General features: G+C 36.5%; 1 protein-coding gene and 1 long non-coding RNA gene across 2 annotated transcripts; one reads left to right on the top strand and one right to left on the bottom strand.

Moving 5' to 3' along the window:
• The first annotated feature begins 29751 nt into the window (after nt 1–29751).
• Nucleotides 29752–125194, top strand: Sf3a2 (splicing factor 3a subunit 2). Its single transcript, XM_069839792.1, has 6 exons — nt 29752–30160; nt 37677–37851; nt 85397–85530; nt 104216–104345; nt 111898–112025; nt 124648–125194. Exons 2-6 carry the CDS (start codon nt 37698–37700, stop codon nt 124990–124992), a joined length of 891 nt encoding a protein of 296 aa, XP_069695893.1. The 5' UTR covers nt 29752–30160; nt 37677–37697; the 3' UTR covers nt 124993–125194.
• LOC138709203 (uncharacterized) lies at nt 68703–72888 on the bottom strand. The gene is made up of 2 exons (XR_011334871.1): nt 71979–72888; nt 68703–71764 (listed from the first exon to the last, which is right to left on the bottom strand). It is a non-coding gene; the product is annotated as an uncharacterized lncRNA (long non-coding RNA).
• Nucleotides 125195–144179: the final 18985 nt, after the last annotated feature.

Below are 144179 nucleotides of genomic sequence, written 5' to 3'. Positions count from 1 at the left end.
CATTTGTTGAATTCATCTAGTATTTGACTGTCTATGTTTTGGGTGTTTTCGTATATTATTATTGTATCGTCAACATATCTTGCGTATGTGCTGAAATTGAACTTGTTGTTTAGATTATTTATATGTTTGTTTTCGAGGTCTTGTAGGAATATGTTAGCTAAGTATCCAGATAAGGGGTCACCCATGGCTAATCCAGTTGATTGAATGTATATTTTATTATCAAATTTGAAGTAATTTTGTTTTAGTGGTGTTTTTAGTAATTGGATGATTTGTTGAATTATATTGTTATCTAATTGGGCTTCACTCAGTTTTTGAATAATAATGTTAATGGTTTCATCTATTGGTATATTGGTATATAAATTTGTGACATCTAATGGAAGTATTTTGGTATTGCTCGTGGTTTTGAGTTTTTGGATTTGTTTTTTATTATTATTTGTTTTGTGTTGGTAATGGTATATTGGTTGTCTTGAATGATGTTATTACTTAAGAATTTGTATAAGTATTTATTAACTTTATAATTTGGGGTTTCTCTGCAATTCACTATTGGTCTCATAGTCATTTCTTTTTTATTTTTTTTTACCCAAAACAAAATATTAACATAGCCCATCGTACCAACAACAAACTAAACAACATAATTCCTAATAACACCAACAATAATGAACCCCTCCTGAAAAGCGGTATATACCAGCTAAACTGCAAAAATTGCACCAAAACATATATAGGACAGACTCGGCGTAACTTCAAAATAAGATTTCGTGAACACACCTCTGACTTTGTTTATAATAGAAACAGATCTAAATTCGCACAACACCTCATAGATGAAAACCACGAACTCGCAAATATTAACGACACTTTGAAAATACTAAAAATCACAAATGACCCCACAATAGAAACAGCTGAACAATTTCATATCATAAAAGAACACAACTCAGGAAAACCCCTACTAAATGAACAGATAGCTAACATAAATCATCCACTTTTCACTTTATTCAAATTATTCCCGCCTAAACAATCGCACACACAGCTCCCACCTATCCCCCTCCACTCCCGATAACAGACAACATAACTTAAATATACTGTGAGCAAGCCCACCGCTTTAGTATCAGCCTAGCATCAAGCACGAGCAGACCAACAAGCGGTAAAACTGTAAGTTATTTTTCTTTCCTTTTCTTACATAACAGGCATCACCCCTAGCAGTTAACCAAAACCAACACCAGTTATTGGAATATCCAAAATTAACAATTTCAAATATTCTAAATTTCAAATTCATAAATTAATACTTAATCATTGTTACAGACACGCCAGGCGATACTAAATCCATGGACTTGACAACCTTCAATTTGTTTTAACAATACATCTATGGGTACAAATTACAGCAATGCCATTAACTATTATAGAAGTGCCACAACATCACTTTCAGCAAACATAGCCATGTCAACGATACCACGTCTAGCTCAACGCTAATAAACAAGATCGCCACAACTGCTTCATTCAACTTCACTTCGGCAAACACCGCACAACAAGTGATCTCTAAGTTCATATATTTATAGTGATGCACAAACTATGTGTTTTTAAACAGTTTTAAATAGTGTTTTTAAATAGTGTTTTAAACATTGACTGAAATATTTATTTTTAATTTTTAACTTTAATTTTGATAGTATGCTGTACCAACAAATAGTATATAAGAGCTAGGTAATTATTTATTCAATAAAGGCAACACTTCATCGATATAGTACAGTACGCACAAATACACTGATTATTTAAGTTTACGACACATGCACCCAGAGGCTTGGTTAACAATTAGCATTATATACATACATCTGAAGATGGTACATAGGTACCGAAAACGTTAATGAAAATATGATTTATTAGTTTCTCCATTTAATAGTATGACAAGCAAAGGCGGAATACACACACATAATTATAGTCAAATTGTGATAGCTTATCGGTATACCTTCAATATGAACTCCTTCAGATGTTACAGCATAGCGGGACAAATACTGCAGTAGAGCCAATGTGATTTTTGGTCATATCCGCCCTACATCCCCCCGGATTCAGTTGTCCTCATTGTACTCGTGATGCATTATTGGACTGAAGAGAATGCTGTTCCTGTTCATGAAAAAGTGAACAGTATCATTCCGTTTCGTGATTAAGTGAAATACAATTTCCTGCATGTCGTTTAATGTAGTGAGGGAATAATGGTATTTCTCCAGAAAAATTGCACCAAAGAAAGGCACATTTTTCTTTTGTTTCACTGGCTTCTGGGAGATGTGTAATGTGGTAAAAACATGGTTTTGATTTGCAGCAACAAATATTGTACTTTCAGGATAAACATCTTTTGATACTTGTGTATTCTAATACGTTGTTGTAGCCCACACTTCTTAAAATTATATAATTTGATTCTCCTGTATTTTAATGCATTGTTGTAGCTCCCCCCTCACTTGTTACAAATATAACACTCGTTAGATCCAAGTTGCAAACTGGCCATTTCCCTAGTAATTCGTGCTGGAACTATTGCGTCTTATGTTGATAATTTTGCCAAATATTTTATATAATTGGGTGCTATGAAAGAAGCTCCATCACATCCTATATTATGACCTCATTGTTATAATTACTGAAGGCCGTGAAAAAAAAAATTGAAAACGCATAGTTCCAGAGCCACTTTCGCATTAGCCTATCAAATACACTTATTGCAGTTTTATGCAATATAAATATTTTTATTTTCGTGGTAATGGAGCAACAAACTTCTCAAAGAAAATAAATGTTATATTTCATTAATTCATGCTTTGCACCACGAAATTATGTAAACTACTTACCTTTTTAGTATTATTAAACTGTTGGGTCTTGGTTTGATCCACTGCTATATTTTTATTAAGAAATTGGATGATTTATAAGGTTCAAACTATAGGCTATAACATAATAAACATAGAAAAAACACAATTATTTGTATATTAATATTTTATTTATATTATACTGCAGGGGCGGCTCGTCCATAAGAGCTGCGGAGCTGCAGCACTCCCTGCTTTTATTTTGTAGAAGAATTGTTACAGTTTTTATTGGTAAATTGCTTTATATTTCGTCTTGCCGGGAATATGTACTATTATCTTATGCATAATCTTTTGCGCGTCGACTGTACTGGAATTGACACTGCATTCAAAGTCGTCCTGGGATCCGCAGGGTGGTCAGCTCATAGAGAGTATGTCTTGAATGGTCAGGAGGTAGAGAGGAGAAAGGAAGCAGAGGGAAACTGCCGCTTTTTAAAACCCATATCTCGCTGCAGTGGCTTGCAGACCAGGCCACAAGGGATCTTTCCTCTCCTCCAACTCCGCTACTGTAATGCTGCGTCAAATGGATTCTCTATTCCCTTGAAACTTAATGACAAAATTTTTATTTTCTTTTCACATACTTATTGTTGTAGAATCTTATCGAGTTAATATAACGAAATTAATATTCTCTTTTGCCTTATTATTACGTATATATTCAGCCTCCAGCAGAACCTAATATTTGCCTTAACTCAAAATGATTGCACGAGTAGAATCCTTTTGATATAGCACGTAAAATACGAAAGAGACTTCTTTCCCAGTTTTAGAAAATTGTTGACCATCAGTATATCTGAGTGTTGCTTTGGTGTGACGTCTTAATACCGTAACTTAACCAGTGCAAATGTGCAAGCATAAGTGTGTGTGAATTACAGAATATTAATTTTATTTTTCTCAACATTCCCTCGCAGAGAAGATTGATGTAATGAAGTGAAATTACAGGGTCGTCCGTTACCCGACTTAAATCTTACTCAAGCTTCATCCAGCCGAAATAGTGCATATATGTAAGGAAGTATAACAATAAAATTTACGCTAAGCATTTGCGGTTACGTAGATGTGAACAAAAAAAATCTGTATTTTGTTTTCCTTGCCTCCTCTTCGGTGGTGATGCTGCATGGACTAGGAGTGGTGTGACAGATTTAGGACATTTGACCCTAAAAAGCAAAATGCACGAATCTTCACAGTCTCACCTGAAAAATTGGGTTTCATTGGCTGTGTTACGTAACTCATACTGCTGTGCAATTAAGTGAAACGAACAGAAAAACATTCTCAGACATAATCAAGAAGTGAGAAAAAATCGTGAAATTATTATTTTTTTTTAATATTGATTTTATCAAATTTTGTGGCCAATATGAACTCCCCCTTAGGGGACATGATGAAAAAACGATTCGAAGAACCCTGATGTGTTTCGTGGGTTGCTACAGTTCGTGAGTAATCTAAACGAGCCTCTCAAAAATCATTTGGAACATGCCACTGTTTAAGGTTATTCTAAGACAATTCAGAATGAGCTGGTAGATTGTAAGTTGAGTGTCTGCCGATCTTTAATTTAGACTGAAATCGATGGTATTAGTTTTTCTTAGGGATTAGCAAATGTTCCCATAGACATCTCCCAACTAAGTCAGGAAGTTTTGGTTTTTCGATATGTAGTGCATTTATTTTTGTCCTATACTTACTAGTAATGGTATCAAGAAGTGAAATTTGTATGTACTAAAATTTACTGCAGCTCTCCCAATCCACAAGTTCACGTGCCGCCACTGTTATACTGAGAATATTACTATCTCATTTATCTGTAGCCTACAATGAACTGCATTTACGATACTGTGCCATATGTATAGAGTCCGAGGATTAGGAAGAGCTGTATCAAATTCTTTAACAAAGTTATACAGTATGTGTTAGGGGAAGGAAAATTAATTGTCACCGGTACGCTTTCATCACACTGTTTCTTTTGCTTCTTACCATTAACCTTTTATATGTCTCTTGAGAAAAGATACAAAAGTCTTTGAACTGGAATGTGACATCACAAAATTCGTGTTGAAACAAGATTTTCTGTTTCACAGTTTCCAACACATCTTTCAAATTACCCAATGATTTCACCACTTGCCATTTATATTGTTGCAATGTCTTATTCTCTTTTCATACACAAAACTATTCTTTCCTTAACTTTCTTATTCTTCTTCGACAGAACCCGAATTTCGTTTTCAGTATCAGGTTCCAATGGCATAATGGAGGCCCCAACTTCGTCTACAACTGTCACAGTTGAGAGAGGGAGAGAAAGATTTCAGCAAAATTCCGTTTTCTTTCCTGAAAATAATAATTAATATAACATAACGAGCCTACTTTATACACAGTAGCGAATAGATATACCAATATTATTACGGTTAACTATCAGTGTAATGTTCATCTAATTAACCTTTGGTTCTTCAGGGTGCAAATATATACAGCACAGCCCCCTTTCTGATAAATATATGATGAGGTCGTGCGATCGATATCCTCTTCCCTGAAGTGACTGGAATGAATTGTGCTGCAACGACAACACGAGGTGTCCGAACAGCTTTAACCTCAGGATTCTATGGAAAGCTGTAACACAAGTTAAATTTAAATATTAATAAACTAAAGACGACAACTCCGGATATCTACGTATATAATGTCATTAGTCTCTCATACATACCCATGATAGATTATTCAAAATAAGTTCTTGGACTCTTTATTTCCTCTGCCATATAGCACACCGGATCGACATATTTAAATTTATCAAAATATTACTAAACAAATTAAAAAAACATAACTACACCATCAAAATACGATGATAGGTTAAATTAAGATGGCTACCGCACCACACTGGCAACTATTTTCTAATCTGTACTCTTTGGTTCGATTACACATTTCTCGGCGCTGTGTGTGGACAATGCTGTAGCTTAAATGCGACAGGCACATGTCAGTAGATTTACTGGCATGTAAAAAAACTCCTGCGGGACAAAATTCCGGCACATCCGGCGACGCTGATATAACCTCTGCAGTTGCTAGCGTCGTTCAATAAAACATAATATTTAAAACATTGAACAATGCTGTCTCGCCTCGCTCGTCCATTTCTCGGCACACATTTCACTCTACACATCTCTCGGTATAGTGTGTAACACACTTGCAGAGTTTTCGCCAGCGAGAAATGTGTTGCGACAAAAAGGCGAAGAGCCTTCCTCCACACACTTGGCGAATTCTCGCTATCACAGATCACAACCCGCTATGATCATCTGTGCAATGCTTTCATGCAGAGAGCATTTTTTTTTTTATGTTTAATATTGTCGACCAGCAAACTTGCTATACAGACCACTGTTAAATTATGGATTATCACATGCAGAATATCATGCTGAGGTTGGCTCTAAAGGCTCCTGTAATTAATTTAAATTAATTAATTAAACATTTTTGTGAATTATGTGAATAGAAATATGATGATTTTCTGTGTTAAATTTATGAAGAGTCATCAGTATCACTAAGAAGGATGTCTTCAGGAAGTTTCCTTTTGAGTCGAGATGGCTGACAAGATCTTGCTCCAATGTTATATGTCACAGCTCCAGGAACACCAGGAAGTTTGTTGAAGAAAGATTTTGACATTGAATGGATGTACTGTTCTAGTGGAAGAATTCCCAATTCTTGATGCAGTTATTGATTTCTTACAAACCAGGGGGCCTTTGTTGCAGTAAGCAGGAACTTCTTCTGGAGAACTTGTAGGCGACGCATGTGTGTCTTATTTGCAGTCCCCCACACTAGCGCTGCATAAGTTAAAAGAAGTCGTACAAGCGAAGTGTAGAGTAGCATTGAACAATCCAATCCAATTTGTGAACGTCTATTAACCAAAGGGTATAATTTTCGAATTCTAGAAGAGGTTAATGTAACATGTGAGTTATATGGGCATTCCATGTAAGTTTCGTGTCTAATAATATTCCCAAATATTTGACAGCTTCTTAACTAGAGAGAGCCATGTAACTTGTTAATTTAGAAGACTCAACGGAGGTGGATTATGAATAGGCCTTAAAGAGAAGATTTTAGCTTCTGTCTTGGTAATGTTGAGTAGTAATCTCCAGTCGGAGAATCATTTAGACAGCTCCTGTAAGGATGTCTGAAGAGTGCTGATTGCAGTATTTAGGTTACTATGAGAATAAAAGAGAACTGTATCGTCAGCATACATAGCTATGTGTGACGGTTGTGAACATGTAATGTCATATGTGAAGATATTGAAGAGAAGTGGTGACAGTATAGATCCTTGTGGTACTCCGGCTAAAACTGGACGAAGCATTGATTTAATGCCATCTATACGTACTGAGAACTGACGCTCGGATAAAAAACTTTTCACGATGCGTGTAAGATAGTCAGGAAAACCAATTCTATATCATTTTAGCATTAAACCATCATGCCAAACAGTATCAAATGCTTGGGCATTATCCAGGAACCCAGTGACAGTATACTGTTTTTCTTCAAAGCCTTTTATAATTGATTCAGTGACTCTTTGCAGTTGGTGTGTTGTAGAATGTTTTGGACGAAAGCCAAACTGAATATCTGGTATTATCTTGTTTTGGAACGTAAATTTACAAATGCGATGATGAATACCTTCTCAAACAATTTCGATAGCGTGGGCAGTAAGCTAATTGGTCGATAACTTGATGGCAAGTGCTTAGGTTTGTTAGGCTTATGAAAAACAATGATTTCAGCAAGCTTCTAGGCTCGAGGAAAGTACCCAATTAAAAGGGCAGCATTGAAAATTATCGTCAAGTAAGTAAGAGCTTTGTTGGTGAGCTTCTTTAGTACAATGTTGAGTATAAGATCATGGCCTGGAGATTTTTTATTTGGAAGCCTTTGAATGAAGTGAGACAATTCTTGTGGCGTAGTATAGGAAATTTTCTCTGGGACAGTCGGTTTATTAATATTTTCTATAAGTTCTTCAAATTCAGAGGTAGTCTGTTCATTTTTATTCTCGTTTGGGGTGAATACATGTTGATAATGAGATGCAAGCACGTTACATTTCGACTCTGTGTCTGTGGCTATTTGAGAATCTAACCGAAGTGTCGGGATGACTGTTGGCTTGCGTGGAATACGCTTTGAAGCGTACAAAGAGTATTATCAGCTTCAGATAGAGATGATAAGTAAGATTGATATGACTGCAGGCTATATTGTTCAAGATTTGTCTTGACTAATCGTATGAGATAATTCAGCTTCTTCCGCTGCCATGGTTGCCTCTCTCGTTGCCATTGTCTACGAATACGATGTTTTTCCTTAATTAATTGGATTATGGAAGATGGTAAGTAGTAGCGCGTTAATGGCCGCTTGGAGCACATTGTAGAATAATTTACACATGAGCATAAATTGTGTCCGTAAAATGTTGAATATCATTGTCTATATCTGTTGCTGTTAGTGGATGATACTCTGTGACTAACATTGAGTCTAGAGTCAACTGAAATTTATCCCAATCAACAAAACCATTAATAAGACGTGGCACTTTAGGTGTTACATTAGGAGACAATTGGAAAGTAATCAATACTGGACAATGATCTGAATCAAGTGCTGTTAATGATGCAATATAAGTTGGTAAATGCATATTCTTTTGAATTCCGATGTCAAGGATATCGGGAAGATTGGCGGGATTATATGGATAGTTTGTTGGTTCAGTTGGTGCGAGAATATGGAGACCAAGGTTGTTAATGCAGTTGTAAAGACGATGTCCATTTGGGTTCGTTATTCTGCATCCCCATGATGTGTGTTTACAGTTTAGATCGCCCACAAGAATTGTTGAGCCGACTGAGAGAAATAAAAGAGCAAGGTATGCAGTATTTAGCAGATATTTTGGGGGCTTATAAGCACAAAATAAAACAAAATCATGGTTATTTTGACACTTAATTTTTATTCCGACTGTTTCTATATCAGACGTATAAGGAAGAAGGACTTGGTGATGTGTAATATTTCGTTTAATTAAAATGGCAACACCACCAGATGCAGTTGAAGCATTCCTATCATTTCTATATATTTTATATCCTGAAACAGTGAAGACTTCATTTGGAAGAAGGTGAGTTTCTGTGATGCAGGCTATCATAATATTATGTGTTGACAAAAAGGCAATCAGAGAAGATCGTTTCACTCTAATACCATCAGCATTCCAATTGATTATATTGAGTTGATGAATAGAAAGAGCATTTTTTTTATTATGGTAATCACTCGTTGGCGGAAATATTAGAGGTTATATACATACGCATTTTGTCGTACTTCACAAATTAGAGTATGTTTGAAAGCTATTATATTGTATTCGAATCGTCAGATGATGAAGAGCTGGAATTAAATGAATATATTTTAATGAAAAGAAAATGTAGGGCTAAACTTAAAGCCAGAAAAATCTGGATAAGGCATCACTTTATTTAGTGTAATGTGTCCATAAATTCTGGTTCAGACGGTGCGTGTTTCTGTGATGGATTCCAAGGTGGCTGCGCGGATGGGTAGCCTGCGTGGTCACTGGCTGGCTCCCGTGTTGCCTACAGTGATGGTAGTTGTTCACACGGAGCTGGCTCTTTTCACAGTTCAAATTGGAAAATCATCTGTTGCTTCATCTGTTGCCATCACTGATGGTCAAAAAGAAACTAAACCGTGAGTGAAAAACAACGAAAGTACTACATTAACAGTAGTAAATGTCGTAATAAAGTAATTAAGCCATAAGTGCAAAACAGCTAATGTTGAATATTTAATTGTTGTTTCTTAGAATCTAAAGGATATAGAAAAAACAGGTTTAGTTGGAAATCAACGAACATGGCGACAAGGTTTCAGTGGTGATATTATATGATTATCTTTGGTTTCCAGCCTGCAAACCATCACGAAAAATAGCAAGGAAAGCCCGGTTCAGACAGTGCGTGTTTCTGTGATGGATTCACAGGTGGCTTCGCGGATGGGTCGCCTGCGTGGCCACTCGCCGGAAGTAATGCGCTGTGGTGGCTCCGTGGATGGCTAGCTTGCTGGATTTCGAGGGTAGGTTCCTTGCTATTTTTCGTGATGGTTTGCAGCACAGTCTAATAGATACAGTCGCGCAACTCATACGTATAAAATATGCCAACATTTGACAGCTGGCGCGACAGTAGCTCTCTAGCGGCAGGCAAGTTAAAAGTGTCCACACTATATATGATAACACATCAGAAAACGGGTTTGCATAATTTATTTTATATTTCATGCTATACAATAAGTGTATATGATTCTTACTAATTCTACTTTAGAATCATGGAAGAATTTCACACGCAGTTTATCTACAAGTTTCAGAAGCTGGGAATAAACGTGATTCTTTCTGCTCCTTACAACTGAATCATGGCCCTGATCACGAATCATGGTTTGAAATAATATAATTGTTTGTACGTAGACGGTTAAATCAATTCATTCCTAAATATATTTATAATCCATTGGAACTCTATATTTCCTGTGAGAAGAGTCAAAATTGTAGGGCATATGTCGTAGGGTACATCGCGTGGTGAACTCCTCTCCCTATTTCCTGAGAAATTAACTATTTTTCATACCGCAAAAATGGGGTAAACTCGGCCGCTGAGGTAAACTTAAAAATAAAAAAGGGGAAGATTTAAACCTTAATTTGACAGACATTGATTTATGAAGTTCATTATTTTTCAATTTTTTTTTATTATTATTTTGAGTCGCTATTAATGCTGATATTATGGTTTAAATTTTTATGGAAAGTTTACCACATTTTACATCACATTTCCAGTTTTCACACATAAGCTTAATTTTAACTTATCCTACCTATATAACACGTAATTTACATGCGCTTACTGTTATTATGACGTAGGTAAGAACAAATGAATACACAACTTTGTTGAAAAAAATTGTAACTTCAATTAACTCTGAAAATGTAGGCCTAATTTTATTTTCATATCAGAAGTGGTGTAAGTCAAAAATGGGTAATGAGGGTTAAAGTAAACATTCTGTAAAATACAGCGCAAAGTAGCAGTTAATATTGAATTTATTTAAACTATTAGTAGTCAGTAAAAAGCACGAAGGATATATTAATTGCTACTTTGCGCTGTATTTTACAGAATTTTTACTTTAAACCTGATTACCTAATTTTGACTTATACCACTTCTGCTCTGAACGGCTCAAATAATCACTGGTAATGTAAAATCAACACCAATAACAGTCATGCAAATTATTACAGAAAAGATTGCTTTTTATATTAAATTTAAAAAGGCTCTTTTATTTCTTGATAACTTAATACGTCTGCCACATGAATCTACACCAACACATCAGAAATTTTTCGACACAATCTGGATTTATTCAAGAAGTGAATATTTTGCAAAAGGATTATAATACGCCATGAATTCTTGAAAAAAATTACACCATAATCCCTACTTGAATGCAATATAACATTCAACTTTTGAAAAATATAAAGAAAAAAAACACGAATACAAACATTATGGAATTACTTGCATAAAAAACTGTAGATACATTATCCAAAATCGGAATGGTTACACATTTACACATGATCTCTGCAAAACAATAATATACTGTAACGATTATTTACTTTGTTTTTATTTAAACTCTCCCTCCTGACATACAAATAGGTAACTGATAACTAATAAATGTTTTATAGAACACAAAACGTAGGCTACCTACAGCGTGAATTATAGGTTATGACTGAGTTATGATTTTCTCTTGGTTTTTAGGGAATCTGAAGAACGACAAATTCGGAGATTTAAACTTGTTGTTACTGCAATTTTCGTCATTGCACACATTGCCTTTATTCCGACGCATGATTAAAACGTTATTATAACATCCCGCATACCTTTAAAGCACGTGCTAGCTGTATCAACTCTATGACTAGTGCCTTGCCTGCCGCTTGAGCGCTGGTGTCGTGAATGTTGGCAAAAAAAAGTGTTGAAGTTGCGCGACTGTATATATTAGACTGTGGTTTGCAGGCTGGAAACCAAAGATGATCACATAATATCACCTCTGAAACCATGTCGCCATGTTCGTTGTTTTCCAACTAAATCTGTTTCTTTTATATTCTTTAGTTTCTAAGAAACAAACAACTATATCGGACTTTAGCTGTTTTGCACTTATGGCTTAATTACTTTATTACGACATTTACTACTGTTAATGCAGGACTTTAGTTGTTTTCCACTCACGGTTTAGTTTCTTTTTGACCATGAGTATTGGCAACAGATAAAACAGCAGATGATTTTCCAATTTGAACTGTGAAAAGAGCAAGCTCCGTGTGAACAACTACCGTCACCGTAGCCAACACGGGAGCCAGCAAGTGACCACGCAGGGCAGCCATCAGCGTAGCCACTTGGAATCCATCACATAAACTTGCACTGTCTGAACCAGGCTGAACTTATCCTCGAAATCCAGCAAGCTAGCCATCCACGGAGCCACCAGAGCGCATTACTTCCGGCGAGTGACCACGCAGACTACCAATCCGCGCAGCCACCTTGGAATCCATCACAGAAGCACCATCGTTGCCAACCGTGGCCGAATTCGGCTAAACGTAGCTTAATTTTTAGTCATGTAGCTTGTAGCAGAATGGTCGTAGCCGAATGTTAAAATGTAGCCGAATTGAGATTCGATGGAGCGACCATCTGTGAATACTTAAATTTTATGTGTAAACACTTTCTTTTAACAAATTTATTTTGTCATACTAATACCCACCAGAATTTCCTCACTTCGTCATTAAAATTACGAAAACATACCGGTATACCTTATTTTATTTCAAGGAGTGCAGTTTGGTGGTTCCTTTGAACACCCACTTACAGATTTATAGCTTCCTACATAATCACCTCTGACAATTCCATCCTGTCCCCTCGTCCCAACATTGCACAGTTGCCACAATCCTGGTGACATAGAAGTGAGAATGACGGGATTCTTGGAATTCGGAAAAGATGCGACAACTCTGCCTCCACGTGGATTAGACGGGAGTCTGTCAAATCTTCTGAACAAAGGTTGTGATTGGTTACTGACAGGAGAAGACAAGATTTCCGTCACAGTAAGGAAGACATTTATTTATGACAACCAATTAGTAGGGGGCAGTAGAAGGTCTGTCGGCAAAGTCCTTTCTACGAAACTGCACTCCATGAAAAAAATACAATAGAAACTTTGTGTCACAGACTGAATTCTGAACAATGCGACCCGCATTTATGGCAAGGATAGCATTGCTATTTTCAGTTTTATTTTCCTATTATGTGAATAGCGCCTATTACCTAACTCACAATTTCTAAACTCGTGAATTTGCAGACACCGTCAGGCGGTTTATTAGGGGTCGCCTACCTAACAAAAGTAAACCAGTAACCTGACAGTTCCTCTGTTTGTGAACTTCCCGGCACACAACAGAGTTTTTATTAGGGGTCGCCTACTCCGCAAAATTAACCGTACTCCGACTTCAAATAAAAAGAAACTTAAACGTCTTAGATTTAAAAAACTGACCTTCCCACGCATATCTATCCCATTGTCCACTTGCTGCGACACTTTGTCCAAAACACAGTGTCCATGTGTTTAAAAATATTTGTCTACGTATTTATAGGTACATATTTACAGTTAAAATTTTAGCTAGTGTTATCGGAAGGATCGACTAGATTTCATTAGGTGAGATACTTTCCCTTTTTTATATTGGTGCATGGTTTGTAGATTGGGTTGAGCAACTCTTTACCAAACCTATAGAAGTGTGTTGATGCTTAGGCCTATGTATTGATTTTTCGGTTTGTAAGAAATAATAATGATTATTATAAATATTAACATTAATAACCCCATTAATAATAATAATAATAATAATAATAATAATAATAATAATAATAATAATAATAATAATAATAATAATTGTATTCGTAGCTCTTTCGAATTATTTTTATTAAATTAGTATAATGGGCAATGAAACAATCGTTAAACGCAGCACATTGAACAACACATACGCAAATTCTTCCAGTTTTGAGCGTAGCTTAATTTCAGTCTTTGTAGCTGAATTTCGGGATGTTTGTAGCCGAATTGCTCGTGTTCAGGTTGGCAACGCTGCAGAAGCACGCACCGTCTGAACCAAGCCCCTACAGTCTCGGCTGCGCGAAACGAGGAAACCGGGGCAAATTGAACGCTGCGCTTGCCGCCATATTGTTGGAGAGCAGACAAATAATAGCAGTGCGTAAATCACGCAACTTTACGCTGTGATGATCTAAAATTGACATATTATGGCCATTTTCGACGTTTAACGTAAAATTAGGACGAAATAAACATATTCAAAGTTTCATTGATATGTGTTAGAACATTAAAGAAAAGAAAATACGTATATAGCAATTTATAGAAAACATATTGTTACATCCATAAATAGGCCTACACAATACACATTATAGATTGTATAATTTTACGATAATCAGCAAATTGTTAGGTTTCAGAGAATCTAAAATTATATTAACATATTAACTCTTAGATCACAAGACATAAATATATGCACCTTGATTACACAAGTTCTTGTTATAATCAAATTCCTAAGTGAAATAAATATGCGATAATCAGTATAGACTTGTTGTTAAGTTTTAGAGAATCAAAAATAAATTATATTACCGGTACTTTTAGACCACAGGACATAGGTAATCTGGTAAAATGTAATGCGAAGGTAGCCAAATTACATTGAATGCATTCTTCAATTAATAAAGGGAATGCTATCAATTATAAAAATTATCGGTACCTAATAAACTGCAAACAATAGGTAACGTGAAGACCTAAAAACTAAACAATCACTTTATGCAAGATAAAAAAACCACATACTTTTTATTTATTTTTTTATTTTAGTAGGTTATTTTACGACGCTTTATCAACAGCTTAGGTTATTTAGCGTCTGAATGAGATGAAGGTGATAATGCCGGTGAAATGAGTCTGGGGTCCAACACCGAAAGTTACCCAGCATTTGCTCATATGGGGTTGAGGGAAAACCCCGGAAAAAACCTCAACCAGGTAACTTGCCCCGACCGGGAATCGAACCCGGGCCACCTGGTTTCGCGGCTAGACGTGCTAACCGTTACTCCACAGGTGTGGACCATACTTTTTATGTGTGGATTTTTTACATATTGTATTTTTATTTTAAATAAATAAAATAGATATATTATCATTGCTTGCGGAGTGATGGTACATAATTTTTATGCACATGTGCAATATCAATAAGATGCCATTCCTTGTTTTTGTTAATAAAATATATCCGGCAAAATGTAAAAGAGTTATTTATAGGTGAACTATGAATCATAAATTCACAAAGGAGGCTTAGCTATTACAGCTATTTATTTATTTATTTATTATCTGTATATTTATTTATCCATATATGGATCTTGAATGAAAGTTTATTATCTTGCAGATAAATTCATTTACATAATAAAAACAAAAAGTTATCTTTCCACTAATGTTTTAACATCTGATGTGTAAGTTTAAATAATTCACTCAGTGGGATTTCTCTACAGTCTGATATACCTGTACTAACAATTAAGTATTCTTTATTGTCGTAAACTACTGATTGATTTTTAATGATATTGATATTGTAACAACAGAGATAATATTTTATCGTACCTTTTGCAAATAGCTTGGAAAATTAAACAGGGATGGTATTATCGCCGCGCTCTCATGGTAAACATTCGGCAGGTCTTTGAGCGGCCTCATGCGTTCGGCAGGTCTTTGAAATTTAATTGTATTATTGTTTTCAATTTCTTGTGTCGCCGCTCCAATCACTCGCCTCAATTTCAATAATGCAACCAATAAGCTGCTTCAATTATTATTAAATGACACTTACTTGTCTAATCCACGTAGACTAAACCCGAGGTTGCAATGTCTTGTGCTGAGGACGAACATTAAGGTATGTGATTAAAAATTATTATTATAGAGTTATTATTAAGAGTTAAGAAAGCCAACGTACTCGTATATGAAATAATAATAATAATAATAATAATAATAATAATAATAATAATAATAATATTAATAATAATAATAATAATAATAATAATAATAATAACCATTTAACAATATAACAAACTAGTGCTTATTCGTATCGAGAAAGTAGACGTGACAACGTGACGCTTAGAGTGAAACCTACAGAGCAACAATCGGTCGGCAAAATTATTTTTTTAAACCACACCGCACGTTATTGTATGATGCCGACATGTTAACCATGAGTCCGCGGCGATAATATATCATCTTTCAAGATTATATTGCCATTACTTTCACACTATTCACTAAAAACACCCGAGACAAAACAAAGGACAAGTATGACAATCGTGTTTACCGCTCTATTTCTACCAGTAGCATGGCGGCGTAAACATGCGCAGACTGGTTTCAATTTTGGACAGCACACCAGCGCTCTGTGTGAGTCTAGTATACTATTATAACGTCTTTGGTCTGAACTTCAGTGTGGTTCTGACCACGTTAGAGGAAGGTCGTGTGTTTCAGATCCGGCTTGTGGTGACGAGAACTGAGTGATTACGCGCACGTAAATTTTGTTATTATTTACAGTGTAAGTGACATAGTGCGGTCAAATAAGGCACATTAATAAAAGACAGTATACATCTAATTAATATAAGTAGTTGTGCTTTAAGTGAATTTCAACAAGAATGACGACCTTTCGTCGTGTCAACACCATCAAGTATATTATTATAATGTACCGAAGTACATGTGATATTTCCATGCAGATATTCTGCGTTATCATACGATGAAAGAGTAATGGAACGGAGAAAAATTCTCTCCGGCGCCGGGATTTGAACCCGGGTTTTCAGCTCTACGTGCTGACGCTTTATCCACTAAGCCACACCGGATTCCACCCCGACGTCGGAAGAATCGTCTCAGTTTTAAGTTCCAACTCTTGGGTTCCCTCTAGTGGCCGCCTTCTGCACTACGTCATAGATATCTATGAACCTAGGACCGAAGTCCACACATGTGCTGAGGTGCATTCGTAATGAGTGACTAGTTGGCCCGGATCCGACGGAATAAGCGCCGTCTTAAATCACGAAGTGATTTAACCATATCATATATATTATTATAATATACCGAAGTACATGTGATATTTTCATGCAGGTATTCTGCGTTATCATACGATGAAAGAGTAAACCCGGGTTCAAATCCCGGCGCCGGAGAGAATTTTTCTCCGTTCCATTACTCTTTCATTGTAACACCATCAAGGTTCAATTTGAGACAACAGCAACGAGACCTACAGCAATGGAACTGCACCGATGGATACAACAGTTAAAGATAATAGCAGCTCAGTTGGACATGGTACAGCTCAACACACAGGAAAGATCACTTTATCTTAAGGTAAATTTCTCCTAACTTATTTGAGAGAATAGTAGAAACATATGAAGGGGAAGTGCCTTTTAAATATGATAATGGTGAAAACACACAAGTTAAAATTAGCAAGGCGGATTTTCCCTCATTCTCAGTGCGGGTATTCAACCTCCCCCCGGAAATACCAAACTCCGTAGTGACACAAGTGCTAAACCGATATGGAACCCTTTCCTCAATACGAAACGAACAGTGGAGTACAGCCTTTCCCTTCCCAGTCAACAACGGAATTAGGGCAGTAAAAATGGAAATTAAACAACGCATTCCTGGATCAGTAAAAATTGCTGGCTTCCCTGCTCAAATAACATATGTGGGTCAACCACAGTTGTGTTTCGTCTGCCAGGAGCCAGGTCACCTAAAAGAAGAATGCCCTAAACGAAAAACTAAACTGAATGTGAGTGTTCAACCCCGGAAACTACTGTTAAGTGACATTGTTGCGGGGATTGCCGAGTGTTCCGCGCCAGCTTCCCATGTCGCGGAGCACACCGAATCTACTTTAACGACGGAGCAAATACACGACGAATAGCCCGACCCAATGGAATTAGAAGAAAGACATCCGGCGCCTCCTGCACCCGTCATCAAGTTTGTAGAAAAGTCAAATGACGTAAATTATTTGAAGGCAACGGAGGATTTTGTAGAGCAAATACCTGAAGAACAGGATAACAAAGCAGAACACAAAGACATGGAGGATAAAATTCAACATCAGGAGAAACATCCAGCAGAAGAAGATACAACAATGTCTGTGGACTGCAAAGCGCAGGAGCAGCAGGTAGATGCAACTCCCAACAAAAAGCTGAAATCAACAGTAGAACACGAAATTATACGAAATTCTAGGCTGCGAAAAAGAGAAATAGCAAATTCAAGTAACATCGTAGAAAAAGAGTCGCAGAACATTAGTACAATAGGTAAAATTAAGAACAAGCCGCGACCCCATCCTTACGAGATATACGGTCGTACTAAAGAAGGAACCAAGAAAGAAAACGCGGTTGAAACAGGTTCTAGCCAGGAGATAACACTGCCTTAAAGTTTGGCTGTGTTCCGTATAATAAAGCTTTCTGTTGCAAATATTTGTTATGAAACGTGGTGGTACATTTCCTAGCAACTATATTTTACATGCGATCACAGTTCTTTACTTTTTCAGTATGGTAATCTTAAGAAACTATGCTACGTTAAATATAAATTGCATACAGAGTAAATCCAAGCAAAACACATTGAGTCAATTTATTAGAGACAATAACATAGATGTGTTACCGTTACAAGAAGTCAACATGGACAATTTTAGTTTTTTAGGACCACAATTTGATTTTGTAGTTCATACAGGAGAAAACAAAACACAAAAACTACTCAAACATACCAATCGTCATTTAAGTGTGATCCAGCAAGAAGAACTGCAACATCCAGTCACAGAAGAGAAATTCGGGAAACATTAGACTCAACACCTAAACACACAGCACCCGGTCCAGATGGTCTAACATACCAAATTCATAAAACACATTGGGAAGGGATGAAAGAATATTTGTTGGAACTGTTCAACTATATTTTTAATACTCATGACATAACTGATGGGTTCAGTGACGGTGTGGTGACGCTCATCCCGAAGAAGAAATCACCTAGTACAGCAGCCGATTATAGACCCATCACACTATTAAACACCGATTATAAACTACTGATGAAAGTTCTAGCCAACCGTTTTCGACCTATGTCTGAAGATATTTTTGAAAAAGGGCAAATATGTGGCATCCCTAATAAGTCCATCATAGACAATCTCACTGCCATCAGAGACACCATATTATACCATGAAGAACATCCAAATGAAAGTGGTGCACTGGTATCACTCTATTTTAAGAAAGCTTTCGACAAAGTGAACCACAATAATTATTTATACGCAGTAATGCAGCACTTCTGTATACCTCAGAAAATAATTAATATTAAAGCGATATACGCTAAGGCACATTCTCAGATTCAAGTTAATGGGTTTATTAATAAAAGAATTCCAATAAAATCCTCAGTCAGACAAGGGTGTCCTCTATCTTTGTTTCTTTCTGCTGTCAGTGTAGAACCATTTATACGACTTGCACATCAGGTACTGCACTCTAGAAATCGAGTACCAACACCAATGTTTACAATAAGAATGTATGCAGACGCTGTTGTTCTCCTGCTTCGTGACATCGAAGAGTATGAATATCTACCAGACATTTTGTAAACTTATTGTGAGGCCTCAAACGCGCAAATAAATTATCAAAAGTCAACTTTATTGCCCGTAGGGAAATGGCCCCAGCAACAAACAATTAATAACATCACAATTAAATCTAAAACAAATATACTAGGTCTAACTGTATGCACCACCTTTGACGATATGGTGGAAAGCAATTGGTCTAAAGTTAATGCAAGCAGCCGAGCCTTAATGTTTAAAAATATCACCAGAAATCTTAATTTGTTTCAGAAAATTTGGCACGTCAATGTATTTTGTCTGTCAAAATTATGGTATATTGCTCAAGTTCTGCCGATGACTAACAAATATTCATGAATCATGGAAAAAGCGGTAAACTATTGCATATGGAAGGGGCATTTCTATAAGCTCAAAAAACGCAATTATATCTGCCAAAAAAAAAGGGAGGGTTGCAGCTAACAGCCGTAAAACAAAAATGTCAAGCACTTTTTATACGCAACGTAATGCGAGCACTACAAGGAAGGGGGGACCAGGTAGATATAAGTTTCTGGGAACATCACACACCATCACTAAGAAAGAGGACCTCCACATTACCCCACTTGATAAGACAATCTTGGGAATAGATTGAAAAATGCCCAGCAGATTTTTTGGGAGTAAATGGCCCGCAACAAACAAAAATGATATATCAGCACATTCTGCAAGGCACTTATCAGACACCACATATAATGGAACGATATGCGAATGAGAGATGGTCCAAAATCTGAAATAACCACCACCTGGCGGACATTCCCACCACATGGAAGATTTCAGCATATGAATACATCAATGAAATTATCCCAACGGAAGGGAAGAAGTATCGCTACAACATCACTGCGTCACCGGCCTGCAAAAATTGTGGGTTTTTGGATACACAAAAACATCGTGTAACGAACTGTGGACCTGCAAAGTTTCTTTGGGAAGAAGCAAAACGACGACTGTATAATATAGGAGACATCCAGAGTGTGAATGGTATGAATCAGGTCCTCCTTTGTATCGACCCACCAGCAGAAAGTAATGTATTCGTACGTGTGTGGTTGGCAGTAAGTTTGCTGCATTACCAATTAACAACAGAGCTACCAACTGTAAATGACTATATAGGAATGCTGAAAACGGAGAAGTTTAAAGTAAAATATAAATATCAAAGTGATGCTCGATCAAAAATTCACCAACTTGACCTTCTTCAATTATAACAATTTAATTTCTTTAGAGTCAAGGTCGTAATCCTAAAATAAATACTAAGATGTGATCTCAGAACACTATGTAACAATGTCACAAGAGGAATGGTGTTTCTATATAAAAACAAATGCAAGTTAATTTGTTCGCAATATAATGGTTTTGAAATAGACGGTATATTTGAAAGAAAACATTATATCCAAGTCTGTTTACAAACGAAAATATGCTAATTATTATGTATGCAATATTTTAGGTGTAATGTTTATTTTCTGTCAGCATTTTTCAAAGTTGATTTCATTTATAAAATGACAAAGATTAGTGGATGATTAACATGTGTCAGTTTGCCTACAAGGGTAACTGTATTTACGTATCCTTTAGATAAGCGAATCTTTAAACATAAATTTAAGATGTGTAATTAGGTCAATCAAAAACACAAATGTGGGAGAAAAAAAATTAGGCCTCCTTGTTAGCAAGTATTGAATATGTAATTTGTTTAAAAAAAAAAAGGCCGTGTAGACGACACAAGTTGTATAATATTCATTAAGCAGTAGCAGCAGCATAAAAAACTGTTTCATTAATCCGTAACTAAGACAAGAGTTACTTTCAATCAGGCATATTAAAAAATTAACTTTTTGTAATTTATACAGTTTCTGTTGAGTCGTCCAAAGAAACGATGGTGTGAAAATTCCTCTAACAGGCTATGTGGCCTAATACTTGTTCTGGGAGATGAATTTGAAATGTGTTATGCCATTACTTAATGAGTGGATAGTACATGCAGTATTAATGAACATGTTTCAGCTTTTAGGCTCTGAAATTTGTTTATATACTTTTTTTAAACAGGATCTATTTGTACCTTCCCGCGCCGTGGCGTCATGGTCTAAGGCATGCTGCCTAGGACTCGCGTTACGGAATGCGCGCTGGTTCGAGTCCTCATGGGGGAAGAAATTTTGTCATGAAATTTCGGCCAGTATATGGGACCGGTGCCCACCCAGAATCGAGATGCACTTGGGGAGCTACGATAGGTATCAAAATCCGGTTGCGAAAGCCAGCTGTAAAGGTTGGGGGGATCATCGTGCTAACCACACGATACTTCCAGTCTGGTTGGATGATCGTCCACCTCTGCTTCGGCATGTGGGCGTGAGGTCAGCAGCAGGCTGGTCAGTCTGGGCCCTTCACGGACTGTAGCGCCACGGATTATTATTATTATTATTATTATTATTATTATTATTATTATTATTATTATTATTATTATTATTATTAATTCTGTATCTTCGAATTCGGCGAATAATTTTATTATTCATGTATGCACTAAGCAACAGCTGTTTGAAGAAAGGGAAGGATATGGAGTGGATGAAGGACTATAACAATGTATACGGTAATAACGTAGTTTGAGAGGTAACAACTATCTTCGAAATGAGTTTAAACACTAAATGATTCATTGTAGTGTAGAAATTCTCTCTGCGGATTGCACCCAAAGACGTTATAATAGTATACTAGACTCACACAGAGCGCTGGTGTGCTGTCCAAAATTGAAACCAGTCTGCGCATGTTTACGCCGCCATGCTACTGGTAGAAATAGAGCGGTAAACACGATTGTCATACTTGTCCTTTGTTTTGTCTCGGGTGTTTTTAGTGAATAGTGTGAAAGTAATGGCAATATAATTTTGAAATATATATTATCGCCGCGGACTCATGCTTAACATGTCGGCATCATACAATAACGTGCGGTGTGGTTTAAAAAAATAATTTTGCCGACCGATTGTTGCTCTGTAGGTTTCACTCTAAGCGTCACGTCACGTCTACTTTCTCGATAAGAATAAGCACTAGTTTGTTATATTGTTAAATGGCTATTATTATTATTATTATTATTATTATTATTATTATTATTATTATTATTATTATCATTATTTCATATGCGAGTACGTTGGCTTTCTTAACTCTTAATAATAACTCTTTAATAATAATTTTTAATCACATACCTTAATGTTCGTCCTCAGCACAAGACATTGCAACCTCGGATTTAGTCTACGTGGATTAGACAAGTAACTTTTTGTTTTTATTATGTAAATGAATTTATCTGCAAGATAATAAACTTTCATTCAAGATCCATATATGGATAAATAAATATACAGATAATAAATAAATAGCTATAATAGCTAAGCCTCCTTTGTGAATTTATGATTCAGAGTTCACCTATAAATAACTCTTTTACATTTTGCCGGATATATTTTATTAACAAAAGCAAGGAATGGCATCTTATTGATATTGCATATGTGCATAAAAATTATGTACCATCACTCCGCAAGCAATGATAATATATCTATTTTATTTATTTAAAATAAAAATACAATATGTAAAAAATCCACACATAAAAAGTATGTGGTTTTTTTTTATCTTGCATAAAGTAATTGTTTAGTTTTTAGGTCTTCACGTTACCTATTGCTTGCAATGTATTAGGTACCGATACTTTTTATATTTGATAGCATTCCCTTTATTAATTGAAGAATGAATTCAATGTAATTTTGCTACCTTCGCATATTATATTTTGCCAGATTATCTATGTCCTGTGGTCTAAAAGTACCGGTAATATAATTTATTTTTGATTCTCTAAAACTTAACAACAAGTCTATACTGATTATCGCATATTTATTTCACTTAGGAATTTGATTATAACAAGAACTTGTGTAATCAAGGTGCATATATTTATGTCTTGTGATCTAAGAGTTAATATAATTTTAGACTCTCTGAAACCTAACAATTTGCTGATTATCGTAAAATTATACAATCTATAATGTGTATTGTGTAGGCCTATTTATGGATGTATCAGTATGTTTTCCATAAATTGCTGCATACGTATTTTCTTTTCTTTAATGTTCTAACACATATCAATGAAACTTTGAATATGTTTATTTCGTCCTAATTTTACGTTAAACGTCGAAAATGGCCATAATATGTCAATTTTAGATCATCACAGCGTTAAATTGCGTGACTTACGCACTGCTATTATTTGTCTGCTCTCCAACAATATGGCGGCAAGCGCAGCGTTCAATTTGCCCCGGTTTCCTCGTTTCGCGCAGCCGAGACTGTAGGGGCTTGATTGCACCTATCCATTTTCGGTTAAGGGAATCTTTACTCAGAGGAAACCTGAAGCACAAACAGTCGTATAAGTACAATAGTTTGTCTTCTGTAACATAATACGGGCCAAAAATGTTGTAGAAATTAAAGATTAACTAATCAGTGAAATGTAACATTCCTTCCTTCTTTATCTTTACATCTGTGTGCATTGCTGCAATTAAAAACAGCACACGAGCGAACCATACTTATTCAGCTCAACCAAACAAATGGCCAACCGTTGGCTGTTCAATTTGGGAGCATAACACTAGCGCCAGTGAGCGGTCTAGCGGTTATTTAGTAAGTCTATGGGAAAAATAGCAAGGAACCTACCCTCGAAATCAACGAGATAGAAAGAGAAGACCACAGTCTAATACTTACAGTCACGCAACTCATACGTATAAAATATGCCAACATTTGACAGCTGGCGCGACAGTAGCCCTCTAGCGGCAGGCAAGTTAAAAGTGTACACACGACATATGATAACACATCAGAAAACGAGTTTTGCGTAATTTGTTTTATATTTTTATGATATACAGTAAGTGTATATGATTCTTGTTAATTTTACTTTAGAATCCTAGAAGAATTTCACACGCAGTTAATCTACAAGTTTCAGAAGCTGGGAATAAACGTAGCCTAATTCTTTCTGCTCCTTACAACTGAATCATAGCCCTGTTCACGTATCATGGTTTGAAATAATATAATTGTTCGTACGTGGATGGTTAATTAAATTCATTCCTAAATATATTTATGAATCATTAGAACTCTATATTTCCTGTGAGAAGAGTCAACATTAGTATCTTCAAAATTGTAGGCCATATCTCGTAGGGTACATTGCGTGGTGAACTCCTCTCCCTATTTCCTGAGAAATTAACTATTTTCCATACCGCAAATTGGGGTAAACTCGGCCGCTGAGGTAAACTTAAAAATAAAAAAGGGGACGATTTAAACCTTAATATGACAGACATTGATTTATGAAGTTCGTTATTTTTCATTTTTTAAGAACCGGTATTTCCTTTATTATTTTGAGTGACAAATAGTGCTGATATTATGGTTTAAATGTTTATGGCAAGTTTACCGCATTTTACATTACATTTCCAGTTTTCACACATGAGCTTAATTTTAACTTACCCTACCTATATAATACGTAATTTAGATGCCCTTACTGTTAATATGACGTAGGTGAGAACAAATAAATGAACACACAATTTCGTTGAAAAAAATTGTGACTTCAATTAACTCAGAAACTGTAGGCCTAATTTTATTTTCAAAGCAGAAGTAGTGTAAGTCAAAATGGGTAATGAGGATTAAAGTAAACATTCTTTAAAATGCATCGCAAAGTAGCAATTAATATTGAATTTATTTAAACTATTAGTAGTCAGTGAATAGCACGAAGGATATATTAATTGCTACTTTGCGCTGTATTTTACAGAATATTTACTTTAAACCTCATTACCTAATTTTGACTTACACCACTTCTGCTCTGAACGGCTCAAATAATCACTGGGAATGTAAAATCAACACCAATAACAGTCATGCAAATTATTACAGAAAAGATTGCTTTTTATATTAAATTTAAAAAGGCTCTTGAGAACTTAATACATCTGCCATATGAATCTACACCAACACATCAGAAATTTATAGACACAGTCTGGATTTATTCAAGAAGTGAATATTTTGCAAAAGGATTACAATACTACATGAATACTTGAAAAATTAACACCATGATCCCTACTTGAATGCAATATAACGTTCAACTTTTGAAAAATATAAAGAAAAAAAACACGATTACAAAAATTATGGAATTACTGGCATTAAAAACTGTAGATACATTATCCAAAATCGGAATTGTTATACATTTACACATATGATTTCTGCAAAAAAAAATAATATACTGTAACAGGTATTTTCTTTGTTTTTATTTAAATTCTCCTTCCTGACATACAAATATGTAACTGATAACTAATAAATGTTTTATACAACACAATACGTAGGCTACCTACAACGTGAATTATTGGTTATGACTGAGTTATGATTTTCTCTTGGTCTTTAGGGAATCTGAAGAACGACAAATTCGGAGATTTAAACTTGTTGTTACTACAGTTTTCGTCATTGCACACATTGCCTTTATTCCGACGCATGATTAAAACGTTATTATAACATCCCGCATACCTTTAAAGCACGTGCTAGCTGTATCAACTCTATGACTAGTGCCTTACCTGCCGCTTGGGCGCTAGTGTCGCGAATGTTGGCAGGAAAAGTGTTGAAGTTTCGTGACTGTATGTATTAGACTGTGGAGAAGACTATAGAGTGGCCATGTTGTCATGTACAGCGCTCTTTGCGGTGCCACCGCGAAACACGGCAGATCTGCGCTTAGCCCACCTTTGTAAAAATTCGTCTGCTTACAATGTTGTATAACGGAGGTAAGAAGTACAAAAAAAGAAGAAAAAACATGCCTCTTGTGTGTGCTGCATATAACTGCAATGTCAAAAGGAAAAAGACAACTGATATATCATATTTCATGTAAGTTTTATGAAGTTAAGTCCATAGTTTTGTTAATTAGCAGCATTTTTTTTTTCCATGCATAAATGTGTAACAACGCCCGGCATATACAAAATAAATGGTTCACTGGTAATGTACTTAAACTAAATACGGATAGAACCAATACAATTCCGTTTCAGACCCAGTGAAAAACAAATAGCAATACAATATTAAAACTGTATTCGACACCGGCATCCTTTATTTCTGCTCCTTCTGTCCTTACTGCTTATACAAGAAGACGATGAGCTGTAGCTTATAAGAAGTAGGCTTATTTCGAAGACAAACGATTAATCAATAAATGGTTCACTAGTAATAAAGTTAAACTAAATACGGATAAAACCGCTACAATTCCGTTTCAAACCTAGTAATAGCAATCATATATTAAAATTGTATTTCGACACTCGCATCCAAAATAACGCAAAACTCTGGGGTAGGTCGTATTGTTGTTAGTATTTTGACTCGAAGGACATGAAAGAACATAATTGAGCACCCACGTGCAATAATGGGGTAAGTATGAATATATTTCGTAACTACTTACCCCATTATTGTACGTGGGTGCTCAATTATACACTAATAATTATCTGTGGTGCCACAGCCCTTGAAAGGCTCAGACAGACCAGCCGGCTGTTGGCCTCACGTTCACATTTCGATAATAATTATACTTTACTGTAACAAAAAAACTGAAAGCGTTGTTTTGTCATGTTTCACCCACGTTACAAGCTTGGAGGTAAAGGTTGTTTACTACAGATAGGGCCTACTTTCATTCTATATCTTATGGTATAGTAAATAATTTTGCAACGTGTAGAGACTGGGAAAACAATTTAATAAAATCATCCGAATCATACTCGTTCATTTTATAGGCAATCTTGCAGGTCTCATTTAAAAGAACCTAGGAATATTAACATTTTCTTCAGTATATTTGCTAGGACTTCTTGTCATACTACATGACAATTTTGCTTAGGTTATTCTTTTAAGCATTCCTTGTAGGAATAGCTCAAGTGTTTTAAATTTAGTGTACATACGTTTAGATTAAGTTCCTAGCACGTATTTGACGAAATACTAGGTTTTTCCACTTCAGTTTAACTGATTTATGCAAACGAAATTAAGACAGCTGACGATTCTAATGTCAGTTATCACCACGCCCACTTTGTTTTGGGCGCATAAGTTCATTACCGACGGTCGTTCAATTTTCTTCAAACATGGTGGCGCAATGACCACTCTATATCTTTCTCTTTCTTAGGCCCGTAACACACTTGCAGAGTTTTCGCCAGCGAGAAATGTGTTGCAAGAAAATTAAAAAATTGTTAACATGGATTCAAATGGACGTCCACACACTGGAAGAGATTCTCGCTCGAGGCAAAAATCTCGCGCGAGTTTCTCGCTGGAATCGGTAGCTCAGCGAATTTTCTTGACACATTTATCAAAGATGTTTGACATTTATACTCTTTATGACGATTGAATGTAGAAAAAGATATTACAGGTGGCGATGAATTGTATTGTTTTTATTTTAAAATGAGGAAAGGTGGCTGATAATTGCAGTCAGAAACTTATCGAACTTGTACGATGTCACTCGTAGGCCTACTTATATGATACACGGGATGAAAACTATCAAAACACGAAACTGAAAGAAGAAATCTGGAGACAAATACCAGGTTATCTTAAAATAAATAGGGCTATATTTTATTTTGATGAGATTTAATAGTATTAATTAAACATTTGAAATAATGTATCTATATGTCTTAGCAGTTTACATAATTTTAATCAGCATATAGCAAAGAATCCTCTATGATATAATGAATGGTAAAAAAACTATGGTCCATTCAACCTGAAATAATGCCTAAACGTATCATCATTCACATAGAAACCAGTGTCCAAAACTCGCCCTTATTTTCGTAACATACAATGTGATTTTCAGATATTTCTGCCTTTAATTTTAGGCCTACTTTTTCTTTTCATTAACAAAATATGTTCATGTAACTCCATTTTCTCATCAACTGAATATTCAGATACAACACAGCGTTCGTACGTAATTTGTAAAATACGACAATATACTTACAGGTTATATATTTAAGCACGACAATATACGTAAATACATAACCTATAATATTTCCCCCAACGAGTGATTACTATAATCAGAAAAATGCTTTCTGCATGAAGTGTGTTAGGCCCGTAACACACTTGCAGAGTTTTCGCTAGCGAGAAATGTGTTGCGAGAAAGAGGCGAAGAGCCTTCCTCCACACACTTGGAGAGTTCTCGCTATCACAGATCACACCTCGCTATGATCATCTATGCACTGCCTTCATGCAGAAAGCATTTTTCTGATTATAGTAATCACTCGTTGGGGGAAATATTATAGGTTATGTATTTACGTATATTGTCGTACTTAAATATATAACCTGTAAGTATATTGTCGTACTTTACAAATTACGTACGAACGCTATGTTGAATCTGAGTATTCAGGTGATGAGGAAATAGAGTTACATGAACATATTTTGTTAATGAAAAGAAAAAGTAGGTCTAAAATTAAAGCCAGAAATATCTGAAAATCACACTGTATCTTACGAAAACAAGGGCGAGTTTTTGATACTGGTTTCGATTTGAATGATGATACGTTTAGGCGTTATTTCAGGTTGAATGGACCACAGTTTTTTGTCATTCATGATATAAGAGGATTCTTTGCTATGTTGTGATTAAAATTAAGTAAACTGTTAAGACATATAGATACATTATTTCAAATGTTTAATTAATTAATACTATTAAATCTCATCAAAGTAAAATATAGCCCTATTTATTTTCAGATAATCTGATATTTGTCTCCAGATTTCTTCTTTCAGTTTCTTGTTTTTATAGTTTTCATCCCATGTATAATATAAATAGGCCTACGGGTGACATCGTACAAGTTCGATAAGTTTCTGACTGCAATAATATCAGCCATCTTTCCTCATTTTAAAATAAAAACAATACAATTCATCGCTACCTGTGATATCTTTTTCTACGTTCAATCGTCATAAAGAGTATAAATGTCAAACATCTTTGATAAATGTGTCAAGAAAATTCGCTGAGCTACCGATTCCAGCGAGAAACTTGCGCGAGGTTTTTGCCTCGAGCGAGAATCTCTTCCAGTGTGTGGACGTCCATTTGAATCCATGTTATCAATTTTTTAATTTTCTCGCAACACATTTCTCGGTGGCGAAAACTCTGCAAGTGTGTTACGGGCCTTACGGGCCTAACTCGTTGCTCGAAATCCAGCAAGCTAGCCATCCACGGAGCCACCAGAGCGCATTATTTCCGGTGAGTGACCACGCAGGCGACCCATCCGCGCAGCCACTTTTTTTTTTCTTTTAAATATTGGTCAACCAGCAAACTTGCTATACAGACCACTGTTAAAACGCAGCCACCTTGGAATCCATCACAGAAACACGCACCGTCTGAACCGGGCTTAATAGGTCGATAACTTGATGGAACCTACACTCGAAATCCAGCAAGCTAGCCATCCACGGAGCCACCAGAGCGGATTACTTCCGGCGAGTGACCACGCAGGCCACCCATCCGCGGAGCCACCTTGGAATCCATCACAGCAACAGATGGTGCGTCTGAACCGGGCTTTAGAAAAATGTGTCAAGAAAATTCGCTCAGCTACCGATTCCAGCGAGAAACTTGAGCGAAATGTTTGCCTCGAACGAGAGTCTCTTCCAGTGTGTGGACGTCCATTTGAATTCATGTTATCAATTTTTTTAATTTTCTCGCAACACATTTCTCGCTGGCGAAAACTCTGCAAGTGTTTCAATAAAAAATAAATACAGTGACTCTATTTCAATTCTGTACCCTTTGGTTGAAACGAACCTTTCAATTTTAGGCATTGGCAACACTGAACCCATGGAAATGGAAGCTGTGTAGTGAACATAACCTGTAATATAAAGTGTGTGAAGTAGATTTTAAGAATAATCAAACTTTGATTATCCGTATATTATAACGTACATTGTAAGTAGTGAGAGAACTATTAACGTGAAATAAGCAAATTGAGGATGCAAATATGTTTTGATAGCGTTCATATGCATATATTCCTAACATTAAAAATTGCAACTTCTATTTTTTTTTTTTTGTGAAATTGAGAATGAAAATAAAGTCATTATCGGGTACACCAATTATTCAATGCATCCTATTTTTTTTTTAAGTAGCCTGATGTGTTGTTATAGCTAATAAGTTTTTCGTTATGTTTACACTTTATTTTAGTAATGTATATTGTAATTATAATACTGTTTTCCTGGCCCAAAAATGCAATATGTTATGTATCTAATGCTCTTGATTTAACAATGAAGTCATTGTCCTTCATGTTTCCCAATATTTCGACGTGATGTCTTGAGCTATTTGAAGGACTGTGCAGCTTGTCAGATGATCCATATCCATTTCCTGCCCTTGACAGCATAATAGAGAATTTGGTGAAGTCAATGTACCGATTCTGTGGAGATCTTTACTTAAACGATTATTGCCAGTGAGTAGCCTGAACATAGCAACAGTTCCGGGATTAGACGAGTGGGTCATTCCATTGTAACAAACGTTACATTCTTACATGGATTTGAACATTTGCCATTTTTCTGCAGTCAACTGTAGACAAGAGCAATGCTTTGGAACATACCTGGTAATAGAGGATAGTGTGAAGATTATATAGTACCAAAAATATAATATTGTGATGGTGCATGTTCTTGGGTTTACAATTTGAAAAAATGTAACAAACGTTACATCAAAGGACATGGCTTCTCAAGTTGTGAAAGACTGTTGTGATTCTCTGTTCTTACAATATTTTATGTCAGATAAAAAAAATACAGCTTGAATCTAGGAAGATTACAGAACTAAATGACATAAACGTTTTTAATTCTACAGATGTATGTTACTTGAAAATAATTAAAAACTTAGAGTAACAAACGTTACAGAGTCAGAATTGAACAATTTGTAAAGAACATCCTAGTGATAATTTTAAAAAAAGGTAATTTTTGAGAGTACAATAACATTCTTACTCAACTAGCACAGTAAAATTTGTGTTGAAAATAAATTTTCCCCTAACTTCCTTAGGTTTAGGCAATGTGCTTAAAACTAGGTCTGGGGATATTTCATCTATATCGTCATTTGTAGGGTACACAAAGTAAGTGTTCTTTCCTTCTCTTCTTCTCATGAATTGTACACTACACATATTACTCACATAATTGAGAAGGATTATATATCCAGTTTGTGGGTAATGAACCAATACGTAATCACCAACTGATAGTTCTGAAAATTTTGAATTCATGGCATGATCAATGGAATGAGTAGATTTTGTAGGACTGCTTGTTTCTTCCTGCATTCCTTTTATTTTATGTTTTTTAAATGGTTCAGCATCTCCAGTATTTGAGAAGAGCCCAACTGTGTTTGGTGCAGCAATTTTCACACATCGGGCTTGTTGGATTCCTACCACTGGCAATGCACTTTTCCATTCTTCTACATATTTTGCAGCAATTGAGTCAATTTTACCAGCAGGGACATAGAAACAATGTATGTTGTAAATGTTAGATTTTGTGATGTCATAAAATTGCTCAGCATTTTGCATGGTAGCATTTCCTTGTAAAACTCGCTTCCATACACTGCGTTTAAGGGTAGCTCCAACACCATCGTGTGGGCCCTTACCATGGTAAGACTCGTTATAGTTCCACTCAACATTACATCCTAGAACTTTGGATAATGTGCATAAGTATGATATTGCCTTCCGGTTTTTAAAATGTTGTGCAGCACCATCAGTCCACAGATAAACTGAAGTTATAGGAGACTGCTTTAATGTAGACAGATAGTTTAGTAGGATTTCATTGAAAGCAGCAACTTCAGCAGTGCCATGACTCTGTGTATCACTAATGACTGCTAAACATATTGTTATGACATCATCAGTAGAAGATTTTCGGAAATAGCAAACTGCAGTATAGATTGTCGTTGATGTTTCAGCTGATGTGTGTGTCCAGTGTGCTGCCATAACTTCATTCTGAAATTTTGCTACATAGTTCTCAGCAAAATCTGTTAGGAGAATCAGCTGTCCTGGTTGTAGTGATGATTTTTGATTCTGCTGTTCCTTCCATTGTCTTCTTTTATTGTATATATGATTGGATAGTTGCGTTAGCTGATTCTTGAAATAAGTGAAGAATTCATTTATAGACATATCTTTTTGAACCAGATGTCCACCTTCCCATTGCTTGGTGTGAACCTCATCACAGTCATCATCAATTTTTGTAATCAGCGTGGATTCAATATCTCCACATTCTTGGCAACTTCTTTTCATACAGTTCTTATTTTCAGTTTGACAAACTGTTTCTTTCAGAAGCTCCTGGATGGTTTATGGTTTTTCACTTGTTTTCCAGGGCGCTGCTGAAATCATTAACTGCGTATTTTCACAGTAAGGGCAGCAGCACATTATCTGATCCTTATCAGAGACCAACCTGACATGTTTCGGTCGCATTTCACAAAATTTTGATAGACCAATCTTTACATTTGGATTCTGCTCTTGAAAAAGTGTGTATACTTCACGCAAATGATAGACAAGCAGTCTTTTTTGCATATATTCTTTCTTTCAATCCTCACGTATTATAATAAAATCTTTTTTTCCAGGGAGTTGGCGGGAAACATGTATGTATTTATTCACACTGCAATGGGTATATACCCGGTGGCAGTGGTTCATAAAAATCCTTCACCATTTTCATAGTATCTGCAGTAATAGACAATGTAGAAGATGTGGAATGTTTTGCTGGCTGTACTAATAGATTAAATGATTCGGCAAGCTTTCTTACTACGGCTGTTTGTTTTCGAGGGCTCCTTGGAAGGTTTCTTTGTGCTCTTTTTATAGCCTTTCCAAAAGAATTTGCACTCTTATAAGGAGGACTTCCTGAAGAACCGTCTTTCAAAATACATGAACTTAAAACTCTTGCTTTTTGTCTTCTACGATATTCTTGTACTCGCTTCCTAGTGGCTTCTCTTTCTGCAGATTTTTCTGATTTTGATTTTGGCTTTTTCCTAAGTTTCCTCATGATATTACGACACTTTTCTAGTCTCTCTTGAGTTTTTTCTGTGTCCATTTTAGCTCTGTACTCACGCATTCTCTCAGCAGCAGATTTTGGAGCTTTTTTCATACTGAAATGCATATATGGCCCATCAAACATGAAAACGTATTAAAACACGTCTTATTTTAAATATAGGCCTACCAAACATAGGCCATTAATCAATAATTTCATGTATTAAATCTGATTATCTTATTATTTTTTGTGTAACAAACGTTACCACATTGTTATGTAACTTTTGTTATTATTTAATGTAACGTTTGTTACACAGAATTTATATAAAATTATTATTTTAAAAATCAGAACGTCTAGTATTTATGTAGCTTACATGAGGAAGTAAGATAATACAAAGTTTCATTTTAAAATAAAAAACAGTTTTCTAATTATGAAATAAAATTAATATTTTTGTAACAAACGTTACATAACCTAAGTATTTCTTTTAACAGTGGATAACTACTTTAATAAATTATATTTCCACTCATTGTTACTACATACAGGCACTGAAACAATTACTTTCAAAGGTAATATAGCACTAACTTCATGGAATTTAATATTCTGATAGCTATGTCCTAAAATCAAATGATGTAATCTCATCAGAATCCCTCTGTAGCAGCCATGTCGACTTTGCTTGTTGGGAACAAAGAAATTATGCCGCCAAAATTAAAATTATACTATGCTGTATAAAGTCAATGAATTGGAGAATTTTTTAATGTAAAAGAACAGTTTCTTCGATTAAATATAAAATTTTGTCTTTATGTCCCTCATCTCGTGGAATGACCCGAGTGTTTTCCAACAGAATTTTCCATTTGGTATTTTCACTTTATGCTAATATTTTAATATTGTAATTGTGGTTGATATTGCCTTTGATGATTCGTTTGACAGATTCATAGGACAGATTTAGACTTGTACTCTGAACGTTCAATTTTGAAGCCCTTTTTTCGTCAATATAGCCTATCAGCCCTCTCATTCTCATTTATGGCACAATGTGCAGGTATCCACTGAAGAATTATGTGTTTATTTAGGCCTAGATTTTGAATTATTTGTTTAACCATGGAATGTATTTCTTTAATTTTTACCATTTTTGGGTAATTTGTTGATATCATTGCCTGGATTGCTGTTCTGGAGTCTGATAATATGACGATGTTCTTGCACTGGTGTATCCACTTAAACAAATTTTGGAGCGATGTATAAATAGCATCTATCTCCCCATCAAAATTTGTAGTATGCTTACCAACTCTTTTGTAGAAAGAAAAGAACTGGCAAGTTCCTCTGCTCCAGCCCCTTCCTCATCTGTATAATTAACTTAGGCCTACATGAATCCAATCATTTGGTGGATATATATATATATATATATATATATATACACACACACAGGGCTATTATTATCATAGATCCCAGAAAAAAGTGGCCGGCCGGCCACACCCTGCGTGGTTTCTCCGGCGCTTCTCCAATATACACCGTGTCCAGCTTAGAGGGCTCGAGAAATAAGTGCTAATTTAAATTATAAATAATGGTTTTATAACATAACTTTTTGTGTAACTTAATGTAAAAACTCTCCGAGTTTCAGAGAATAGTCAGTGCAACTCAATGTGTGCGCCTCAAGCAACCCTGAAGATGTCTAAAAGGTACTCAACCTTCTGCCATGTGTTCCATAAAATTTGTGAAGTGATTAATGCAGCTGAATTTAAAATGTGTTCTCTCAGTTTTTCCATACTGTCAACTGTATCACGTTGATACACAACACTTGTCACAAAGCCCCAGAGAAAGGTTATTGGGCATCAAGTCGGTTGACCTAGTTGGCCAGGCAAGGTTCTCCTCTTCCGATCAACTTATTGGGAAAGTTTGCATTCAAGAAGCCATGCACTGCTCCATAGTAATGGGGTAGAGCTCCATGTTTCTGAAAAACCGATTCTGGGAGGAGTTGATCAACAGAAAAAGTTCTGCAACATGTCCAGATACACATACACCGTGACTGTCACCTTGATGAAGAAGAATGGTCCAATGACGGAATGTTCTACTGATTGGCGCCAGGCTTGTTTCCACTATAAATGTTAGTACGCATGCGCATGAACATGCAACTGTTTTTAAACCATTGGTGCACAAACTTGGACAGTTCCTGCATCTTATCTGATGTAAATCAAAACAATATCTTCATCTGATTTTAATTGGTTAACATTTATTTCTCGATCCCTCTAAGCGGGACACGTTGTATAACAGTACTAACAATAAATGTTCAATAATTTGGACTTACCATGCTCACAGTTGTTGCTGAACATTTGCCACCACAAACAACTGACATCTTATGATAAACGAATGAACAACATTCTGAAGTTCCACATTATTGATAGCTTGGATTTCTTCTCATATTTAATCTTTTAGTTCATCTATAGAATGAGAATTTTTCCTACAAACCCTACCTTTTAGCATTCCTCATAAATAAAAGTCACAGGTGTTATATCTGGACTTCGTGGAGGCCACAAATTATTACTGATTAATCTCGTACTGAAAATATGCCTCAATTCCCTCATTGACATGGCAGCTGTATGATTAGTGATGGAATCTTGTTGGAAATAAACTGACATTCATTCTGCATAAGAACACTACGTTTTCTGCTTGATTTTCAATTCTTCACTGAGCCTGTTTCTTTAAATCTTTTAGTGAGTCGTCTAATGGTTTGGCAGAAGGCACAGGTCTGTTTGGAAACTTTATTCGAAATTTTCGTTTTGTTTTCGTACATAACCTTCTGCCTTTTATATACGAATTGTACATATACACATGCTTACAAAATGAGAATTTGTTGTTAGGCATTACCTAAATACACAATAATCACTAAACTTTATAGGCTACACTAAGATTGCACACTTGGAGAACTGAGAGGTTCATTACACGACTTCTAAGCACACTGAATACCATATGGCCACTGGAGATCGATTGCGTGGGAGGAACAGCGTGCAGCAGAAACTATGCAGGGTGTGGCCAGCCTGCCGGGTGCTCTTTTCTGGGACCTATGATAATAATAGCTATATATATATATTTTTTTTTGTGTGTGCAGGGTTTCTAACGTGAGACCTTTTGCTTCATAAGGAGGTATATCTTTCTTATTGAAGGATTTGTTTAAGTTTAATCTGTACTGTACATTAATATTGTCAAATGGGTTGTTACTACTCAGCTGATTTTCTTTCTGTTTGGGGATTCTTAGGATTTCTTTTAATTCTATTGCTTCTTGTATGAATCCATTTTGGGTTTTCGATTTATGCTTGGAATTTTGGTCTTTGTTTCATTTATCAGCATTTTGGAGTGTTATTAACTTTCATAAGTTAACAGAGCTTGACTTTCTAATTCTAGCATAATGGATTTGTTTGAGGTGATGGGTTGTAATGCTGCAATTGGTGTAGTTTTGACTGCACCAGTTATCAAATGCAGTGCTTTTTATGGGCTTACCAGTTTCTTACTCTCTTGCACCTGGACTTGTCAGGCTATTCCCCTGTACAATCATATTTCAAATCCCTCTATCTTCTGACTGTCAGATTTTTCCCCTACAGTTGCGAGATGGTATCATAATCCTACAATTAACAAAAATGGTCTTATCATGTTTTTCTCCCATCGTCTTTCTTTGTAATCAAAATATTGCACTACAATATGGAAAACTTTCAAATCACCAAATCAAATCCTAACCAAAATAAGGAACATTATTATTCAAAGTTTTAGTGGGAAGATTAATGAAATGGGCAATTAATTACATTATTAATAATAGCTTCGGTTTTGTCTTGCCACAAGCTAATTTGTTTGCAATTTTGAAATCAGAAAAAATACTTTATCTAATTTCGATGTACAGTTCATAGAAATATAGGATTGATGATGACATGTATGAAAATGCTAATGTTGCTTCTGTTGCTTGAACTTTTTTTGTCTATAAAAGAATATTTTTATGAACGAAAAACAAATCAGTGTTGAGTGATACAGCACTTACTGATTTATATTTTTCTTTATCGACATGTTTTTCAAGATCACCTACACCTTCATATCAAACTGCCACAAAACAGTCGCATATCTCTCACTTTCATTAAGACCTTGCTCACAGAATGACAAAAAGTCTAGTACCTGTCATTGGATAAAAAAAATAATAATTAAGCATTCTTTCTTTTAACAACTAGGTTTCAGTAGCCTACTTCACATTTCAGGTTACATAGATTCGTGATTGTAATAACATCATTGTTCTATTTTATATATTAGTTTCATTGAAAAATTTGAAATAAAAGGATTATACATATACAGTTTAATATGTGTAAAGAGTTTTTTTAGAGAAACAGACTTCTGTGATTTGAATAAGATAGTGAAATATGGAATTTATTCTTGAGTAAATTAGTTTTATCATTTGTAAGTACTAAATCTGCAGGTGTAATACAAGAACTTCATTAAATCTGCAGCATTAACAGCCAGGTTACACAATGGACTTTCAAAACCGGCCTGGTGGCAAAACAGGAGGAGGCGGACAAGCATCATGGTCAGAAAGCAACAGGGACCGACGGGAGCGTCTGCGCCAGTTGGCACTTGAAACTATTGACTTGAATAAGGATCCCTACTTCATGAAGAATCATTTAGGTAAGTCAGTGACATCTGTACACATTATAACTTGGACTTTTTTGAGGAATTTGTACAATAATTTATTTTTTTAACCTAAAATTAATTATACTTCTCCGCAGTTCTCTGCCACTAGCAGCTCAGTGTCACGTCACAGAATTTTATACTTAATCTTAATCTCATATGCACCCATTTTTCCTTTCAGATTTTTCTCTTCTTTTTCCTTCTATTTTTCAATCTGAATGCTCCTTTGGACATTCTCATGCATACCTCATGCTTCTGTAACTGCTTGTTCTTCATATTTATAATTTCTCTCCTGTAGACTTAATGGTATTTTGGACTGTTTATTTTCTGGTCGACTTTCTACAAAAATTGATTCTAGTTGCTAGTAGTATGCATATTAGGGTGTATCGAAATCGGTGGTTAAAAATTTTTTTTAAGAAAGTAAAAAAAAGTGGAGGTCTAAGAAGTTGTCTTATGGGTTAATTATTGTCTGTACCAAATTTGGTGGTCATACGAAAATTTCTAGCCAGGGCGCTTTAGCTTTAAAGTTTAAGAATTTTATCTAACTCTATATTTAAATAATTTCACAGTTCTTTGGTTGCTACAAACTTTAATATTCATGTTAGTATTTTTTTTTCTGTTATCTTAAAAATTTTAATATCACTGAAGTACCCAGATAACTGAACAGAACTCTTAACATTATTTACAGATTGTAACAACCAATAACTCACCATGGGGAAGTGACTGCTATCGAGTTCTTTCTTTCCATGAAATAAATACCCTGGGGAAATTTTGTTTGTTCTAATTCATTCTTAAGGACAGCACTACAATTTTTCTTTACCTCTCGTTGAATTTTCCTTTTATGTATTAATTTGCTTTCGTCCTCTTTAGATACTAGTTTAAGATCTTCTAACACTGCAGAGGCAATTGCCGCTACTTTTCTTACTGATACACCCGTTTTATCAGTAATTTTGAAGACTTCTGGCAGAGAAATTCTCAACTGTGAAGTGCGTTTTCGATTTGCAGGTCTTAATGTAGATTTAAGCGGATATTTTCAAGTGAAATTCGAATCCAAAGAATTATTTTCTCCCGATGAACTGTTCTGTTGTATGGCACACTCTGGAGATATAGATGACAGCTGTTCTTTTCTTTACATTTCATGGATCTACTTTCCTCTTGTTTTTGCGATTTTTTTTTTTGTTACTACATTGTCCAGACTTCCAGTCGTCATTTTTCTACATGTCTTTTTTTCTGGTATTTTTCGCATTTTCATTCGCAAAGTCAAGGCATTTGCATGTTGCAGTAGGCCTACTTATCAAATAGTCTTAGGTTGTTACGTCTCATGCAGTTCAGTTTAGATTCATTACATTTCCTGCTTTTTCTTGTTTTTAATAAATTATTCACTTTATTATGATATTTTAATATCACATATGTTATTGTTTTTATGGAAATGAATGACAGGGATCGAAGCGTGTTTCCATGTACTCACTATTTTTCTGCAACTACACGCACTGCAGGTTCTTTACTTCCTGCAATTACATACACTGCAGGTTCTTTACTTCCTTCAACTTTTAATTCTATGTACGTGAAGAGATAATAACTTATTACATCTCTACATTATTATCCAATTCTTTTGGGGCACCAAGAATATCCTCCGCTCTGACAGATGTCTTCTTTCTTGTTTTTACTGGTGAAGATTTCGTCATTAGAAATAATATGCAACACTCAAAACACACATACAAAGCACTACAAGCAAAGGCTCAAGAGAAACTGACGACCAGAAAACAAGGAAATTGTGACAGAAAGCAGAAATGATAACCACCCCTTATTTTTATCTGTTTCCTTCCTCTACACAGTACTCACCCTGATTTGAAGTATATTACGTTGCTAGTTTGGAAGTGTCTATTCAGTCATCTATACAAACATTTATAACATCTAAACGTTCTTAATATTCAGTATTACAGAATGTAATTTTTTCAAGTTTTTGGTGAGTTCTATGAAACTAGAAAGGCTCTGCGCCTCGGTGAAAATTTAATCTAGAGCTCTAAATTTTTTGTGCACAGTTGTTAGATATAATGACAACTTTTTCGCATTGCCTGTTTTTTAAATTCGTAATTTAATTTTTTCGATACATCCTAATGCATATGGTTTATGCTTCTGCTTCATTTAATAAAATACTTTGAATAGAAGTCTGGTATATGCTTTTGTAAGTCTAGTATATGTGTTTTTATTTATTTTTGTCCAATGAAAGATGCTGTTTCATAACACAGAATTAGGATTCCAGTAACTTTATTTCTACAATTGATTCTTTTCATTATTTCTAATGTTCTACCAGTGGTACTATTACTTGCTTACAAATGGCTTTTAAGGAACCTGGAGGTTCATTGCCTCCCTCACATAAGCCTGCCATCAGTCTCTATCCTGAGGAAGATTAATCCAGTCCTTAGCATCATATCTCACCTCCCTCAAATCCATTTTAATATTATCCTCCCATTTACATCTCGGCCTCTCCAAGGCTCTTTTTCCCTCAGTTCTTCCAACTAACACTCGCCCATCTCAAATGTCTGGATTTAATGTTCCTAATTATGCTAGGTGAAGAATACAGCGCATTTCAGCATTGTGTAACTTTCTCCATTTCCTATGAACTTCAGTAGTACTATTATCATCCAAAACTGAGCCAAGATATTTTAACAGATGGACAATTTTTATTTCTTCTTCAAGCTGTTATCAGCAGTTGTTCTAAATCAGATTTTAGGTAGGTATTCGGTTTTATGTAAATTAATTTTAACGACACTTTGAGTGTGTGTGTGTTTGTGTGTGTGTGTGTGTGTGTGTGTGTGTGCGCGCGCGCGCGCGTTTTTTTTTTTCTTTCATCAGTTTTAGTATAGGAAGCATCATCTAGACTTGTGCATTTATTATTTAATTTTGAGCAAGAGTTGTGAAAACTATGACTTTTCATTCCAGTAAAGTTTTTGTTTTTTGCATAAATTTTTGTCCAAATTTTGTTTTTAATACTTTAACAATTTATTATTATTATTATTATTATTATTATTATTATTATTATTATTACTACTACTACTGCTATTATTAGTAGTGGGTGATGGGTGGTGACAGTGCCGAAGGCAGCTGGGGTGCTCAGTTTTCGATCTATGATTGAGCTCTATGATACGATCAACATTAACCCTTAGGAGCCATGCGTCCATTATAGTGGCCAGCTGGTATTATGACCATGACGTGATATAATATGTTTAAATTGTATGTTATATTTAAAATACGTTGATATTCTTTAATTTTATATAACATTAAGGACTTGATTAAAACAACAAAACTTTTTTTGTAATTTTTTTCTTAAAAAAGGAGCAAAATCATTTCAACTGCAGTCAACTGAAACCCCGTCAGCTTCCATGCATACCATTACACCGATTGTTTTACATGGGCCCTTCCCATCCTTTACCACAGGCTCAATTGACTGCAGTGGCCGGGACATGAAACTGCGATCTTAGGCACGATTTGCTGGCCGGACATATCTTGTGCACCTTAAACCGCTCTGCTAAAACAACACGAATTTACCCAATTATGCAGGTACATTAACCCCTGGTTAAGAGTTAGACATTTGCGTGCATTAGTGGTATAAGTCTTCCAGCCTCTAAGGGTTAAAGTCACTGTATGTTAATTTCTAACAGATCTGGACACACTTCCTGCCACACTTCCTCCATTTGGACAATTTTTCCCTGAATGTAAATATCAGTAAAATAACAGAAATGCCAAAATAATAGTTTTATTATGAGTAGATCCACAGATATGATGCGTGAAAGTATTATTTGTCATTATGAAACTATAAATCAATAGACTTTTCATTTAACAAAAATGTTGTTGTTTTCTAATGCCAGGCATGTGACAATAAAGTCATTTGACCTCTTGCACTCCAATATTTTTCAGAGATATTGTCATGGTGAGCCACTGAAGCACAGATTTTGAAGTGTTCCGAATCCATTTCTTGATTTGAATTGCACAATGAGCAATTAGGGGATTGATATATTCCAATTCTATGCAGGTACTTGGCCAAACAGTCATGGCCTGTTGCCAGTCTAAATGCGGCTACAGACGATTTGCGTGATAAATCGGGAATTAACTGTGGATTAAGACGCAGAGACTTCCATTTTTTCCCTTGAAATTGTGTTATCAAATTTTGTTTGTTGAAGTCTAAGTATGTAGATTTAATAAATCTTTTCACAGAGTAATATGTGGATTTAGTAACAGGTCTGTAAGTAGTAGTGCTGCCCTTCTTTGCTAAAGAATCCCCAGTCTCGTTTGTCAGGATTCCACAATGGGATGATATCCATTGGAATACAATTCTTTTATTGAGTTTTATTATTTGAGAGAGCATTTTAGTTATTTCTGCTATTTGAGATGAAGGTGTGTCTAGAGACTATTGATAAAATAGCTGCTTCGGAATCTGACAATATAACTGCATTTTTAAATTTATTGATGTGGCATAGAAGTTTCCTGAGACTTTCACTTATTGCAATGATTTCTCCATCAAAACTTGTTGTTCCATATCCAAGAGATCTATAAAGTGAGAAGAGACAGCGCGTAACACTTGCACCAGCATCTTGTTCCCTGGAAATCAAGGATCCATCGGTATATAAGTGAAGCCAGTTTTGTGGAGGGTACCTAATATTGATTATCTCTCAAGACAATTGTTTCATTATTTAATTATTAACAAAAATATTTACACAGTTACGTCCTTTTTGTTATCTACTTCAAAAAATAATTTAGCCATACTTCAATATAAAAAAAAAGAATGAAGAAAAAATTATTAGTTTACGTTTTGCATAATTTAACATAAGGAACTGGGGTTACAGTCATATATAGGTCATTTAGTGTCTCGTGAAACCTATCTGTTCATGAGGGAAAGGAAAAAGTGAACTGAGAAGCTTCCCTCCCTTGCTGCACTTTGACTAGCTAGCTCGCTTACCTCCACCATAGGTTTTTACTATGAGCTACGAGATAACGAATGACCTATAACCTTTTATGAGGTTTAAAGAAATAGCAATTTTTGCATACATCTCAAGTCTGATTAGTTTCTAGTCAGTGATGTATGCAATGGAGGGGGGAAGGAACTAGTCACCTTACCCCATTATATCCTAGCTTAGTTGCCCCATGAATGATGCCTGAAGGAGGAAACCCATTATGAATGCTAGCACGGCTCAGCACAGCACAGTATGATCCTAATGGATTTGAAGGAAACCAATGGATTATAACTCACTACGAACACCCAGTTCAGTTTCAGCACACCTCGGAATAGCTCAGCACAGAAATAGAAAAAGGAGAATGCTTCCTCAAGAATTAAAACCAGTCAGGCCAATATCTTGAGCATCCAGAGTTACTGCAACCACGTGCTAAGGAAGTTGTTTTGTTTGTATCGTACATTTTGATAGCATTATTTTGTGGCAGAAAATGCGTAGAGACGAGATTTTTATAGAAGCTGTGAGAGTATATCCTTTCCTCCACGATGCATCTGATCCAGCTTACCACAACAACAGGAAGAAGGAAAATTCATGGAAACAAATTTCTGAACAATTTGAACAGTCAGTTTTCGGACTCGGCACAATATAGTAACTGCACTGTAAGACATCTGACAAGCTCTGGACTACGTAAAATTACAATACTGATACTATTAGACCTCAGCAAAGCATTTGACACTGTAAATATCGAGTTACTAACGAGAAAATTACTATCACTCCAATTATCAGAAAACGCAGTTTCTTGGTTCTACTCTTATCTCAGCGAACGTTAGCAGTGTGTTTCCATTGGAAGTCGAACTTCCTCTTGATGTATCATTGACTCTGGAGTCCCTCAGGGATCTGTGCAAACACCACTACTATTTACTATTTATGTAAATTATTCCCACAACCCTAAAACTCTGTAAATATCACCTTTATGCAGACGATTTATAAATCTATATCCATACAATCCCTGACTCACTCAATGACACAATACGCAATCTTAATGAGGACCTTGAATCTATATCAGCATGGACCAGACAGTGCAGGAAAATTACAAGCAATCCTAGTGGGATATCAACGTCTATTATACAACATTACCCCTGCTTTTTCTTACTTACTTACTTACAAATGGCTTTTAAGGAATCCAGAGGTTCACTGCCACTCTCACAAGCCCACCATCTGTCCCTATCCTGAGCAAGATTAATCCAGTTCCACCATCATTTCCCACCTCCCTCAAATCTATTTTAATATTATCCTCCCATCTACACCTTGAGCTCCCCAAAAATCTTTTTCCCTCAGGTCTTCCAACTAACACTCTATATGCATTTATAAATTCACTCATATGTGCTACATGCCTTGCCCATCTCAAATATCTGGATTTAATGTTCTTAATTATGTTAGGTGAAGAATACAATGCGTGTAGTTCTGCATTGTGTAACTTTCTCCATTTTCCTGTAACTTCATCCCTTTTAGCCCCAAATATTTTCCAAAGCACCTTATTCTCGAATACCCTTAACCTCTGTTCCTCTCTCAAAGTGAGAGTCAAAGTTTCACAATCATACAGAACAACCGGTAATATAACTGTTTTATAAATTCTAATCCCTGCTCTTCCAATCAAATTAAATGACACAATAATCATTTTTGCTTCCTGTGTAAAAATCTTGAAGTTTACTTCGATACACATTTAAACTGAAACACCCAAGTGACACATATTATGAAAAAAACTGCTTTCCATATTACATTCCTTAAACAGTATTCGAAAATTTCTCACACTGCCACTCAAAAAATGCTAGTGGAAACACTAATATCCCACTTTGATTATTGTGATTTCTACTGACTGACCTCAATGTCAACCAGTCACAAAGATTACAACTTGTTCATAATTCTTGTGTTCACTTCGTCTGCGATGTCCGTCACGCTGACCATATTACCCCATCCTTCCAAACTCTAAACTGGCTACAGCCCTAGATCATATATGTAACAGCCGGTCGAGGTGGGTTCCTCCAAGTGGTGACCGGGGGGTGCAATGGTGGCTCTCGTGCTCTTCTTTTCAGCCATTTTTCGTCCCATCACCAACCACTCCTCTTCGTTCTCTCTTCTTTTCCATCACTATTTCTCTCCGCCGGCCGCCATTGCATGCGGAACGCCCACCACATCATCATAGCCATTTTCACCTCTCCATCCCCGCTGTTTTTGTTCTTGCCACGTCCGCCACCATGACGGGATTTGTTAACAATGCCTGATGAGGCTTTATTCTTCTTCCCCTTCTAATTCTTATATCTATTATTAGGTTAAGTTTCTTAGGTTTATAACTCCCGTCTCACCAGCGGGGATCTTTCCTATCTCCGTGGTCCTGTCCCACGGTTTCGAGCGCGACTTCCAACTTGTGTGGCCCGACAGGGCGCCCAGCAACGAAGCAATAGTGGACCCTTCATACTGCCCCTATATGCAAGTCTAGGTGCGGAGCCCGGACCAGTAGTCATGTACACTCACGTGGAGCCCCAATGGGGGCCCGGAGCGACTTAAACGTCCCGGTGACCGATTCTGCTCGCCAGGGCGGATATATCGCTCCGACGTGTTACCGCTGACGTATGGGTGTCGCAGTGTAATCAACCACAAGTCCCCTGAAGCTGCGTGCGGTCTCGGATTGCTCTGGCTTTGGGAGGGTCGGTCGGAGTTAGCCGCAGTAGTCTGGCACTTGTATTCAGTGTAGAGTGGGGAGCCACGGGCGGTTATTCCCGTGGTAGGGGCATAAAACTGCGACACGCCTCTGGTGTAAGACTTGCCATTAGGTGTGTAATGACCAGTTTGAAGGGTAACTTGCGTGAAGTGGGTTGCTTGGGATCGGGCTGTGGGGGGGTCCCCACGGCCGGCACAGACCGAGAAGACTTTTTTGGTGTCTTTTTCTTCCGCCCCCCTGGTGGCAGGCTGACGCCGACGGTTCCGTAGGGGGGGCCAGTTTCAAAATGGCTTCTACGCGCTCTTCTTCTCCTTCTTCAGAAAAAAGTAATAAGAAACATAAGACAAGAGAAAGTACGACTGGTGGTCATATGACGAAAATTGCTATGGAATTGGACCCTGAGAAAGTTACTGTAAAAGTGCCGCCTCCAAAGTTTATCAGTATCACATTGGACGGAACGGAAAAAACTATGAAAGACATTAGTCCATTCTACGTGAGACGTGCGCTCGATGGACTCGTTGGAAAGGTCAGAAATGCAACTCGACTCCGCAACGGTAGTCTCCTCGTTGAGACTGCATCTGCAAAACAGAGTGAGACGCTGTTGAAAGCAAAGTTGCTGGGGTCATACCCCATCAGAGTTGAACGACACTCCTCGCTTAACACCACGCGAGGAGTTGTGCATACAGATTCTCTAGATGGTCTATCAGATGAAGAGATCCAATTAGAGCTGGCGGAACAGTCCGTGTCCAAGGCTTACCGTTTAATACGGAAGCGGGACGGACGGACTGAACCCCTGAGCACAGTCTTTCTGACCTTTGAAACGTCTCTCTTGCCAGAATATATCTTTGTTGGGTATGAGCGTGTCCCTGTGCGTGCGTATGTGCCGAACCCAATGCGGTGCTTTAGGTGCCAACGGTTCGGACATACGCAAAAACGTTGCACAAACAATATCATCTGTGCAAAGTGCGGCGGTGCAGACCATGGGGATTCCCCATGTACTGGCGCCGAGCACTGTGTGAATTGTTCTGGGGACCATGCTTCAAATTCTAAAAACTGCCCAAAGTATATGCTGGAAAAGACGATTCAAGAGCTTCGAGTCCGGGAAAATATTAGCTTCTTTGAGGCACGTAAGCGTATTTTAGATAAAGAAAAGAAGGCAACTGAAAAGTCCTATGCGTCTGTACTGCAGAGAGCAACAGAGGGAATCGATGCCACCACACAAACGCCACCTCTTACGAACATACCTGGGAAGCGAATTGAGATCGCAACCCAGACATATGTAGACGCCGCTACTCAGACTGCTGAGTCAGACGACACTTGTGGACTTGACATCAGGCCTTACGTCCCTAAGAAAATTATTGCTATGACAGCAGAGAAGGATTGTAGGCCTAGTAGAACACCAGAACGTCGCACTCCTAGTTCGGGTGGCAGGTCGAGATCACGCTCTCGATCACGTCCTCGATCAAGATCGCGATCAGGAGTGCGACGAACTGCAAGTGAGTCGCCGGAGTCGAAGACAAAGCAGTCGCAGGCAAAAGCATGTTCCCATAGAAAGGAAAAGAAGAGAAGATCCCCTGTTAAGCCACCAACATGATATAGCTCCTCTTGATGACTGATATTGTACAGTGGAATGTGAACGGTGTACGCAGCAGATATACAGAACTACAGCAATTGATCTATCATGAAAACCCTGCTATATTATGTCTCCAGGAGACACACCTTCGGCCCGAAAACTCCCTAAGTATCTCGGGATACTACGTTCACCGGTACGATCACCTTGCCGGTATTCGTGCCAACGGAGGTTGTGCTCTCCTATTCCGCCAAAGTATCTTTTCCTCTGTTATCAACATCAACAGCCCACATCAATGCATAGCCGCTCGAGTCACTCTACCTTCCATCCAGTTCTCAATAGTTTCTGTATATATACCCCCAGACACACCTTTCACAGTGCATGACATTGAAGACATTTTCTCGCAGGTACCTGCTCCATATCTGGTAGTGGGGGATTTTAATGCATCCCACCACTCATGGGGCTCAAATTCCGATGATGACAGAGGAAATAAAATAACAGAGGTATGTACCCGTCTAAATCTTGTTACCCTGAATTCAGGGGAAGCAACATATCTCTCCTTAGCTTACGGTACATACTCCATGATAGATATCTCCATTTGTAGCCCAGTTTTGTCCACGCATTTCGAGTGGTCTGTGATTCACGACCTACATGGTAGTGACCACTATCCCATTCGAATGTGTATGTCCGCTTTACGTCCGGCGGAATCTCGATCTCCAAACTGGGTTCTTAAAAAGGCGGACTGGGTCGGATTTTCGGAGTCCATATCATTCGATGATAACGGACATGAAAATGTGGACTCCGTAGTAGACCATTTCTCAAATGTGGTTATAAAGTCAGCGGAATTATCTATCCCCCGGTCGTCCTGCAGACCAAAACGCTTCTCTGTCCCCTGGTGGACGGATGCCTGCAGAGATGCAATCCGTGACCGCAAACGTGCTTTACGCCAATTTGAGCGCCATCCGACCCAAGAATATTTTGTCCAGTTTAAACGTCTTCGAGCCAAAGCTCGTCGCATTGTGTGCGATGCTAAGAAGACGTCCTGGACAAATTACGTCAGTTCATTGAAACACAACGTCCCAGCTAACACCATATGGGACAAAGTCCGTCGAATAATGGGGAAACGTAGTTCTGTAATTCCGGGCCTTCTAAACAATGGAGTAACGACCACCAGTCCAATAGACATTGCTGAAATATTTGCTACCACATTTTCACAAATAAGCAGCTCAAATAATTATGACCCGGAATTTCTGAAAATCAAAGATACTGCAGAAAAACGAAACCTAAATTTTCAATCTGACAACACTGAAGACTACAATGCACCGTTCACATCCGAGGAGCTGGAGGCGGCACTAGACACATCCCCTGACACCTCCCCTGGCCCTGATAATATCCATAACCACATGCTTCGTCATCTTCCACCAGCTGGAAAATCCTTTCTTCTGTCTATGTACAATAGAATCTGGACTGAGGGTGTATTTCCATCTGCTTGGCGTTCTGCCATTGTAATTCCAGTCCAGAAACCGGGAAAGGACCCTTCTTTACCTGGCAATTACAGGCCAATCTGTCTCACCAGCTGTGTGTGCAAGGTTATGGAAAAGATGATAAGAAACGCCTGATGTGGGTACTCGAATCGGGAAACCGATTATCTAACATCCAATGTGGTTTTCGCAAGCGCAGATCCGCCGCAGACCATCTTGTTCGGCTGGAGACCGCCATTAGAGATGCTTTCCTCAAGAAGGAACATCTTGTGGCGGTCTTCTTTGATCTAGAAAAGGCTTACGATACCACGTGGCGTTTTGGAATTCTGCAAACCCTGTATGACTGGGGACTTCGTGGCAGTCTGCCAACGTTTATTGCGAAGTTCATGGCAGAGCGATATTTCCGAGTTCGAGTAGGCACCACACTTTCTAACGAACATCCCCAAGAAAATGGCGTTCCGCAGGGGTCTGTATTAAGTGTTCTTCTTTTCTGCATTGCGATCAATGGCATTGCCCACTGTGTAGGTAACCGAGTATCTTCTCTCTTGTACGTTGATGACTTCAGTCTATATTACAGTTCCCGATACCTCCCATCTATCGGTCGACAGTTGCAACTGGTCATCAATGTGCTATCGGAGTGGTCTCTTCGCAATGGCTTTAAATTCTCCACTCAAAAGACGCAGTGTGTCCACTTCTACAACCAACGTGGACTCCATCCACATCCTGAACTGCGTCTTAATGGAGCGGATTTGCAATATACAGACACTGCGAGGTTTTTGGGCCTTATCTTTGATTATAAATTAACGTGGGAGGCGCATATCCGTGATTTGAGAAGGCGTTGTGAAAAATCTTTAAACATTTTACGCCTTTTGTCAGGGGTTCGCTGGGGTGCAGACCGCATAGTGCTTTTACGTCTATATCGTTCTCTTATTCGTTCAAAGCTGGATTATGGCTGTTTTATCTATGGCTCAGCAAATAAATCTAAGCTACGTTTCTTAGACACTATCCATCATCATGGGATACGACTCGCTACAGGTGCCTTCCGAACGAGTCGGATAGCGAGCCTGTATTGTGAAGCGGGGGAACCATCAGTATATCGGCGACGTAATGTCCTGTTGTGCTCATATGCGGTTAAACTCCGCTCGCAGCCTGAGCACAATTCTTTCGACTCTTTCCATCATTCGTCTCTTTACGGCCGATACAGTGAAAATCCACGGAGACCTCGTCCAGCAGGTGTGCGATTCCGTGAACTGCTCTCTGAGCTCGACGTCGATCTACCATCCGTTCGCACACTAGAATACACCACCACTCCACCGTGGATTATGCGACGCCCCATGTTTGATGTAAGCCTGAGCCAAAGTTTTAAGAATTTTACACCAGCTTTTGTTTATAGACTTCGTTTTAGTGAACTTTTATCCCGATATCCAAATTATTCTTTAGTTTATACTGACGGATCCCGAGTAAATGATTGTGTTGGTTGCTCCTTCGTTGCAAATGGACAGATATTTAAATATAAACTGAGCGAATATACCAGTGTTTTTACTGCAGAATTATATGCTTTTTACAGAGTTTTATTGTTTTTAATTCGACAACCTCGGGGTAGATACCTAATCTGCTCCGACTCTTTAAGTGCCATTCAGTCTTTGCAGTGTCTCTATTCAGAGGATCCCCTTGTGTTAAGAACTCAGCAGCTGTTCCACACACTCCTAAGCTCTGATTGCGAGATTGGAGTAGTGTGGATTCCTGGCCATGTCGGAATTCGTGGGAATGAGGCCGCAGATGCTGCAGCCAAAGATGGTGCCACGAATGGCACTCTGGTATATTGGCGCGAGAGGTGGCAAGACTTACAAAATTATTTGAAATGTAGAATATGGTGGCAATGGGAAGGAGAATGGTCTGCACAAGAGGAAAACAAATTACGAAGAATAAAGAATACTGTCCGAGTTTGGGATTCGTCCACAAGAGCGTCACGACACGAAGAAGTTTTACTCACCCGGTTGAGGATTGGCCACTGTTATCTGACACATGGCCATCTGCTACGTGGCGAGCTTCAGCCGGAGTGTGATCTATGCCATGTTCCACTTACGGTGGAACATTTTTTATTACATTGTAGAAAATATGACCGTGTCCGTCGGCAATATGGAATTCGGCCGACTCTTCGTGACGCTCTTGGAAATGATTTTAATTGTACAAATGCAGTCCTGAGATTTTTATCGAGTACTGGACTTGACAGGGTGATTTAGTTTTTGACCCGTTTTAATTATCCTCCGGACCCTTTACATCCGGAGGTTACACTTGTTATTTAGTATATAAGTTTTTTAACAAACTTGACATTCGGACCTTTTGCATCCGAGTATTTTAGAAATAAGCCAGATAATTTATTTATGGTAGCATTTGTATTGTTATTTTATCTCTTTTTAAATATTAGTTAAGGTCAGTTTTTTATAATGTTTTATGCATCACCCTGTTGAAACTGCATTTGTGTACCTCGTTTTAATCGTGACAACGTTTTTTAGTTCTTTAAGCATTCTGATTATTGTATAGTTTCTGTTGTGTAAAGAATTTTAGATAAGGGCGCAAATAGCCATAGATGCTGACGCGCCCTTTTTAAACCCCACTAACTAACTATATGTAACAGATAACTCATCGCTATGTTAAAATCGGCAGCACTTTGAAGAGAACAATCGCCAGGATCGCCACCTGTGTGCCGTAAACGAACACGAGATGGCAGTACAGTCGCTAATGCAATTCAAATGGGAATTATGACGTGACTCCTTATGTAACAACTAGATGGCAGCGTAGTAAACCTGACAAAAGTTGTTAACGTCAAAGCCTATAAGGCCGACCTATCTGTTACATATATGATCTAGGCTACAGCTTAATGAATGTAGTAATTTTCATTCCCTCTTTCTCCTTTTCCAAGTTCTTCACATTTCTACACCTGCCTACCTTAACTCCTGATTCAGTTACCTATCATCGTATCACAATCTCTAAAACTGCATGCAAAATACCCGAATATTAGCCATACCAACACATAAGACATCAATGTATTCATCATCATTCACTCTATCACTATTGCACTTGTGGAATACCCTACCCAGTGATATCAGAGACTGCCGGAATGTAACAGCATTCAAAAACAAACTTATTAAGCATCTTCTTATTGCTTAGAGTGCAATGAAGTAAACTGAGTATTCTAACTTATTGCAAATGTTACGCAATTGTTATTTTTTTATTCATCTTGATATTTGTACAGTCTCTTACTTATTTTTAGACGTGATCATTTTCTTTAATCACTAATATGTTAGACAGTCATTATATTGCATTAATATTTTTTGTGCTCATTGTGATCATATCTTTTTGCATTTTTTTTTTTTTTTTTTCCTTTTCTTATTTACTTCTCTCTGCATTTGTTCTTTGTATATGCCTGTTTGTATTCTGGTGGTGTGCTAGAAAAGGCCTGATCACCTTAACTCCACTAGATTAAATAAATAAATTTATATTTGTTACTGTTGCTCCAAGATATTTGGATTTTTCCATTTCTTCAAAATAAATTTCCAATTTTTATATTTGAAGAGTTCAGAACCATAGTGGGCCAAGCGCCATTTACTAGAGTCGGGCAGACTGCCTCATATTATCGCCCGTCCTCGGTGGCGTAATCATCGTAGTCTCGCTCGGTGCGCGAGTACCTAACGTAGCCAAATGACTCATTGATAGAGAACACGAGATTCTCTTGGTCCCGAGATTACCGATACTAGGTCATTCCCGACAGTCTCGGAGGTCTAGGCGGGACTGTAGTACTGATAAGCAAGCGATATCGCTCGGGCCGTGCTCCTATAAGAAGCATTGGCTTATACATTTCCCGGTTCTTTAAATATATATCATGTCGTAGCTCCTATAATACTTAATCAATCGCGCTGTAATTTTTTGGATTGATAGCTCAATGTCTAAGGAAAACATAGGAAAAAAATCGAACTGAAAATATTTTTTGGAAAGTGAGAAAAAAAATATTAACTTCGATGGAGATTGATATCTTCAGAATAGACATTTGCAACTTCACCTTTGTGGGCTGAAAACTTTTTTGTTTTTCACGTTAGATGGGGGGTCAAAGCGAGAGAAATGTTGAGAAAGGATGGAAATTACTTTTAAAAGTGATGGCCACTCAAAATCTTTACTGGTTCTCGAATAACGGCGAGTTAACCAAAGAGCTGTTTGCGAAAGACTCATGACTCAAACGTTTGTTCCGTAAAATTTGTACGGAACCCTTCAACGCATGAAAACCCGTTATTGTACGGATGGTATTAAATGATATTTTAATACAGGTAGTTGAAAATGAGGCTATATAGTCCAAGATGGTTTACACTTTACAGTAATTAGGCTATCTTTTATAGCAACTAAATAAAAAAATAGTTTGTAACACAATGATATGAAACATGAAAATATTAAAAGCTGGTTCACAATAAACCGGGAACGGAAACGGAAACGAGAACTAGAACGGAAATATTGTTAAAATAAATGTATTTAAATGTAAGCATTCACAATTAACTATTCTGAATGCTCACATTTAAATACTGTAGGCTACATTTATTTTAACATTATTTCCGTTCTAGTTTCTGTTCCCGGTTTATTGTGAACCAGCCTATACTATAGAAAACTACACTTTCTACTGTTGTGCACGTTATAAAATATTGTTACAGAACAATCCTTATTGTATTGCAGCCATGTTGCAATATAAAATGATATAGGCCTATATGGTTTACAATAATTATCCTATATGTTATAGGAATGAGAATAATAAATTAAGAATTAATAAGATTTCTAATTCGTTGTACCTAATGGTAACTTACAAGACAATAATAAATAATAACCATCATAATAATCCTGATAATCATAGTCTTGATCATCCTAATGATTACGATAATGATAATGATGATAACAGTGATACTAATAATAATAATATAATAATAATAATAATAATAATAATAATTAATAACAATTAATAATAATAAGAATAATAATAATCCATCGCTGTAGAGTAACGGTTAGCACACCTGACTGTGAAACGATCGGGTTCCGGTTCGAATCTTGGTTGGGACAAGTTAACACTGGTTCACAATAAACCGGGAACGGAAACGACAACGATAACGGAAATATTCTTAAAATAAATGCATTTGAATGTGAACACTCACAATTAACTTTCACGTCCCCGTTCCCGGGCTCCGGCAATCTTCTCGTTAATTGTGAATGCTCACATTTAAATACATTTATTTTAACATTATTTCTCGTTGTCGTTTCCATTCCCGGTTTATTGTGAACCAGCCTTTACCTGGCTGTGTCTTCTCGCCTCAACCCATTGAGAGCAAATGCTGGGTAACTTTCGGCGCTGGACCCTGGACTCATTTCACTGGCATTACCATCATCTCATTCAGATGCTAGATAGCGATAGCAGTTGATAAAGCGTCGTAAAGTAACTAATTTAATAATAATAATAATAATGATAATAATAATAATAACCGTTTCCTCTTTTATTCTCTGTTATGATATAGCAAATATAAATGACACTCGGGAGGAAACGCAGAATAAATATGGGGAGAAATGCCTGTTATTATTCGGTCGAGAAGCTTTTGTCATCCACTCTGCTCTCAAAAAACTTGAAAGTTAGAATTTATAAAACAGTTATATTACCGATTGTTCTGTATGGTTGTGAAAATTGGACTCTCACTTTGAGAGAGGAACAGAGCTTAAGGCTGTACGAGAATAAGATCCTTAGGAAGATATTTGGGGCTAAGAGGGATAGAGAATGGAGGAAGTTGCACAACGTAGAACTATACGCATTGTACTCCTCACTTGACATTATTAGGAATATTAAATTCAGAGGTATGAGATGGGCAGAACATCTAGCAGGTATGGGCGAATCCAGAAATGCATATAGAGTGTTAGTTGGATAGTCGGAGGGAAAAGACGTTTGGAGAGGCAGAGACGTAGATGGAAAGATAATATAAAAATGGATATGATGGTAGAGATTGGATTAATCTTGCTCAGGGTACAGACCGATGGCAGGCTTATGTGAGAGCGGCAATGAACCTCCGAGTTCCTTAAAACGCGTTTGTAAGTAATTATGATCAATTTTTGAAAGGATCTACTCTATTTAGTTATTCTGTCCTTCCTCTTGCAAAAGTGTTTCCATTTCACATTCAGCATTTTATCAGTTGGGAAACAAAAATATCTTTTGTCAGAGTCTTTGGTCCCTTATAATAATATAAATAAGTATTAATTAATTTATTTCGTCCTTACACAGCGCAATAACAACGAAACATCCAGATGTGAACGCGCAATATAATAATATAGTCGTGTGATATCCATTACTATAGCGTATACAAAACACTATCGAATGATGAAATATGAAATGTCAAGGAAATGCTGATAGCGAGAAAATATATCATAGCTCCAACCATAACTTGTTATTGTTTTAGACTAGCTTAGGATTAGGTAACGACTGAAAGTGCTGCATTATTTTGCTTCTCCAGAAAGGCAATAAATAGTTCATTAAAATAGTGTGACTTCTGTAAGAATGTGGACAATCATAATGTGCTGTATTATTGCATACCACACTGCTGTGCCTTCTTAAATTACTTTATGAACATTCATATTTCAGAAAGAGTCACGAATTGTAGTGATGAGCGGCAATTAAGCCTGCAGTCAGTGTACGCATTTCATAACAATAAGTCGGCCGTGCGATAACAGGCCGGGACCCGGTATTCCTCGTTCCCGAGAGTGCCAATCTCGAGAATACGATTCTCAGAACTGGCATTATCGGCCAGCTAGTCTTGCCTATGAGAACGAGTGGGAGTAAGAGGCTGTTTGCCCAACTCTACCATTTACTAAAACCATAGAAAACAAGAGTTAAAATGAAGTTATTACAATAATTCAATGAAAACATATAGCAAGTAATATAAAGCATAGGGCCTACACATTAAAACTAAATGATATGTCAGTCTTCATTAAACTATGGTATTCACTTAACTATACCCTTACTTTCTCCGTTTTTAATAAATGGCGCTTGGCCCACTATGACTCTGAACCCTTCATTTCAATTTCGTACTATGTTCTGGTTACGAAACATAATCTATACATTGTCTTTTCGGGATTTACTTCCAAACCTATCTCTTTACCTACTTCTAGTAAAAGTTCTGTGTTTTTTCTAATAGTCTGGATTTTCTCCTAACATATTCATGTCACCCTCGTAACCAAGCAGCTGATGTAATCCATTCAATTCCAAACCCTCCCTGTTTTGCTGGATTTTCCTAATGGCATATTCTAGAGCATATTTGAAAAGTAAAGGTGAAAGTGCATTTCCTTGCTTTGACCCCACATTGAATTGGAAAAGTGTCAGACAGAAACTGGCCTATACAGACTCTGCTGTATGTTTCACTGGACACATTTAATCAAACTAGCTTCTTGGGAATACTAAATTCAGTAAGAATATCATATAAAACTTCTCTCTTAACCGAATCATATGCCTTTTTGAAATCTATGAATAACTGATGTATTGTGCTCTTATACTCCCATGTTTCCTCCAATATCTGTCGAATACAAAAGATCTGATCAATAGTCGATCTATTATGCTTAAAACCATACTGATGATCCCCAATAATTTCATCTACATAGGGAGTTAATGTCTCAAAAGAATATTGGACAACATTTTGTAAGACATCAATAAAAGTGATATTCCTCGAAAGTTAATACAGTTACACTTGGTTTCACCAAGCTTCTTTAAATCAGCACAAACGACTTGTCAACAAATGGATCGTTTAATTTTAACGGAATCTTTAAAAGTTGACTATTTCACCAAGCCTCGTATCTTTAAAATTAACAGGCGTTTACTAACGAGGGGATTTTGTACTTGTATCTTGCATGTTTTGTTTTTCATACGACCATGGCTTCGAAATCGCGAATTTCATTGGTTACATACAAGAGGAGTATTTCTACTCCTCTTGATATGACCATGGCTGACTTTGTTTGGCATGAAGAAACAATCATAGGCAAACGGGTAAGAGGCAGTAATTTTAAGAACATCTTCCTAAATACAGTATGTTTCATACCGCAATTAAAAAAAAAAAAAGACAGCTGCTTCCAAATGTAAATAATAGGAATGTAGAGCAGTTAAATTGTAGCTTCTAAAGGAAATCTGAGAAAATTTAGCGGACTACAAGGTCGACAGCTTAAAAATTGATGCCACAATTAATTATATACAAAGCATTCTAAGCAGTTATATTAGGCCTAAATTTAGGACGGGAAATCGCCTCTTCCATAAATTGCATACTACTTTTCCACTGTATTTCATGCAGATTTATTAGTACCCTGTAACAATTTTGCCATGCTTGTGTGGCAGGATTCAGGAGAGATGTCATTAAATTGGATTTTAAGGGGTATCCATTGTCTCCTAAAAGAAAATCTCTTTGCACCCTTTTCATTTAAAAGGCATCCTCCTTTGGAATGTTGTGTTATCCGTGTAGACCGTAACATTATCTTAAACCGAGAAGAATCTGTTGGAGAGGCGTTAAGTGGGTGATTCCTAACTGTCGTATTCTAACCTATTACAATTTCAATAAACTAGCGCTGAGGTTGTTCTGAGGTAAAAGTGAAAATCGTTGAACTTATAAGGGATTTTTTTGTGGTAATGCAGTTGATCGTATATGCAAGGCATAACAAAAAATTAAACTAATCAAACATAACCTGTCACAGATTCGTATGTGCAAGGTGTATAAGCAGAGTACGAAGGAAACTACCTCAGCGCTAGTTTAGCCACAATTTTTCTATGCGGAGCGTTACATAGGCCTATGAAATTGTTTGAATATTGAAGGAAAAATAGGATCTTCTATTGCAGAATCTTTTGGCTATATTACTGCTAGGATATACGATTGGAACATGTACACAATCTATGTTGTCTATGACAACATAAAATTTAGCTATAAGCTTATTAGGCCTATAGAAATAATGACTATTGTAATGTTGGTAGTACGTCTGATAATTTATTCACATATCTAGACAATACAGGTTTTGATACCCCGTTCATATCATCAATTACTATTTCAAAACTTCCCGCAACATTATTTTAAAACGAGAAGAATCTGTTGAAGAGGCGTTAAGTGGGTGATTCCTATCTGTCGTATTCTAACCTATTACAATTTCAATAAACTAGCGCTGAGGTAGTTCTGAGGTAGAAGTGAAAATCGTTGAACTTATAAGGGATTTTTTGTGGTAATGCAGTTGATCGTATATGCAAGGCATAACAAAAACCTAAACTAATCAAACGTAACCTGTTACAGATTCGTATGTGCAAGGTGTATAAGCAGAGTACGAAGGAAACTACCTCAGCGCTAGTTTAGCCACAATTTTTCTATGTGGAGCGTTACATAGGCCTATGAAATTGTTTGAATATTGAAGGTAAAATAGGATCTTCTATTGCAGAATCTTTTGGCTATATTAATGCCAGGATATACGATTGGAACATGTACACAATCTATGTTCTCTATGACAACATAAAATTTAGCTATAAGCTTATTAGGCCTATAGAAATAATGATTATTGTAATGTTGATAGTACGTCTGATAATTTATTCACATATCTAGACAATACAGCTTTTGATACCCCGTTCATATCATCAATTACTATTTCAAAACTTCCCGCAACGTTATTTTAAAACGAGAAGAGTCTGTTGAAGAGGCGTTAAGTGGGTGATTTCTATCTGTCGTATTCTAACCTATACAGTATACCGGTATTCAGTTTCTTCTAGAATCATTCTTACTAATTTCGTTAATGTGTAGCTTTCGTGGAATTCTTTATCATTTAAATCTTCAAAATGATTATTCCGAGTGTTATTACAACATATAAGTTCGTCGTTATGTTGAAGTTCTAAATAAAGAACTTCATCATCGAATAATTACGACCGCCATGTTGTTGACTTCTTAACGCATCGTTACTGTTTTAACGCGACGAATAGATCCTAATAAATTAACGATGAATTTAAAGATGCGTTAGCAATAATGATACTTGGTGAAACACAAAAACTGACTAACGTGTCATTAAATTATTTAACGAGACGTTATAATGATAACGAAGGTTGGTGAAACCGGCCATTAGTCTTTTCCCCCCTTTTTAAAGGTAGGTACAATTATGAACTCCTTCCACTGTTTTGGTATAATTTTCTTTTTATACATCTTGATTACACAACTTTTAACACGTGAAAGGAATAACTTATATATTCCGAAATTTTCTTTTCCCAGATAGCAAGTGCAAGCTTATAAATGTCACTAGAAAATTCGTTTCCACTCTCTTGTATTAATTCTGCTGGAATTTGATTGATACCTGAGACTTTACTTTTTCAGCTTTTCTATCGCAATTTCGACTTCAGAAAGTGTGGTTTCAGGTATAAATGGCTCAGTAGTTTGTATTTGGATACCATTCTGATAATTTGTATTTTACCTTTTTACATTTAGTTTTTCCATCTGTTCAGAATGAAATGAGAATCTGCAAGCAAGTCATCATTCTCATTGTTCACTGTGTTTACCCTTGCCTGACATTCTTTCTTAAATTCCTTTATGGCCTTATATAAATCTCTAGTGACAATAAAATACACAATTCGGTCAATATTCAGCAGTATTCATTGATTTTTTAAATTAATAAAATGCAATATTATAAAATACAATAAACAATCACAACAGTTGTATGAATACATGTAGTTGTCAAGCTTCTTCAATTGTTAAAATCAGACATGTTTCGGGGATTGCATCCCCATCATCAGTGATGGCAAAGGCTGTAATAAAAATATTTAAAATTACTGATTACAACAATTACTAAATATCTTTTTTTAAATTTAAAATATGTTAAAAATTACAAATGTTTTCAGTTTACAAATAGTGACAACTAATATAAAATAATTGGAATAATTTATTTATTGTATTTTATTGCATTTTGTGAATTTTTAAATTTTTAATGTTTTTATTCCTACTATTTGTTTCTGCCTCTTTCGGTTTTTTCTCAAGTAATATCTATTTGTGTTCCTAAGTGTGGAACTTAAGTTTCCGTTTTCATTGAAATAATTATTGCTATTCGCCTGGACTGGATCCTGTAAGAATTTCAATTTTGGCTATTTCCTTATTTCTACTATCGTGATGTAATCTTCATCAAACCACGATTTCTTTTTCTTAGTTTCATAATAACTTGTACTCTGCTGAGCTGAAATTTTGATATTATCTCCGATATTTTCCCACACCTTTTAATATCTAACTCCTTCTCAACTTCATTGGAACTTCCTAAAGTGGCAAACCTATTTGAAATTTCGATCTGATAATGTTGCTTTGTTTCGTCGTCTTTTAATTTCGGAATGTTGAATCTCGTAGTATTAACTTGTTGCTCTACTCGATTGGCTATTGATAATCTTGCTCATAATTTTCCAATTACGAAATAATGGTCAGTCTGCCCCTTTGAAGGATCGAATGTTTACTGTTCTAATATGTCTTCATTTATCTATCAAGATATGATCTCTTTGGTTGTTTGTTAATCCATCTGGGGAAGTCCAAGTATATTTATGTGTTTCCTTATGTGGGAATGTTGTACTTTTCACAATTAAATTTTTTGATGTTGCAAAGTTGACTAACCTAACGCCATTATTATTATTACTAGTTAGTGTAAGCTCTTGTTTTCAATAGTCTGTTTAAAAATATTCTAGCATTGAAATTTCTCAATAAAATTTTCATGTGATATCTAGATAACTGATCTAAAATGTTCCAATTCCTCATAGAAGCTATCCTTTGTATGGTCGTCTTTTCTTCAATAGGGGCGTGAGCATTTATAACTATGATTTCGCACCATCTACCCTTAAGCACTAAATATGATACCTTGTCACTGATAAATTCGACCTTTTTTACTGTTGATTTTATTCTTTTATGAGTAAAGAATCCTGTTCCTAATTTTATTGGCGATTGTTGTTTCCTTCCCCATAGTACAACAAGTAATTTCCTATTGGTGAAATGCCATTCCCATCTAACCTAACCTCCTGTACTCCCACAAAGTCTATTCTATATCTAGCTAGTTCGTTTGCTACCCCTCCTGTTCTATAAAGACTCGTAACATTCCAAGTACCAAATCTCATAAGCCTGTAAGTCCCATTCTGAGGCGTATGTTGAGGTTTTTTATGGAGATGGGTTGTTAGCCCTTCGGAGCATCTCCTCTTATCAGCTGTCCGTGACTGCTTATTCAATATATTCGCGGCTGCCCTTCATATCTGGAGGCCATCTCTTCTATCCACAGACTGAGGATGTGCCATGCCGTGATGATAGGGACCAACAATACATGGTGAGCTTAATTGCTAGATTTAAATACATTATAAAAAAGATGGGAAATTCATAAAGGAAAAAGATGAAGATTAGTAACAATGTGTGTACAATCCAGGACCCCAATTATACCAGGAAACTGTGCATTATTCTAAAATCCATCCATCACTTTTCTTCATTCTACCTGCAATGTAGGAAAAGATATTCCTAATCTCGCCAAAAAATTGTACAACCCTTGACTTGTTCCGCATCTTAAAGCTTCGATGCTTATATAAGATCTATGGCATACAATAAATTAAATTAAAATATCAGTTGCCTATAATTGTAATGTAAGCAGCAGATTCATAGGGGAATTAGAACTGTTTATGTTTCTGGGGTTTTACAGGTGATCTATATTCTGTCACCTAATTCCTAATAAAAATTCTCTTTTTTCCACTGATGAAACTTCACGTTCACCATCATCATTGTCCATTGTCCATTGTCTTCGAAATAACCAGCTGTGAATTTTCCTCAACGAAAAAAAGGGACAAAAGAGGATGGCATAATGTGGATAATTTATCAAAATTATTTATTCATAAATATTTAGGTTTGGGAATTAATAAATAAATCAACAAAAACTGTGTAACTTACATTATATAGTAGTATTCAATTCATCCCAACCAAACAGTCCTAGAATTAAAGCAGCATTTATTTATATTTTGCTGATGAATGGATCTTCTTTAGTAAGTCCTTTTTATCATAAATAATTTTGTAACAGTTGACACATGTGGCTAAAGTTCACCTTGAAGCTTGCAAAGTTTGCACGGAAAGAGCATTTTTGTCATGTTGGGGGCATTAGTTCCAAGTAAACAAAGAAGAAATTCCAATATTTTAAGAAAATTGGAAAAAGCCACATTGTTCACCTTAAAATGTGAAACAATTTCTAAACAACATTCGTTAGTTTATGATCTTTCCAGCTTTCATTTTTCCAATATTTTCAGTGTTATATATTCTTCAATATACACATACTCATCATACAGACTAGTATCATCTATGATAGCTGAAGGAGCCATTTCGCGAATGAAATATTGAGTCTTCTGTATATCCATCCACTGAGGTATTCCTGCTTAAGTGTTACCCAACTGAAGTCCAGTAAACTTTCTAGAGGTACAATCAGCTGCAGTTTGATAAAATATATGAGCACACTGCTTAAATTTTGCAATCTCTGATGGCAAATCCTCATTTTCCAATTTGCCAAAAACTGTTCTGGTATTATGAAACAGTCTTCACCTTTGGAAATTAAATTAGCTTTTAAATAATTTAAAACAGAATTTACCCTCTACTCTTTGATCTGCAGAGTGAAAAGTTTCTGATTTGTTGTGAAGAAAGTAGCCTACAGCCATGCTTCTGATAATGGATTTTCAAAAAATGAATTGATGATAAATGAGCATTTATTTTGTGATTCAAAATATGATTTCGGAGAAACATACATAGTCAAAAGACATTCCATTGAGGAAGTAAGGTAAGCCATCTTGTTTTGCTGTACCCTAAAATTTGTTTATAGTTCTGGTGTACAAGTTCACAAAATTGTGGGTTTCAACTAACAGTAATTATAAATATATAAATAAGAATATATCTTAGAAACAGTGCTTTCAATATCAATAGGAACAACATCAGCAGCCATCTGAATATTATTATGAACAATAAGAGCAGAACACCAACCCCAAGTAAGTTATGCCCTAAATTTCCTTTCAATTTTGTCAAGACATCACCTTTCTTTCTATTAATACATCTGCCTGTCATAACAGATGACCATATAGGTCTGGAAAGCAGTTTAAAAAATGCATGTGTGGAATAGAGAGAAAAATCAATACAATTGGTAGCAATCATAGTACAATATGCAATTTAGAAAGTTTAAAAATTAAACATTATATAAATGATTATGTAAAATACCTATTAATTTCTTTAAGATATTTAAACAAATATTTTTAATATCTTGGGATGTCATATCATATTGTTTTAAAATATCAGTAGTATATTTATATGCCGATCTGCAGGCACCAAAAAGCAAACCCCTCACCTCCCAAGTGTAATCAGTTGTATTATACCTCTCACTCAAGTGAGGAACACATGGGCGGTAAATGACTTGTTTTTCTTGATCAACCGCTAAGGCTTGAGATACAACCTTTTCGAACCATACAGTTAGATCTAATATTACTGCCTTTTTCGTCTGTCTATTAAGAGCAACTATATCCACTCGTCTGTTACTACCATCCTCAGATATACAATGTACTTCTTCATGTACTTCAAGATTTTTATTTTTTCTTAAATATGAGGCAATATAAGAGCAAACACTATGATGACGTACATTGCGCAATACACTCCCAAAATTGCAGTTTGTATTATCTGCACAAGGAGTGATTGTTTTTTTTTTTTTTTTTTCTTATTTTAAGTTATCATTTTCCAAACAGTCACTCAAAAATGTAGCGATCAGGGGCCAGTCTTTAGAAGCAAGGAAAGCACAAATCGTCATTTTCTCGACCATAGGAAGGCATGTGCATAGAAGTTTTTCCATCACTAGAATTGGGATGATTGGAAGTGTTCTATTTTCACTTGCTACCACTTCAAAGCATGAACCTAGTGTCGATACAATCTCAATACAAGTTTAAAAGCAATGGATACGAGGCTGGCAGTGGTGGGGGTTGAATAACAAGTGCAAGCCCTGCGTTCTTCTTGCAGAAGAGATTGTTGAGCTTGAATTTCGCTATTGTCGCAGTGGTTACTTTATGGAGTCAGATGTTATTGTATTGTGATTGGTCTATATCAACATGCTGTAGAAGTAATGAATGATTTTCATTGTGGTTAAAAATTAGTCACACAAACTTACGACAGAGCTGCAGTAATGGCCAGCAAACATAAAGACCTTCAGGCTAAGATTCGAGAGCAGTTCAGGCAAACCATTTTTGTTCACTGCTATGCCCATAAATAAAATTCAGTTCTTTCACAGTCTACGAGCTTCATAAAGTCAGTTAGCATTTTTTTCTGCTACTTTACAGCTTTTGGAAATTTTTTTCTCCAAATCTTCTAAGAGATCTAATGCCCTAAATGAATATGTCAACAAAAGATTTCCTTCAATTGCTCGTAAATGATGGCAGTAATCACAGTCGTTCAGTAAAAACAGTTCACAAAATAATATGCGACATTGAACTGCTGTTCAACACCATTGTAGAAAACCAGAATAAGTGGGATAAAGAAACCATTGTTTGTGCCCAAGTCTTCTGTCAACTATAAAGGGATTCGATTTCAATTTCTTTCTAGAGATATTTTCTTTAATACTTCCATTTTCTTACTCTCTATTCAGATTACTACAAGCAAACCAAAGTGACATTTCTTTCTGTATTCGAAAGACTGACGAGTTTAAAAGTCATTTGCAGAAACTTCGTGAGAATTTTTATTTGCTCTGGTAAAAAAATGAAAGTTTTTTCTTCTTAGTATAATTGCTTAAAAGAATTTGCATCAGTTCGTTTGCAGAAGACTTTTTTAATAAAGTTATTGATGTCATAACTTTGAATATTTCTACAAGGTTTGTAGAAGCCAAACTTAATTTCTAAGTCTCTTTGATAGTAGACAGTTTCTGAATTTGCTCTAGAATGAGAAAATTATGGAATGCATTTCGACATTGCTCTTTTGAAGAGTGAACTTTCTGTTTATTGCGACTCTGATATGGTGAAATAAACTGTATTTCAACTCCATGAATATATCCGGACTCTTCAGTTAGAAACAGTTTTCCCTCAAACTTACAAATTATGCAGATTAATGCTAACAATTCCAGCAACAAGTGCTACAAGTGAACGGTCTTTTTTCTGTATTAAAAAGAATAAAGAACTAACTGTGTGAGGAATTCTTAGACTCAGGAAAGATTAGCATCATTCACAATGTTAAACATCAAGAAGGCACTGCTGAATAGATTAAGAAACAAAAAAAAAACATTTGAAGGTGACGTCATATAAATATTCACTCAGAAAACTGAAGATTAAAGTTGCCCTACAAAAATTAAGGTAAGGATTTAATCTCTACTTTAGGTTTTCATATTTCTGCCTTCAACTTCCCTAAATTTGAACCTATGCTAAGCCTCTGGTAGCCATGGTTTCTGAAGTTTCTTTAGGCAAAGACTTAAGATCCAGCATTTTAACTTGAATCCCCTCAGCATGATTAAAGTGCGTAACAAATAATGGAAATATTTTTACATCCGTCATTATTGAAATAAAGTTTCCTTTCTGTAAATCAGATTCAGTTCAGAAATGCCAAATGGGTTTAAGACATTTAGTACAATTGCCTCGGTTTTACTATGGGCACACAATGTTGGTTCAAAAGTACATTGGATAATCTACGAACGTTGGATAAATTTAGATAAAGTCTTCATCAAACTGATACAAAGGAGTATAAGAAATCATATGCTGATAAGTCATTGTCACCAAAAAGGGACATTTTGTTTCATCTTAAAAAATATCTGAGACAGAGAAGGGACATCTGGTCACCTTAGTTTTAATAGGCCTATTAATCTCTGGTTATCTTCTTTAACCACTCGAATATGGTTTGTTAGAGATTGTTGTGGTTAACCTCCTGTATAAGTCCTAAATAGGATCACTGCAGCATAAAAATGCTTAATCAGGGGTTAGGTGGAAATTTTAACTGTGGTTACACTAACCGACGATGCACATGGCCATATATAATCTATAAAGCCTGAATTAATGTATTTGAAATCCTAAAAATCCCTGCCCCAAACATCACTACCATCCTTATGACTTGTACTACTGGTAATGAGTTTGTTTGTAAATATTCATTAATCTTGTTTTTTGAAGATGTACATAATTTCTGACTCTGTTTCATTTAAGTATGTACAGTAGAACCCCCATTATCCAAACTAAAAAGGATGGAACAGTTTTGGATAACTTTTTTTTTTTTTCGAATAATTCATGTTTATTATTTTCGATAATACACTAATAACTGCATAACAGCATCACAGGAGTGAATAGACATGGAATCAATTGTCACTTCTCATTTAAAGGTTCCACAATTCTCAGTGTAGTGGATAGGTAGAATGAAAGGTACATAAACAAAGAATAACTTTCATTGGTGATACCAACATACGTTCTCGGGCTGCTACTGAACACAAAAAAAATATACTGAGGGTGTGGAAAGTGGATTTCCCTACTTCCTACGTTCCTTAAAAGGCATTCACCTATATAACTTTGCTGTAGCGTAAGAATAAGATGATAGCTGTCTCATTGGTAATGATTAATAGACCTTCAGATATCCAATCTGTCATCTGGAGATGCACCCTGTAGAGGTTACAGGCTTATAAAATGCAGTTATATATAATTGTCCAAAAAATACAGTCTGTTTATACTATTTTCTTTAAACTGGGTTTCAGTTAAGCAGGATTTAAAAAAAAATTTAAAATTACATTTTATTTAACAATGCTCGTAACTCCGAGGTTACATCAGCATCACTTAAGTATACTTAAATGCCATCGACCTGGGCTGGGATCGAACTCGCAATCTCGGGCAGCATTTTACTGACTGCACCACCCATGCTGACAGCAGAATTTTACTGTACATCAATTCTTATTGAATACCCTTTCAGTATCAAGAGATATTTCTCTTAAACCTTTTTTAATATGCTTCTTATGTGTTCTGAAAGGATCACAAGAAGTTTGTTATACATGATACTTGGAAAGTAAAAATTTCCCATGGTGAATATGAACAGTTGCTGTCATGGGCATCACGGCAGGTGGGGACCTGGGGACCTGTCCCCCCCCCCCAATAATTTTCCGAAAAATAGTTTCGAGAAAAACTAATTTATTCAGTAAAACAAAATGAAAAGTATATTTTTACTTTGAGGCATGGTAATTTGAAGAATGTAGTTCGTACCAACTTCGTTTTATTGGATTTTACCAAATTGCCTTAACCACTGGTGAAGCCATAGCATCATTTGAGTTGCTCTCATTAGACTACAACTGCCATTGGCAAATCTTGGAGGATAGGCTTGTGATGGGGCTGGAAACATGAGTGGGATCAATAAACGTGTTCAGTCTATCATGATTGACAAACAACCTTTGGCTTGTTATGTGCATTGTGGTGCTCATTGCTGTAACTTGGTCATGAAGGAGAGTTGTAATCAAGGTTGTTGTAATTTAACCCGACCCAAAAAAACCATATGGGTTTTTTTTAAAAAAAACCCTTCAATAAAACCCGACACACAACCCAATAAAACCCATATATTTATTTCTCACGATTTAATCAACATACAAAATGTTACAAAAAGATGCATCATATTTATTTACTATAACAATTTGTCAGCAGAAGTTATTAATTAGGTAATGTTTCATTATAAAGAAAAAAATTACTTTTATCAACACAGTGTTTTATTGTAGAATGGTATTAATATTAACTACATCACAATTCAATCCTTCTTAACATGCAGAAATCTGTAGATCTTCACTAATTTCTCAGCTTTTTCCTCTCCTAACTTATTTCTTAATTTTGACCAAATAAGCCCATAGGTGGAGAAGATTCTCTCAATGGATGCAGTGCTGGCGGGGCAAGAAATTAAACTTTTCACAAAGCTAATAAATCCTGTTGGCAAGTTCCCCTTTTTTGTTGTTTTCAATTCCATTATTTTCCACCATTTGTTTGGGTTGAACTGTTGTACAACTGTGTCAGAAAACATAGTAGCAGGAAAATAATCAGAATCAGCAATCCTAAAAGACATAACACTTGTCACCCACTCTGGATGAATCTCTGTGAGCCAATTTTCTGCACTTTCCTCTTGATCTGCAGTTATTCTTGCCCCTCTGAATCTTGGATCTAACATATTAGCAAGATAGTGGAAGGGCTCTAGTGCTTGTTCCTTTCGTTTTTTAATGGCATCCTTATATGGTTTCATGTCAGGATTTTCTAGGAGATCAATCCAAAGTTCTACAGCTTGTGCAATATTTGTGTTGTCTGCTTGAAGACGATCCAGGACTCTACAAACCTCAGACAGTTGACGAAGAAGATAAGTGGCATCCTTATATATTACAACATTATCTAAGATTTTGCTAATATTTGCAGGAACTTTTTTAGAGTGCTCTGTCATAATTTCTACATATTTAGAATAATTATCAATGAAAGTATGCAGACAATCATGTTGGGAGTTCCATCTAGTGGAATTTGGGAGTTGTGGCATAAGACCTTTCTTTTCTCTTAACCAACCATGTGTTTGATGGTGGTTCCGAAAGCACTTGTGGACTTCAGCAATATGCTTAATTACACTTTTTGGTGTTACTTCTTCTTCGAGTGGATTAACATAATGAGCAGAACCCATATGTCAATAATTCAGGCAGGTCTTCTTTTAAAAGCTGACGCATTTTTAGCATTTTATTTTCATTGTCAGTGCAAACAGCAAACACATTTTTCTGAAACTTATCCTCACACATTTTAATTGAATTTTTTAAAGACTCCGCACAATATTCAGCTGTTTTTTGGTTGGCTTCACAATCAATTGCGTCTAGTAGAAATGCCTGCTGCCCTGTATGGATACTAGTTGCTATAATTGGGTCATTCTTTATATTAGACCACCCATCCTGCAGCAGTACAATGCTATTATGTTCATGTAACTGAAGTTTTATATTTGCATCGACCTCATCTGCAACCTTATGAAGTAATATCCCACTTAAGTTGAAGCGATCAGGACCAACATAACCAGGCCGCAATGCTTGAATCATGTCTTGTATTCTTTACTTGAAGCTACATTGAATGCTATGTTATTAGCATAGAAGAACTTTGCTATGAAAAGATCCAGTTGTTCTTTTTGTTGATCAGTGGTTTTAATTACGAAGTCTAGTTTTGCGAAACAAAGAGCTACTTAGGTATTTTAATACCTTTGGACATATCAGGGGCTTTTGACAATGCTTGGTGCCCAAAAATCATGCAACAGTTAGAGAAGAAAAGATGTCCTAGAAATCTACACAAGTTGGTTCGAAACTATTTTTCTAGGCGTAAAGCACAGTTTACGATAGGGAACACACAGATCATAAAAAACTTGACCAAAGGATGTCACCAAGGATCAGCCTGCAGCCCAGGTCTATAGATAATTTTATACGATGGATTATTATGCCTGCAATTACCAAACAACTGTACATTATGGCATATGCAGATGATGCCCTTCTGTCAGTTAAAGCAGATGCAATTGCTGCCCTATAAAATGCTGCAAATACAGCGCTTAATTCGATTTATAAATGGGGCTGTAATAACAAACTTCAATTCAATCCACAAAAAACAACAGCAATGTTGATAACCAAGAAGAAAGGAATTGCTGCACCAAAAGTCAACTGAATATGGAAGACATAAAAATACTAGATCACTTCTCATATCTCGGAGTAATTCTCGACAATAAAATGACTTTTAAACCACATTTAGAAAAATTGGCCAAAAAGGCAAGCCAGTTCCAATCAGCCCTAGCACAAGCCACAAAACCCTCATGGGGCATCAATTCAGAAGCACTGCGTACTATTTACTACGGGGCTTTCGAGCCAATGGTACTGTACTGCGTTTCTGCCTACCAGCATATATTAGATAAAAAATGGGCGCAGAAGAAATTAATTCAAATACAGCGTGGTTTTGTTCTCCAGATCACGAAGGCATAGAGAACAATATCTACGGACGCAGCCCTGGTTATAGCAGGCATTGCACCACTACATATAACAGCCATTGCTCAATCTGAACAGACAGACAGGAAAAATGGAACAGAAGTTATTTCACGACTACTCCAGCAAGAGATAGAAATTGAGAAGAAAACACATTTTCTGTCAAGAGGACACCCACGTGAATACCCACATTTTGTTAATCAGACAACTTGCAACAGAAGGCACGAATTTCACGTCTATACCGATGGCTCTCGAACACAGAGAGGAAATGGAGAAGAGTTAGTAGGCTGTGCTTTTGTCGTCTATTCAAGAGACACAGAAATCTTCACATCTACATACAGACTGGCCCCAATATGCACTGTATTTCAAGCTGAACTTTATGCCATTCAACAAGCAGTTATATGGTGCATAGACAACAGAACTGATTCACACATACATTCAGATTCTCAAGCAGCATTGCTCTCTATTAAATATAAATTCAATTTAAATCCGATAGCCTCAGAAATAAGAACCAAGATATAATAACCATATTTGTCTCTCTTGGATAAAAGGACATGATGGTCACACTGGAAATGAAAGAGCTGATGAGCTGGCGAAATTAGCAGCATCCAGCAAAGGTGATTTTGCATACAAAAAATGTCCTTTATCTCGTGCAAAGGCTGAGTATAAAAAACAAATAATAAATATGTGGAATTCACAGTGGAAGAATAGTAATAATGGCTCAACCACAAGAGATCTATTCTTCCCCGATGTACATAGCCACTTAAAGTGCACATTATTTATACCTGATTTCATTCTCACACAATTTGTATCCGGCCATGGTAAATTTCTTTCATATTTCAGGAGATTTCATATTAATGTAGAGAACGGAAATGAATGCGTTTGTGGAAGTGAACAAACAGTAGAACATTTGTTATTTGATTGCCCACTTTATGGATATAGATGATACAGCATTGAAATGCACCTAAATAAATATAATATGATCTACAATAAGCCATTCTACTGAAAATGTTGTAGCAAAATATTCATTAATTTCATTAACCACATCAATAGAAAATTGTAAGTGTCAATATTGTTCTTGTATTGTGTGTATTATTTGAAAATTTTAAGCTTAAGTAATATGAATTGTCCATCTATCCTATGCTATAAAAGGATGCGTGTGTAAATTATAAATTTACTTGTGTATCAAATATTTGTTTGTATGATTATGTCTGTATATTCCACTTTGCTTTAGTATGTATCATAATATTTGAGGGGCGTTTTCACAAAACTCGTTATCTACAAAATCTTGTTTTTTTCAAGAGAGCTCTTTTCTAAAATACATAACTGTAGATACCGAGTTTTGAAAAATCTCTTTTATTTCAAGATCAAGTTACTGATATACTTACCAACTTTAGCTTAATTCTGATAGCACCATTGGATTCTCCTGACCCAAAAACATAAGGATACGCTAAAACCTCAAAATCGAATAAAATGTAGATACGAGTTTTGTGAAAACGCCCCTCATTTGTTGACTTATGGATGCTATATGTATTATTTCATGCTAAATTCTATGTTATTGTTATTAAATTATGTTTTGTATTTACAGATATTATTTTTTTTAATCTATTTCGTATAATTAAGCGCTTTCTTTATGATTGATTTAGACTTCTCATGTGTTTGTGTTGATAGTTGTAACAGTCGTAAAATTAAGTTTACATTTCTCTTATTCATAACGACAGAAAAAAAAATGTTCAAAATGTATTCATTTATATTATCTCCAGTAAATAGAAAACTTTAACCCTAATATACTCATGTAAAATAGGGTTTTTTATGTGGAAAAAAAAAAAAATTACGAAGTCTCTCAGGCTGGTCTGTTTTCTTTTCAATGTGACTGAATATTCACTGGCATGACTTACTACTATTGCACTGCTGCTGTGCCACTAGAAGAAGAATCCAATATAAAACTATTATTATTGTGTGTTGGTGGAGCTAAGTCATCTAACTCTATTTCCAGGAGAGTTAAGTCCTTTTTCTTGTTTCTCGTGATGCATTTTTTCAGGTGATATTTTATTCTTTCAATTTTAGCACTGACTTCAACATTGCAATGCTTACAAAAAACTTTCTTCTTATCATCATCATGTAAAAGCTCTGACCATTCTGGTGCTGCCTTCCTTCCAGCCCCAAATGGCATGATGTTGAATTTTACCTATAAGTATAATAATTAAACTAAGTTATTTAATTAAATTCAATTCTAAAGGAGGTTATTCTTTGTTACACTGATTTTGATACGTAGCTTGTTGGTAATTTTTAGGTTAGAAGTACACAACAAAGCATTTTAAGTTTATTTTATTTGTGTTCAGTAAATATTATATACTATGGAAAGATATAGAATGATAAACTCATAAGTAAGATACACTTACCTTTATTTGAATCCAATGCTGCAGCAAAACGTGAATTTTCACAATTCACAGAAAGCAAAACAACCATATACTTAAAGTATTCTGATAATATGCAGGCTGCCAACTTAAGAATATTTAATAATAATTTACCAATCTTTGCTTATTTAATTTACCAGTTTTTGCTCATGAAGTAGTTCTTAGAATATGTTGGTGTTCTGAATCACTTAGTCATGAAATTGAACTATTTAATACTCATTAAAGAAAAACCCATAAAAACCCAGTAAAACCCACTGGGTTGGGTCTTTTTTTAAATACCCAGGTTTTTCTCAACCATGGTTGTAATCCATCTATAACATAGACAAATAAATAGAAAGACCCCCAACTCAATGCATTACCTTCGACACGCTATTGACGCGACGTCGAGACACTTGGCGGCAAAACATCGGAACTACATCTCGTTACACATAGCGGCAGAATGCGGAACTACATCCCTTGTTTCACGGCCCGATCGGTATTACAGGTATCCGTTATGCCAACATTAGAGCATGATCGGTACTGCAGATACCTATTATACCAACACATACTGGTATTTTTCATATCGCCAAAGGAGTGTGTAATGGTTTATCAGTTTAAATAACATGTTTAACCACAATATTTATATCACATTTTTGTTTTAACATGTGAATATAAATATAATGGTTGAACATGAAACTGAAAACCATTAACACACTCTCTCTTTTAACACAGTCATTTAACCCTTTTATTAAATTAATTTATCAAATTTGACTAATAAAAGTTTTTGCATCTTCTAGATAAAATATGTAATTGAGATACAGGATGCGAATAGGATAGGATACTTCTCTCCAAAACACCTTAAGCACTATTTTTAAATAATGTTATGTATCATGTATTGGAAGATAAAAACAAAGATTGACTTTGGAATATTGACTTCGAAGTTATTATTGGTCAGTTATATAATTATAAAATACCATTTTATTTGCTAATATGTTTTCGCGGGATATCAGCCGAGTTAAGATTTTGGAATGCTCCAAGCTTTCGACTGCTATCTCTGCAGCCATCTTCAGGGAACACAACATATTAGCGAACCAACGCCGAGAAAGCCTCAAATCATACACCATTTTATTTGTTTTACACCGTCAGAGCTGAACATCTATTTTTAAAAGTAACTGCCATTAGTTTAATATATGGATATTAAAAATCTAAGTAATCAATAATCACCACTGATAAAGAATACAAAGAAAACTATTTGTCTACAACAGACATAAAATTAACTTAGACTTTTAATAAAAACACCATTAAGAAATACAAGTAAAAAAATTATTTTTCATTCTCTGATGTATAGTTGATTCAAAACACTGAACATATTAGAAAAAGTGCAATACAATTTATTAGAGATAAGTCTATACTTCGCAACATTTCCTAATTTTGAGCTTTCATACTGAGTGTTTGATTTGGTTGTGGCCCCATTGCTCAAAATATGTTGTTGTTGTTGTATTCTAATGCCAGGGGTTTGACAAAGTCATTTGACCTCTTGCACTCCAATATTTTTCGAAGATATTATCATGGCCAGCCACTGAAGTACAGATTTTGAGGTGTTCCGAATCCATTTCTTGGTTTGAGTTGCACAGTGGGTAGTTAGGGGACTGATATATTCCAATTCTATGCAGGTGTTTGTTTGGCCAGACAGTCATGGCCTGTTGCCAATCTAAATGCAGCTACAGACGATTTTCGTGATAAATGGGGAATTAACTGTGGATTATGATACAGAGAGTTCCATTTTTTTCCCTTGAGATTTGTGTTATCAAATTTTGTTTGTTGAAGTCTAAGTATGTAGATTTAATAAATCTTTTGCGTAGATTTAGTAACAGGTCTGTAAGTAGCAGTGCTGCCCTTCTTTGCTAAAGCATCCGCATTCTCGTTTCCCAGGATTCCACAATGGGATGGTATCCACTGGAATACAATTCTTTTATTGAGTGATATTAATTGAGAGAGCATTTTAGTTATTTCTGCTGTTTGAGATGAAAGTATGTATTTAGAGACTATTGATAGAATAGCTGCTTTGGAGTCGGACAATATAACTGCATTCTTAAATTTATTGATATGGCATAGAAGATTCCTGAGACTTTCACTTATTACAATGATTTCTCCGTCAAAACTTGTTGTTCCATATCCAAGAGATCTATAAAGTGAGAAGAGACAAAATATTGTACCATATTTACTCTCTTCTTAGCTGATGTTATACAAGCATTCCATTATAAAAAATTTAGTTGCTTCTGTACCATTAAAGTAGTCCCGCCCAGAAATCCGATTGGGGGACTATTTTGCTGCATAGAATTGGAATATATCAGTCTCCTAACTGTCCATTGTGCTACTCAAACCAAGAAATGGATTCGGAACACCTCAAAATCTGTGCTTCAGTGGCTGACCATGACAATAATTTAAAAAAATACTGGAGTGCAAGAGGTCAAATGACTTTATTGTCAAATGCCTGGCATTAGAAAACATCAACATATATACTCTGGTCATGATAATATCTTTGAAAAATATTGGAGTGCAAGAGGTCAAATGACTTTATTGTCAAACGCCTGACATTAGAAAACAACTACATATTTACTCTCTAAAAATTCTAAATAATGCACCCAAATCTCACCAGTTGCAGAAGCTGCAGATTCGTATCGCTGTCACTGGACTCCCTCCTATGCCCTATAGATGACACAACTGAAATGCTCATTGTACTAGTAATTATTATTTCTATTTATATTACTATGTAATGTTAACTTAGGGTCTTAAAGATCGTTAGATTTATCTTTGCCCTATATATTACAAAAATTATATATAGAAGGCCATGATTTAATAATGTGTGCTTTGTTTTCTCTTTCGTTTCAAAAGTTTATTATTATGTGATTAATATCCTTAACTGGATTAACTCTTGATTATCTGAAGACTTACTTATTTTGTTTCTTCATGTGTGTATTAGGAATGTTTTTCGTCATGTGAATATTCAAGAAATTCAGTGTGTTTTCTAGTGACTTTACAGACTTGTTGATTTTACATAGCAACAGTGCTTACAGTTATTAATTAACTAATTAATTTCATTCAGTTTTCGTCTTCGTTTAGTTTATTTACGCGTTTTACTTTAATTTATCAGTGATGTCAACCAACATCCCTCTGTGTATTCCTTCTGAATCTACTAACATTTCTTCTGTGACTTGTAATTTATGTGGTAAATCTTTTACTCATCGAGGCATCAATACCCACGTTTCGAGATGTCATACATCAGAAGATTCTTCGCTGGATATTTCCCCATCTGCAGCAGGAAATTCTTCTGATATTTCTACACATATTAGTGCTACCACTGAACCTGATGAATATATTCCGTGCCCACATTGTCCATCAGGTGATACTAGACTTTTTAGAGGTACTCGTGGTCTGCGCATTCATCACTCACGTGTGCATTCTGACATTCAAGATGCAATTCCATCCTCAAATATCACCCACGAAGAGCTTCACTCCATACTCATACAGTGCAAGAAATCTGTTGCTGTCATACGCAGAATCCCCAAGGGAGCTCGCCCATTGGCTGAGGACCGACTTCGACATCTGATTGACCTTTGTATATCATTTAATTCCGAGGCCCATTGGGTCAATTTAATGCTTTACGCTTACATTGCTCTTCGTGTTCCTGAAAAGTCTACTAATAAATCACTAATCTCCAAGATTAAGGAAAACATAGACAATTTTCAAAATCCTTCTTTCACCGAGTCTATTCGTACTAAGAAGAAGTCACCACATATCTCCCTGGCGCAACGTATAGATAGGAAAATTGCTGAAGGAGACATTTGCAACGCTGTTCGTATATTATCATCCGATATGGGGATAGCTGAATACAATCAACTTACTTACGAAGAATTATTATCAAAACACCCACCTCCTTCTCGACCATCTACTTTTCCTGATGCTCCTGTTACTACTGCTAATCACCCATCTTTTTCTGAATCTGATGTCCTACACGCCATTAAAAGTTTCCCTCAAGGATCTGCTTCTGGTATTGATGGTCTGCGACCTCAGCATCTAGTTGATTTAGTGTCCATTTCAGCTGGTGACTCTGGTAAAAAGCTCCTTTCATCCATAACTAATCTCTGCAATTTTTTGTCTCAAGGTAAATTAAATGATAATGTACGTACAAATTTCTTTGGTGCCTCTTTGCTTGCAGTTAATAAAGCTGGCGGTGGCATACGCCCAATCGCAATAGGTAATACTTTCAGGCGCCTTGTTTCTAAAATTATTTGTCATGCTATTAAGATTGAAAGTGGTCATATTTTTCGACCTCATCAACTAGGATTTGGTTCTCCTAAAGGTTGTGAATCTGTTATACACTCTGTACGATCCTTCTTACATACTTATGATAACTCAGATAAAATTCTATTGAAGATAGATTTTAAGAACGCATTTAACAGCATTGAACGTGATATCATGTTAAACTCTTTTTTAGAAAAATTCCCCAGCTTTTACCCTTTTATTTGGCAGTCTTATAGATATTCGTCCAATCTATTTTTTAATTCCAAAATTATTTTATCACAAACAGGCTGTCAGCAGGGAGACCCTTTAGGGCCTTTACTCTTCAGTCTTACAGTCCACTCCCTCATCCAAAAATTAACTAGTGACTTAAATCTCTTTTATTTGGATGATGGGACTTTAGCTGGAGATTCCCATGATGTTCTTTGTGATCTACAGAAAATCATTCATCTTGGGTCCGAACTTGGTCTTGAGATTAATCCTAATAAATGTGAAATTTATTTTTGTTCTGCTATTAACCCAAATATTTTATCTTCTTTCCAGAATATTGCTCCTGGCATTAAAACTGTCACAAAGTCAAATCTGTCCGTCCTGGGTTCTCCCATCTTTTTAGATTCTGTTGATGAAATAGCTACTCAAAAATTGGAGCTCCTGAAAACTCTGTTTGGTCGTCTTGAACATTTTCACCCCCAAGTCTCTTATTTCATTGTCAAAAATTGCCTATTAATCCCTAAATTCACTTATTTTTTAAGAACTACACCCTTATTTCTTTTTCCTACTTTTCTCCAGCAGGCAGATGATTTATTAAAGCAGTCTTTACAATCTATTTTAAATACTTCTTTTGACAACAACAGTTGGGTACAGGCTTCTCTCCCAATTAAATTAGGAGGCCTCGGTATTCGTACACTTACTGATATTTGTATACCAGCTTTTTTATCTTCAGTCTTTGGCGTTATTGACTTCATCAAATTTATTTTCCCTATTTACAGTGATGCTGTCGACATTTGCTATGTTCCTGAAGCCTTAAATAAGTGGTACGAAAAAACGAATAACTTTGCTCCTCCCCAGAATCCAGCCATTCAAAAAGCCTGGGATGAGATTATTGCAGGTCAAATACTTGATTCTCTTATATCCTCTTTCACATCTGACAAGGACATCGCTCGTATTAAAGCTCTCCAAGAGAAGGAATCTGGATCTTGGCTCCATGCTCTGCCTTCCTCCTATGTTGGTACCTTGATGGACGGTAAATCTTTCCAAATCGCTACTGCATTGCGTCTGGGCTGCAAAATTTGCCATGTACACCAATGTATATGCGGAGAGACTGTGGATTCCTTTGGACATCATGCCTTAAGCTGTGCCAGAAGTAAAGGCCGCCTTCCTAGGCATTCTGCTATTAATAACATCATTAGTAGATCTTTAACCTCCTGTGACATTCCAACTCTTCTTGAACCATCTGGTATTAGCCGGTTGGATGGTAAACGACCTGACGGCTTGACATTAATTCCTTGGTCCAAAGGTAAATCACTTATCTGGGATTTTACATGTGTAGATACATTAGCCCTTTCCCATTTAAAATCTTCTGTCAATTGTGCCGGATCTGCTGCTGAATCCGCTTATCATGCTAAACGACGCAAATATGAACATTTAACATCAAATTACATCTTCGTCGCTTTTGCAGTTGAGACCTTTGGTCCGTGGTGTAGAGACGCTAAAGATCTACTCACCCAAATTGGTACACGCCTACTGTCCCGTACCGGCGATCCTAGATGTATCAATTTCCTTCGTCAACGCATTGGAATAGCGGTTCAGCGAGGGAATGCTGCCTCCATCCTGGGATCATTTCCTAACTCTATTTCGTTAGAAGAGATCTTTCTCATTTAATGTGTAGCGTACCTGCTTGAGCACGGGTAGAAAGTTCACAAGAACAAAACTTCCACGAAGAAAGGAGAGAGGATGTCCGATCTTTAATGAAGCCATGGTCGAGAATATCCACAAGGCGAGGTGCTCCCCATCGGCAACATGAAGATCAACTCTATGTCTGAGTTACAACGGCTGGCCGGCGTCAAGAGCATGGGCGATGCGGAATGCCCCACGCTGCTGGACATCGAGATCTGCAGCGAGCAGGTCGACCCCAGGCAGCGCCCCAACTTCGGCGTCAAGTGCAAGATCTTTGAACTGGACGCTTGCCAAGGCATCGGAAAGGTGTGTCTGGTGTACCTTCACAAGAGCGAGTGCGAATCCGATCTAAAACGAGAGGACCCCAAGATCTGGCTGCTGGACAGAAGTTTCGAGTGGCACTACCTGGCTGCAGACTTCACGCAGTACTTCCGCATGATGCTGGTACACCAGGGTCTCCCCCAGTGGCAGTTCAAATTCACGCCCATGGACCATTATTATGAAATTAGTTTACAATGTTATACTTATCGCATGAGCTAATATATGAAGAAACAGTAAAATAAAAGTATATGGAGTACAGTAAAAAAAAAAAAAGTTAAAAAAAAATTATATTGCTCATAATGTAGAAGTCAAGTACTCTACTTTTTTTTTCAGATGAATGAATGAATTCCCCTTATTTTCCTTCAATTAACTGAAGAAATCAACACATTAAACGAAATGAGATAACAATGATGATAATAATAATAATAATAATAATAGTAATAATAATAATAATAATAATAATAATAATAATAATAATAATAATAATTCATTCTAGTACCGAGGTCATGGAAAGCATGGGGCTCTACTTCCATGCCCCCCAAATGCCTTCTTGGCATGTTACGGGGATACCTTTACCTTTTACCTTTAATAATAATAATAATAATAATAATAATAATAATAATGAAGTCCATTACCATACACTTGTCAACAAAATTAAACACAATTTTGTTAAAAGATAAAGACAATGAATGAATCACTCAATGAAAGAGAATACAGGTTCAAATTGATGCCACAGTGAAGTGCAATGAATGAAGCAATTATGTTAGGTGGTGAAAAAGGTTAATGTAAGTAGGCTGGTGATGAAGTGGGTCGTAGTTCTTGAGTGGGATACCAAGCATCCCTTGATGGAATGGCCCCTCTTAGTGAGTTATATCTGAAGTCACCGTTATACTGATTACTGCGAAAATGGCTTGCACATATATAGGCCCTTCTGTAAGGATGAGGATTTTCTGCCACAGCTGCCCACATGTGGTACCTGTTACATTCAAAATTCTATTATTATCTTAAAAAAATACATAAACGAGGGTTGGTATTAATTTAAATTAATGATTTAATCATGATGTAAATAAAATAATGTTCATTTTATTTACATCAAATAATTGTTACTACTTAAATCACAGATTAAAATTATATGCACCTAACATGATTAAAATGAGAAATTAACTTCCTAAAAAAAAAATATATATAAACGTTTTTACATATGACTGTTCTGCTGCTTCTTAAAACTATTAGCAATATATATGAGTAGCAAACTTGCATCTCTGCAATGAACAAAATATTTTCTATGGTGAAATATATTTTTCTTCCTATGAATTCATATAAAATTTCACCACAGAAAAATCTTTGTTTATTACAGACATATAATTCTAGCATTTTCTGAAGAAATGGACAGGTTTTGAAAGTTTGCTTCTCATATGTCTTTTCCCAACTCCTAATTAAGGAGCAACAGAACACATGGCACAGGTAGTCAAGTAGAGCCTACTTTCGGAATCACCACCTAATTAAAGCACAGTATGGTGAGGATTGAAATGAATAGTTGTAGCTCATAACAATATTCAAAGTAAAAGTTGCACAATGCCAAATGGACTACGTATTTATTCTGAAAACACACAATGCTAAGCTCTTCTGATAAATTTATTTGTAAATATTAATCTCCCTAAATAGTTGAATTCTTTTCTAATGAATAACAAACTGAGCATAATATCTTGCCTAAGTCTAAGCTAATTATTATTATCATTAAGTGCAGGTTATAAGTGCTATAACTCTTCATGTATTAATAATGAGACCTATGTGTAAACATAGTAAATTATTTTTGAAGCGATGTTGTTAATTTCGTAAAATAACACATTAACAAAATACACAATTATGTAGAAACTAATGCACAAATTAAGTTTAAATGAATTACAAAAGAAGGCAAAAACTCATTTTAATAAACAAATATGAATTTGATAAATAATTCTCACTTAAATTTAAAAATCACTACAGTTTACCAACCCTGACTATTTACTGATGATATATAAGAATATCTTTGCATTGAGTTTATGCCAATGTCATTGCTTACCTTTTAAGCTGTGCTGCATTACTTGGCGCAGGAAACAGGAATAACCAGGTCTTCTCATTACTATCCGATTTCTGACATTCACAGTGTAAAACTCCTCAATTTGTCTTTCTATTAACTGAAACAAACCAGCAGTAGCCTAGTATCATATAATGCATTAATAACACTACATTTCATAGAAAAATTGAAGGATTGCAGTATAATCAACGTTTGTGAAATATTCCTGGAAGAATTCTATTCGAGAGTCTATAAAAATAATAAATATCTCCGGCAATTTAACTCTTTTTATTTTATCAAAATTATTCCAGTAAAGGTACTACTGTTAACTGTAAAGTCAAATTTCTAAAATATCTTTTTTCGGGAACAACACTTCTTTACTATTGCGTTACCAAGCTAAGGTACCCCGCCATCCTTTGGTAACGCAACTGTAAAGAATTACACCGGAAACAACATATTTAGTCATATCAGATTCTGTCCCACGAATTTTAAGATGTCTGACCAACTTAACTTAGCTATATACAAAAATAAGATGTTCGTTCATACCCAAAGTGTATATTAACTCTGTTAGCTTACCTTTAAAGCTCTTGGCGTAATTGCAGTTAGGCCTAATACATTGTTGTAATTCAACACAGAAGTCAGTTCATCATGTGGTAGTGGTAGAAGGAAGATAATCGCGTTCTGAAATTTATCCCTGAAAACAATTACAGATCTCAGTTTAATAAACGTTTAAGATATGACGGAAGAATTCAGTTTAAATTAGAAAACATGACGGTGCAGTTAAGCTTCATCTACACGGTTCAGTTTTTCATGCTCGTACGCACCCAGTCTGGGAAGAATATTGAAAGAATCAAGTTTAAAGCGCATGTTGAATTAAGATACATTAAGATTTTCTATCTACAAGGTACGCCATATTAATATTAAAATACCAAAATACCATGTGATGGAGTGTAAAAACCGATTATAGTTTCACTGACCAAGTTCTGCAGCAGCGAAAGCTAAAATAATATATTATCCTGCACATTGTGTGCACTTCCGTTATTATTAAATACCAATCTTGCAGGCATTGCTTGAATGTGTGAAGTTGAAAGAAAAGTTGAACTGTGTAGATGTAATCTCAAACATATTTCTTTCTTACCTTTAACGTTGCGAATTATTTCTTGTTGCAGGAAAGCACCAGTAACTTCTCAATTAACTCGATCTGTTCAAATTTCTTCCTTAAGCAGCCATGTTCGTCCATTCCATAATTTATACAAGATTTAAACAGAATAGGAATGCCAACATCCAACAATTGATCAACTGAACAAATGAGGTTAATAGGTCATACACGGTACACTAATATGGCTACTTTGTCCTCGAATGAAAATGCAAATTAGCTATATAGTAATAGTAATAATAATCCGAATATTATAAAACTGACACACTCTGTAAATAATGGATATTAATAATATCTGTTTAAAACTGTCATATTGGCAAAACTTATGACCAAAGAACTTTCGAAACCAAAGAGTTTTGTACTGCTAATTTTACAAACACTGTGATCGAAATACAGCCAGTGCTGTCCTGACCACATGCGGCAAACTATGGAACATCTATGAGCATCCAACAGCTATCATTTGAGTTAAACCCCCCTGTCTATAATAGTAAAAAATGCTATGGAAAGTGCTAATCAGTTGGGAATTCTATTTTCCAACACGAAAGTTAAATCATTCTGTATTCACCCACATCCATGAGGAAACAATTCAGGGACCAATTGAAAATATTGTCATGATCAAACTACTCTGTCTCACAAGTTGGATCTACCGAAAGTCACAAATAGAGGACATTCTGAAAAAAAAAAATGATTTTGTTTTTGAAACATTGAGTAAACTATCAGAAGTAGGTTATGAAGGAGCCAGTGCTAGTCATTGTGTTTGAAAATGGAGTAACATAACTTGGTTTGTTGATGGAGGAACAGGCAATTGAAGTCCTTGAACTCTTGAACAAGTCTTTCCAGGGGAAGAGATATACTATGGTAGGTCTTATTAAATCTATTGAAACTATTGTTGATGGTTTAAACGGACTTAGGTCTAACGAAAAGTTTCAATCTATTTAAAAGTTTGTAATCAGAAAGCAAATTTGATGGAACAGTCTGAGTCACATGCATATCAATCATACGAAAAATACTATCAACAATAACACTTTGAAGTAATAGACATAGCTGTGGTGGGATTTCAAAATCGAATTCTCAATCACCATGGTGGAAAGAAACAAATTCTGCTGAAAAGTTTCCTCATAAAAGGGGAAAATTTTGATGTGATGGCACTTATCCTGAAATAAACACATCATAATTAAAAGTGAAAATACAGTTGTTCCAACAAAAGAACAAGATTTCTGCTTAAATGATGCTAAAGAAATTTTGAACTCAATGACGAAAGAGGTTAGGTATCTATTCAGAAATGTAGAAAATATTGTCTGGCTTTTACTGATATGCCCATTGTCCAGCTGTGAAGCTGAAAGAAGCTTCATTGCACTGTGCAGACTCAAGAATTACCTGCGGTCAACCTATGACCCAAAAGAGACTCCACCATGTAGCAGTGTGTCATATCCACAGACAAGTACTGGATGAGATTAACAACAAGTAGATTGCAAGCATTTTATTTCCTAGAATGATGCAAAGAAAAATGTGTTCAAAGCTGTTTGGGACTAAAACAGTATTTTTCCTTTAACCATTTCACAGGACAATGTCACTGCTGTACTAACAAGTTAACAACAAAGTCATTGATGCAATATAATAACATTTGTCTATTCATTGCAAATAAGTAACGGGTATTAAAGTAGTAAATAGTAGTTATGAATTATCTTTATTTTAAAGTAAAATATAATCAGGACTGAAACACTCAGTCCAGACACAACGACTTCCTTTACATTTTACTTGCACATGCAAAATGTTGCAAGTAAGAAGGAACATGTGGACCATAAAACTGAATGAAGACTGAACACTGAGCCATGTGGATGCTCATCAACTCCATTGATTTACTTGATGGCCTCCATGCACAGTTTTACTTGATAACTTACTTGAGCATGTGGACTAGGATTTATGATGTCAATTAATTGTAATGCAAAATCTAAAAAATACGCAAGTCTGGTCTCTCAGATAAGGTTTGGAGGAAACGAGGAAACCCAAGTGTCCTCCCCCCCCCCCTCCAATAATCAGATGCTAGTTACACCAATGGTTGCTGTTTTGTTATCAATTGTGACAGATGCACATCTTAATAAGATAACTACCTTATCATTGAAATTATGAAGACCATTTTTCTTGCATTTGTTTGTAGAACAGTCCTCATAAACTACTGCTTCCAGAAAGCTTTCAAAAGAAGAATCCTCATAATCTCCTTGTCTTCCATATTTTCAACTTATGGGCTACTACACTTTTATCTGTAATTATGTAATTAAGAAACCTATATGTTAGAACATTTCTATTGAATTCTGATTTTTATTTTCAGCTTGTTTTGTAGGTTAGGATGACAGTAATCTGTGCTGTAGAACATAGAAGCCCTTGATCATGATCTCAAAAAAATGAATTGTATATGAAATACATAAAGGCACTACAGACACATTGTGCCAATTGCCAAAATTTGAATTAGAATATACCATTAATCAAGTTAAAGTCCACTCATTTTTTCCCATAAACCCAATATTTTATACTCTCCATTAATATAATTTTCACTCTTAAAAAGCAATTTCACATGCACTTCACCTTTTAGAAAACCATTCGGAATGATAAACTGTAACTATATGCAAGCCGGAACTCCTGTTCTTTTCTTTTTTCAGTATAATACATTGTAGAAATATGAATAATGAGTTATTTCAAAGTTGTACACATCACTTTAAAATCATTAACATTGGTGACCTCATAGTTGGCAGCACTGTTCGAATTGACATGAAATGCTCCATTAGGTGTTCACAAGTAGCCAGATTCTTTGCCACGTGGTCAAAATGGCCAAGGCTGTTGCTTAGAACAACACAGGAAAAATACATACATCTATTTCTTACACTGCTAACTCTCCTAGTACCCAAGACTTTAAAGAACCATTAGAATTATTTTTATTTAAAGAATTTATCTGCCATCTAGCCCGAGATACACTGCTGCCTTTTGCCCATCCTCAGATTTTCTGCTTTGTTTCCTGCTTAATCTATTAGAAATCTCTGTGATCTCACGAGGCCAACAAATTTCTGCACAGGTCTTTAGTGAAATCTGTTCCCACAGCACGGAACTGGCAGTAATTTTGTTTAGAGCCACTATCTATGAGGGACAAAGTTTGCAAGACTTTCAACGTACTGTGAGGTTTTTTCCTTTTCTTTTTTGAGCCTGTCATAGATGCAGAAACATCCAGAATGTTTCAGAGCTCCATCATTAGAGAAGACAAGAAAAGTGAAACATATTGGATCCAGTTCTGCTTGATAATAGACCCTGTCTATGACAGGGAACCTCTAGCTTTACTTACTTTCTGAAGGACCTTCATCATTTTTTAGAAATCAGTAACCCTTCGTCGTGTTTGAACCCACTAATTTAGAATCTGACGGCAAATATGGTAACCACTACATCACCAAGTACGACACCAAATTACTAAACATCATTTACAGCAAATACAATCAAGTAACTGATGATACTTCATGCTGACAGGTATGAAAATGCTAAGTCATAATTCAGTCAGCTGGCAACTTGTCATTATATTGATTCCCATTCCAGCAATGCTTCTTCACTATCTCTAAGTGATTTTTGTAGTTTAAAAGAGACATAAATTGTTTATTTGACAGTGATAAAAACTTGTAATCTGATACACTTGTGACTATTCCTTGTTCACAGGCTCTTATGAATGCAAACTCTGTCTTACTCTCCACAACAATGAGGGAAGCTACTTAGCACATACACAAGGCAAGAAACATCAAGCAAATCTTGCACGCAGAGCTGCCAAAGAGGCCAAAGAATCACCCCAACAGGTTTGACAAAAATTATATAGTATATGAGGTTTGTAAAGATGTGAATTTAATATTTCTTACTACATTTTTTGGGAGGAACATTTCTTAATGGGTGGGTCGAGAATGCAGTGACTAAAAAGAGAACAGTGTGTGAGGGCAGTTTCGTGTTTTCTTGCACATACTTCATGTGCAAGGAGTAGCAGAATTCGTTATATAGTTTTAAATTAGCACCGTTCACAGCTACTGAAAGATAGCACGCAGTTTCACTGATTTTGTGAAGCAGTTCAAAGCCTTCAGTTGTAATGGAGTGAGCATTGCACATTTGCTGTGTTTTTTTTTTTTTTTTTTTTTTTTGTAAAGAAAAATGACCCAGCTACTTCGACACAACATGAGTAGGGCACCATTTCAACGTTGGTAGAAGTGGTAAAGTTCCGACATGCAGAACCATTTTCAATTGGGTTAAAGACTTCGGCACCATTGCATCTGCTGTGAGTAAAAAGCATTCTGGCCATTCACTACTGCAGACACCTGAAAATGCAGAGTAACAGTATTGCATAGTCACTGAAGTTCAGTTTGTCAGCATTCTGTTGCTCATGGCATGTCAGATAGAAGTGTGAGGCAGATATCACATATGGACTTGCACTTTCATCCATTTAAAATTCAAATGGTAACATCTTATATCCTCATGATTTGAATGAACAGAGATACTTTTGTGTAAGTCTACTGGAAATGAATAATGAGCAACCACAATTCTGCAGAACTGCCATTTCCATCTTAGCAGATATGTTAACAAGCAGAACTTCAGGTGCTTGTCAGATGAAAAGCCATGCTTGCTGCATCAATCATCTTTACACAGCCAGAAAGTCACAGTATGGTGTCGAGTTAGTCAGTTTGTCATTCTTGGGCCTTAACTTCTTCAAGGACAATAACAGTCGTGCAATTACGGTAATGTCTCCTCAGTATATGTTCATGCTGAATAATTTTTTGCTCCCAGAACTAGACTGGCACCATCTTTGTAGGAGCCAATTATGATTCCAACAAGATGGCACCATAGCACAAGTCTTAATGGAGACTCTTCATGAAATGTTTTTGGGGAGAATCAAGTCTCATAATCAGCCCTGGGCACTGATTCCTCAATTGAATCACTAGCAAGTACCTCTACCTTCTCATTCCATTCTCTGTTCCCGCTGCTAGATGCTTGAACCAATACAAATGCCAGAACGTCAACAACCAGTGATCAATGGTGTAATTCATTTTTGAGGGTTACTATGGAAAGTCGTTTCCGATATCATTTCTGCAAGAAATGGGAGCTTGTCTATTTTTGCTTGCAGGAAAGCCACTTTGGCATAGATGTCTAATTTGGAAATCATTGATTAAATCAATATCAAATTTCAGTACCGGTACACAGAGGCATTTTTGGCTGCATCAGAATGATTATGGAAATCATATTTTATCAGGTTGCAAGGGGTAGTGAAGTGCAATACATCTCAAACCTCTCCTACCCAATTTTCATCCTCACCTTCACACAGTGCAATCTGTTTTGTACAAACAAGACTCTGTAGACCAAGCATAACTGTCACATCTGTATGGAGGAAGTGCCATACCATGCCGGTCCAGAGGATCTTAAGGTGGCAGCCCCACCACTGGACTTGCCTAGTGATAGTCTTGTAAACTATCCAGGGGACAATTTTATTACAGTGAAGTCTCAAATGATATATCGTAATAATAAATTGCTGAATATATCTAGATTCCACACTGGGTGATGACAGGTTCTTGTGGGAGTGGAACACCGGGAGCCATGGACTTGCAGAGCCTTGACAAAAATAAAAATTTTCTTCGTCTTTGACACTAGGGAATCCACTTGAGAAAAATTTGCTCTAAATTTCTCTGCCACTCTATGCATAGCATGTGCTAAGCAAGTAATGTGCAGCATTTTCGAATAAAAACTTGTATTGACTTTCCTGCTTTCACAATGTTTGGCGCTGTGTCAGTCACAAAAAGCAAAATGTCGTCATTTCTGATACCCTCAGACCATAACAAAAACATACACTTTTTAAAGAGTCTACAAATTGTGGAGTGATTAACAGTTTCTAATATCTCACTTGTGAGCAGAAACACTTCACCTGATCCATCAATGTCCAATGTACCAATGATAATGTTATTCACGTAACGATTTCTAAAACACTTCTTTCGTCGATGATATATGAAGATCTTCTTTCCTTGTACTTTTCCCCATATCTTGCTAATGGTATTGTCGTAACATTGTAACAGGAGCTCTTTCGGGGAATTGATTTGTCTGGGATAGGAAGTCCGAAATGCAGTTCCAGAAAGCTCTTCAATTTAGAATTGTTCAGTGTCCAAAATGGGATATTTGCAGAAACCAGAGCTTCACAGAAGTCTCTGTAAATATCTGACGATTTATTCTCCTTAATGGATACACTTTGTTACAGTAAAGTTGCGTGGATTTATTCTTGCTTGCGAGTTGCACTGCCCGTATAGTTTACCATGACTCACATATTGTTGAACAGTAAATTTTCTTCCGACTGATACATTTGTTTCACACATCTTACAAAATAATACTTCACCAACGGTAAAGAAAACATCATCTCCAAATTCAGATATAATCTGTCTTAAATGACAAGATTTAGATGGCTTTATTTTAGGCATGGCAATGAAACTACGAAAACTGAACACCAAACTTTCCTCTCTGAAAATCTGTATTAAACTAAATCTGTGATAAATGCTTGTCACGACAGGAAGTAGTTAAAATAACTACTTTCAACATCTACATTGCCGAGAGCAGCTTTTTTTTTTTTATATATACTACAGGCATGTTGGAAATGGAGAATCTCTTGGCGCTACAACAATAAGTACAGCTAAGTCTCTGACTCTCAACATGTATATTGTCGAACCACTGATCAAACATCCATTTAGTTCGTTAGATTAAAAATAAATTTTTAATAATTTTAATTAATTTAATTTTTTTGACAAAAAAAGAAAGAAAAGGACCAGAAAAGGAAGTAAAACGCGAAAAAATGAAAGTAGAAAATAGAAAAAATGACGAAAAATGCACAATAGAGTTAATATTTTTATAACCAGAGATTCGTGTTCAGGATTTTAATAATGAGCAATGCATACTGCATGAGGAAAATGATGACGTATCATCAAAATCGGGGCCCTGCTGATCACTATAGTATCTGAGTAGTAACTGGAGCTTATTTACAAATTCTTTATTGGAAGTTGCAGTAAGAATTGTTATACAGTAGCTTTGTCTTCCAGGAAAAGATGGTTAGCTGCAGCTGAATATGACAATATAATCAGTGTCATAATATTCATTCTTTTAATATTAGACGAGACACTAATAGATTCCATTGATTTGTGATGCTGCGGCTTGCAGGTATTAATTAATCAACAATGCTCAAGTTACAATTGATAGCAAATTAATGAATTTGTCAAATTGTGCCATTGTCGGTAGAAACAGCCAAATATTAATTTTCTTCCAATGCAGCATTTTCAACGCCAATGGTGGACTGTCCATCCATGCTTTAAATCGAAATCTAATTTAAATTTGAAAGTGTTTCTTGAAAATTGGGAGGAAGAGACTTCAGCCTAATAACCCCCACCCTCCCCCTGCTTACACCACTGAGTGTCCATAAAAGGAAACCATGTAAAAAATTTTCCAAAATTTAGAAATATTAACCTTACCTTGCGAGTACATTCTTTCCCTGATAATGTTTTACATTAAAAACCAATATACTTTCAGTACTAATGTAAACAGTCATGGTTTTAATACAAGTCACAAATCAGATCTCCATCTACTCTCTGTTAGTCTCAGCTGTTATAAGAAAGAACTTTGCTGCTGCTACTGCTACCACCACTACTACTTTTTGCAGCATTTTGGAAGAAAACATTCAAAATTACGGGTTCCTCCAGGAGGGAAGTAAATTTAGTATCTTTTATTGTACAGAGTTTGTGAATACAAAATAATCTTACAACACATTATTAGTTGTACACAGTCTGACAAATAACGAGACAGTTATCATGGAATGAAATATAGTAAAAACAATTGCACAGTACCTGTATTTTAATCAAAGTACATCCCTCTGGCATCGATTCTGTGAGTAGCATGATCTGACAATGATTGGAACAACCTTTACAAATATTCTTTAAGAATTGCCTTAAAAGTAGATGTTACATTCCATTGAATGTTTTCAACATCGACAAAAAGATACCCATTCAATGGTAACTTCAGTTTTGGAAACAAGAAGTAATCGTAAGGTGACAAATCTGGAGAGTAAGGTGAATGGTTGAGCACACACTTGTTTTCAGGCCAAAAATTCCTGGACAATTACTGTCCTGTGCATTAGTGCCTTGTCATACAGAAGAAACCACCTGCCTGGCCCAAGTAGCGTATGTACATGCTGAATCCTTTTCTATAAATGTTCCAGAACACTTAAATAATATTCTAGAGTGACAATGTGTCCCTCAGGGGCAAATTCAAATGAATAATTCTTTTGTTGTTGTAGAGATCTTCTTCATGAACAAAAATTTGACGACGGTATCATTTTTAAGAGTTTTTTTTTTTACTGCTTTTGAGGTCTGCAAACCATCTGAATATCTGTGCACCCTATTAAAATGAATCCCCATGTGCTTGCCTTATCAGTTTAGTCTCAAAAATTAATTTCCCAAGTTTAAAATAGAATTTGATATTTCCTCTCTGCTTCATAGTGATTGCAGTTTTCCACTACCTGCACACAATGGCATCATGTTTCCCAACATGATTTGTGTAAGGTTGTTGTGCGCCGGTCTCCGATGAGTTCCCTGTGCTGAATACTGTGCTCTGCTACCACTGTGATGCGCGGCTTTTGCCCCTATGGTTCCGTGACTGTGTAAGCTCATGCGTAACTACGGAATCGTTGTTGGATGGTGAGGAAAAATAACAAACCAATATGGTTCACTAAATATAAATGGCCATTTTAATAACAATATTAGAACTATAACTAAAACTAAGATATAAATTTAAATAATCTAAATTCTGTGCACAGACAGAAGGTACCCACATGAGATAAGCATACCAAAACCATACTCTCGCATTCCTAATACTATCCACCGACAGACCAAGACAAACCATACTCAACAAACCAAAACTCACTCGAGAAGGAATATAATCACAATCATTCATAGTCCAACTCGAAAACACACTAAATAGCATACAACAGGAAGAGGTCCCTGGGAAAACCACGCGAAATATAAATGGCACCTATTTGGTGGCCACTCGCCCCAATTTACACCAAAGGAATTTGTACACATCCCGCGGAACAAAGCCAGATTACCCACTGATACTGTCCCCTGGCCACAACCCATACCAGGCGGCACTGCATTCAACGGATCGCCCCTTTTCGGGCGTTGGAAAACAGTTTACAATGAAAGCTACCAGGAAATTCTAAAAACCAATTTCCAGAATCTTGCTCACCACAACCACCGCAGGTTCATAACAGGCACACAGTTGACTCGTCGGTAAACAGTAGGATGTTTGGCGGTCCCAGACCGCCATCACCAGAACGTCACCCGACGCTTACTCGGAGTCCTAGACTGGACTGCGACTTGGTGACAGGATGAACAAACCAGCATTGCCGTCTTGAGGCATTGCTTGCCAAACGCCCTCAAATCTTGGAGCTCTCCACAATGGGACACGGTCGACTCTGGAATCCACGGTCAGGTGTTCGGCAGTCCCAGAACGCCTTTGATCATAGCAGAGTGCTTTGACTGCGCTTAAATGTACTTGCGGCGTTCCTATCCGACGTTGGCCGGTCCCAGACCGCCATTCACAGAACGCCTTCGATCATGGTAGAATCCTTCGACTGCAACCCGGCCACTATGGACGGGATGATGAAACAGGCTTCGTAGAGTTGAGGCGTTCCTCACCAAACGCCCCCAATTCTCGGAGCTCTTCACAGCGGGACATGGTCGACTCTGCCTTCTACGGTCAGGCATTCGCTGGTCCCAGACTGCCATTCGCAGAATGCCTTCGATCGTAGCAGAGCGCTTTGATCGCGCTGCTACAGATGATTGTCGGTCTTCAAAACATACACGTTAAATACGCCGACATCACCAATAGTTGGGTTGAGGCGTAACTCACAGAACGCCTCCCAATCCCCGGCGATCTCCGCTGACTCCAGCCAGATGGATGGTCACAGCTAGTCATAGTGGAAGTTCATTGTCCCACGATCTCTAGAAAACAACTAAACATAGATATAAGCACACCGATGATCAATGCCACCTTTCCCCATAACGCGATCACACAGTAGTCACAGGAGATGGATACACAACTAAACAACTGTTGGTTCCTCGCATGCAACGAGTGCACAATCACTCATAGTCCAGTAGTTCGTAATATCACAGAGCCCGCCATCGAACATTCTTCTGACACAATAATTGCGTCGTACCCAGTTCTTCACAACAACTTCTCTGTACACCTCGTACTCGACCATACACTCGGTCCGCGAAAAATGAAACATAACCATACAGCATAATAACCACACAGTTTCCCGTCGGGAACTATTCCATACAACTATATGAATATGTAATGACTCGACATAGTCTACCGCCATGTCGATCACACCCGCTGAGTCCTGAAGCAGTAATTAGGAGAGGGAGAGACCGATTTATTAGCGAAATGATATCTCCATATTTTTTTTTGTTACATGTATTCGCGGGGATGTTCTGGCGACTTGGTTAGAATTAGCTTCCCATGCAGATGGTTCACATCATCTGTGTCACTTGTCAGCATCGGACAGATTTACAGCCACCTTGTGCGGAATTGCATTGACACTCGTCGAGGCGTAAAATCAGAGAGTTGGACTGGACCCGTGGGAAAGTAACTGCCAAGCTTGGGATTTTCCAGAGAACGGGGTTCTTGAAAGATCTTCGAACTAATTTGATGTTGTGGGAAGTCCAAAAGTTTAAATTTAGAGATGACGTATTTCGCGCCCAATGAGAAGAGATCTTGTTTCAGCTTATGAGGTCACTTTGGACCAATAGGGAATAGATTTTAGGCCGGTTAAGTGACGTAGTTTTTAACCAATAGGATAGTTGGTTTTAGCGTAGGATAGGTTTTTATAAATAAGGGTGATGGGGAGCGGAAACGGCATACAACATCTCATCGTGTCGGCGGCCCTACATACAGGGCACAATCACAACTTCTTATCGTGTCGGCGGCCCTACATATAGGGCACAATAACTACTTCGTTTTGTGTCGACAGGACTACGACTTCTTTTCGTGTCGACGGCACGACACACTGAGTTTTTGGTGTCGGCGGCCCAACGTAATAGTCTTTCTTCCGGCGAAGACTCGATAGTTAGAACTTTGTCATCGGCGAGACTACTCGTCAACGTTTAGGAGCTTCGGTCATAGTGTACTGGGCAGAGTATTGAATTTACAGTATCGGATAGAGCTTATTCAGAGCTGCTCTAGAGTCGATACAGAAGTGCGACCAACGATTGAATTATAAGTCAGCCGGAAATACATACTCTAGGGTTTACCAAGTGAATACGACAATAAACTTATAGTTTCGGAATTTACACTGCCTTTTATATAAGTAGCCGGCTTAGGATTATTCCCGACATCATCCTACACCACAACCGTACCTCGGCTACCCTGAGTGAATCTCACGCAACACCGAGACGCACCCACCCTCAAATGGTGCTTTCCAACGTGGGGCTCGAAGGAAGACAGCTGTTCCAGTGACCGGCCCCGGGTGCGAACACACCACCAAACAACGCGGAGGACCGGACGGAGCAGTTCAGCCCTGCATAGCCGAGGAACGACGCTGGAAGGCGGGAATAGAACCAAGCCATCGCGACATCACGACAACACCAGAGAAGGCAACACGGAGACCACCAGAGAAGGCAACTCGGAGAGGCGGTGGCAAGTATGAAGGGAGGACGTATAAATGTGTGTATATATGTATGATATTTTGGGGGAATAATTATAAAGTGTATATGTTTCAATTTCCGGTGTGATATTTTGGGTATATATATGTATTTTTTTTTTGTGTGTGATATTTTGTGGGAAAGAGTGAAATAAGTGTATTGCGTAATTTGTTGGAAGTGAGTAGAGTGCAAATACAGGCCTGGTTAGATTATTGGGAAAGCGAGCGTCGGATAGATGACAGAGTAGCATATAGATGATACTACGTAGCCATAGGAGTAAAGTAGTGAGGAAAGTACGAGAAAGACGAGGAAATAGAAACAAGGGAACCATGGAGCAAAGGAAGGACGAGGAAATTATGGAAATCAGGGAGGAGGTCGAGAATAACGCAGGACAGGAAATAGAGGGAGAGCGAACAGTGGAAAAGCAACAGAGTAGAGAAAGTGGCAAAGGGGAAATGACGCTAGAGCAGTTGTGGGAGCAAATGAGACACTTCATGGAAAATAATTCAAGGGAAAGTAGAGAACAAATTAAACAAATGGAAACTAAATTAGAGAATAACTCAAGGGAAAGTAGAGAGCAGATTCTGAGGGAAAGTAGAGAACAAATAAAACAAATGGAAAATCGATTGGGGGAAAGTTCGAGAGAGATTAGAGATCATATTGCAAAATTAGCGGAAAGAGGAAACAAGATGGAGGACAAAATAGAGAAGCTAGAGGGAAAATTAACTGAGAATGGGATCAGAATGGAGAACCAATTGAAGATAGCTATGGATAGGATGTCAGAAAGTATGAAGGATTTAGAAGTTAGAGTTAGAGATAGCGCTACGAGAGAGAATAGCGATCTAAAATCAGGTGTTGAGGAAGCGATAGTGGAGAAGGTTCGAGAAATTCAGAATTCGGTGGAAGAGAAAATAGGTGAGATGGATCAGGAAGTGGACGGTCTCAAGCGAGCCATAAAGAATAAAGAAAGGGCGGATAACGAATGTTTGGAAGAATTAAGAAGTAAATTAAACTCAATAAACGACGTACTAAATGGGGGTAGTCCCGCAAATTTAAGCGGACATAACAGCTCAGACCGTGCAGTTTCTAGACAAGAGGGCACAAGTGAGAGCCCGGCATCAGGTAGTAACATAAATGTAGGACATGTCAACAATAGTGTCAGTGAGGAATGTCAGACCTCACGTGATGACGTGCGTAGTGAGTTGATGAATGTAAACGACAAGGCATATTTAGGCCGTCCTCAGTACCCCACTCACATTATGAATGAGATTGGTTACCCTATTTTTGATGAGGTTGAATTTTCAAACCCACATAATTACATAAGTGAGCTGGAAACGTACTGTAGAGTAAGAGGGGTGCCGGACGACTTAAAAATGACTGTCGTACGAAAGAGCCTAAAGAGCCGACCACTCAACTGGGCGCTAGTGGCCCTAGGGGATAATGTCACAGACGAGGAATTCAGGGAAAAATTTTCGGAGAGATACTGGGGACAAAGACAACAACAAAGAATTAGGAAGGAAATTAATCAGAGTAGATTTGACGCGGGAAGAGGCGTCTCTATGATAGATTATTTTCTTGAACTTGTTAAGAAAGGGAAAAGCCTCAATCCGCCAATACCGGATTCAGAGCTGATCCAAACTGTGATTTCGCAGTATCCAGAGAACATCAGATATAATCTGATCGTAGCAGGGCCCCGAGACTTCGGGGAAACAATAGATCTATTGACTGCGCTGGACGGTTCGGACGCCACGCACTATGAATGTAGTGGACAGGCAGATTATGAACATGGTAAAGGAAAGGGTTCAAGCCCCACCGACCAGAAAGCGGGGAAGGGGGCAAGTATAGATTTTTCATCCCCAAGGACAGGAGCCCAAAATCAGAGTAGCTGGGGTTGTGATAGGAGCCCCAACAATGCATATAGTCGATACCATAATGGTCAGAACGGAGGGAATAGTCCCAACAGGGAGAGAAGGATTGACCCGCCCTTTGGGGGCCCTTACAATAATATTAGGAACAACCAGAGCAGTCACAACAGGATGAGAAACGATAGAGGAGGTGTTGGTCCCGTGCGTAGGGTTAACCACATACAATGGTACACGGGAAGACAAGAGAACGGAAATAGTAGGCTTAGAACCCAACCACATTGGCTTCGAAACAGAAATTACAGACAGGGATTCTGGCAGCCTAATTTTAGCAGGGGACCGCAAAATCGAGGTGATTGGAGGAGACAAGAGCAGGAGAGAGGTAGGCGAGACGTCCTACAAGAAATGGCCTCACAAGGGTGCAATAGGCCCCCTACACAGTGTAATGTGGGACAAAGTAGGAATAGAGACATGAACGGACGTCAGCAAAGTCCGGTCAGAATGAATATGGGCTGGGAGCCTATAAATAGCAGAAATAGAGACGAGATAGCAGTGGAACCGAATGCTTCTCACTCGGGAAACTGCTAAACAGAAGTCTCAAGGGTTCGGAGATTTCTGTAGCTAAGTGCAGTAAGTCACTATCAAAAGAATCCACCAACGCGGTTAGCGTAAAGAGACAGAGCGAGATTACTAACCCAGAGTTAGAAAATAATGGGACATATATTGCCATATATAGATGCTAGAATATTTGGGATAAAGTGTTGTGTGTTGTTGGACTCGGGCTCCACAAATAATGTATGCAGCTTGGAATTTTTTCAAAAGGTTAGGGATTCAGGAATAAAACTGCAAATGTTACCCATATGTTCACTGTACTGTGCGGGCGCCCTAAGCAAGAAGAAGGAAAAGGTAAAATATCAAGTGTGGTTCGAGTTAGAGTGCAGAGACGTGAAATTAAATGCTATTTTTCTTGTGATACAAAGGTTGACTACTGACATCATTATTGGAGTAGAAAGCTTTTATGAATGGCACGTGCTATTAGATTTCAGGGAAAACAGACTAGGGGTTACGGCAGGTAACGGCAGTATAGGCCATGTCCCATTCAGTAGGAATAATGCTCGATCGGAGCTAGACGAAAGAACCGCGGGAGAGATAGAATTACAGGAAGAGTTATTTTTCGTAGAGCATCTCAAAATTTGTAAGAATGTAATTATAGAGGTTAATCCTTGGGAAGGTAACGAGGTAACTAAGGGAGTGTGTCAAGTAGACTGCGGAGAATGCGAGTTGTGTATCGGCGAATTAGTCCAGGCGAGACAAATAGGACGTAATCACATTAGCGGTAGAGCCAGATATTGTAATGAGATTTCGCCGGGCGATCTTAGGCAGGTAGACGCGTATAACAATAGGAAGACAGATACTTTCGAAATAGTGAGAGATAAAGTTAGCCAGGCACACGGCCTGAGTGAGAGTGAAAGAAAACACTTAATGGATGTTGTAGGAAGCCATTTAAATGTCTTTTCAGACGCACCGGGTCTGTGTAGAGTGTATACACACAAAATTAAGGTGGTAGGAATGGAGGAATTTCGGCATAAATGTAGACCCATCCCCCTATCTTTAAGGGATCAGGCATACGAAGTCATAAATGATATGTTAAAAGATAGAGTTATAGAAGTATCAGACTCGCCTTACGTAAATGCATTGTGCTGGGTTAGGAAGCCCAATGGAAGCTTAAGAGTAACGATCGATGCCCGACACAACTCGTTTTCAGTTAAAGATAATTTCAGGACGGAGTCAGTGGACACTTTGTTAGGCCGTATCAGTGACTGTTCTATATTCACTAGTCTGGACTTGACCAGTTCGTATTGGCAGATTCCGCTGGATGAGGACTCGAGAAAATTCACAGCGTTCTTACACAACGGGAAAGTTTATCAGTATACCCGATGCCCATTCAGCATCGCGAGTTCTGGATCTGCGCTACTAAGGGCACTTGACATAATTTTTGGTGATTCGACGAAAGGTTTTCTGGCACAGTACATTGACGATTTTCTTATATATGGCAATAATGTTGATAGGCATATTAGAGATATTGATTTTGTATTGACTAAATTGAGAGAGGCTGGTATGACAGTCAAGCTGGGGAAAACAGCATTTTTTAAAGTTGAGACAGTTTTCCTGGGTTACGTAATTTCGTCTGACGGAATTAGACCAGACCAAGAGAGAATTCAGAGCATTTCGAGGATCCCGCCGCCGCGGAACCGGAAACAGGTTCGTAGATATCTAGGTATCCTACAATACCAGAATCGGTTTCTCGTCAATTATGCTAAGCATGTAGCCCCACTCCGAGCATTGTTGAAGAAGGATACATCCTTCAGGTGGGGGTCGGCAGAGCAGGAAGCATTCGATCGAACGAAACTGCTTTTCGCCGACTCAATTCTGTTGGAAAGGCCTAACGACAGCCTACCTTTTCAGATTTATACTGATGCGTCTTCATATGGATATGGAGCAATTCTATGTCAGACAGATGAAGATAACAAGCGACATGTGATTGCCACAGCTTCTAGGGGACTGTCGCGTACCGAAAGCAACGCATCAATCACGGAACTAGAGATTTCTGCTGTGTACTTCGCACTACAGAAGTTCCGTCAGTATATCTTTAATAGGCAGATCATCATATTTACTGACCATGTAAGCCTAGCGTTTCTGAGTAGATGCAAATTGAACTCTAGAATATCTAGATACGTGCATGAAATTTTGGCTCACGATGTGACGATTAGACATATTCTGGGGGCAGACGATATCTTTGGTGATTGTCTCTCTCGTTTGAATTCCAAATCGGGGCTACCGGAAACTATCACCGCCCCCACGTACGAAATTGCCGTGATGAAAATTGATTCCACGAGGAATGGAGCTCTGACGGGAAAATTTCGGAGAATTGCAGATTTGCAGCAGGAGGATTCCACGATAAGGGCCTTAATGGACAAAGCTAGAGAAATCTCACAGGTGAAAGATGAAGTGTATGGATTGCGCTCTGGTATCTTGTATAAATTGCATGGTAGGGATATCCAGAAGTGGAAGATATACATACCTGCGAGTATGGAGAATGAACTTATAAATAACTATCACCTATCTATGTGTCACTCTGGGAGTGATAGGACTATTTTAACTATGTCAGAATAATTTTATATTAAGCAACTGTCAAAGAAGGTTAGAAGGGTAATATCTCGCTGCGAGGTCTGCCAGAGGGCGAAACCTCTAAATGTAAGGTATGACAATGTACCACAGGTCATTATCAGGGGTAAAAAGAATGAACTTGTAGCAGTGGACGAACACGGTCCAATGCCCACTTCGTCCTTCGGACACAGGTACATATTGGTTACGTACGATGTATTTACAAAGTTTGTAAAGATTTACCCTTTAAGAAATATCTCTAGCAAGTTGTGTGTTGATAGCTGGTTAGAGACTACATACCGACTTACGGCCCGGTAATAGCGGTGCTCAGTGATAATGTGTCGGTACATAAATCGAAAGTGTTTTGCAAAAGGCTGGAAGATGCGGGTGTGAACCTATACAATTGCTCCGCATACTTCCCCAGCGGTAATCCCTGCGAAAGAGCGCTTAGGGATATATCATTGTATCTCCGTATTCTGTGTCACCGAAACCATAAGGACTGGTTTAGGCAATGTGAGGTGATAGAGAGAGTCATGAACCACTCTATCAATCCAACGACCGGAATAGCTCCGATCAAACTGATGTTAGGGATCGACCCTGATCCCATGATAAAGAGTTTGCCGCAGGCAATACAGGAGGGTGAGCCTCCTAGTGCGGAACTACTGTGTAAACTAGCTTTCGACCGAATCAGGAAGAAGGCTGAGTATAGACTTGGTAAAGTCAAAAGATATGGCCACAAATGGGAGCCCTCACCTGGCGATTTGGTATTGCTAAGGGACGTGAAGTTATCTTCCGCCCTTAGAGGACGTTACTCACGCATGGAGTTACTGTACAAGGGGCCCTACGAAATTAAAAGTAAATACGGAGACCATACTTTCGAATTGGTAGAAAGGGGAAAAAGTAAACCTGTTGGAAGGTACCCCAAGCAACTCTTGAGACCTTTCAAACAGGAGAGGCAAGGAGGCAGGAATGAGAAAGAATAAGGATAGTTAGTCTCACGCGTACAGCCAGGTGAACCTGTACAGCGCGGCTGGTACAACCAAGAACGCAGAGTGTGTAATTGATCGATGAATAAATAAATGTAAATATGTGAATGAATGGGACTGTACATATGTAAATGTGGATATAAATTGTACATTGGTGTGCTTATTGTGTGAGAGTTGTGTACATAGAAAGGCTTGTGAAGATATATGTACTATTTATTGTAATTGTTTGTAAGGACATTATAATCAGATTGTATTGTAAATAATGTATCACCGGCTGACTGCGAAGGGGAACTATGAGGCTAGTTATAGGCAGAAAGTGGGGACATCTCATAACATTGGAAACTCTTTCGGGAATTTCCAATGGTTATGTAGATGGGCATTTGAAGCAGTAATTAGGAGAGGGAGAGACCGATTTATTAGCGAAATGATATCTCCATATTTTTTTTTGTTACATGTATTCGCGGGGATGTTCTGGCGACTTGGTTAGAATTAGCTTCCCACGCAGATGGTTCACATCGTCTGTGTCACTTGTCAGCATCGGACAGATTTACAGCCACCTTGTGCGGAATTGCATTGACACTAGCGTCTTGCTCACGAACCGCTAAATATAGTCTCTCACAACCAACTATAACTCCGGTAACAAATCGCCAGCATCTAACTCTCGATGCAATGGAAACTGCCCAATCTAACCCAGCATTTGCTTCCCGGAGACTCACTCTCCATCTCCAATGTCGCTGACTCGAGTATCTCTCAATGTAATTACCAACTCCAATCTCACGGACTACTCATATCAAACTCTATCACTCGAGTCTTCTCCATTACTATCAGTACCAAACTTCCTAGTCGGGGCACCTGTCAAGTCGTCTCTGCCTGACTTCCAAGTCCAACCTCGCATGTCGACTCCCGCTCTATAACTGCCTCTTACACGAAAGACCAAACCCCTCAAGCCTTACAGAACATACTAGAATTGCCCAACGACGGAAATACAAAATGCGCGAATCAAAGACATGAACTGTGATCGTGTCACAATTAAAGAGATACTAAAGCCTCTAGCCTCGCGTAAGGTCTCAGAAAAAGTAAGGAAGGATGATAAGATGATAACATGAGTACTGCCATCTATGTCATGAAAGGTGAACGAATAGATGAAAACAAAGGAAATGAGCGGTGGCGAAAACCAATCGCCACATACTCCCCCCCCCCCCTTATACTTCAGCCTACCTTTTTCCCCAAAAAGGTATGGCTGAATAAAACCAACCAAAAAACTCAGTCAAAGAACCACATATAGAACAAAGAATAACCCTGCAACGGAAAATAAGGAAACCAACAAAAAAAACTCCACCCGTCAAGGTACAATAACTCAATCCCATACTACCAAAAGCAATCCCAAACAAAATGCCAAACTAACCATACCAAAAACTTCATATCCATCTCGCCTACCAAATGTCCAAGATGGCAGGACGTTCAACAGTCCCTATAACAATACCACCCGAAAAATCATCACCGATACTGGCAGCCCAAATGACAGAACTAGTGAAGGAGTGAAACTCCAAACCTCCCTCCCCTCAAGCCCAAATATGGGGAGGCAATGTCAATGAAATTACCAAGATACAAAGTCAAAAAAAATATCACAACTGCATAAATTAAGGTCACCTGTTAGTATCCGGAAGAATGGAAATGACAAGACGAGACTTTGGATGAGAAGTACGGAAGAGACCACCAGCTCCCGTAGTCTCGAAGAAAACCAGGAAATGCTGATCACCGTTCATCATATAACAGAAATATGTACAAATGATGAAAAATATGCTAGCATACAAAATAAATCACCATGCAACAAAGAAATTCCGTAGAATGGTATAGTTAAGTTGTAGTTGTCGTCTGCTACGACTGTAACATATTAAGCCTTTCTCTCTAGACTACATCTAATCTCACTTCCACTGTAGTGTGTTAAAACCATACTTTCTCTCTCTAATGGTTAAATCTGCTAGGTTCCCAATTCCCCAAAGATCTGTGGATCGTGCTTCTATCGAAGCACCTCCGAGTTGTCTCATTGTTACATAGGAGTGAGCAAATAATAAATGATTAACAACTAAATGATAATTTATTATACTAAATGAAATACTAAAACTAAGAATGACAAACTATGATACATATTACTACCCTAAAATGAATGAGAAGGTGACTAATGAGTATTGACAAAAATCTAGCGAACTCTACAACTAGGGAAGACGTCCATTCTTCTTCTACATAACTCCACCATAAGAGTCCAACATGTACTTCCGGTAAATGCGTACTTATCATCCAGACACACATGTCTTTCCGCATTAACGGGAGTAATCGTACTTTCACCTTGGCAATAAAACTGAGTACATACCTCCATGTCATAAGCACTATCACTAAACCTTGAAATATACCACTCAAGCCTGAGTAGCAGTCCACAACCTGGCAGCATGATTCCAACATGTCCAGCGTCCCCTGGCCAGCACATACCTTGGTGCCGCCAACTATCCATAAATAACTCGTAACTAATGTGTGTGACGTTTTGTGGTTAACTCGACTCCGGCGTTTCCAATTTCAAATGCCGCATAGTCAGTACACCATAAGCTTGCACCACCCCATAGAAAATGTGATTCCCAATCACAAAGACTGCTGCCTTCTTTCCAATGTAGTGGTTCACTCCCAGAAGATTCCACTCTAACCGGACACACCAATCCGATCTGGTATGTAGCCACCTGACGACTCTGGTATTCACGAATACAAGTGCTTTCGTGTACTCAGCAATGCACGAACTCCAGTCTGAGCGGACACACCGCCCGTTCCCATGCATAGATGTCTCCGGACTCGAAGTTCACTGTTCCAATGCCACTCTCCAACTACACGTCCTGTGGTCGACTCTCTCTCCATGCGTTCTGGCGTGAACACTCCGACTCTGCATCCTGTCGTGAACTCTCCAACACCACATACCATCGTCGACTCTCTTTCAATGTGTCCTGGCATGAACTCTCCAACTCCGCATCCTGTCATGAACTCTCGTGGGGGTGATGATGGAACGATGTTAGGCAATTGTCGTGCGCCGGTCTCCGCTGATGTCCCTCTGCTAAATGCTGTAGTCGCAGGTATTGAGAGGGGAAACAGGAGTGACAAGGCAAGATAGGCCGAAGTGTGCGTGTGGGGATGATGTTGTGATGTTGAAAGGAAAAACTCTGCTTACAGATACAGATATTTATTTCAATAATTAGTTCCTCTACTCGGTCTTGGGCAGGGGAAACGGGAGTGTCGTTAAAAAAATACCGAATATTGAAGTATATGTTCCTGTGACTCTGATTGAGACTAGTTGAAGAGCTGACGGAGCTAGGACTGGAGATATAAGAAGTTAGGGGTAACGGGAGTATCTGGAAACTAAACTTGCTCGAAAGAAAAGGGGACGATTAAGGTGAGTAAGAGGGAGATGTGAACTAGGTATCTTCACCTACCGAGCTCGCAAACATGGCCTGCGACTCCGACTGATGAAGAGATGGGATGCAGTTATCAAGCTTGCTAGACATGGCCCGCGACTCCGACCACTGCAGGGGGTTTGAGGGAAGGACTAGAGTTGAGCAAGCCGGGGGTGAATGTGGGAAGAGAAGGTGAGAGAGTGAAGCGCTTAGAGGAGAAGAGAAGTAGTTAGTTTGAAGATGAAAGGCCCACTGGTCTTTAGCACGTTCGACACGAGCTTATAAAGGCTGGCTCCCCCACCCATCACGTGACTAGTGACGTCACATTGGCAAGGACCAATGGGGAGAAGGCAAGTCCCCCACTTAATGATCCGTGTCTCGCCTGAATGCCCTCTTGGATTTTAAAGTAAACTACTTGTGTGGGCTACACTGGTTGCATTGGCAGGGTGGGTGATGCAATATTGACGAGGCAAAATAGCCAGTCATTGGGAGCATCCGAACACCCCTTACTCAACAAGGGCAGCGAGGGTGGAAGCCAGGGGGAGATGACCGTCTGCTCTCTAAGACTTGCCATGTAGCGGGCAAAACTAGAGAATAAAGAAAAGTCGAGGCAGGCTCGCAAGGAGCATAATGAAGGAATCTCAACAAGGTGATGGTGATGTCTTATTCAGAATAAGGACAGGCCTATGGAATGCATGCATTGTTTGTTACATGACATTATTATGTCTTGGTCACAATATGATGTGTCTAATTTAATTGTCAATTTGCAGTTTCTACTTTCAAGTGCATATGACTTTGTTGAGTATATTCGAGTGGTGTTTTCTGATATCTAAAATTTGGAAGTAATAATTCTGCCTTTCTAGTGTCCTTACCTTAGAAACAGAATTTCACAAGGGCCTTAGCTGGACATATATAGAGAAAATGGAAATCAACCAACCATATTCCGAAGTGCAGAAGAATAGTGTAATTAAGCCTTGAATATGAATGATGTAAAGAATTTAGATACTGTTTTCACTTTCTTTTAATATCAGTATAATTTCAATTTGAAAAATTGGACTTCAATTTTCTTTGTGATGTCTTTAATTGTATATAAACTCTTCTTTCTTTTTCATGTACATATTACTCTGAATTGTTTCACTTTCTCACAAATCAATGTGTAGGGAAATGAAACCTCAATATTACTTATATAAATATCTTCTTTGACACAAATAAGCATTTAATGTTAACAGGTACTTGTGCTGAATAGAGGTAAGGAGAAATATAAATATAATATAACTCGTTATAGTTCAAAAACGAATCTGTTTCTGTATGTACATAATTATTATTTCAGCCTGCTCCTGAAAAGCCGAGAGTAGAGCCAAAAAAGTTTGTGAAGATTGGTCGTCCTGGATACAGAGTCACTAAGCAACGAGAGCCTGAAAGTGGGCAGCAGAGTTTGCTTTTCCAGATTGATTATCCAGGTCAGTGTTCGCAGATTTTTACTTATAATAATCATAACTATGTATATACACACTGCTGAAAGAATGCTAAACAAAAGCATGTATTGTCTTTTAAGTCACTAGGTTACAAAACTCATGGTCAGTTTCATCAACATTTAACAGGAGATTTAACAGAATGTCCGTTTCATCAACATACATTAAGACTAATGACTTGTTAAAACTTCTGTTAGTTTAACACCTCGTCCTTCATCTGTTAAATTTTAACAAATCGTTTCGGTGGCTGGCAGATGAAATGCAGTACGATTACTTGAATTCTGAAGAGGAGGAAGGAGGTTATGTTATCCAACATGCTACAAAGCCATTTAGTGTAATTTTCGGCGTTCATTTGTTTATGAAACCCTTTTTTGAAAAAAAAAAAAACTAACTTCGAAGTGATCTGTTCAAAATAGACATTGGCACCCTCAAAAGTTGTTAAGTGGCAAACTTTTTTATTTTTCACTTTAGATGAGAGGTGAAAGCAAGAGAAATGTTTACAAAGAATGAGAATTACTTTTTAAACAGGTTCATTTTCGAAATCTGTACCAGTTTCTAAGTTAAATACACATTTCAACTGGCGGACTTCCGTATGCAGAGTGACAACTTTGGTCTGTTAGAACTGCAGATTGTGATAGAAATCATCGCGCTGATTTCAAATTTGTTTGAAATTTAATTGAAATATTTATATTGCATAAATAACATCTATGGCCGCCGGCTTAGCTCAGTCGCCTAAGGCACTTGTTTGCCAATCCAGAGTTGCGCTCAGGTGTGGGTTTGATTCCACCTTGGACTGATTACCTGGTTGGGTTTTTCCGAGGTTTTCCCCAACTGTAAAGTAAATATCAGGTAGTCTATGACGAATCCTCGGCCTCATCTAGCCAAATACAATCTCACTATCATCAGTTTCATCGACGCTAAATAACCAAGTAAAAAAATTACGTCTATATTGATTAAATACTATAAAAATCCATGTTGCTCCTATATCCCCTTCGTTAATGTTCTGTCCTCTATGTGTCTGTATGGAGGCTCCTACGAGCTGACTGCTAACTCCAAGCTAGAGGAGGCCCAACCTGATCGGTGTCTAGATGCTACATTAAAATAATAAAATTAATAATGCTATAACAGCTGATCAATGAGTCTGAAATTTATAGACACAAGTGTTGCATTGATAGATAAAATGAAATGCTAAAATTATTAGCAAGTAATTAAAAGGAGGAAGTTATAGTTCTTACTGATTACCACTTCAGGGACGCCACACCAAGATCCTCATCACCTTCGACCTCGGTTTGTGCAGGATTGTCGTCATCTGAGTTATCAGAGGTTATCTCTTCCTCTCTGAGGATAATGTTGAAGTTCTCAACTTGCTGCTCTGTCACACCTTCTTTCTCCCACGCCTCAAACATAATCTTCTTTGTATGTTCCACAGTTGCATGCAAATTTTCTGGTGTCACTTCTCTCACAGCTTCTTCAGTCAACTGGAAAACTTTAGCTGTTGTGAAAGGCAGAAGAGTATTTTCCTTTACCACTATACCTTTAAGTAAACCCCATGTATTTTCAATTGCATTGTACGTACAATGGTAAGGAGGGAGACGAACTACAGTCTGTCCTGCTTGCTATGCGAGGGTATCTATTTCGTATATGGGGAACTCAGATTTGTGAAGTTTTCATGAGCTGCAATAGTTCCACTTTTCTCAGTTCCTCTTTGCATGAATTTGTTTATGTTGTAGCCAGTTAATTGTATTCGTCTTTCTGGATGCTATTGTTGGAGGCTTGTCATTTTGGGTTGAATGATAGGTGGCACTGTCCATGACAATTGTTTGCCTGGGAAGAATATTGGGCAGTAGGTTTTCAGAAAACCAGGTGTTACAGTGGGCAACATCCATCTCCTCGTGATAGTCTTGGACTGAGAAGCCCATAAAGCATCTTCTACAAACCCATGGACTGATCCCACATGACACACATCGATGATGCACCCTCCCTTACCTACAGGTAGTATCAAGGTGGAATCACAATATCGTCTGTCCACATGCGAAACACCATGGTTAGCTTTCACCCAGGTCTCATCAGTGAAAATCACATTTCCAAAGTCTATGCTGATCATAATATGGAGGAAATGACAACACCACATTACAATATCTTGTCATTCCATTAGCACTTTACGACCACTGAATTTCTTGTATTTAAAATTCAGAGCTTTCAGAACCACTGACAGTGATGTCACTTTCTCACTGAATAGGCCAGCCTCATTCAGCAAATGTACTAACCTTTTGCTTGTTGAAATTTCACCAAAATGATAAATATGTCGACAAATAGCATCAAGATTAAAACTGTCTAAGTTCGTGATAGGTTTTGCCTTTTCGTGATACTTTACAGGGGTTCGAAGTTTATTGCTTTCACTTCCGGATTGCCTGAATCCCTCTTTTGTAAATTGCGACATTGTACACTTATTCACAACAGTGGCATCGGCTGTTCTTTGAACTACTTGTGTTACTGGTAATAAGAGTCCTTTATTGTCACATTCTTTCTCAAAATATTCACTGACACTTAGAACAATTTCTCTCCCTTGGGAGCCAATAGTTCTTTTACTCTCTTCGACATTTTTTTTTATAAATAAAATAATTTAAAAACCCATAACAAAGTATTAACTGTACACTGAAAACTAAGCAATAACCCTGAACTTGCACTAACAGGCTGCTAAGAACAATAAGCTTCTGCCTTGCATGTGTCGAATTGTCTCCAGTGGAACTAAACAATACGTTACACTGAATGAGAAGTTGGCAAAAGAAAATTCAACCTTACGACTAGAAAATTGCCATAATCCACTAGTATATGTAGTAATTGGGGGAAAAATAGTTAGGTTTCACCGTTAAGAGTATTAAGTAAGCTGATTTGGACTATAGTCAGTGGAGTGGCATTATTATTATTATTATTATTATTATTATTATTATTATTATTATTATTATTGCTGCTGTTATTGAAAAATGTTTCAAAACTGACTATAATATAGCTATACGGTAACAAAACTTCGATGTGCCATTACTCTATAATTACAGTTTGAATGAAGCAGAACTTCTCATTGGGCTAAATAGATCCCAAATAAAGCAAACAGAAATCCATTTGCTGTTGAGTTCACATAGCCGCAAATACAGCATTTACTTTGTCGGCAAAAATACCCAGTATAACAACTATGCACATGTGTAATGCATTATAGCGACATGCCAGTGCCATAAAAAAAAATCCTGTTTGAAAATTTATCTTTCACACCAGGTATCACTTATTGTGCTGATGCGTAAACAAGGAATGAAAATTTTTCTTGCTGCAGTTCATTTCATCACATTTTACCTTTAGGACATAGGTTTCATTTCATCGCACTTCTTTTAATGTAGGCATGTTCACAATTCAACATGTTTAATTTAGCAGTGCTGTACAGTGTACACTACTGTAGCCTATCTTGGGCAAGCAAAGTGTGCCTTTGCTTAATCTTAGTGATAATGTACAGTAGTACATTTGGTTTTTTGTATAGTGGTTAGGGAATTAACAAGTAACCACTGGAATATTGGAAGCATTTTAGCGAATTTATTTTAAACAAATACTCTTTTACAGATTTAAATGAGTGTGTATTTTAATATGTTAATATTTCATAAACATATATCCTTTTAGAGTTTTATATAGGTACTAAGATGTGATTTTAACATGTTAAGATTTTATAAACATGGCCTTTGAAATAATCAAAAGTAACAGACATGGAAGTTTACAGTGAAAGAGACTGTGAGAAATAGAAACCTTTAAACATTGATGAATCAGGGTATTGTAACTTTTATACAACAATGTGACTTTTATTTCTACTTTAAGCACACACCCGTCAACAATATGTATTCCACTCAACACAGTAACACAGTCATTATTGGACTCCACACAACGACAATGACAATACACGTGTATTATTGAGAAGAACAACAATGTACTCGTAATTTCAACTAATGTTCATGAAGCACTTGCAGAACAAAACTGTCAGTTCTCAGTTCAAAGTTGTCGACCTGGTTGGCAAGTTGGTATAGCGCTGGCCTTCTATGCCCAAGGTTGCGGGTTCGATCCCGGGCCAGGTCGATGGCATTTAAGTGTGCTTAAATGTGACAGGCTCATGTCAGTAGATTTACTGGCATGTAAAAGAACTCCTGCGGGACAAAATTCCGGCACATCCGGCGACGCTGATATAACCACTGCAGTTGCGAGCGTCGTTAAATAAAACATAACATTTTTTCAGTTCAAAGTTTGTTCGCCTTGGCTAGTTCTTTTAGCTCACTCACTCAAGTTCACTGTACATCGAACTCAAGCCTTCCAGATACAGTTCACTACACATCGAACCCAAGCCTCTGGATACGTCGCACTCGCCTGGATACTGCCAGAGTTATGGACTCATTCAAGTTCACTGCACATCAAATCAGGTCCACCTTGCTTGCTGCTGTCCAAGACTTGAAGGCTGACTGAAGACTAACTTTCGAAGACTCACTCGCCCTTTTATTTATTAAATCACACGTTCTCGAATCTTCGATTCGTGTGGTTTTGCGAACCTTTGAGAGGGTTACTCTTCTAGATATTCCCCCTGCACTCTCTGCTCCGCGCCATCCCGTAGTTTTCCTTCCCTTTGCCCCGTACCGCTACATGTATTACTGATTTGTTATGAATATGATTTCGGTGATGAATGAAGCCGGTGATATTCAGGGATGTTGTGGCTCGAATTTCCTGGCATTTGCCTTACGGTTGAGGGAAAACCCTGAAAAACTTCAACCAGGAAATTCAACCCGACTGGGAATCGAACTCAGGCCCTCTGTGTAAGAGACCAACAATTTTTGTATGTGGATAGCAACAGTAAAATTTCCTTAATAACTTTTAAACAAATCGATTTTCTCTCATGAATAATGAATGCAATATTGTTTTGGCTAACAATACTTTTGATTATGCTCCCAATCAATTATATCAAATGTACACTATACATTCATGTGTTACTGCTTTCAATAATCCTGTGATATGCATAACGTGGCCCGCCGAAGTGGTGTGCAATTTGAAAATGGGTCACAGTCCTGTCATCCGCAGTACGGGGAACTCGTATCATGCAAAGTGAAGTGGGTAAGCATTAGACACACACACATATTCGTATGGTTACTTGTTTTCTTGCAAAATGCTAATACCCAAACATATAACAACATGTGGTGTACCCAAACATATAACACGTGGTGCTTCCTGAAGAAAATATGTCTCCAAATATCATTTGGTTAATCATTTCAAAGCTTTTGATAGATTATGAAATAGCATCACACAGTGCTGTCAAAATTAATTTTCCCAATGTTACGATTACAGAGTATAAATTTCACTTAGGACAAAGTTGGCTTAGAAAAATGAAAGAAAATGATGTATAAATCAGTTATTCGTAGATTTCAAAAAGGCATATGACTTGGTTAAGAGAGAGGTTTTATATAATATTCTTATTGAATTTGGTATTCCCAAGAAACTAGTTCAATTAATTAAAATGTGTCTCAGTGAAACTTACAGCAGAGTCCGTATGGGCCAGTTTCTATCTGATGCTTTTCCAATTCACTGCGGGCTAAAGCAAGGAGATGCACTATCACCTTTACTTTTTAACTTTGCTCTAGAATATGCCATTAGGAAAGTTCAGGATAACAGACATGGTTTGGAATTGAACAGGTTACATCAGCTTCTTGTCTATTCAGATGACATGACTATGTTAGGAGAAAATTCACAAACAATTAGGGAAAAACCGAAAATTTTACTTCAAGGAAGTAAAGCGATAGATTTGGAAGTAACTCCCAAAAAGATAAAGTATCTGATTATGTCTCATGACCACAATATTGTACGAAATGGAAACATAAAAATTGGAGATTTATCCTTCGAAGAGGTGGAAAAATTCATATATCTTTGAGCAACAGTAACAAATATAAATGACACTCGGGAGGGAATTAAACACAGAATAAATATGGGAAATGCCTGTTATTATTCGGTTGAGAATCTTTTGTCATCTAGTCTGCTGTCAAAAAATCTACCGGTGTTCTGAATGGTTGTGAAACTTGGACCCTCACTTTGAGAGAGGAACAGAGATTAAGGGTGTTTGAGAATAAGGTTCTTAGGAAAATATTTGGGGCTAAGAGGAATGAAGTTACAGGAGAATGAAGAAAGTTACACAACGCAGAACTGCACGCATTTTATTCTTCACCTGACATAATTAGGAACATTAAATCCAGATATCTGAGATGGGCAGGGCATGTAGCACGTATGGGCGAATCCAGAAATGCATTTAGAGTATTAATTGGGAGACCGGAGGGAAAAAGACCTTTGGGGAGACCGAGACATAGGTGGGAGGATAATACTAAAATGGATTTGAGGAAGGTAGGATATGATGAGAGTGGATTAATCTTGCACAGGATAGGGACCGATGGCGGGCTTATGTGAGGGCGACAAGGGACCTGCAGGTGACAATGGACCTGCGGGTTCCTTAAAAGCCATTTGTAAGTAAGTTACAGGAGTTCGGAAACAGAACATCTGGAATTCGAAAGTGGTTAAAAACTTTTACTTTTCTGGCTTTCCTATTTAACAGCATCAGATTTTTCTTGCAGAACTAATATCAGTAGTCCCTCCTGTTAATGAAATTTTTTTATTTTCTTATATTCTGGAAAACTATATTAAAACATCAAACTTTTCAAGCTGAAGCACCACAATTTCGAACTGTATGAACTACAGATGCAGAAGAATGTTACCACTATGGACTGCAGCATTAATTTTGTAAGACATGTCCACCTATCTTCACGGTCATAGATGTATTAAAATAAAAGCAAAGACTAAATGTGAAGTAGGCTACTAAAAATGTTAGAAATGGGAAGGACAATAAAAAAAAATCAGAATTGACAAAATTGTAAGGAACCGTTAATCTTGAATTGGTATGAACAATACATTTCAAATGAAATATCCCTTTTATAGTACTTGAGGAACATGGGATATCTAGAATATGTGAGCCCAAACTTAAATTTTCATTATCATTAGTGTTGCCATGTGACAAAATGAAAAATAGTTTGTGTTGAAATAAAAAAAAATTAAGTGCGACAAAATGACCGACTGCCATTTTTCTTTTATTATACTTTGAAGCCGCATACAGTGCATTTCAACCTTCTGCTTTTCTTAGCTAGTTTTTTGAGCACATAATTTTCATTCACAGGAACTTTCTCATGTATGTACAGTCCATCAAGGTGCTCCTACTGTATGCTATTCCAAAGATAAAATGATGAAAATGACATTTCAGGAGTATGAGTAATTACAGGGACAGTTGTCATTATTGTGAATAGGTTGTGTATTACTGGAAGTAAGTCACTGTGATTATGTTGCAGAACTGAAGAGCTTTTTTTTTTTGGAGTGGGTTTACCTCAAAAACTTTCCCCTCACTGTGCCAGTACTGTGTTTCATTGTACAGAGATGCATGATGTGATTAATAAATATGCCTATACCAGTATATAATATGTTTTACTTACAGAAATTGCAGAAGGCATAGCACCTAGGCATCGTTTCATGTCAGCATATGAACAGAAGGTCGAACCTCCAGACAGAAAATGGCAATACTTGCTGTTTGCTGCAGAACCATACGAAACAATTGCATTTAAGGTTGGTTTCCTGTTTTATTTTTATAGAATTATTAAGAAATACAAGATATTCTTAGAGAATGGAGGACAAAAGTAGAATATCATTGCTCAAATACCAACTTCAGAGTGTTTTTATATGTTGATAACGTGATTGTGATAGAAGCTAAAAGAAGTGATCTCCAAAATTCTTTGTATGGTGTGCATAATGTACTTGGAATATGAAAACTTCATTAGTATTCTGTAAAAGTATCTTTTTAGGAGAAAAACTGAAGCACATCTCACTTGTTAATTGCTTCAAAAGCAACATTTGCATCATAAGGATTTCAAACAAGTTATTTAGAAAATGTTACGGTCAATGCTTGAAATGGGGTTAAAAAGAGGTGCGATGATTTCATCTGTTTCTCATATTCACTCACTTCTTCATATACATGTACACACTCAATCTCTTTTTTTCATTGATTGATTTTAGTTTACTTCAACACTTTGTTTAAAAATTTAAAATTGTTTAGTCGACATGTTAAAAGTGTTAAAATTTAAAATAGGTTATGTATCTTAGATGGCTTTTTCTTTCAATGACAGCATTGGAGATTTTATTCCATTTACTTCCTATGATGCAATAAAGGCAGATTGGTGTTTTTATTTTCCTCAAGATCTTTATTTAGTCTTTTGCACTGTAATAATAGTAATAATAATAGTTTTATTTTCCCTGGCAGAGTTAAGGCCTTTAAACCTTCTCTTCCACTCAACCAGGACCAAAGCACATACAGGAAAATACATACTGGTATACAAGTAATAACTTAAAAAAAAAAAATTGAATACATATGGTGGATATAATCACATAGAGGACAATGCATTCCGGTTTACAACTAAAAAAAAAAATAATAATAAAAAAAAATAATAAAAAAATAAAAAATAAAAAAATTGTAAGTGGCTACTATCCATTTTGCAATTTTTTTCTTCACAGATGGTACTGGTTTCCGACTGAAATGTCTATTTTATGAAGGTACAATTGGGTTCAAAAAGGATGGGCTAACACTTGGTAGTTTAAATGTAGTTTTTAAGTCAGGTTCACACAAGTAAACTCATTGAATTCGAAGGCAATGTTGTGATGTTTGTTCCGGTTGATTCTTTGATTGTGATCCGTCTACAATACAGCAAGTGCTATAGTGTGGTATAGCATAGGGGTAAGATTTCTGATTTCGAAAGAAGAGGTTGTAAGTTCACTTCCCGGCATGGTTGATTTTTTTATTGTATTATTTTATATTTTTAATGACAAGTGTTAGTGGAACTTGTTAATAAACTTGGTTATGCAAGCCTTGCAAACATATTATAGCCATCATTCATTTGCTATTATTAGGTTTCCTCAAAAATCAGAAGCACATCAAACATAAATAAACAAAAATTATGCAAAAAACATATATAAACAAAAAAAAAAAGGCTTGTGGTAGGGACTAGTATTTCATCCACAAACCACCTGTTCAGCCTCACATCTCTACAAGGGAAGAGGACGCCATCTTAATCAGAGAAGTTGAAAGTGCCTTTGAATTGAAGATGGCGTTCAACTTTCCCGGCTCCCCACTAACCGTGAGGAGACATTTTAGAGAGCATGGCATAAGGTCTCATCGAACTGCAACAAAACATTTGAAAATAATGTTGTGGACCATATAGCTTATGCTACTATCCAGCAGGACTTCGACTGGAAAAATGTGAATGCTCCCTGTGAAGAATATAGATAAACAAAAAATACAGAAAGCTAAACTCCAATATGAACAAACTGAAGAATGGTAAACAGTATCACTTCAGTATTGCCATTATTAAACAAATAGAACTAAATTTATGTTTACAATGGTAACATGTTTTAATGTTGTAGTTAAACATATTTTTAAAAGCTATAAATCAGATATAAATGCAGACGGTTTTTTTAACAGACAAGAGTGTTCCCCAGGGGAGGAGTTGTACTGTTTACTAAACATTCAAGGCGATGTCGCCACTTGGTACTTGTGTAAATGGTGTTTATAAAAACTTATTATGGTAAATTTGTAATGTAAAAAATTAAGACTAACGTAGATTCGAACCTACTATAACCAATGCCATCTGGTTTAGACCCGTGCTTAAGCCACCTATGCTACAATGGCTCATACTTCAATCCAGCGTATTACATAGCTTTCTTCATTTCAATAAATGTTGTACCCCGTTTCGATAGATTTAGTATTTGTCTATTTTATTGCTATTTCACTCTTCGAGGTCCTGATGCAGCTAGAATGAACCCTTCGTTTTATTTTATAACATATTTTAGAATAAAATACAGCATATTTACATAGTTTAATTGTGTCATCTTTTAAACTGAAGCTTCAAGAAGACGGGCATGCGCACTGTTCTGTTTCTGGAACTTTGTCACTGGCCTATTCTTTTTTAACCTTATTGTACATGTTGTGTTGTCAAGCTGAAAGTTGCAGTTGCTTTCTGTTAGGGTTTGTTTATGTATTCCAGTTTCAGTGTATATTTTTCCATGCTTTTTTGCTACCATAAAAATTGGTGATGCTGATGAAAATTTGCATATATTTAATATTTTAACATTATTTTTGTTAACAGTGATAACATATTCAATATAATCATTTAATAATGAAGTTACATAATAATAATCATCATCACCATTATTATCATCATCCAATTTCAGCATTGCTTGTTTTAAGCAAGAACAGTCTCACCAGTGATACCTGGTTGGTTCTGATCACTCATTTACTCTTCAGTAAAAGTCGTTTCAAGTCTCTAATGTTGGTGAATCCAATGACAATTTTAAGTTTTTAAAAAAATATTTTGACAAATTAAGTACAAAAGAGATAAGAAAGTTGCATTTAAAATGTATGTTTAAATGATGTAAATGTTTCAGTATAGTTACAAAACTCAAAACTTGATTATAAATAAATAAAATTACAAAAAATTAATAAATGAACAAATAAAAAAAACTAGATTTTACCTCACAAATCATGCCATAAATTTTTACTATTTTATTTTATTGGCTCACAAATGAAAACATAAATACTCTTATTATATTATTTAGTCTTACTATGTTTTTGGTGTTGCACTAGTTATAATATTTCATTTCAAAAATATTTTAATTTTGAAGGTTTTAATATGAAACTGTTATCCAAAGGTAGACAGATCAGTAGTGGAATTCTCGCAGATACATCAAAGAAATTAATTACAAATTTTCAAATCATAAAAGAAATGGATAATCATGACAAATTAGAACTAATAAAAATTGAAGTATGGAAAAATCAACAACATTTCAAAATCTACAGTGCCTATAACCCACCTAATAATCCCCTTGATCTAACTTTACTTGATATACAACCTAAAACTATCATAATTGGTGACTTTAACGCCCACTCCCAACTTTGGGGCTACGATAATGTAAACCAACCTGGAAAAATGATCATGGACCTCCTAAATACTACAACCGCAGAACTTGTCTACAGAAAAGAAGATCCCCCTACTTTCATTCATTATTCTGGTTCTGGTACAAATCCAGACTTATTACTAGTAACATCAGATATCCATCATGAAACCAAGAAAAAAATAATTGAAGACCCTGGATCTGGCCATAGAGTCATCATTGCTTCTATCCATCTCCACCAAAACCGAAGAAAAGAACCCTACAATAACAAAACAACATGGAACTTTAAGAAAGCAAATTGGAAACTATTTACAACAGAATTCGACGAACACCTCAAGCTCAACACACCACTAATGGAAAATACAAACTCAGATAGATTGAACAAATATTTCTGTGAATCTCTTCTTAAAATTGCAAAAAAGCACATTCCACGAGGCAAACAAAAAAAATACACCCCATTCTGGACAGAAAACCTGAATTTATTGAAACAAGATAGAGATAAAGCAAGAACCAAAGCAGAACATAGCAAAACACCAGAAGATACTCAAGATTGGAGGAAGAAGACTGGCATTCTTAAAAAAGCAATCATAACAGCAAAAAAGAACAGTTTCAATAAATTTATTGAAAATATTAATTACAGAACCAGTAGCACTAAAACATATAAATTTCTGAAGAATATTTCCAATACACAGGAAAATACTAGCCAACCTATTATTCATAATAACAAAACACTAACAGATAGTAGAGATATAGCAAACGCATTTAATAAACACTACTCAAACTCTCACAGATTACATCGCAATATCAAAAAAACTGACAAATTTATCAAAAGAGAATTACATAAAAATAATAAAAACAATATTACTAGTACAAAACCTGAAATATTTCATCAAAATTTTACTTCCAAAGAATTAACTCTAGCTATACAAAATTTAAAAACCAAGAAATCTCCTGGCCCCAACATCATTCATTCCGAATTTTTTAAACATCTGGGGGGAAAAGCCAAGTCTGTACTTTTATCCATTTTTAATTTATCATGGAACACCTCAATTCCTGCAGCTTGGAAAAAAGCAATCATTGTACCAATTCACAAAAAAGGGAAACCTGCTCATGATGTTAATAGTTATCGACCAATAGCACTATTAAGCATGATAGCAAAAACCATGGAGTCCAGATTAACTTGGTATTTAGAATCCCAAAATCTTTTATCACCAAGACAAGCCGGCTTTCGACAACTACACTCTACCAGTGAACAAATCATACGCCTCGGCCAAGAAATAAAAGACAGTTTTAAGAAGAAAGAAGATACCTTGGCAATATGTATTGATTTTCAGTTAGCATATGACTCTTTTTGGAGAAATAAATTATTACTAAAACTCCAGAAATTAGGTATCTCCAGCAATATGTTCAGATGGATATCAGAATTCCTTAGTCAAAGATTCATTGCCACTAAATTCAATAATTCACTTTCTAGTTACAGACAAACATATCGAGGTCTACCTCAGGGCGCTGTCCTCAGCACAACTTTATTCAATATTTATATAAATGACTTACCCTCCCTATTAGAGGAATCAAACATGAAAACAGCACTATTTGCAGATGATATAGTTTTGTGGACTTCCGGATCTTACAGACATAGAGACAAAATTCAAAATTCTGCTCTTAAAGCTCTAAATCAACTACATGAATGGAATACATCAAATTTGATGACACTCAATTTAAGCAAAAGTAACTACCAAATATTTTCACTCGGTAAAAAAGAAAGAGAATTCAATATCCAATACAATGGCCAACACCTTCCTAGGACTTATGAATCCAAATATCTTGGAGTTATTTTCGATAATAAGTTAACATGGAGCAACCATTTGAAATACATTTCTGAAAAAGCTCGTAAAAGATTCTCCCTTCTAAAAAGACTAGCAGGAAAGAAATGGGGATGCTCTAGGAATACTTTGAACACTACATACAAAATGTTTATACAGCCAGTGCTGACATACTGCAGAGAAATTTTAATTACTTCACCTTTCATAAACGACATAGAATATGTTCAAAACCAAGCTCTCAGACTCATTACTGGTGGAATCAAAACAACTCCAATAGATTCTATGAGGTTCCTCACTAATATTAACAGTATCAAAATGACAATAGAAGAAAAAGCACTGATTCAATATAAAAAACTTTTCAGATTACCAGGAAACAATTGGCATTCATACAGTCCTCTCTGTAGATTGAAAACTCAAAAAAGTTTCATATCCATTGTTCAAGAATTAAAACAGAAAATCAATATCCCGAATTTAAAAGAAAACTTACAAATTAAACCAAACCCTTTAACTCTATTAAATATAGAATACAATCTAAATTTAACAGAAGAAATACTGAAGTCAGAAGTAAACACTGAAATACTGAAACAATTGTTTTAGAGACAATTAATATTAGGTACCCTCCACAAAACTGGCTTCATTTATACACCGACGGATCCTTGATCTCCAGAAAACAAGGTGCCAGTGCAGGTGTTACATGCTATCTCTTCTCACTTTATAGATCACGTGGATATGGAACAACAAGTTTTGATGGTGAAATCATTGCAATAAGTGAATGTCTTAGGAATCTTCTATGCCACATCAATAAATTTAGGAATGCAGTTATATTGTCAGACTCCAAAGCAGCTATTCTATCAATCGTCTCTAAACACATACCTTCATCTCAAACAGCAGAAATAACTAAAATGCTCTCTCAATTAATATCAGTCAATAAAAGAATTGTATTCCAATGGATACCATCCCATTGTGGAATCCTGGGAAACGAGAATGCGGATGCTTTAGCAAAGAAGGGCAGCACTGCTACTTACAGACCTGTTACTAAATCTATGTATTACTCTGTGAAGAGATTTATTAAATCTACATACTTAGACTTCCACAAACAAAATTTGATAACACAATCCCAAGGGAAAAAATGGAACTCTCTGCATCAAAATCCACAGTTAATTCCCGATTTACCACGAAAATCGTCTGTAGCTGCATTTAGATTGGCAACAGGCCATGATTGTTTGGCTAAACACCTGCATAGAATTGGAATATATCAGTCCCCTAAGTGCCCATTGTGCAACTCAAACCAAGAAATGGATTCAGAACACCTCAAAATCTGTGCTTCATTGGCTGGTCATGATAATATCTTTGAAAAATATTGGAGTGCAAGAGGTCAAATGACTTTATTGTCAAACACCTGGCATTAGAAAACAACAGCGTATTTCGTTTCATCTATATTTGTTGGAAAATCATATTTTCTGTTCACACAATATTACACCCAAATACATGAATTGAGAACTGTTTTCACAAAACTCAACAAACGCCATTTTAAAAATTTTACAGGAAACTTTTTTTTTAGTTTATTCTCAGACATTTGATATTGTAATTCTGAAAAAAAAAAGAACATTGTTTCTCTTTTAGAGATGCATTAATTGATATAAAGTGAAACTATTATTGTTATCTTATTTATTTGGAAAAAAGAATGATAAAAGTTAATAATTTCACAAAACTCATCATATTCATTTTTTTAATGCACATACCTTAAAATGTTTAATTACTTTTCATTTGCAGTTGGTAAAATCCTCATCAAAATCATTAATACGTATTTTAAAATAATGCTCAAGTACTGCTGAATTAAAAAACAGTTAATTGAACACACTGAAATCTAATTTCAAGCCTTTTTTTTTTTCTTCAAAATTTGTTATTGACTTACAGGAACTCTTCATTTGCATGAATTAAATATTTTTATTTGTGCAATAAAGTATCGTTCAAATGGGAAACGGTCACTTGGTCGACCTATGAAAAGATGGCAAGAAAATCGCTTTTTCAGGCCGTAACAGTTCTTTTGGGACTAGTACTTGACAGGATGATGATGATGATGATGATGATGATGATGATTTGTGCAATACATTACCCAAATCACCGAAAATCAAAATCGTGCAGAATAATCTCAGTGCAATGGTTCATCATGATCCATTCTATTGTCAGAATCTTTGGCATATCCCTTCAAAACTTTGTGATAAAATACCTTGCCCTCTTCCGAAATATCATTATGGAAGTAACTCATTAACTTCCTCACATTGTTAGCTTTGTTTTTGCTGATATGGTTCACCAGTGGAAGGTTAGGTGCTTTAGACATTACAGAAGCACTAGTCTTTCTTAACACTTGAACTTATATTGGTGCAGAAAAATATGTTTTGTACAGAAAACTGTACACGATTCTTACAAGTTTTTTGGTACGTAAATACCCTCATCTCTGACATTTTAAATGTTAATCTGGCTTTTACAATATATTTTGCTATCTATCTATTTTAAATCATAAGTATGCCAGTCTGCCCAAAACTTTTATGTCCTCAAACTTTGCCATAATTTCATAATACTCTGTTGGCAAAGTGATATATTCATGTGTTCTCAGCTCTTTCTCTATCAATCGAAACACACGGTCCAGAGGAATACAGCTTTCCAAGGATAGGAAAGAAATATTTAATTTATTTAAAAACTTCAGAGCTTTCCAGATAACCAACAAGCATAGCAATCATTATGCAATTTTTATTCTGAGACCCACAAGAATCTGAAAACAATCTAAGAGTTAAATTTCTGGATTTTTCTGTGAGTAAAGATTTTTCTAAATGACCTGTATAATCCTTCAATGTCGTAATAACATACCTGTCACTTTCCTAAATGTAGCAGCACATAGGCCTACTGGGAAATCTTCTCCATTTTCACCTCTTACAAAATATGAAATAGACACATATCTTTCTAGCTTTTTGAAGTCCTTCAATGCTGTTTAGGTAGATCAACTTTCATATGTTTTAGCAAAAAATTGTGCTGTTCAACTTTTATACTATTTCTGTACAAATTGTCTCGGAAAATAATTAGATCATTTAAGCAGAAAGACCTGCAGCACATTTTTTTCCCCTGTTCTCAATGATAACAGTTTAGTTTGGATGAATGTCATTTTTAGGCGCGACTGTATATTTCTTATTCTTAGATTAACATACCCTGCTCCTACTCTTCCTGCCCCTTTCAGTAGCTTGAACGGATTTTGAATACTCAGAGTTCTTATCCACTTTTCATCACTACTTACGGAATACATGCACTTACAACAGTGGCCAGATTTATACTGAAATAATGCAGGAAACAACAAAATATTATATAATATTTGAGCTTCGAAATATGTCACTGTTGTCAAAATGCAAATGTATTACATTGTTATAAAATATTGTAGCTTATGAAACAGGATTAAATTGTGAAATGCTACGTTAAAGGATATGTTGAGTTTTGTGAAAATTTAAGAACTGGAGATGTTGAGTTTTGTAAAATCTCTTTACATTGAGGCACTCTTTTCAACGGAAAATGTTGAGTTTTGTCATATTATGAGCACTGCATCATTTTCCTCTCATTACAATTGACCAGAATCTGTCAAAATCCGCAATTCGAAAAAAATTGCGTTTGTTGAGTGTTGTTAAAGCGGTTCTCAATTTAGAAACACAATCAGTCAGGTTAATGTTTAAAAATAATTTTTCTCATTTACTCCCGCTTTTACAAATCAGAATTTTCGTTTTTCTCCCACTTATTTTCAGGTCTCATTTCGTAAAGTATTTTGAAATTTTATTAATAGCATAGTAATCGAAAAAGAACCAATAGCACAGTCATCGGAAAATAGTAGGCCTGGCACCATTTTATTGGATATGATTGGGCAATGAGAATTAAGCTTGTAAATACAGTAAAAGCCCATGGTTATTGGGGGACATACTTAAACCCCACATTATAGCTGAACTGCGATATATCGGAAGTGATTATAGTCCATGTGTTAAGGAAATGACAAGTCACATGGAGATAGGTAAAGCCAATAATTTAATGCACTGTAACTCTATACATGAATTTAAATAATGTAATACGTACTGTAGTATAAACTAAACACTCACCAGTTATGCAGTTTATTCCATAAAACTTGTTATTGTATTGTTTTTAGCAATAGTTCACTTCACTGTTTATAAACTATCCTGATTTTACATTGACTTAAAAAAGTTCGTAGGTTTTGTGTGGGACATTAAATCACTTCGTTTCTTCTCCGTGTATTGTTTTTTATTAGATCTGTTACAACTGGTTTATTAGATGTGATTATTTGCATGGCTTCAATTGGAGTAGTTTTGATTGCACCAGTGATGAGACGTAAAGCTTGGTTTTGAGTGCGTTGTAATATCTGTTTATTTGTGGTTGATGAGGTTAGTGCTTCACCACAGTATGTTAAGATAGGCTTTATGTATGTGTTGTAGGTTGTGTTGAGTGTACTCCTTGAGCTACCCAATTTCGTTCCTGCCAGTCTTTTTAGCAATTTAAAACTATTTGTTGCCTTTGTGCTGATATGTTCAATGTGATTTCTCCATGTGAGCTTATTGTCGAAATGTATACCCAGGTATTTTGCATTTTCAGTTCTTTGTAACTTATCATCTCTATAGTTTAGATTTATTTTCACTGGTTTCTTTCTTAATGAGAAGAGTTGAAAGTTTGTTTTTTCTGTGTTCGCTGACATCATATTATTTGAACACCGGGTTTCAAGTGCCACTAACGATGACTGGATGGAATTTTGAAGTTTCTCTACTGCGTTGGTTTTATGTGACGTCCAAATAACCAAATCATGAGCAAAGAGTGCTGTTTTAGTGTCATGCTTTTCCAGCTCTTGTGGTAGGTCGTTAATATATATGTTGAATAGTGTTGTGCTTAATACTGCACCTTGAGGTACTATAATTTATATATATTGAATAGATATGGGCTCAGATTACATCCTTGCCTTATGCCTTTTATTTGCCTAAAGTGTCTGAATAATTTTCCCTCCGAAAGCTCCTTCCCTTAATTAGTTTTTTCTCCTCTTAGTTTATTGTTTAATTTCCTGTAGTTTCTTTTACCTTCTGTGTCAGTGTTTTTCCATTTTCTCCTTTCTTCCATCAACGTTTTTCCAGTGATCCAAGGTTTCTTAATACTCATACATCCTCTGTATCCTATTGCTTTTCTGCTGTTTCTTGTCTGTATACAGCTTTTTTAACCAAGTCCAGTACTCATTACTATTTCGACTTTACAGTAATATCATACACTTACTTACTGTCCATTAGATTTAATTTCTTCGTCCTCATGGTCTCCATTGCAAAAATAATTAATTTGGATAGTCTTTCGACCATGAGATAAGCATTCAGATATGACCCATGTGTATGGTATTAATTTACTGTTTACTTGTTGCGTGAGTTCACAAAACAATCCATTGTTAAAAGTAAGAGCATCTCTCAAATTGAGTACCAGGTCTTTCTTGGAAGTAAGAAGCATTTGGAATGTGATGCTGACCATATCACCTAATTCTCAGAACTAAGAAAATGCACATTCATGGTTTTGGCATGAGGGGGAAGTATATTATAAATACATTACGAAGTGTTATTTTAAAATATTCCTTTCTTTTAAGTAAGGAAGATAACTTCGTTGTTGAATCCTGAGCATTTAAGTGGTGAAACATTGTTGCATGGCAATACTGCACAATGTATTGAATATTACCATTTAGGTTTACAAACCAGGCAAGCAAAGGGACAGGGGAAAGAGCTGGAATAATCATGCAGTTCAACATTCATTCATTTAGTGTTCTGTCCAAGGGCAGATCTTTCACTGCAAACCCTTTCTTCACCCACTTTTTCCAACACAGCTTCATTTCTTATTCTGTCTGTCCACTTCACACTTTCATTCTTCTCCATATCCACATTTCAAATGCTTCTATTCACTTCTCTTCACTTCGTCGTAATGTCCATGTTTCTGCCCAATACAATGCCACACTCCATACAAAGCACTTCACTAGTCTCTTCCTTAGTTCTGTTTCCAAAGATCCGCAGAAAATGCTCCTTTTTCTATTAAAAGCTTCCTTGGCCATTGCTATCCTCTTTTTGACTTTCTGGATCCAGCTCATGTTACTGCTTATATTATACACCCCAAGTATTTGAAACTGTCCATTTGCTCTACTGGCTCATTTAGAATTCGCAAGTTTATCTTCTGCATTTTTCTTCCTATGACCATGCTCTTTGTCTTATTTACATTTATCTTCATCCCATACAGCTCACAGCTGTCATTTAGCTCCAGTAGCATATCCTTTAGTATCCTTTCCTCTTCTGCTAACAACCCCATATCATCAGCAAATCTTATGCACGTTATTCTTCTTCCTCCTACTATCACGCCTCCCATGTTCTGAAAACAGTGCAGTTCAACAATCAAAGTTTAAAACATTTAATTACGAGCTTCCATTGCATTTTCTTTATTTTTTTCTACCAACCCTTTAGCAAACATTGATATAGAACTAGTTTTTAAAACAGATTTTGAAACAAAAAAAAAAAATATGAAGTGTTCCAGAGGGTATGATCATTACGAAAAAGTAGCAGAATGCTTTGAAAGCATTTGAAGAAGTATTAGAAATTAGAATACAATTCTGCCCCACTTCAAGCACTGTTCATGGGGCAATATAAAGTAACCTAAAAAAATTACAGAGAGAGAGAGAGAGAGAGACATGCTTAAATTTTCTGTGAAATTATTACAGTTTCTGGTTTAAATCATGGAAACGAACTAGTGTTACAATAAAAGAGAAGGAAACAAATTATCCAAGCAGCAGATATTACTTTTATAAGGACAATGAAGGAAGTAGAAAATTGGAAGATATTAGGTAAGAGTGAAATCGAAACTTAACATATTAGCATGTAATACAAATTACATTAAATCTCGTGGACAACATATTTGGCAGGAATAGCTGACACACTTTTTAACAGAAAAAAAACTGTCGACGAAATTAAGACCAAAGAGAGAATGAAGCTAATTTACCCTGTCCTTCCTTACTTCGGGATACTGGAATTTTGAAACTTGAAAGCAAGGAACTGTACTTTAAATTGAATTTCAAGGAAAAATTTATATTTTATTAGATCACAAAATAAATGATCAACTAAAAATCACACCCATTCCTGACAAGGCCTAATTGAATACAACATGCTATACAACTGAGTGGTTGCAGACTGCCTCTACAAATATTGGACTATCAGCTAAGAAGGAAAAGATTAGAAAGGCTTCTGCAACATCTAACAAATGACATTCATTTATCCTTTAAAGGAGACCACCTAATCTAACATCGTGAAAAATGTATATGTATGTATGTGTGTATATATATATTGTGAGTTGTGATTTTACGTGTTTCTGTCGCACAGGTGCCAAGTCGTGAAGTGGAGAAGACAGAGGGGAAATTCTGGACACACTGGAATAAGGACACAAAGCAGTTCTTCCTGCAGTTTGCTTTCAAGAATGATCCTAAGCAGCAGCCACAAGCAAAACCTCCACCACCACCAACACCACCAATAAGACCACCTGGCCCACCTCCAAATCTTCCTCCTCCACCAATGCCACCACCACCGTTGGTTCACCCTCCTCCACCACCAAGACCTTTAATGCCTCCAGGTATGCCACCTCCACCCCCAATGTTTAATCCTGTACCACCCCCTCCTCCCAAACTGGGGAACCTCCCCGTACCTCCTCCACCTCCAAAGTTGAATTAAGTAGAGAGGTTTATTATTTTTTTCCTGAGAGGATAATATTCCATATAAGCATTTCTGTTGTGAAAGACAGAGCTGGGTGCTTTGCCAATTATAATTTATAACTCTTGTTCCAGCAAATGAAGTACAAGTCTACTGAATGAGATGACATTGGAAAGTGTAGAAACACAATTTAAATCTAATAAAATTAATTATTCTACATATATCATGTGTATTTTTATTAATTACGAAATATGAAGCAGTAGCAAAGAAGGCTGTGACAATATGTCTAGACTGGGATGGCAAAACATGATATGTCACTTTTTGGCCATTTTCTGTTTTTCAGCTCTGTTGTTAGGTTTCATGAAGATCTATATACTGGCAAAGCATGATATGTCTAGGGTGAATAATTACAGTAATATTAAGTCTAGTCTCTTCATGATATGTGAAATCTTTCAATTTTGTGAGGTGGCAGAATTTGATAAGTGTACATATCAAGTTTGGTCTTGGAATTTTCTAAGGTGGCAAACACTGATATGTTGACATAACATGTTTTGCCATTTGCTATTCCGGAAACTTTCCAAGTTAAAATGTGTGTATTGGCACTCTCATCAGTGCAAGATAATGATTAACAACTGTTTGAAATTTTAATTTGTTATACAATTTAAATGATTACATTAGTTTATGGCGAGAATCAATAATGTCTTCATTATCATCATCATCATCATCATCATCATCATCATCATCATCATCTGTGGTCATACAGCCCTTTTAGTTTAGCCTTGACCTCCTTAAGAATTGCCGCCCAATCTTCCATCTCTAGGGCTCTCTGTCTCCATCTCTTAATTCCTGCTTTAACTAGATCATCCTGAACATCATCCAACCATCGTAGTTTAGGTCTTCCTGTTCTTCTTTTACCACTTAGCGTGGCATCTAGTAATCTTTTAGGAATATTATTATTGTCCATTCTGATAATGTGGCCCAGCCACTCCAGCCGTCTAATTTTTATATCAGTGACAATACTTGAATCTTTATATAGTTTTTGTAGTTCAGAATTGGTCCTAATTCTCCAGTCTCCCTTATCATAAATAGGGCCATAAATTTTTCTTAAAATTTTCCTTTCCCACGTATTTAAGATGATTATTGCTCGTTCAGGTAGAGTCCAGGTTTCGCTTCCAAAAGTCACTATAGGTTTAATAATTGTTTTATAAATCCTCACCTTCATTTTTTTGGAGATATATCTGGTTCTTATAATTTTATCTAATGCTCTGAGGCTTCGATTGCCAATGGCTATTTTATCCTTGATCTCAGTTAATATGTTGTTATCCTCGGTGACTATCGAGCCAAGATATCGGAACCTTGACACTTTCTCAAAAGTAACCTCATTTAAGACAACAGTTTTTACAGTATTGTCTCTCGTGGTTATGTTATTCATATACTTTGTCTTTGTTCTGTTAATATTTAAATTTGAAGCATTTGTCTCATTATGTATCTGTTTGAGGACATCATCTAAGGATGACACATTCCGTGCAAATACAGCTACATCATCAGCAAAAGCAAAGTATTGAAACATTCTATTAAATATGGTTCCCCCTGGATTAATGGCAATCTTTCTAATAACTCGCTCTAGACCAATATTAAATAAGATTGTTGATAAGGAGTCACCCTGTCTAATTCCATTATGAGTTATGAACTTTTCTGATAATTTATTCTGTATTTTAACTTTATTTTGTGTATTCATTAAAGTCATCTTGGTTAAGGCAATTAACTTTCTAGGGATTCCAAATTCTGCCATTGCATCAAATATATAATTCCTATTTATTGTATCAAATGCTTGTTTAAAATCAATATACAACTGGTGTAACGGTAAGTTAAATTCATAAAATTTCTCTAAAATCATACGTAAGGAAAAAACCTTATCAGTCGTGGATCTTCCTTTACGAAAGCCACATTGGTAATCACCAAGAGCTGATTCAGCATATGGTTCAATATATTTAGATAAAATATTGGTAAAAATTTTATAGGTGACATTTAAAAGTGAGATTCCTCTATAGTTATTACATTCCAATTTACTGCCTTTTTTGTGTATAGGACATATAATGGCTACATTCCAATCATTAGGCATTTGTTCAAGCTGCCAAATATCAAGAATCAAATTATAAATATGTTTCCATAAAGCTCTGCCACCATGTTTTATTAATTCCATGTTAATAGAATCTTCTCCTGGGGCTCGGTTATTCTTCATCCTTCTAATTACATCATTTACCATGAAGATAGTTGGAGGGGGAACAAGAGGATCAGGTCCAAAATAGATCAAATTTGATGTGGGTTTATCTTCCCTGGCTTCGTTTAACAAATCATTAAAATGTTCTACCCATAATTTTAGTATTTCTTGTTCTCCAGCAACAAGGGTTCCTTCTTTATTTTTACACATAGTAGTTCTTGGTTGGAAACCTGTTTTAATGTTTCGAACACTTTCAAAAAATTTTCTACTCTCGTTCCTCCCAAAGTTTTCATCTAATTCACAGCTCTTTCTTTTTCTTTTTACATATATTCTTTGTGGCTCTCCGTGCAGTTTTATATTCTTCTTCTGCTGCTCTAATTCGCTTTTGCATCATTTTAAGTCTATAAGCATTTCTTGACTTAATTGCTTCTTGGCATTCCTTGTCAAACCACTGGTTTCTATTTTGTTTTTGAACTGTTGAAAGTACTTCGGTTGCTGTATTACATATCGCTTGCTTGATAAAAACCCATTTCTGTTCTATGTCCATGTCTTCCATTGTTTGTTCGCCCATTTTATTTTCAATGGATCTTCGATAATCATCTGCTATTACTTTGTCCTTTAGTCGTCCGATGTCAAATTTAATGCATCTCTTATTAGGGTGCGAGGTTAATAGTCACATTCTCTGTCTATACTTGACTCTTATCAAAAAGTGATCAGAATCACAGTCTGCTCCTCTTAATGATCGAACATCCAATATATCTGATGCATGTCTTTTACTGACCAACACATGATCAATTTGATTAGTTGTATTACCATCAGGTGACGTCCATGTTTGCAGATGTATGTTCTTATGTGGAAACATGGTACTGGATACTACAAAGTCTCTAGTTATCGCAAAATCACATAATCTTTCACCATTATCATTTGTAATATCATGAAGGGTATGTTTACCAATGTTAGCAGCCTTATAATCTTTGCCAATTTTAGCATTTAAATCTCCCATGATAATAACAACGTCATATTTAGGGATTTGCTGACATACTCTATCTAGTTGGTCATAAAAGTTATTCTTGCTTGTCTCATCCTTATCTTCGGTAGGTGCATGTACAGAAACTATTGTAGTATTGAAGAACCTTCCTTTCAATCTTATAGAGCACATCCGCTCATTAATAGGGTCAAAGTTGAGTAAGTTACTTTTAAATTTCTTGTGAATCAAAAACCCTGTTCCAAAATTATTTCTATTTCCGCTTCCACTATATAATACAGTATAATTTTCAGAATCAAAAATTTCAGAGCCCCGCCATCGTATCTCCTGAATAGCTGCTATTGATATATTATATTTATTTAGCTCTTGTATAAGGTTTCTTAATGCTCCAGTTCGGTATAAACTTCTTACATTCCATGTAGCCAAATTCACGTCCATTTTACGTTTGCCAGGTCGTTTCCGTAAATCCATCCGGCTGCATTCTTTAGGTTTCTCAACGGTAAAATTTTTTTACAAAAGTGAGGTTGTCAGCCTCACGTTTCAACCCCCAACCTGGAGGACCAGGTCATTTGATTTAGGGGTTTCCGTCCCCTAGACTGGTTGCCTTCACTACGGCTATAGAGTCCAGTCTACCCCTGATTTGATTTTGGGGTATCCTCCCCAAGATGAGCTGGTTTCTCTGCACCTTTGAGCCTCATCTGCCCATTCCCAAATAGGTACCGCTCAATCTGAGAACAGACATACCATCTTGGATTGCCTCTTCCGCCAGGTCCGCTGTACCGATGATCTTCATCTCCACCTTCGCTGTCGTTGAGGTCTTCACCTTAACCCTGGCTAGGGGCCTCCATATTTATATCCCCTGGAGACAGGGTGGCCCAGATATACCCCCAGGCATTGGGTTGGCTGACTGCGGCCGTAACCGGGCGATGGGGTCGCCACATCCCTACGCTCTTTCAATAATGTCTTATGTAGGCTAAATGTTTTGACGTGATATGCATGGTTTGAAATTTCAAAGAAGAGGCTCTTTAATGATACACAAAGCCCTGAACAAGTGTGAAGTAATGTAACTAGATCAGGAATATTATAGTTATGTGCTTCCTTCTCATCTCAGTGTAGTAAAATTTTAATAATGGATATGAATTAGAAGACAACAGGTATAAAAAAACGAACTGCTACGGACTTAGGGTGAAAAATTATGGAAACATAGTCAACGTGGTCAATTGAGATGGAGATTACTGTAAGTAAGCAGGAATATAATTTTATGGATTTGGAAGAAAATACGAAGAAAATCACAGTTCGCAATTAATTACTAATGCATTTGCAGGTAAAGAATTTGACCTATTTGAAGTGTTTTTTATAAATGATGAAAGTGACGAATGTGATTCAATTGCTGATAGCGACTGAAGCCGTGGAAATTCTATGTCTGAAAATGGGGGGAATTTTAATTTATTATCAACATATGATACACGTGAAAGCTATAATGAGCAAGACATTTCCGATGTAAATCCTCAAACATTGTAGGTAATGGATAGTGAGAAAACGGCGACAGATAATAACAAGAGAAGATCCAATCAATTCAACAGGGATTGAATACACTAAGAAACAGAGTATAATATTGACAACAGAAGATTAAATCAATTTTAGAGGAAATAAAGAAACTCAAAAACAGGTAATAATAACAAGAGAAGATTCAATCAATTCTAAAGTAAATGAAGAAACTCAAGGGCAGGATAATGACGAAAGAAGATCCAATAAATTCTATAAGAAAGTAAGAGAGGAAAACAAATAAAACATTCAAAGACAGAAGAAGAGAAAATTGAGAAGGAATGTGGGACGGAATATATTATGAGAAAAGGTGAAATAGTTCCTGCTAAAACTTTTAGACCTCCGGTTGGCCTGATTGGCGCAGTTGGTATAGTGCTTGTCTTCTATGCCTGAGGTTGCGGGTTCGATCCTGGGCCAGGTCGATGGCATTTAAGTGTGCTTAAATGCGACAAGCTCATGTCAGTAGATTTACTGGTATGTAAAAGAACTCCTGCGGGACAAAATTCCGACACACCGGCGACACTGATATAACCTCAGTAGTTGTGAGCGTCGTTAAATAAAACATAACATTAATATTTAGACCTCTGGTTTAATACTGTAGAAGAATGTACCATACATCACTTTTTCAAGAAAAGCAAAACCATCTTCAGAATTTTAAAGAAATCTGAAAAATACTTTCAAAACTTAATATTATCCAAAACGAAAGTTAAAGGAAAAATAGAGGACAAAATATTATCCAGCATGCATGAAAAATTATTGTAAATTATTCATTGACAAATTGCAGGGGATGAAACAATTCAATTGTTAAAAAAAAAATGTTTTCACATATTCATGGCCTATAATCTAGAAGCCACATTAATAATCTTATACACAAGAAGAAGGTTTCTCCATGTGACAGTAGAGGAAAGTATGATCCGAAAACTAAACAGTGAGGAGAGAAACTACAGTATTACCTTCGTAAAACAATTTACTAACATATATTTAAAACATGAAAGCCACTTAACGCGAAAACATAGTTAAAAACTGTAAAGGGACTTGCTGGGCCTCTCTGACTCCTACTCATATTGGTGAGGATTGCTATGATCCCTACAGATAATTGAGAACTGCACATACTGCAGTTGTACTTGATGGTGAAATATCAGAGGACAGTGACCAGTGGAAACAAACCAGAAATAGTGAAAAAATGAAGGTGACTGTAATTCAATTCCTGTCTTATTCGTTAAACAAAACCGTTTTTCTTTAAATTAATAATTAATACAGTTCTGAGTTAATTTCTTGTGCATTCAAAAGAAAATATTTTATTTAATATTACGATTACAGTTGTTTCAATTAATAATACTTACTTACTTACTTACTTACTGGCTTTTAAGGAACCTGGAGGTTCATTGCCGCCCTCACATAAGCCCGCCATCGGTCCCTATCCTGAGCAAGATTAATCCAGTCTCTACCATCATATCCATTAATCAATTAATAATAATAATAATAATAATAATAATAATAATAATCTACAAACATCGTGCCTTTCCGCAGAGTTGATGAAGGAAATATGTCTATACTATTTTATGTAAAATTTAAAGTTTTGCCACCTTCTGATTTGTCTCTTTTATTTACATTAAAATTATTGGGCAAAACATGATATGTCGGAAAATTTCAAAGTGTCGATTGAAAAAAATATCAAACCCAAATTTAAATTCAACATCTCGAGTAAATTATTTATTAAAATACTACTGTCTTAGTTTCCAATATTAATTCCAAGTACTTTTAAATTTAACTCAAAAGTTTAAAATTGCTCTCCTGTAAAATTATGAAAAGTGCACATATCATGTTTTGCCATCCCAGTCTAGATGTATTGGTCTGCGTCATTTTTGAGGTCAACATTTTCACAGCTGTTCTTTTATATTTAGTGCATCAAGAAATGGATTCGGAACACCTCAAAATCTGTGCTTCAGTGGCTGGCCATGATAATATCTTTGAAAAATATTAGAGTGCAAGAGGTCAAATGACTTTATTGTCAAACGCCTGGCATTAGAAAACAACAACATATTTAGTGCATGCTGAATTCAGAAATATAACTCATTTTGCTCAGTCAGATCAGATTTTCTTGCTATCGCATTTTTTAAAAAGATGATATTTCAGAGATAAATTGTATCTTATAGTTATTATAATTTATGGTTTCAAGTCGGACTTAGATTTGCGTAAATAGTGAAATATGTATATAGAATGAAACACGAACACCATTATTGTGGAAGAAAGGACATTTTCGTGCGTGTTTTGCATCTGGAACATCCCTCTTGAGATAACTTGCTAGTAATAGTCTGCAAGCATGTTCACATCCCAATGATTCTGGTACCTCTATTTCTTCACTCGAATGTCTCTATGAAAGTGCTCGTCTTGCTCCTCTCTGTATTCCCCACAGTTTTCAGGAAAGTAATCTAAATGCGAGTTGAGGAAGTGCATCTTTATGGACATACATGCACCAAGAGCCTGATAGCTCCTCAGGAGTTCCTCAACAGCATGTTTGTACTCTGAGCTCCTACGGTTGTCCAGAAAGTTCTTAACAGACTTCAATGCGAGCCAGGCATTACTCTCTTTTTCCTTTTTATGATCATTTAATTTAGCATCATTCATAAGCTCCCTGATTTGAAGGCCATAAGAAATACCTGCTATTAGTTTGGACTCAGTGACACGTGGAAATTTCTGACCTAGGAAAGCAAGAGCTCTTTTTTCTTTGTTGAGTGTCTTGACAAAATTTTTCATTAGGCCACATTTGATGTGCAGTGCGAAAGTAGAATTTTTTAGGATCCACGAGAGCTTCTGACAGAGTGTGTGAACCTGGTTTGAGGCTAGTCTTGCTTTCCAGATGCGTTGAAGAAAGTGCAGCACACACGAGATACGAAAGGTTTGTCCTGATCACCAATTTTGACACCAAAGTAGGTATGATATTCGTGCATTTTCCTTGAAAATGGAGTGATTTTAAACTTTCGATTGGCATAGTGACTTTACCACAAATGTAGTAAAACTGGTCAGGGTGAGTCTTGCACTTTCTATTCATTTTGTAAGAATGTTCCTTAAATCAGCCTCATCATTGAGAAAGCTCAAGCCAGACTACATTGGGCTGCAAGAAAGAAGTTGATTTTACCCCAGTCTCTCTCTCCTATTAAGTTACCACTATACAGAGTTGCAAGCTATAGCCCGTCTTTCAAGTGTGATTTTCAAGGTCTCAAACAGTAATGAAATTTCTTGAAAAGGCCCTTTCTTCCAAATTAACTGTATTTATGTACTATATAATATATTTAATGTATATTTGATGTAAATTTAAGTCTGTTTTGTGACAGTAAACATAATTTTTCTTACCTGTTGTACGTTTTATTTCTGTAAATACATACTAACTAAAATCTTGACTAGTAAAGAAACCTGACCTGACTGAGCAAAATGAGTTATATTTTTGAATTCAGCATGCAAGAAACATAAAAGATCAGTTCCCTATAAAATCCTTGACCTTAGAAAAAAAAGTTTTGAAACGCAGACCAGTATAATTTCTCTGATATGATTCATGAATTTCACTATACTACATACAAATCTGAATCTTTTATTTTAGGTCCCTTAACACTAGAACCGTCGAGCGGTCATTTTTGCTACTTTTCACTTTTAAATTCGCTATTACTGCTACAATTTTTACCATGTACTGTTGTGAGTTTATGACTTTTCCAAAGCTGTTTCGTAAATCATCCCGGCACAACAATATTTCCTTCTGTTAAATTAGTTCTGTAGTTAAAATTGGTCTTTATACTTAGAACCTCCGAGCGGTCACTTTGACTGCTGTAATATAAAATGTTTTGCAACGAATGTTATAATGATTTTTGTATTTTTAATTCAAACCCAACAATTAAATTGAATATTCTACAATGAAATGGATGCTTTCGATCGGTATTTGTGTGTACCATAATTATGGTACGCATACTATAATTTAACTGATTGTACGCAAAAATACCGTAATTTGCTCACTAGCTCTGTTCAATTTAATGTTATGTAGTAACTGCCATATAGTAAGTTAATTCATATTGTTGCAGCGCAATTTTTTCCTGTAGAGTTGGATGAAACTAAACCGAGAACTCTCTGCTCAACAATGATTGAGCTATTCAGTTTATTTTAACAAACATCTGATTCCAGTTCTTTATTATGGAAATATATTAACATTACCAGTTGCAGTAATTTAATAATATATGCATATACGTGCTAGTTGCTTGCAGTGAAGAGTTCATTAATCACTGCTATGGGATCTAGTGAAAGAGAATAAATGGTCCACAATACCAAAAAAAGAATTGATATAGCATGGTGATACTGTGAAATATGAACGTCCAAAACAACGAAAATGTAAGTACTGTATAGAATTTGTTGGGAAAATGAATGTGATTCAAGTTTTGTTTGGGATCTAACAAGCAAGTTATATTCAAGGCCTGTTGTAAATTGTATAATGATCCGATGAGAGCAGACATTTCTGTTACACGCAACCACAAGAAACCAAATATATACGCAGTCACAGTAAAAAATTCTCTACCTACTTCATCAACATTATTAACAAATTTCTCAGGTCATGTATTGTTAGACTTCAGATGTTTAGGTTTTCTCTTACATAGGAATAGGCCTACATTGAATACAAAAAAAATTTTAAGACAATATTTTATTATAAAATAATAGTACTCTTGTATCTGTTGTTCACATTAAAAGTAGGCCTACCATCAAATGGTTGTTCTCACAAATAAGGGAAACAAATTGTTGCACAATAAATGTCTGTTTTTATTTAGATCTAATTTTATTTTTGTCATACCATAGAACACCATAATTTAGATGTGTTGGTATCATAATCAGTGGCTAACAGGTTGGCGTCACTGATTCTGTGGCATTTCATTTCATCAGTTATTTCCAGATACAGTATAGCCCTGATTATCCGTCACCCTATTAAGCATTCGCTCTTTTCTTTTTTTCTGCAGAAAGAAACATGTGTTACAAGCCTTTACCCTTTCACGATATTGCTGCCGCTCTGCCAATAGTAAGAATTACTTGTGGATGTTTTTCCGAACGTGTAAAATAGTCACTACCTGCTTTCAAAGAAATGACACCAAGCATTTTCACACAATTTATAGCAAACCTATGCACCATTCAGTCCTTGTTGTACTGTCCCTGTGGCTGTACTGTGTAACTTCTATGCAAAATGTCTTCCACAAGTGTCAAAAGAAAACGTGTTTGATAAGTATCGAAAAAAAAAGTGCAAATAATTGAGGGGTTTGGAAAAATGGAAACCGTCACTCGTCTTCCATCAGAATACAGGATTGGCATTACAAATGTGCGCGATTTAATAAAAAATAACAAAGTGTATAAAGTATGTAAATCCACAACACAATATCTGTACTATTCCTTTCTTTCTGTAGATAGCCCTCACAAGGCAATGGCCCTTAAAAATTCATCATTAACAACCAGACTTAAATTAGTGAACTTCTGATTCACTATCTAGCATGTTAAACACAACACCACGAAGGAAATTTCGAAACTGTATGTAGGCCTATAATGCACTTAATTTATGAAAATATTTTATGGTATGGATTATCCGATTTTTTCGATTAACTGATCAGTCCAACCTCTTTATTACAACAGATAATAGAGGTTCTAACGAAGTCTCGGCAGCAATGAGAATGTGACCGACAATGCCCTCTCACAAATGAAGGATTGGAGTTCTCACTGAATGATGAATGGAGCTAGATGTGAATGACTGCATCCCGTATAAAGTAGTGAAGCGAAATAGTACAAGTAAATCATTCTAAAGTTTAAAGAATTTTGGAGTGAGGATTCCGATTAAAATAGATCCAGAAAGTCTTGGTGAAAGCATCGTTAAAATGAATAAGAAGATAGAAGAATTACAAGAAGAAAAAAAATGTTGAAGAGATAAGTGAAAGACTCTGAAGAAGAAAAGTGGAAGAATAATTTAGTATTTTTCGGGATTGAAGAACAGGAAAGAGAGCAATCTTGAGAAACATACGAGGTGATATTGAATGTGTGCTGATGGGATTAGACATTAGTAATGGGCAAGTGAAAGAAGTCTATAGAGTGGAACGTGGGGCCAACAGGCCTATATTAGTCAAATTGGCGAATGCAATGATAAAGGAGAAGATTGTGAGCAAAAGAAAAGAGTTAAAAGACTCAAATGTTAGCATTGAAAATGATTTTGATTACGAAGTGAGGTGCAGGAGAAAAGTGCTAGTGCCTTTTCTGGAAGCAGCAGGTCCAACAGACACTATGCGAGACTAATAAAGAACAAATTAAAAATATATGGCGAGATATTCGATGTAGAATTATGTTCGGATAGCCTAAATAAATCTAGGATAGGAGAGGACATAAATGAAGAAAAAAGAAAAGTGATCAAGGATAAAGTAAGAAGGAGAAAAACTCAAATAGTATTAAAAACGAAGTCAGAAATACAAGAGAGTGCGGAAGTTGGAGTATTGTTAAATGCAGGAAATTCCTATCAAGCAGCAGGCAGTAGTACGAAGACCCTGGGATGTTTGCTGATGACACGAGAAAAAAGAGGGAAAGCCGTGAGAAGTGGAGAGGGGAGAAGTGGTATGGACGTACAACAGGTAAGAAAAATTATGTTTACTGTCACAAAACAGACTTAAATTTACATCAAATATACATTAAAAATATTATATAGTACATAAATACATGGAGAAAGTCCGAAGTGACATTAGCATAAGGTCACAGTAGGAATGATGATGTGTGTCAAGAGAGTGAGTGTGATAATGGAGATGTTTGTGGTGTCAGTGAGAGAAAAAAAATGTGAGTCAACAGCTGGCAAAGGTTAAGGAGCACAAGAAAGACGATAGGGGAAAAAAAAAAAGGATTAGTGGTAAGAAGAGGAAATACAGATAGTGAAAATCGAGTTTGGAATAACAAGGATAAACCATCTTATAATCTAAGAAAATGGTGTGTTAGTGGAATGAAGGATTAGTTAAAAAATGTGTAGTGAAATGTGAATGAGTAGTGATTAAGTATTAGGAGTAGTTCATGATGATTTTATTTAAGCAGTTGGCAAAGAGTAGTACATACTGTAAAAATGGTAAGAGTAGATGAGCTAAAAGATTAGCCTAGATAGGTATCAGTAGGGATGAAGAGGTAATATAGACAGATATAAAGTCAGTAATAGAGTGTAATTAAGATTAAGTTATTATGTATTATAATAATTATAGTACAAGAGTAATATAAGGGCGAGTTAGTAACAGAATCGTAGTGTAACTGTATAATAAATAGGAGCTGTAGGAATATGGAGTAGTAAAGAAAATTGTTATGAATAGAAGAGAGAATAAGATAGGATTAGATTGTAAGATGGGTTAGATAATAAATGTAGAAATATAGTACGTAACAAAATGTAGTGAATTGACATGAAGGACATAGTGGATGAACAATGAATATGATGAATATGCATTGGTCACTAAATGTCTGGTAATGTAACAGTTGTAAATACGAGGGCTATTCAGAAATAAACTTCCGATTGTCGAGTGTGGATTGCTAGATCATTGCAAGAAGATGGCGCTTGTGCAGTAGCCAAGAGTAAAGATGCAATAATGCTCCCATGCATTGCACACTCATTTCCGTTCAGTAGTCTATAAGAAACAGCTGTTGATAATGGACGCAATTATTACTCATCCCGTGAGTTGTCTGTCTCCATAGCCAATGATCATTAAAATTTGAATTCTTTCCCTTTCGCTCAAATCAGACAGAATTATTTAACACACTAGAATGTCAGATTCAATTCCTTAAATAAGATGTCTGTATCAATAAAAATGTTTCCATGGATATAGACAATCAAGTTACAGTAAACAAAAGAAGCGTTTTACCTGTATTTCATGGATATAAACAAAAGACAGTCAAATCACAGTAGACAAAAGAAGCGTTTTACCGTATTCCATGGATATAAACAAAGGACAAATCACAGTAAATCAATCAATCAATTTTCTTAATGTATCCAGCTGTTTGCTGACAACATAAAATCCACTGTAGTCCACTGAAGTCTATTCAGTTGTTTTTCACGAGAAATGAGGGGTATTTTTATCGGTGTTCATTATAGATGCCTGTTACTAGTAGCCAGAGTTGGGGTGTAGTCATTATATTATATTGCCGGGCTGTGTTTTCTTCAACTGGTACTGATGATTTTAATTTACTTCTTTTGTGGTTTATGGATGGACAGTATAGAAGAATGTGTTCCAGATCTTCATCATGATTATTGCACCACAGACAAGTAGGATTATCAGAAATGTGAAATCGGTGTAGGTATAATTGTGTGACAATGTGACCTGTTCTGGCTCTTGTTAAAAATGTTTGAACATGTCTGGGCAATTTTTTGTACATTTCCAGGTCATTTGGTTTCTTTTGTACAGACTGTAAAATTTTTCCTTTGTCAGTAAACAAAAGAAGCATTTTACTTGTATTATTCGTTAGACCTACACTTTTCTGTTTTCTTGATTTAGGAACACTGAATTTGTACAGAAGTATCAAGTGTGGGTACTTTTTGAAAAGCTCTTAATGAGCATTATTCAAAAATAAAAAAAATGTATTGGGTGTTCCATTTAAAATAAGAGAGTTGGAGTTACTTCCAGTTAAACCAGCAGTAGGAAAACTCGGTAATATCATTATTGAATTCTTGGTACATGATTATCCCCACAGATCAAGTTTCATGTCACTGAACCACATGCTTCAACAGTTATTTAGTTGGTGCGGGACTTTTAACTAACCCTGTATATTGTAAAGTTGTCAGGACAGTAAGAGAAACATTGAAGTATTATTAAGTGTTGTTTATGTTGTTATTTAGTGCTGTGCCATGTATATACTAATAGAAGTGGATTCAAAGTATTTAACTAGTTCCAACAATTCTAGTGTTCAACATTGTAACGTTTGAAGGTCTCTGGATTTGCATTTGTTTACTTTGTTTTTTCTAGTGTCCATTAGTGTTTTGTGAGACGACATTATATAGAGACATCTAAGTCTGAATTGAGGTATTGGTCTTCAGTGACATTTGTCTGAAAAGCAGAGAGCTTGAAGAAATGAGAAACATCTGGCAAGTAATTTGTGTGTGCATTGGAATTCTTTACATGCTGTAAATCTATTACATTGGGGGTCCTGGTTTTACTTCCTTTCCGTCAAGAAATTTTATTGTCCTAAAACTACCATCACCTTAGACTGGCATTTTTCCTTCAAGAAATTTTATTGTCCTAAAACTACCATCACCTTAGACTGGCATTTGTCTGGACAACATGGTAACAAAGACCATGAAATCATTGTATTATTAAACTATCTGCATAATAATTTTGTGTTATCTGGCTAAAGGGAGATAAGTCATAAAAATGAATTTGGAGAGAAATAAAAATTAAACTTGGAACCCTCATTGCAAATAATTTTCTACACAAATAAAACACATCAACTGCTAGTATTCTTTTGATTTTTGCACACTCACTTGTATAATTTAACTTGTGTGTTCATATGGGGAACAAAATGACATCCTCCTTTACCCGAACACCACAGAATTATGAGTCTAGGCTGTTCTCCAGGAAAGGAAACAAGTCTTGTAAGATGGTCAGCATGTCTTTCTGCCTCTGACAGTCTTCTCAACACTAATAAAATTCTTCATATATCATCATCATCATCATCATCATCATCATCATCATCATCATCATGAACTACTTTGTTTTATACCATGTGATCTGTGATCTAAGAAAGATGGCCTTGATCCCTCCATCGATGTCTTGGTCTTCCCTGATCTCTGTGTCCTCTTGGTCTATATACTGAGTCTAATCTTGGAAGTCTCTCTTGGAGTGGAAATTCTTTGTACATGGTTCTTCCACTGTTGCTGATATTGTTGAATTTCTTCGGTTATACAAGGAACTTTTAATGTTTTTCGGATATCTATGTTCCTTTTATGGTCCAATCTCATATCCAATAACGATCTTAAAAACCGCATCTGAGCTGCTTCAAGTTTCTGTGAAATTCGTTTATTTAATATCCAAATTTCGCTTCCATAACTGAGTGCTGTTTTTGATGTTATGTTGTGTAGTCTTAACTTTGTATCCACTGTCGTCTGTTTGACAAAATGTCTTCTAATACAGTAAAACCTCGATAAGATGCTGTTCAAGGGACCGCGTATTAGGCGGATATACTAATTTTGACTTATATACAGTATTTATTAGCATTTTTCTTTATTGAAATACATGATTCATGAAAGGTAAAACAGTATTACTCTATTATGTAATTACTGTACTGTACGTCAAAGACATTTACAATATGTACTGTACTTAATTCTTTCGAAAAAAAGTCATTTATAGTTGTTTGCCATGTGTGTGTTCTCCAAGTCTTCATGTTTACCACACTTCACTTTCCTGCTCTTACATCCTCCCGACATCGTAGCTGCAGCGATTCCAGAATTTTATTATGGCTGAATGAGGAATGTTGTTTTAGAGAAAGGGTTAGCAAGAGGGAGGGGTATTGTAACTGTATGTAGGCTTCAAGCGTGCAGGTAAAGAGTCGAATAAGAGAGCGTAACAAGAGGGTGGGGTATTGTACAGTATGAAGGTTTAAGTGCGCATGTAAAGGGTTGAATACCAGTATTTTTCAGGTTAATGGCACCACAGCTTGTTCAATGGCCAAAATGTTTCATTGCTGTTACAGTACATTGCTGAAAATTCATCGAAAATATTCCACAAAAACAGCGTATTATGCGGGACTTGTGTGCGACAAACGGGGTATTTTATAAAAGTGTTATATATGAAATGTGCAGGGACCGGACAAAAAAAAAGCGTATTACATGGGACAGTGTAATAAGTGGGTGTGTCTTATCGAGGTTTCATTGTAATTCCATATATTTGCAGTAGCTTTCATGTACCATATAACTAGGGTAAAGGACAAAGTGAAAGAATTAACCTCTATGAAGATTACTATAACAGATTGAGCACTGTAAAAATTGTATATATTTATTCTGCCAACAACAGGAACAAATCCGACTTGCAATTGACACAAATATGCCAAATTCTGCTGTATAATACAAAACAAAATACACAAACTCATTAAGTCTGGGGATTTCATTTAGTGTTCTGCCCAAGGGCAGGTTTTTCTCTGCAAACCCAGCTTTCTCCAATCTTTCCTATTTTCTGCCTTCCTCTTTGTTTCCTCATATGAGCCATATATCTTAATGTTGCCTATCATCTGTAATCTTCTTCTACCCCGAACTCTTCTCCTGTTCACCATTCCTTCCAGTGCATCCTTTAGTAGGCAGTTTCTTCTCAGCCAGTGACCCAACTAATTCCTTTTCCTCTTCCTGATCAGTTTCAGCATCATTCTTTCTTCACTCACTCTTTCCAACACAGCTTAATTTCTTATTCTGTCTGTCCACTTCACACGTTCCATTCTTATATCCACATTTCAAATGCTTCTATTCACTTCTCTTCACTTCGTCTAATGTCCATGTTTCTGCCCAATACAATGCCACACGCCATACAAAGCACTTCACTAGTCTCTTCCTTGCTTCTTTTTCCAGAGGTCCGCAGAAGATGCTCCTTTTTCAATTAAAAGTTTCCTTGCCATTGCTATCTTCCTTTTGACTTCCTGGCAGCAGCCCATGTTACTATTATAGTACACCCCAAGTACATCACATATTCATTATATATGAGGTCTCGCCTACCTCACTGAATATTACACGACTACTATGAAGTAGCCAATGTGTATTATCACCATTTAATTCGAGAAAAATTCGTTCCGGCACCGGGAATCGAACCCGGGACCTCTCAGCTCTACACACTGAGTGCTCTTTCCAACTGAGCTATGCCGGGACATGATCCACGGTGCCGGCCGAACTCCTCTCGTAATGTTTTACGGCCTTAGTACCTGCACTTTAGACAATGTAAGTCATACATGCAGGAGCGCATATTTAAATGACTTTATGGCCATATTCAACATCAGTTTGTGACAACTGCTAACAGTTAATACATCACATATTCATTATATATGAGGTCTCGCCTACCTCACTGAATATTACACGACTACTATAAAGTAGCCAATGTGTATTATCACCATTTAATTCGAGAAAAATTCGTTCTGGCACCGGGAATCGAACCCGGGACCTCTCAGCTCTACACACTGAGTGCTCTTTCCAACTGAGCTATGCCGGGACACGATCCACGATCCCATCAGTTATTTCAGTCCACTCTGTTAAAAGCCTTTTCTAGGTCCACAAATACTATATACAGTACACCCATTCTCTTTCTATTGTCAATATTTCGTATAGATGCCCGGAAAATGGAATCTCCTTAACAGTATAAAATTTGGTAGAACTTTTGCTATAGCATTTGTAGGGTAGGCTACATAATAAAGTAGCCAAAGAACTGACGTGATAAAGAAAAATATCAAGACAACAAAAGCAGATTACAAAACAGATTGAAGTCACTGGCATAATTCAGGCAGTAACGTGTTTGCCTGCTATCACGAGTTGTGGTTGGGCATGGGTTCGATTCCCTCTTGGGCTGATTACCTGGTTGGGTTTTTCCGAGGTTTTCCCCAAACATAAGGTGAATCCTTGGCTTCATCTTGCCAAATACCAACTCGCTATCACCATTTTCATCGACGTTAAATAACCTAGTAGTTGATACAGCATCGTTAAATAACCAAGTAAAAAAAAAAACAGATTGGACATAGAAATCCGAGATTGGGTCTTACCAGGTAGAGGCACAGTTTAGTATTAAACACTTTAAAGCAGAAGAGATTAAATTCTATCATCTATCATCTAGTCTCTCAATAAGAACCTAAATGTGTTGAGGAAATCTGGGATGTTATTTAGAGTAATGAGTTGAACAAAAGAAAGTGAAGATAAATTTATTAAGAGACTAGTTACTGGTATTAACTTGGAAGACGAGAAACCTAGTCAATTACTAAGGATAATAAAGATCTTAGCTGAAGAAGAAATTTCAGACAAGGTACTTAAACACTGGGGTTAAAAAAAATTACCTGATTCTATAAAGAAACATGTTGATAGTGAAGAATTAAACAAAGTAGCTGAAATGGCCAATTGAATTTTAGAACTGAATCCTCATTCTGTGAAATGTGATGAAAGCAAACATCATCTGGAAAGTCAAATTTCAATAAATGATATTTTGATTAAGATCACAGGATTGGGGCAACAGAATGCGGTTCTGTACAATGGTCATAAGTGCAGACTGTGTGACAGAAGTCTAAATCGCCATTGCAATAGTAGCTCTAGTAAGTCCAGTAGGAGTACAATCCCCAAGGAAAATATTCCTACTGTTTTTAGATTTATACAATGTTGCAAATCAGAAAAACGTATACCACCATGTAGTTGGTCAGAGCAGGGAAACGTGACTCTGTAGCTGAATAATAGGTGAATTCTGCTGCTCAAATAAACCCGCTTATATATGACCAAAATAAAAAAAGGGGGAGGGGTTTACAATTTCCAGTGTATAGTGGGGCTAATGAACAGGAACACCAAAGTTCTAAGAAAAAAGAAAAATTTGTAAATATAGGCTACATAATACAATTTTGAGCTTAGAAAGGGAGATATCAGGTACTGTAACTGACATATGTCAGGCATTTGAGGTTAGGAAGTTCATTACAGTTTTACAAATTACATGTAACCAAATGGTCTAGGGATATTTCTTTTTAATTTAATAAATTTATCTTTTGGTTTCAGTCATTGAACATTTGTAGATTATTATAACAATATGACTTTACTGTCACCCAGGAAATCAGTACGGTACCAGTAAATAAACAAGTTTATGTTCTGTCAGATTTTTAGAATGTTTTTTTATTGGGTTATTTTACGACGCTGTATCAACATCTAAGGTTATTTAGCGTCTGAATGAAATGAAGGTAAAAATGCCGGTGAAATGAGTCCGGGGTCCAGCACCGAAAGTTACCCAGCATTTGCTCGTATTGGGTTGAGGGAAAACCCCGGAAAAAACCTCAACCAGGCAACTTGCCCCTACCGGGATTCGAACCCGGGCCACCTGGTTTCGCGGCCAGATGCGCTGACCGTTACTCCACAGGTGTGGACTTTTAGAATGTAAATTGTTGTGATTATGATAGTATTACCACAGTCTAGTATATACAGTAACGAAGCTCGATACATAGGAAATATGCATCCATAGATAGCTGCTAATCACTAGGATCACTACTGCCATTAAATGGCCAAACTTGGAACATTATCATAGGGTATTTTAGTTTTGTCACAGTGGCAACATAATCTTCACTTGTTACTTCGTTGTGCAACACATTGGTTCTATTACAGTTTGGTGTTACTGTGACAAAACGAAAATGCCCTACCAGTATGATAATGTTCCAAGTTAAAACACTGTTCCAAGTTTGCCCATTTGACAGTATCACCTCATCACAGACAATGCTAAATAATAC

Source organism: Periplaneta americana, chromosome 11 (genome assembly GCF_040183065.1).
Source record: "Periplaneta americana isolate PAMFEO1 chromosome 11, P.americana_PAMFEO1_priV1, whole genome shotgun sequence".
In the NCBI taxonomy this organism is placed as follows: Eukaryota; Metazoa; Arthropoda; class Insecta; order Blattodea; family Blattidae; genus Periplaneta; species Periplaneta americana.
This window is presented reverse-complemented; position numbering and strand designations above follow the sequence as displayed.

Coding starts and splice junctions, on each gene's coding strand:
- Sf3a2 (XM_069839792.1), top strand. CDS start 37,698: ATGGACTTTCAAAACCGGCCTGGTGGCAAAACAGGAGGAGGCGGACAA. Junction 85,531..104,215: donor CCAAAGAATCACCCCAACAG/GTTTGACAAAAA, acceptor TTATTATTTCAG/CCTGCTCCTGAAAAGCCGAG. Junction 104,346..111,897: donor TTTCCAGATTGATTATCCAG/GTCAGTGTTCGC, acceptor TTTTACTTACAG/AAATTGCAGAAGGCATAGCA.